This window comes from Apus apus, chromosome 3 (genome assembly GCF_020740795.1).
Source record: "Apus apus isolate bApuApu2 chromosome 3, bApuApu2.pri.cur, whole genome shotgun sequence".
Taxonomy (NCBI): domain Eukaryota; kingdom Metazoa; phylum Chordata; class Aves; order Apodiformes; family Apodidae; genus Apus; species Apus apus.
In genome coordinates this window covers 44,131,807-44,257,960 of record NC_067284.1, presented here as the reverse complement: position 1 = coordinate 44,257,960, position 126,154 = coordinate 44,131,807, and the positions used below count along the sequence as shown (strand labels likewise).

The window sequence follows — 126,154 nt, the reverse complement described above, 5'->3', positions numbered from 1 at the left end:
AGACACAGGCTGCATCAGTGGGCTCAGGCCCAACCCCTGGGCCCCTTCCTCTCCCCACTAGGTATTGAAGAAGTTTGGGGAAGCAGGGTCATGAGGTTATTACTCATGTATTGGTTTATTATTATTTATGTAATTATTTTTACTTGTTTTACTTTCTTTTTTTACTTGGGTGGTTCCCCTTCTACCAGGACACACATCCTTCTTTGGGAAGACCTCAATAACTTGCTTTAAAGGCTAATAAGTAAGATTATTGATACAGTTGTTGCGGAGGGAGGGAGAGCATTGCATGCCAAAAACTGGGCACTGGGAATACCCCAATATTTTATGAGATGATCACACCTGGGTGCCAGCATCCCTTTTAATTCCCATTTCATTTAATTACAAGGCCAGTGCGGATGTTGTGGGCACAAATAACACTGTTAAATGTGGTCATGGGCTCGGTGCTGGATTTTTCCCTCTTCTCAAAGGCAACAAGCTCCTGGCCTGTGCTGGGGGGAGGAGGATATTTTTAGCCACTTTCTTCGGAAATATCAGCTGGGTGCTGCGCTTTGTGACGCAATGTGGGACTGTGCATCAGCTGGAGAGCAGGAAGAAATGGCGGGGGGGGAAACTGGATGGAAAAGTCCCTTGGAAACCACCACCAGGCTGAGCACTCTCAGCACCCATCAACTCAACAAGGACAAACGTCAAAGTCCCACTTGACAAACAAAAAAGATTCTGGATTTTTTTTTTTTTTTCTTGTGTGTTTCAAATTACAGAAGTTCCTGAAAGGGAAGTTTATTGGTTTCAGGTGCTATTTTGGAGCTTCTTGAACTCAAAAAAAGGGCTTTATTGCCCAGCCGAGGCTCTGGCAGCTGCCAGTCCCACTCTGCCTATGGCTCTTTGGGCCCCTTGGCATTTGGAAGCCCACTGGCCTGTGCAGGCAAGTCCTCACACCTCGTGATCTCCATTTATCTTTGCTGTGACTCATGTTGGAAGGACCTCATCACCAGCCTGAACCCAGTGACCTTGGTGAGAAAACAGGGAAGAGAAACACTGCCGTGCTGGCCGCACGCAGCGGGGCAGAGCGCTGGTGGGATCTTGCCTCTGGGCATGAGCTTGGCCGTTGCCAGGTCTACTTTGGCGAGGGCTGAGACTGAAGGTCATCATGGCCCAGGATGGCAGCCATAGCCATGATTGAAGGTGGTCATGGGTCAAGTTGACAATGACCAGGTTCAGGTAGACCATTGGCCTTCATCTAGGTTGGCCATGGCCAACTTGAAGGTGATCATGGCCCCAGTTGGTCACAGCCACGTTGAAGGTGGTGATGGTCCATGTTGGCCATGATCACGGCCCAGGTCCACCAAATACATATCATCTGAGTCCTCCCCAAGAAACAGGTCATTTTTTTCTGTGGGCTTAAGTTTTTGCTGTAGTAATGAATTAAAACCACATGCGCTTTTGTTTTAAGGATTACAAACTTCCTTTATTCCTTGAAAAGGAGGAAAAAATACATTTGCTGATGGAAAAATCTGTCTGAAAGCCTCACCATCACCACAGAGCCCCTCTGTCCATCAGGGGAAGTCTTTCTGCTCTTGCCCCCTCCCCGAGCACTCATGACAGCCTCATGCCCATGCTATTAAGGATGCAGAAGCCCTCAGCCTGGCCAAAGCACCTCCAAACCAACCCAAGACATTCCCTGAACCCCTGCCTGCCTCTGGAATGACGAGCATCCAAAGACAACAATGAGCTCCTGCTGTTTCTGGGGGACACACATGGGCCAAATGGTCAACAACTGCCACACTGTGGCCATCCAGTGCCAAGAGAGTGAGGATGCCATGCTGCCACACTCTCTCTACATATGTATTTTTTTTTTCCAGTGACTCGCCTCTGACCTTTCAAACACCTGTTCAGCCCTTAAACAGCTAAAAATACCCACCCAGCTTTGCATTTGATTTTCTTATTGCAACAAAGCTCACTGTTTCCAGCAGGTTTTCTGGTGTTTCTGGCAGGTTCTAGGATGGTTGACCTCTCCTCAGGTCAAACCCAATGTATGGAGGTCCAGGGAGGTCCCTGGAAGCAATAAAGGGGCATTATAGGTGCTATAATGGGACTGGGCTTGTATTTATACAACATAAGGTGAGTTCAAGGGTGGTAGGACCAAGCTGACCTTCCCACTGCCCACCCACAAGGGCTCTGCAAAGCGCCTGCAACCCGCTACCCACCTTTTGTTGCCCTTCCCAAGCATCCCAAACCTCTTCTGGGTCCTTTCTGGGGAATTTTAAAAACTCAGTCCTGCAACGCTTAAGCTACTCTATAAAAATGATTTTTTTTATGTTGGTGACCCAATTGTACCTGCAAAGGTTGGGCCTGTGGAGCCAAGGAGCACGGATGTTGCAGCAATGGCTTGCTGGGCACTGGGTGAGGGCAGGGACCCTCCTGGGGACACAGGGCCTTTTCTTCCCTAACGTGATGGATTTCTCCTTGCTGGCCTCTTGACAGGCTTCTCTGTTAGCATTCCCAGGAGGCCCCGAGGAGACCTTCTCCTCCCATCCTGGTGGGCTGCTGCTAATTAAGCCATGCTTCGTCCCGGTGCCGTGACGGCCGTTACACACCCAGCGACACATTTCCTGACAATAATGTAATTACCTCAGGTTTTAATTAGGGGAAATAATGTTGGAGGATGGCACAGTGGCCGTTCCCTGGGGATGAGGGGATGCATGTGGCAGCAAACCAAGGCTGCTCTGAGCATCTCCAAGGCTCTGGCACTAATTGGTATCTCCATAAGCAGGTGAGGATGGATGGGAAGAGCATGGGAGTGAGAGAGAAGGGAAAAGGCATCCTGAGCCACATCCCTGCCTCATGGCCCCATGTTAAAAAAAAAAATCCTATTTTATATTATAAATAGCACAGTTTTATGATCTATTATGTATTTTAACATATTATATACTGCATATTTAATCTATTAAGATGTGCCACATTTTATAATATAGTTTATGGTAATTTATATTATAAATATTATAACTTCTTATATTATAATATTACAAATCCTGAAACACACACATAACCCCCCCCTGAGCATCCAAGGAGGGGACATGGGGGTGCTGCATGGTGGCATAGCACCCCAGCACCCATCGCTCCCAGGGCCAGGGCCTGGCCACCAGAGCCTGCCAGTATTGTTCAAATTACTTATTGGCAGAAATGGGTTTAAAAATAGGCTTTTTTATGATAAACAAACTAACCTCATACAGGAAGTGAGCTGCAAATACTCAAAAACTCGTATGTTGTAAGAGAGCTGGTAGAGCACGGAGCTGCCCCACAAAACCAAAAAAAACCACACAACAGAAAAAAAAATAACAAAAAAAGCTGTTGATTTAAAAAAAAAACTTTTTTTGTTTTTTTTAAATTACTCCTCATGGTGTGGGAAAGAGGGGAGAATTGAGAGGAGGAAGGCGAGGAGTGGTGAGAATTTCTTCTCCACTCGTGGCCACCTGAAAGGAAGGCAAAGGCAGGTGATGCGCAGCCGGCTCCGCGCCGTGAGCCCCGGCTCGGGGCTTCAAAAAAAAAGCCTTTGCTTCTGCTGCTGAAAAGGTTAAGCAGTTTTCCTCCCGAAACCCCGAGTGTGGGCTGTGAAAGAACATGTTAATGAAGAAAATTTCCCCGGGGCTGCTCTTTTATTATCACCAAAGACCATCGAGTTTCAGTTTGACTTATTTGTATTTATTTATAAAAACAAAGATTAAATAAAGTAGAACAAAAAAAACCAAAAACCTCATCCTAATTTCTGAGCTCAGCCTGATTTATTTCAGCAAAGAATTTCCCTGCCCCCCGATCCCCCCCCACCTCCACCTGCCAGGTAGCTGCAGGCTGTTTTCCCCTTGGCTTTGAGAAAAAAACCTGATTTACCATGTAAAATATATTGAAGGTTTTAAAAAAAAATCCAACCCAACGCAAAACACGTTCAAGCTCCCTCGCTGGCTGCAAAAAAAAAAAAAAAAGAGTATTTCAAAAAAACCTAGCAGGTTTGGGGAGGGGATGTTGCTGCCTGGGAGATGCCAACAGCTCTGCCCAGCTCGGCCACTGCTTTCACCCATCTTTTGGTGAAGAAGCAGCTGATTTAAGAGCCTCAAAAATTAAAACCAAAACAACAACAACAAAAACCAACAAAAAAGGGCATTTCTCTTTTCATGTGTTTTCACTTCCATCACGAGAGAACCGGTTTTTTAAAAAAAACACCCATTAAAAAAAGCCCTTCAGTGGTCTCGTAGCCTTTACAATGTTGTTTTTCTACATGTTTTATGTTGTTGGCTTTTGTTATCAGTCACATCTGCAATTTGTGGCCAATTCTGTCAGGCTTTAGGCAGACATCTTGTTCCCAAAACTGTTTGCAACCTTTCAGCCAGGGGTACAGCCTCCAATGCTGGCAGAGAAAAGCCACAACACAACGAGAAAAAGGGCAGATTTAACCCCAACAAGAGCATTTGGCCAAATTCTTGCCCCCAAGGCAGGGACGAGCCACGGGGCAGCCATGGGCAGAACCCCTGCCCACCCCCTGCCCTGCCCCAGCATCCTTACTTTAATTTGAATTATTTGCTTTTCCACATCCCGGGAGAAGCCAAACCCACCCCAGCGTGGCCTGTTGGATATTTTCCCCATCCCAAACAGCATTTTCCACCATATTTTCCCAGCCATCGGCACGAAGCCATCTCGACTGAACTCTTTTTTTGTTGGATTAAATCAGTTGAGCTGCTATTTACCACCGAAAACAAACGCCGCCAATCGAGCACCTCTTCCATATTAATAATGAAACCAAAAAAAAGCCAATTAATACCGCAGGATGAAGGCATTTATAAAAATAAAATCAAATTGAAGTTAAAGTCATCCCCGGTGCCTGATGGACTCAGAGAGCAAAGCTGGAGTGTGGGAGATGATTTTAGCTACTGATAGCTCTGTTGGACCAGAAGGACTTAAATTTGACAAATTTTGGGGGGTGGTTAAATTGAAAGGAGAGCCTGGCAGCCGTGACCCCCCCTCAGGCTGGGCAGGGTTTCTGGCTGGGGTAACACGACGACGCTGTCCTGGCAAGGGAAGTGATGCTCTTCATTCCCAGCAACCACCTCCCACCCCTCCCCCCGCCCCAACCCCTGCCTTTGAAATAACCAATTTTGGGGTTTTTCAAAGAATTAGCCCAGCTGGGGGGAGGAACGAGCCATTGTGAAACTCCACTCCTTTTCCTGAGGCTGCTGACAGCCCCGGAACCCCAAGCACTTGCCCGAAAGAAAATTTAAATTAAAAACTCCAACGGTTTCCCAAAGCTGAGGGGCTTCACCACCACTTGCCCCTTGCCAGGGGATAGCCACAATTTTGGCCTCCTCGGGGCAGGGCATGGCCACTGGTTGCCCCCTGGCAAGGGCTGCCTTCCTCCTCCCGACCACCACAGCCCTGGGATGCTCAGGGAGGGGGATCCCACCTCCCTTCTCCCCTCCCCAGCCCAATTTCCCTCCCTATTTGCACCAGACACAAATATATAATACTTTCCCAGCCACAATATCGATATATATAATATTTAAAGTCAATTTTTCAGCGCTCTCCCAATGCTCTCCCCACTTCCTGTGACAAAACAAAACATGCTTCGCTTCAAACTTATTCTTCCTCAATTTAGCACCGAGAAATAATGACCAAAAGCACCCCAAAAAAAGAAAACAAAAAAAAACCCCAACCCCTCCTGGTCTTCCCTCCCCCATCCCACCCCTTCATCCTCTCCCTGGGCAGAGGCTGGAGCCGAGCTGACACAGCATCAACCACCCCCATCAAAAAAAATCACGATATTAAATTTTTTAAGCAATCTCGCCGGCACCGAGCTGAAGGTGAATTTCCACTGCACTATTTTCGTCCTGCTGCTCTTCAAGTTAAACCCTTCCCCCCTCCCCCGCCCCCCCCCTCCTCAAGCACCCCCCCTTCCCACGTCATCATTTGAAAACCAGAGTCAAAAAGCAGCTAAAATAGGTAAGGTTTGATAAATTCCTATTTTGACTCAGGCGTTTCTCGGCGGCGTGATTCAACACCCCGGCAGGCACAGTCAGAGTTGCCGCTCGGCCAAGGGGAGCATCAACACAACCCCCTCCCCTGGTAATTTTGAGAAAGAAAATTCATTTTAATTTGAGTCATGGTGGAAAGAGTGAAACACAGAGAGTGCCCTGAAATTGGGCTTTTACTGCCCCAGCCACCACACGTGAAAAAAAACCCACATGAATATTGGACAATTTCAAGCCCTAATTTATGAGCATTCGGAGGCAGCCGTGGGCTCTGGGTCCCCCGGGTTTTGCTGCTGTTTCAGCAGCCTTTGGGAAGAAGATGAGGAAAAGCAAAACGAAATTGGGGTTGATCTGGTTTTGCTGCATCATAATTTTTCAAATGATGCTTTGGGGCGGGGGGGGAATCACCCTCCTGCCTTGGTGAGGGATGCATTTTACTGGTAAAATGGTGATGGTTTAGAAATGAAACCCACCTGGAAAATCATACAGGGGGAGTTTGGCCTCTCTGAAAATTAATCTGAAAAGAAAAGAAATGTGAATAAACAAGCCCCGGGAGGAATTTTCAGGACTGGTGACTGCCACATGCCAGGTGAAACCTAAACCTGGAGCACAGAAAATAGGATTAATTCTGTGTCCTGGCTCCCAGCAAGGAGAGTTCCCACAGGAAATCCCATCCTTCCTCCAGCAGGATGAGAGGGAGAACCAATTCCTATGGGGGCTGCATCCCTCCCGGCGCTGCTGGCATCTCCAGCACATCTCCTGGCCAGGAGATGCCAATTGTCTCATCAAAGCTTGCTGAAAACAAAACCGAGAAACAGCCTGTGGTTTGATGAGAAGGTATTTACATAAAATTATATATTTATTTTTAAAAAAAACAACACAACAAAACACACACACCAAAAAAAACACAACCAAAAAGCCACCACCTTTGGGACTCAAGAGCTGGTGTGTTTGTGAGGTCCCTGACATTTAAGCCAAGCACGGCAGCCTCACGTGTTACCTAGCTGAGCTGCACATGGCAGCCAAAGCTCCTCCTCGGGCCCAGCTTAAATTTAGAAAAGCACTTTATTATTTAGAAAATAGTATTTATTAACCCTTTATTATCTCTTCATCACATCCCGGGCCAGGCAGGATAGACCAGGGCCATCAGTAGGAGCAAGGAATTAACTCTCAGTCATGCATAAAATAAGGGAACCCCATCCATTTCCTCACACTGCAGCCCAAAAAAGCCAGGCAGAGGTTAAAAAAAGCCCCCACAAAATTAACCCAAAGCTGGGTTTCTGGCTGCTCCCCTGCTGCCAGCCACAAGGTTTCACTTACTCCCTGGGCTCCACAACGGCATGGGCCAAACCCAAATGTGCTTGTGTTTATTTCCAAGCCCTGCAGTTGGTTGCAATGCTTGTACTTCTTTGCAATACACGTTATCGGTTCAGAAGGCTTGTGTTTGTTGGCAATAGTCTGGTTGTTTGCAATAGTGTGCCTTTATTTGCAACTTGTGCATTTGTTTGCAATACTGTATTTGTTTTTTGCAATGCCTGTTTTTGTTGGCACAGGCTCCAAGCCAAACAGGGACCCAGGTCTCCCCATTTCCAGCACCCCCCTGCACCAGTGAGCCCTCAGGAGATCAGGAAATACAAAATCAGCTGTGAAACCCTCCCAGTGAGCAGCTCCTCAGAGGCCCAGAAATGCTAAAACCTTTGATATGTACAGTGGCAGCTTTGTGCTCAGCAGCATCCATTCTGCACCCCCAACACCCATCCTGCATCTCCAGCATCCATCTTGCACACCCAACATCCATCCCACACCCTCAATACCCCTCCTGCACCCCCAGCATCAATACCACATCTCCAGCATCTCTCCCTTACCCCCAAAATCCCTCCCCAAACCCTCATTCCAGCCCATGCCACTCCAATAACAGGGGTGGCTCTGGCCAATCCCACAAGCAGGGTCACAACAGGGCTTCGAGCCTCAACCCTGGCACCTTCCCAAAGGAGATCCTGAGGGAAAGTGGAGATGGAAGCTACTAGCCCCTCCTGGCCACAGATGAATCACTATCTCCAGATTTTATACCACTAAACCTAACTGCCAGCAGAAATGCTGAAGGCATCAAAAACATTGACACCACTGCAAATATTAAGGATGTGTTGAAAATGTTAAAAAAATCTTTTAAAAAAAATATAATCTGAACGGTGAAAAAAGGTGAGAATAGTGAAGATCTGGAAGATACTTAATGCATTTGGTGTTGGGGCTGGACCATTTCCTTCTTACCAACCCCCCCTGCAGCCCTCGGAGGGAACTGCCCCGTGCAGAAAGTGCTGGAAAACGGGAGTTTTTTAAAAAAACAAACAGACCCCAAGCCCCACCAAATAAACCCAAAGTGGATTCTTCCCCCCCTCTTTATTTTCACTGTCAACATTTTTTTTATTATTATCACTAGAATTTTTTTTTTCTTTTTAAATTAAACCCCAGCTGGTTTAATTTATACACCTCCTTAAAGGGATTTTTGCTACCTTTGGGCATGAAAACCACCTAATTGTTTTAATTAATGACAGTATTTGGAGCAGAAGTTGCAACATAAGCCAGCACTAACAAAGCACAACTTTAAACAGGAGTAACTGAAACTTTCTGAACTCTAAGCTGCTGCTGCATATTTTTTTTCCAATCCCACCAACATGCTGCCCAAAGCCTCTTTAATCAAGACCCTCATCAGGAGAAAAGTGACTCTAATGTGGGGAAAAATAAAATAAAATAAAATAAAATAAAATAAAATAAAATAAAATAAAATAAAATAAAATAAAATAAAATAATGTAACAGTCTGGTACAAGTGAGGTGAACCAGGGAAAGGCATCCGAAGAAGATTCACTGTATTACCCCACCATTTAAAAATAAATAAATAAATATATAAATTAAATTATGTATATCAGAAAATACTTATGAAATAAAAAAAAAACAAACAACAAACAAAAAAACCCCAAACCATATAACTATATAAGAACACGAAGGGAATAATCCAGTTATCGATCAGAAAATGAAGGGAATAATCGAGGTATTGATCATAAAATGATGGGAATAATCCAGATACCAACCACAAAAAGAATAGCCCAGCACAACACACCATTTCAAACAGGTTTCACAGTCTGTGTAAATCCATGAGAGAGTAATAGATCTCCTGCAGGAAAAACCCAACCTGATGCTCTAAATCCCTTTGTCTTTCCCTGTTTTGGGATTATGGAAGAACCCAGCTCTGGTAGGAGGACGAGCACCGGGAGCCAGATGGGCTTTGCTGCATCATCTGCACCGTGTGCTTGGTTTTGATTATGATAATGAAAGTTAAAAAAGCATTCTGGGGGGATTTGCAAAGCTCTGCCACTGTCTGCATGCTTTGGGAATTCCTGGCCATGGGCACCGTGTGGGAACATGCACCTAAACCCACCAGCAGCACCCAAGGCAAAAAAAAAAAAAAGTAAAATCCAGCTTATTTAATGCTTTTCCAGGAATTTCCAAACCCACCCCAGCCCTGCTGACCAAAAAATAATAGGATTGGAGTTACTGAAGCTCTGAGGTGCCAGACCACCAGAGCCAGTTGGGAAGTGAGGGAGTTGAAACATATGGCATCAAATAGTTTTATGAAAATATGGAAAACTTTCTATGTGGGTAGAAAAAAACAACAACGTTTTGGGAGTGCTCAAGACAGCCAGGGAAAAGCCCTGCCTTGTTTTAGTGCAGGGAGAAACCTGGTGGGGATGGGGAGAGGTGCTTTCACGCTGGGTGTAGTCCTAAAGGGCAAATCCCTTTTTGAGAAAAATAAGTCCCTAAAATCTGGAAGGCCCCAAACCACTGGAAAGCTACACATTGTTCCCCTATCCTGGTCGGAGCAAATCCTCGTGGCACATCCTGGGGGTTGATGGTGGCACATGGCAGGGATGACTCTCTTGACCCAACGCTCTGCCTGGGTTTGATCCTGTCTTGCTCCTCTAGCCCCATTTCCCTGCAAGTTCTACTGAAGGAGCCATTCCTGCTCTTCTGCCCCAGCCAGGACCAGGCATTTTCCTGCCCAGCCCCTGGTCCCACAGCCTCCCAGGCACCTCCACTACAGCCCCTGGGACACCCAGGGATTTAAACAACACACAGCTCTGCTCTGATTCAGACCTTTTGGGGTTGTTTTTTTAATTCTCTATGAGCTGAAATTCCCAGGAAATGTTTGGTTTGGATACTTGGCACAGCCAATGCATGCCCAGCCACAGGGCTGCAATGTGACCCAGGCCATGGAGACCCTGGCTGCATCCTTACCCTGCCACCATCACCCTCTGCCACCCCAGGCACCAGCACCAGCACCACCAGCACCAACATCACCAGCAGCACCAGCAGCACCAAATTACCAGCACTAACATCACCAGCCCCAGCAATACCAGCAGCACCAGCCCCACGAGCACCAGCATCACCAGCAGAACCAGCATCACTAGGATTACCAACACCAACATCCCCAGTACCAGCCCCAGCATCCCCAGCAGGACAGTGGCAGAAGGGGAAGCACACACTGGGTCCCTGCTGTCCCCCTCCGGCAGCAGCCCCCCTTTCTGTGACCTGTTTTTTGGCTCCTTCCACCCCACCATTATGTGGGCTTTGTCCTTCCTTCCTTCCTCATCAAACACGCACCAAGTCACCAGCCCCTCACCAGGCGCTGGGCGATGGGGCGTCCCCACTGCCATTGACTGGAGCTGCACAGCCCCCAAACCCACCTGTTTCCAGCAGTGATTGACACAACAATTAGGAGGGGGAAAATTAGGAGGAGGAAAATTAATCCAACCCCCTCTGGGTCTCTGCTTCCAGCAGGACAGCCATGACTTACCCACTGCTGCCTCCTCCCGCACATGCCGTGGTTTTCTGAGTCCTGCTGGCCACCCAGGGAAAAAAGTACCTTTTTTTTTTTTCTTCCCATTTATGCTGCTTGAAAAACCTCTTCTTCTTCTTGCCTTGCAGCAACGGGTCAGGGAATGGCCTGCAGAAGAAGGAGACCTTCATTAGCGGGATCAGGAATGCCTGGTGCAGGACCCTGGGTGTGGATCTGTCACCTCCTCATCTTTAGGTTTATGAATTTGTGGCACAGGGTGGGAATCAGAGAGGGTTTCATGCAGGATGCTCAGACCCAGGGGCTTTACGCTGGGGATTCATCCCTTCAGCCCCCCACCCCCCCCCCACTCCGGTTTAATATCCCCTTCTCCAGGGCCAGCCTCAACCTGCCTGGCTCCTGCTTGATGGCTGAAATACAAAGTTAATGGGAAAACTGGTGGGAATGGCAGGGAAACAGGGGAAAGGGAGGTTGTAGCATCCTTCCTGGGATGCCAGAGTGGTCCATGCTGCACAGAAGCCCCTTGTCCCAGGCACAAGCGGTACCCTCCTATGCCAAGTTCCCCCAGTTCCCCATCCAATGAAGATTCCCAGCTCCCTTTGGATCGTAACAAATCCATCTGATATCCTACCCGGCCTCTCCTTGATGCAGCTCCCAGTCTGGGATGTGCTGGTGTGTTTATAGGGTCCCGTCTCCTTGCCACGGAAACACTGGGAAGGGGGATATTCCCACGGCCACCAAGCAATCCCACTTGCCTCAAAGCAGCTAGCTACACCCATCAGGGAAGGCTCCGGGGGGAAGTTTCCCATCGGAAAGTGCCTTTGCTGGGAAAGGTCCTGTTTCCCAGGGCTTGCAGCCAAACCCGTAGGGCTGGGGAGGGGACGAGCTGCAGGCATGAAAATCCCTTGTCCCAGGAGGGAGGTGGGATCCCCAGCCTTCCAATCTTTTAGCCGAGTGATGCATCCCCAAGCTCTCTGGATGCTCTTCCAAGCTGTCTGCTGGGAAACAATCTGGTTTTTCACCCTACCCCCATCAGATGGGTTAAAAAAAGCCTTGACCTTCCTGAAAATCTCGTGGGAAAGGGCTGCCAAAGCGGGGGGTGGAAACCATCCCCCTTCCCCAGGGAACAGATCTGGGATGGTTGCCTGCTCTGACCCCTTTCTCTCCCCAGCCAAGGGACCCTTTCCTGCTGTCATCCTGCTTGTGTCCATGAAGACAGCCCTCGTGAGCATCCCAGGAGCATCAGTGACATCATCAAAGCCTCCAGCCAGCACATCCAGGCATCACCCATCATTCCCACCACTCAGCGGTGGCTTCAACCCTTCCAGTGCCATCATCACCAGCTCAAAACCTCAAATACGCTGTGGTGGCTTCGGTGACAACCCGTGCAGCCACAACCCACCACTTGCTCACCACCAGCCGGTGCTCCAGCTTATCTGGTGAGCTTGAGTACCCATGGGCCAGGGAAAACCACAAAAACACCAAAAACACCAAAAAAACTCCCAAGCATCAACGGACCCTTCGTGTTCTCAGATGTGGCTTTCACCCATTTCTTACAGGAGAAGCACAAGCCACCTGCACTGATGGCCCGTGACAGAGGCTGGAACAATGGTGCACACTGGGACATGTAGCGGGAACTCAAGGGTTAATTATATATTAATTACATATGAAATATATGTTACTATAATTAATTATAATATGGACCTATCCTGCTTTATGGAAAGCAGTTTTCTGCAGAAAGAGAGTTGTGGGGATTTTTTGGTAAATTTTGGTTCATTGTCAAAAATCCAGTTTTCCTTCCAAAGAAGAAAATGTGCTCCAAAGGGGTGGGAGCCCTTCCAACTGCATCAAGGTGGCATGGGGATGTGGGTGACATCAGCTGGTGGCAGCTCTTCAGGGAAACTGTTTGCTCTACAGATCTTCAGCCCTAACAGATTCATGGTTTGGGAAAAAAAAAAAAAATAGCTAGAGAAGAATATTTGCTAAAAAAAAAAAAATAATAATAAAACCAATGTGGTGATGTCACCCTGGCTGAATTTTTCTGCCAAAAGGAAGCAGGGTGCCATGGGAGTACAGGGTGAAGGCACCTTTGAGGAAACAGCAACAAAAGATTTGGGTTGATCTTTCTTTTCCTGGGGCACTGGTGGCGATTGGTTTTGGAGCACGAAGCCCTGCAAGGAAATCCTTTTGAGTGGGATTTTTTCCCAGCAGGAAAATTGCAGTGGGATTTCCCCCTGGGGTGCTCGGTCCCTGCTGCTGCCGCTGCATTCCAGGAAGATGGGGGACTCAAGGGAGATGGGGGTCCCAAGGGAGGTGCCACCACCTGCATTGCCCCCGGGCTTTAGCTGCACAAAGCAGCGCAGGCAAAAACAACAACCTTGAAACACCCCAGAATCCGGCCAGGATCCTTCAGGATGGCCCGTTTGCTGGGCATGCCGGCACCTGCCTTCCTGCAGCGCATTAAAAAAACACTTTAAAAAAAAAAAACTAATAAAATAACAAACCCCAAGCTGCTAAGTCACAGCAAAACCATGAAAGCAAAACCACAGAGCCCCAAAGCGCCTGTGAGTCACTCCCCGGCCGCCGCTGCGGCCCCACCACCCTCCAAAACTCGCCGCCACCTGCAACCCGGCCCAAACTGCTGCCATGGGGGTGCTGGCAGCGTCTTCCTGGAGGAAAAATCCCCTCTGCCCAAGTAGGCAGGGGTACAGGCAGGGGTACAGGCAGCAACTGCCAGCTCAGGGAGGGAGGAGTCGAGGTGACCGGTCACTCCAGCCCAGCATCCCCAGCCCGCGCCGGCAGCCGGAATGTTTCTTTTCCCTCTTTCCTGCGAAGTCACCCAGATATACATATACATATATATATATATATATGTGTATATATACACACACACATATATATACATATGATGATGATGACGATGATGATTGTTGTTGTTGTTATTTTAAATAACGAAAAATACTCATTTGAAAGGCGAATGGGGACAAAAGATTGACAGAAAGTGCTACGGGTATTAGTCACAGCTCTTAACATCTCTATTAACATGAGTCAGGGAGGTCAGGCATGCGGCTCTTCATACGAACCCCCGCTGGGTTTTCGGTTTTTTTGGGCTGTCCCCGGGAGACCTTTCGGTAACTTTCCTCCGATTCTGAGCAGAGCTTGAACCGAAAGAAGCCCCCGGGGCTTACGGAAACACTAACAGGCGCTGCCAGGGCTTCGCCGCCTGGCTATGGGGCAGGGGGTCTTGGAGGGCAGGATTTAGCCCTCCCAAACAAGGAATCTTCCTGTTTGTGCCGAAAACTGAGCACCGGGGAGGCCGATGGATGGGTGGGATGCAGCTTGGAGCCAGGCCGGTGGCACCGGGCCCCGGTGGCGATGCCGACAGAGGTCACTGTCACCAAAAAAATTGCACGTCCCAGCTGAAAAAGGGAACTGGGGGACTGGGCAGGCCGGGTTTTGAACAGGGGCCGCGCTCCAGCGGCCACCGCGCCGGGACCTCCATCAAACTCTGTCCCAGTTTGCCAGCGGGGAGATGCTGAGCAGGCAGTGGGGGCTGTGGGATGGGCTGGAGAAGCCGTGCTCTTCCCCACAGCCACGGCAGGACCTGCAGGGGAGGAGAGCGACCGAGATTAAAAGCAAAAAAAATGAGGAGGAAAGGAAACAGCAGCTGTGGGGGGCCCCACTGACACGGGATGTCCCCGAGGCTGGATGCTGATCGAGGGAGGGGACAGGAGAGGGTCCCACAGGCAGCCCTTGGGCTGGTAAATCCATCACAGAGCCCCTCGGTCTGGGACAGCCACAGGGAAGCAGGAGCAGAGCCCAAGCAAGGATGGTTTGTGGCGCATCGGATGGATGGATTTGCTTCCCATAGCAAAAAACCCCCAACAAACCCAAAAGTTGGGTCCTGCATGACGGGAACCTGGGAGAGGAGGAGGATGCCTGGCTACTGCTGTTCCTCGCCCAAAGCCCGAGGAAGAAAGGGGAAATAGCCCGTAAGCTCGGCGTAAAAAAACCCCAAACAACTCTAGGGCAAAGAGGCGATCAAGCACGGCGGGAGGCGGGCATGCCCTGGGGGGCCGGCGCCCGCCGCTGCAGCTGCTGCCCCCAGGTATCCAGACATGGTACCCCAGCCTAGGATGAAGATCCCCTCCGGGGTGCTGAGGATGGGTGGCGAGACCCTCCGTCATCCACCTCCCCCATCCTCGTGCCGGAGCAGCGCTGCTGCCCTCTGCAAAGCTCTCTGGGGTTGAGCGATTCCCAGGGGTCCCTTAAGGACGCCCCCGCCTCAGGCTGGGGCTTGAGGGGTGGCTGGAGGGGTCCCCTCGCCAGTGGGGGCAAGCGAGAGCCTGCAAGGGGCTGGGGGAATTCCTGGGGAAACTGCTGGGATGCATCACGCCAGGAGAGGCAGAGGGGGGATGCTTCGAGGGTCCCCATGTGCTGAGACCACCCCTGGCACCCCTCCACACCTCCCAGGGCATGCCCCAAAGTCCTCCCACCCCCCTAAGCAGATTCCTCCCTGCCCAGGGGCAGCACATGCCCCTCAGGGGGAAGTCGGGGACCTCCAGCAGCATGAAACAAAGCCCCAAACCCGACCAGGAGCTAGGGCTCGCAGTTTAACCTTGTGAAATTTAAAATAATTCACCCCGCGAGAGCAACACACAGCGGCACCGGGAACTAAAACATATACAGATGTATGTATGTATTTGCGATTCACGGAGAGCAGCTAAAGCAATCAGCGTTTTAACCTGCCGGTGAAGCCTCTCCAGCGACAGCAATCAGCACCTTACCCTGGCAGGGGCCGGCGGGGGCGCGGGGGGCTCCGCGGGGGGCTCCACGTGGGGCCGGCCGAGCCAAGCGGGGTTCGTAACGGGCGCCGGGCACCCCCGGCCCAGCCTCCCCCGGCGCTCTGCCCACACCATTGGTCCAGGTCGCGGCGGCGGCTGCTTTCAAATTCTCTGTTAAACCTTAAAAAGGAAACAGGAAGCCTCCCCTCGGCGCTTGATTTGCACAGACCGAGAGCTCCGCACACCCACCCGCATGCCCACCCCCCGCGCCCTCCTACCCCCCCCCCCCCCCCCCAAGGCCGGTGTTCCCGGCGTGGGGCTGGAGCCGGGAGCATCCCAACGCCGGCTGCGCGGGAATGTGCTTCCCGCAGCACTTCGGAAGCTGCGCTTTGCACCTCTCCTGGCAGAGGCTTGCTCAAAGCCTGCCTTGCTTTTTCCACTGTCTTTGTGCTCAAAGGCACCTGTCACCTTCCAGCTGGCCGAGCCGCCAAGCAGCATCTGGGGCCAGCAGGCGCCAGACGTGGCCAAAACTCCTCCAAACAGGGCACAATTCAACCAGACAGCCAGAGGCACTAGCCCACCTTCAGCTTAGCTTTCTTAATTTTTCACTCAACATCCAGAGTTTGCCTTTTCTGCTGATTCTCCTGCAGCATGGACAGGCCAAAAAATAACAGGGAAACCATTGCATCCCACGTGTATTTGTGCCAGAGGCTTTCGGAGGCTCAACAATAATCATCCTTGGAAAAGCTAGGGGCTGGAGAGCTGGGGAAAGCAGTCTCATTCACTTTGAGAATTAAGTGCTTAGTGCTTCCCATTTCTGCAGTTCAGAAGAAAACAACTTCCCCAAGCTGCTTCCGAGGGAGGAGGTATGCACAGCCCCAGGGGTAGGAGCAGGCAGGACCCCTGGGCTAGACCTGATGGCTCTGAGGAGCAGAAATGGGGGTTTCCATAACTAATAATGTGTTTATTTAATTCACACAGCAAAGAAGGTACCTTTGGAGCAGGCCGTTTTTTGTTTTAAACAACAAACAAGAGCAAGACAGCTCCTGTGCACTCCATTCAGGAGCTTCCCTCAGGACACACCTGATTTCCTCTTACCCTCACTGATCCACCCCCAAGTGTGTTGTGTCCTTTTTCATAACCCCTCTCCTGACCCGGATCCAGCAGCAGGATGCAGAGGACTGTCGCCCCCAGGTCACACACCCACTCACTTCCAACCACCATGCAACCCACAAGCAGGATAGTTCCGGGGCTGTCATCCCAGCTTCGGCTCCAAAGCAGCTGCCCTTGACCTCTTTGTGAAAGACTTGATCTCCCCTGAAGCAAAACACTGACACTCCTATGTGGGTGCCCAAGGAAATGAGATGAACTTCTGAACAGCCTAAAAAAAGGACAGAGGTGGAATCTGTCGCTGGCTCCATGTGGTTGGATCTCACATTTTTCCTTCAGGATATCTTAAGCAACTGAAAAACTTGGTTAATACTAATTTAAATTATTCTTTTAATTAACATGTAGAAGGTTTGTATGATTTTTCTACCTTTCTTTCTTCATAATCACTCCTAATTGTCTTCCTCCATCCATCTGTCCCCTCCCTAAAGACCTTTGGCTCCCCTACTTGAGGGTCTGGAAAAAAAGGGGGCCAGGATCAGCACAAGTCCTGCAGAGTAAGATCAAATTTTTCAAGTTCAGAATAAGGCAGTCAAACAGCTTGGCTTTGGCTGCTGCTCTAGCAGTTATCACTCAACTTCTGGCTGCTTTTATTGGAGTAACTCCACCCATTTTATGAAAAATTAAGTGCCTGGCCTGTCCAGAACAAACACGGAACCAGGCACTCTCCAAGTCCAGTCCTCTGGGGAAATACATAAGGCATCATAGCAGAGATGAAGGAAACACAAACGATTGCCCAATTATTTAAATTGTCTGTAAGTAGTTTCAGTTCTTGCCCAGACATAACGTAACATAGTGGAGGCAGGTGTTTTCTCAGCAGCCACTGACTAATTGCAGAACAAAGATTAGAAAAAAAAAAGAAAGAAAGAAAGATGTAAACAGTGCAGTAGCAAGTACATCGCTGCGAATCGGAGCAGAGCAGTTTATACTTGCACAGGACGTGTGCTTCGGGGAGAGCGACGCAGCAGCCTTTATGAGACAAAAATAAATAAATTGCATGAATGAGTGAGAAAGGTTATGCCAGTTCTTGGCAAAGTGCACTTGGCACGCGTCAGGCAGGTGGCTTGTCTCCCTTTCAGCCTCAGACCCGAGAGGAAAAGCAAGTTTGGCATCTTCTGGGCTGCCTGTCTCCTAAAATCTACAGTACCTCGTGGAAGTGCATTAAGACCCATCACAAGCAGAGAAGATATAAAAACAAGGAAATTGAACAGTTCATAATTCACCACAAAAGACATATTTGTAAACAATCCTTAGTTACAAAAGTAAATTTATTATTAGTCCACTTTTACAATTTTTTGTAACTCATTGTAACAAGTTATAAATAACTCCTGGTCACAGTCACCACATCCGGGGATGAGTTTGAAGCTGATGTTTGAGAAGTTACCAAACCAAGTACATTTTACCTGTATGTTTTTGAGAAGCCTGAAGCAAGTTCCAACTGCCTCTACCCTTCCACAGCTGCAGGGCGAGTGGATGCCCTGGGCCTAGAGCACCATGGACTGGGGATTTTGCAGCAGCAGCGGTGCGAGCCTGAGCAGCGCACGGACTGGCATCTTCAACTGCCTGAACTTCAGGAGCAGCTCTGAGAATTTCGTGCTTCCTAAAGAAAGGAAAGGAAGACAATGAGCACGTGTTGGTGCAATGGCATGCCCGACCAAAGACCTGTGGAGAGAGGCAGGCAGCGGTCCGGGTGCACCTCTGGAGATGTGCTCAATGCTCTTCCTTTGTTGCAAGTAAATTTTTATATTGAAAGTTTAAGAAATCCCAAATTCAATTAATGTGGCAGGAACTCCCAAAACAGAGGAGTGTAACAGGTAAAGAGGACGCAGGAAGCCAGGATTTCCATAAAGGCCTTTTGACCTGAACAGATACCCAGGAACATGACTGGAAAATGTCCCAGAGGAGACACACTAGCCTGTAGGTTCTGGGTGCCATGGCCTGCACAAGACTCCCAGACTGCACAGAGCCTTCTGCATCAGATACCTCTCACCACTGAGGTGGTAACATTCCTGTCACACCCCTTAGGAAGCCACATAGTTTCTCAAATTGAAGTCCAGCTGCATTTTCCTTTGCAACCTAAGAAACCTCCAGCAAGTGGAGGTAGCCTGGTATATCCCCAGGCTGGGCTGATGGAGGGCAAGAGAAAAGTGAAAGGGTCCAGAATTTCTCTGGATCCCAGCCAGGCTTACTGCTGGAAATCTAGAAGATTGCTCTGACTAGGTAGAGATTTAAAGGATGTTTGGGATACAGCTAGCCCAACAAAAAGAACATTTTCCCCTGTACAGCCTATCTTATCTGGTTCTGCTGCCTGTGAGAAAATAATTACCTGCAGCTCAGGAAAAAAGCAAGACATTTTCATACAGACTAATTATGATTTCTTCAGTACTGCATGAAGTCAGTATCTTTTATGTCCAGATTTCAGACAATTAATGAAGAACAGAAATGGATGGAGCAGCTTTCGGAGGAAATGCACATTGTCACATAGTTGACAGGATGGGCTCCTTTCAGTATGCAAGGACAAACCCAGTCCAGTCTTACCTTCCAAGCCTCCAGCTGCCAGCTGACCTGGCGTCGGGACAGAGTGGTAAATAAGGAAGCAAGCCAGCATGCTCAGATGAGATTCCTCGGTGGGCTGCCCACTCAGGTAGGAATGCAGAGACACATCTCCTCCAGCTGCAACACACGAGATACTCCGATTAAATGTAGGGAGGAAACAAAAGCAAGACAGAGTCAACCCAGCTCAGCAAGAAGGCTGAGTTGTGTTCATGGCTGTAGGATTGAAGTAATCTTCTCTGTACCTTGAAGCCACTTATCCAAAGTGTTATCAATAGTGCACTTCATCACAGGCAGAAATTCAGAATTCATGAAGAGCCCGCGGGTTGGATTCCTGTTCATCCTCTCCTGGTGACTTCTGGAACTGAAGAATTCTAACACCAGCTTGATCTGCCACAGCTCAAATGTCTCGGACATTTCTCCTCTTGCTAGTCTCCTCACAGCCTAGCAGAGGGGAAATACAAAGTCACTGGAGGAGGAAAGAAACACTGCTATCATAAACATCAATCCAATTAATCCTTAAACTCCCCTTTGCCAAGGGCTGCCCTTCTGAGCACCTACTGGGAAAAACTGCCAGCTAATGTTTTTGGTATCATTTCAGTTCTCATTAGCTTATTTTCCAATTTGCTTTTAAAAATCTTTTCTGTTTCTCTGTAAACTGGCTAATACATCTCCCATTCTTCCTCTCTGTCTTCTACAAAAATCACATGGAATGAATAATACTGTTACATCAAAGTGTGGCTTTAAAAAAAAAAAACAAAAAAACCAAAAAGAAGTGTTTACTCCACCTGGTCTATAGCTATGTATGTGGGCAGCATCTCTGGATTTTCTTGGGTAACACACTCATAAAGAATTGAGGAGAAAAGATCCAGGATTTCCTGTTTCTGATAAAAGACACATGTTTAACAAAGCACACATTCTAGACAATTTATTTCAGGGTCTTGCATTGCTCACATTTCCTTCCACTAAAGTTAACTCATGCACTGACATTACATAAATTAGAGATAGCTAATAATTCTACACAGCTTGCTTTTGTTCTTGGGCTTATTAAAACTAGGCATTATGTGGTTAGATTTTATTCCCTCCCTTAAGTAATTGCATACAGAGAAACACAGTGTGAAACACCTTAAATCTTCTGCAGTGGCTTCACCTAAATGCCTCAGAACACTGAAGAAGGCTCTTAGTATTTGCTAAACACATTCTGCAATGCATACAACTCTTGTAGTCAACTAACAGCAACCGTGACGCAACCAAAGGGAAAAGAAACCAAACAAAAAGTATAGCTCTGTTTGACACCTATGTATCACAAAACATCCCTTGCAATGTTCTTTGTCCCCACTACCTGAAGGTCTAGATTCTGTTCCTCAGTTTTAGTGTAGTTTTTTTCCCCACCTTTTATTCACAGAAAGAAACCATGCTAGTCCACTTCTAGGCATCATACCTGGCCCATGTTCACAGTTGGTTTGCAAAAATAATCCGCGAATGAAAACAGAGCAGGATCAGAAGTGAAAGCTGAAATTGCTTCTGGCTAAGAAACAGATGAAAACACACTCTCAAAATGAGCTTTTTGGTTTTACTGCACAAATTCTATAGCAATTGACACCCAGTCCTTCCCTCCCCAGCACACAAGTGAGAAGACTGTAATCTACACAGAGCACATCAAGGGCAAAAGGCTTCTGTCTGCCCACGGCAGCTGTATTCACTCAACTACTCAAGTAGCCACTCTTGGCTGGAGCTGCTCACACGCCCTGTGAAAGCCACCAGACTTCCTTTCCTTCCAGCACAGCCAGTAACTTCAGTACTTGTAACCATGTGGCAGAGCTTGGTGCTGGAAACAACTAACACAGCACGATCTGCTCTGTCCCTCAGCCTTTTGAGAAGCAGCATTCCTGGCAAGAAACCAGCCTGGAGTGATACCTTGAATGTCCGAGCTTCAGAGTTCCGGTGAGTAACAGTCTGTGCCAAAAGACTGCGCCAGCCCATGGGGTCCTCCTTGTAGGAGAGCTGCCCAGCTCTCAGCTTCACATACAAGACACCACCCTTGGAAAGAATCGACCTGAAATAACCACAACAGTCCTTATTTTTAATTGGTACAGGTACACAGTGAGGCAAACCTGTAAAGGAAATGTGCACTCCAACAGCTCATGTAGTAACACCCCTGCTTAAGCACTGTCCTGATGATTTAAACTGCTTGTGTATACATAGAAATCTTGGAATCTTCAGGCCAGGCTGCTATCAAACAGTGACTTGATGGCAGGCAATAGTGACAAAAAAGGGACAAGCCCTACTGATATAAAGAATATAACTTCCTGAAGCCACTGCAGGTTCCTGCTAGACTCTTCTAGCATGAGCTCCCCGCACCAAGGAAAACCATGCTGGTTGGTATCCACAGATTTAAAGGTGTGCTGAGATGGGCCTTTCTCCATGTAAAAAAACCCCAAACCTCATAAACAACCCCAAAACAAAACAAAAAACCCCCACCAAACAACCCCCCTGCTATTCCCGACCAAGCCTCCAAACAGAAGTGTGCAGCAGTTCAAAGTTACACTACTGCGAAGCAGCTGCATGTTTACCCCATTTAGAGTATCGGTTGTGTCATTAACCGTAGGCACTGGGCATCCTGAAAATAACCAAATTATCTGTATTGAAACTAACTGCTCAGCATAACAACACAGCAGCAGTTCACATGCAGTGAGACAGGCAAAACTATTTCTCACACGTGCATTTGCCTCCAGAACGCTGCCAGCCCGGTCCCTGCTATTTTAAAGGGCTGGGGACAAGACCATATGTTCGCTGTGGTGACATAAGAGCTGACAGATTCAAAGCATCTGGAGCAAGTTCCTCAGTCACCTACGCCGGTTTCTGCTGCAGCAGTACAGGAAGGATCTTATGGACAAACAAGTGTTTGGGTGTGGTGAAGGTTCAGCCCAGAGGGACAAAGCTGGCTTCTGCCAGGGGAATTGGGATGTGAATTGGCATCTGCCTCCCAAGCTGGGATCTCCACCTCAGTCCGGATTATTGTCTTTAAAGGCCTGGACCTAATTTAATCTCAACAGTGGCATTTAAAGTAACTAGAACAACCATGTTACTGCTGAAAGATGCAGCTGGCTGCATCTATACTCCTCACGGTGAGAAGTTACACTGCAGGCTGACAGCACAAAGCTGAGAATGATTTTACCCACAGACACTGCATTCCGGTAAGGTTTTGCTTCTCACAGTTGCCTGAGGCAGAGTTCAAGTGCAGTAAGCAGGGCTTTGTATACTTCACGTAACAGGAGAAAAATAGCACTTCACAAAGCAGTAACAGCTAACTACTGTATCAACAGTCTGGGAAACATGACATCACACCAACTCAAAACTAAACTAAAACCATGAGTATGAGATGGTTTCTGGTACTGCTTCATCCCGCTGCCAATCTCTGTGGTTTTTACTATCAGGTTTTCCCCTGCCCTGTTTTTTGCATGAATTATTCACATCAATAGGTGAAACCAACTACGCAGTTTCTTTCTTCACCCTAAAGTGCTGTCAAATGCACAACAGTGAACCGATCAAAACCAGACTTCTCTCCAAACCATAGGTGTTACAAGAACAGCAGGTTAAAAAAAAAATAAATTAAAAAAAATATTACTACAAGGTCATCATTCATTGAGGCATTATAAAGAATACTTACTTGAGATGATTTGTTCCTTTGCTTAAATCTATTAATAATTCCCAGTACCGTGGTCCCTTCACTCTGATCTGTCAATATAAGCATTTTTATTACTAGATATAAACAGAGTAATAAAATTGTTTTCTACATGAGCCTACAGTTCTCTCTGGGCCCTTAAAAGGGCATGTGCCCTCTTATGGTGCTACCCACCCTGAAAACTCAGGAAGAGCACCTAGCTTTTTGTCCCTCCTACAGTGAAGCTTTCTGGCACAGGGAACTCCCTGCTACATCAGATCTTGAAAGTGTTATGATCAAGACTGAAGAGAAGAACGTGGCATAATCTAACATGTGCTCTGTAGTGACAGAATTGTCTTCAGAGCCACTATTATGGGAGACTGTTGTCCAGAGCCTGGCTAAAGTTGGACAGGGAATGAAAAGTCATTAAGTCTCTGTTTTTGTACTGTTTGTGACACAAACTGGGTGACTAAATTCCTCATTTAAATGGAGACTTCCTTTACCTGCTTCAGCAAGTGAAGCTCTGGAAGAAGCGTGGGTGCCATCAGCTCCTCGGTGGCTTCTGCATACCACTGTGTGCCCTTCAAAATGCCACCAGAATTCACATATTAGTAAAGCTCATTTTCACATGAAAAGAAAGAAAACGTGCATGTCATTTATAAGAACTCGTCAGAATCAGTCAGTTTCTGTTCCTGAATTCTGAGTAATACATGACTTAGCATTGCCTTCAATGTCAGGAAATATAAGCCTAAATTAAAGGTGTATTTTCCATGGATGGAACAACACGTGCAAGTAAAGCACACTTCAACTCAAGTCTGAAGGTTTGAGAAATCAGCTATGTTACGAACATGCAGAACTCTGCCAGAACCACAAAGGATCCACATTACACCTCTTCTCTGAAAGCCCAAGAACTCTTTCTTCAGTCTTTTTGTGAGCATCACTGTCTCACATAAGCCTGTACAAAATAAATCCTGCAGAAAGGATTCTTCCCCAAAGGACAAGTGACACAAGCACCAAGGACAAACACGAAGTTGCTCATTTCAGCAGAGTTAGGAGAAGGCTTGTAAAAACACAGATGGTTTCAACCACCTCTGCAACTTTCAAAGTCCCTCTTCTTTAGAAAGAGGACAACATGATCCTGGGACTGTTCGAAGGCTTTATAGTGCCTTTTACTTGTCCTGTGTTCTGCTCTCAAGGAGACATCAAAGCACACGTACAGGGTGAGTGGGCTGAGCACAGCCCTTCAATCATTTGCGTAGAATCTGGCTCGTCTCTGCCACAACATGAAAGCAAACCCAAGGCTGCTGGCCACAACAATGAAGACCGAGTGCCACAGCAGAGCAGAGTCTCCCACACCTCCTCACAGCCTCCCGGACACCTCACCTTGTACGTCACTTCTATCAGTGCGTAACAAGGAGTGTTGGAATCCACATCCACAGGTGTCAAGAGCCGTGGCTCTGCCGCCAGCACGTACAAGTGACGCAAAGCCTGAAGGTGGTACCTGCGTGTGGGGAGAAGGAATTCAGCACTGGGCAGTACAGGCAGGGAGTAATCCCCACATTTCAAACTAGACACAATTCGATAACCAGATACAGCTGTTGGTCATAGAACGGTTAAGGTGGGAAAAGACCTCTAAGATCAAGTCCTAAACTAATTAAACTAAAGGGAAATTGTAGTACTGTAGTAGGTTTTACATTGCTTTAACATGTTAGCTCTGGTTAGGACTTCATAAATCACAGCTAAAACTGATTGAGCCCTAAATGGACAGACCTTGCAAAAAAGTCTTTTCTGCTGAGGAAAATGGAGCTGTCAAATCAAAGGAGCACAATCTAGAGACTCAGAAAAACTGCTCTCATTTCCTCACTGATCAAAGATCTCTACCATAGTCTTAAATCTTCACTTATTTCTTCTATTTTTCACTTTTTTGGAAAACTTTAAAAAAATATTGACAGAATGTGCAGGTAAAAAAACATCTACCTCTAGATAACCTCATTTAATAATTAGCTGCTTTAGCTTAAGCAAATATGAATCCTAGCAAATCCTTACCGGTTGTCTGTGCTGTGAACAGGGAAGTGAGGGTACAAAGCACACAGGAGAGCAGCAATTGAAGAATTTGAAGTGCTCAGTGAGTATCTGTAGAAAAAAAGATTATCAGTTTCCCTGTTCACAAATACTGGCTACTAGCCCAGGTGTTCAAAATACAGTGGTGTCCCAGGGAAGGGAAGGATATTAGTGCAGTGCACACAGGTAGTGAATTTACTATAGTAAACTTATAGTAAATCTACTATTTACTATAGTTACTTGTGTTCCTATAGCAGTCAAAATAAACATGCAGCAGTAGGAAATAAATACAAGCCAGAAAGATTCCTGTGGAATCTAAGTAATCTAGAAAACAAAAGGACTTTTGTTTACAACAGAAGATGTCTTTATGCATACTTATGTTATTAAAAAAATATCACAAATATAAAGTAAATTGCGCTCTGCTTCAGCTTTTGCAGGAGAGCTGGAAGAAGGAAAAAACCTGCCTAGGAAGACAGCAAGTTACCTTCCTCCTCCCAGAAAGAGGAGCCCCAAAGCCATGTGGTGAGCCAGGTGGAACCCATAGTTCATCTCTCCGCCCGTCTTCTTGTGCATGAAGCGGCAAAGCTGAAGGACTTTGAGGTTTCCAGAGCCAGCCATCACCATGGCGAGAGCCAGCAGCAAGACACTCAAGCATGTTTCAAGATTATAGTGACCTGTCTTCAGGCAGAAGAGGAAAGGCATTATTACACTTCTGTGGTCAAACGCACGCTTCTGGGCAGGCTCGTGCGCCGCTTTCTACCCCTGAGCTCAAAAACCACATTCCACAGAAAGAGGGAGAGCAGAGAACCAGCCAAGTCCTTAACAAAAATGATTCACAGCCCTGCCACGTTCTATAAATAGTTTGTGTTATTGAAAAGTAAAAGGGATGGTTTTGTTTCCATTAAGGCTTTGGTGAGGGTTATCAAAGTCTGTTCCACAACAAGGCGTCCTTTTCATTGAGAGAAAACTAGAGAGAACTTACTATTGAAGCTGTCGGTGCTGACAAACTCTTCAGGAAATCTGTTGCATATTTGTACTGCAAAGAAAATAAATGCTTACTAAATATAGATACAAGAGATAAGTTACAGCTCTATGGAAATTGAAGGAAAAAAGTTAAACTCTCTTACCAAGCACTTAAACGCTGCCAGATTTTCTGAACCAGCAAATCGAAATCCCAGTGACAAACACGCTCCAGCAATGATGTAGACGTGAGCTTGCCTAATAAGCAACATCAACAGGAAATTACTAAATGCTTCTCTTTTCCTCATCTGAAGACACGTCACAAACTCCTTTATAATTAAAAAAGGGAAAACTGAAAAAACCAGTCTTATCCTTTACGGAAAACAAGGGGTAAAATTCCCTAAATATCAAGGGAGAGATTTTTTTTTTGCATATTGGTATCGCTACAAAGAGCTCAGATGCGTTTTTTAAGAGTAGAATTTTTTTACGTTACTTACGCTAGTGTTTCTAAGCTCAGGTCTTCAGATGAAGGCAGCTCTGCTGCCTGAAGAGACACACTGTTCTCTCTTATGATCTACAAAAAGCGTAAGAGTGAGAAAAATGAATCCAGTGGAAACTGATCAATTAACTGAAATTCTGGGGATCAAGGGATTCATAAATAACACAAAACAGTTCTGTTTCACAGGCATATAAAAGCTTTTTTTCTTCCACAGGCTATTGAGCCGAGGTACTTCTGATCCAAAAGGGACACCTTTCAATGTTCCCAGATCTGGGCCCTTAAAGATTTCTAAAACAATGGCAAGATTGTGAAAGGTGCACAATCTTCTGTCTTGAACAGTTGCATCCCAGGGAAGTGGTGGGGTCACCATCCCTGGAGGTGTTCAGAGAACACATAGAGGTGGCACTTCAGAACATGGTTTAGTTGGCATGGTGGTGCTGGGTTAATGATTGGACTTGATGATGTTTAAGAGGTCTTTTCCAACCTTAATTAACCTTAGAAATTATTCTATGATCCCTTCTCAATCCTCTCCTCTCTAGTATGATGGGATGGGAGTCCCCAGTGCTTCAGTAATGGTCCAGAAATCCTATGTAACCCTCATCTCTGTCATGTGAACACGATTATTGTACGTTTTCTTGAGCAGCTCTAAGGAAACATTCCCATGCAGCACAATCCTGTGAGATGTGAAACTGGGAAATAAGCACATTAACTGTAAATACCTACTTGAGGCACGTTGCTATTAACCCACTTGGAATTGGGCAAGATGTCATCCCACAAAATCAGGCATCGAGCCAAGGTCTAGAAAAGAAAGAAAGCCAAAACATAAGGAAGAAAAAACCCAGGACAAATACCAATGGCATTTTAAAAATTTTACTAAACACATCCAGAAATGCAGACTACCCACAAGCAGCTTTTTCACTCTTTCTCAGCCTTCCTATCAGAAACGAAAAAATAGCTTTTAAGAGCTGCAAATTCTGCTTGCAGAAAAGAGACCTATAGAATAAATCCCTGCAAGGTCTGTATCGTTAGCTAGTAAACAGAGATGAAAACTCACTATGTATTTATAACAGATGCTGAAGTCTAACTTATTTTTTAATCTGTGAAAATAATTTGGAAAAAGTGACAAAAAATGCCCTCAACATTTAACTTAATGTTCCACGTAAAATGTGTCATTCCAAAATTTCTCACAAAACTCTGTCTCTAGTACTGTATGACATGCAAGCTGCCTTACTGTGAGCAGGGATTGCTTGAGGGTATGAGTTTGGCTGGCAAGCAAGAGGGTTACCAGTTGTCTAAAGGATTCTGCATGATAAGCATGTGGGCTGGATTAAAAATTAAGATAATAAAAAACCCCACATTAAAACATGATGCATTTTTTGTATCATTAAGTGGACTGAGAAATGAAAGAAAAGAGACTCTTACCCTCAGTAAAAGGAACTCTGGTTTTACAAAGTCCAGCAAATACATGGTATCTGGTGCTTGAAGCCAGTCAGCAATGGACCTGTGGAGTACAGCAGAGGAACAGGGTTTCCAAATCTTATTTCAGCAATGCACAAAACTGAAAACAGAGCCAACATGATGGCAGTTTAAACTGCTATCACAAGTCACTGTGAAACATCTGAGCAATTCCAAAGTTAATAATACCTGTTATTAGTCTTTAGGTAGATCATAGCAAGTGCCAGTGTGGCACCTGGGCAAGTAACATCCACATTGATGGTGTCTCCCTCCTGTGAAAACACAAGGTGTGCTCTCAGACCAACTGCCTAGGAAGGCAGCAGTCTGCCAGCATTCAGTGTCACTCCAGATGCACCACCCAGACTTTCAAATATTGCGCTTTTCAGCTTACAATGAGCCAAATCATCAGCATGTACCTTGATTTGATAACTGGGAGACTTGTGCTTTTCTCTGTGCATCCCTGCTTGGAACCGCCTGTGACCTCCCACCATGTACTGGTAGAGCTGCTCAGGCACATTGAGGTCCAACATGCCAATCAAATTGCTGCCATGCTGAGGAATGAAGAGGAGAAGAATCAACATGGAAGTGTCTTCCCATACATGAAAAAAAAAAATGTTTTTGGCTGAATGGCAGTTGGGAGTCAAGGATGAAACAGCTCACATTACTCCACCAATATATAATGATGCTTCTACTAATTGCATCTGAAATGAGAGGCACTTACCCCTAGGCAAACCATGCCTAAGGCTAGCCCAGATGCAAGTGAATAGGACTCTCTGTCTGTGCAGTATTCCATTTCTGGGCCAGGGGGACGTCCTGGAGAACACAAAACAGGGATTCATCTTACAAAATCTCAGCTAAGTAAATGTTGTTTAATTAAGCACTACATTCCTAATGAAATGAGGAAAAAAAAAAAACATCTGTCCCTTCTCAAGAAAGTTCTCAGTGGAATTACAAACATTTGTCAATTAACCCATCACCAAATGGCAAACCCCTCCAGAAGCAGCATGTATTCACCCTTAAAATTTATCCCATTACCTACTTGATAATCCATACAGTTTCTTTTTTAACTAAAGTTACATATAAACATGAATAAGAACTTAACTGTTATCAATAAAATCATAAGATGTATGCACAGGATGAGAACACAGATCAGAAATCTACTGTTAAGAATCAGCTCTTGAAGACTACTGTTTGCAAAGTCCTAAAATATGGAACAGAAGAATTTAGGACACAACAGCAGCACTTCCACCAACCTAGTGAGCCAAAAAAACTGGAACTAGATGATCTTTAAGGTTCCTTCCAACCCAAGTCGTTCTATGATTCTATGAAAACATTTTTTATCCCCTAGTGCCTCCATCTCTGTTTTCTACGGTGGGCAGCACCTTGTGGACAGACATGAGAAACAACAAAATCTGGGGAGCATGCAGCATGCAACAGATCAGCTAAAAGCTGTTCATGGTCAGGATCTCTGCAGATATGGCATCCGGGTCAGGAGGTATGTGTAGTTACTGCAGTCCTTTCACCAAGTAGCTGGAAACCCTAGAAACCCCATACTAGTTTACTCAGAAAAAATTTCCAGCTGGAAAAATCTATGTAGGTCCAGCACTGATGCTGCTATGTTTCTTCTCCTAGATTCAGTGACTGTTCTATGCTATGCAAACACACAGTTCTCAGCAACTTCTGTTCCTCCAAAACCAGAAGATGGCCTTTGGAAAATGAGAGGCGAGTATTACGGTGGCAGATGCATGGCTAAAAACGTTAAAATTCTCAGCTGCCTGATGCACTGTGCAAATAATTCACACCTTGCAATCCTCCCAGTCCTCATCTCATTTTGTCAGGGCTGACACCTACCAATTTCCGCCAGCAGAACCTCAGCCGTGTGCCTGTGAGCAGTGCCCTGATAGACGAGGCCAATTCCTATTACAGCAGCCACCTGGACGTTGTGGGGGACATCCAGCTCTGTGGAAGTTGGTGGCAGGAGGGCAGGTATGTGGATGCTCAGGAGGCGTGTTATGGCCATATCCATTGTGCCCAGCTTGGCAGCAGAAACACCAAGCAACAGCCCAATGCTTGTCATCTCATGGCCCTGAGGAAGGAAACAAATGCCAGCGACCAAAGAAAGCAGATGTGTTCAGAAAAGGAAAAAGACTTGTCCCAGAATTTCCACATTGAGCTGTGCACAACATGGAAAGATTTAGTGATGTAACTGCTGAAAAACCTTTTAAAGAGAAATTAAGTCCTGCACTAACATAAATGAAGCAACTCTGACATTTTCCCGCACCAGAAAACTGCCGATTCAGTGTTTCAAAGAAATCCATTTACTTTTCTACCTTGTTTTGTTTAAAGAATTTGAGTCCTGCAGATATTTTTCTCTGTTGCTCCAGAAATCAGGCCTCACCTTTGTCAAGTAGTCGTGTATATTGAGTGTGGCAAGTTTTGTGAGATGCCCGTTGAGACCCAGAGCCATGAGGAAGCCTGCGTATTCGTTTGCTAGCTCGGCAATTTTGGGCTTGTTGTAGACAATCCAAGCAGAGTCTATCTGTGAGGCAGGTGCGATCTTCAGGCCAGCAGCCACCCCGTTGTGAAAGCTGGCCCAGCAAGCCATGTTAGGAGGCACGTCGATGTTCCCACTGTTCAGATCAACAGTGGTGTTCCTAGGAGGAGCACGGCCTGCCCAGGACAAAACCATTAAAAGCAATTAGGTGAATCCAAACTGCTTCAGAAACAGCTCTCATCTTAGCAGGGTGACAAGCGAACAAACTGACAGTGTGCTAGGTAACGCTTCCCATCTGAAGGCAGCTTTGGGTGTCTCCAGGCATGTCAGAAGACAGAAGCACAGCACAGCAGATAAAGCAGCAACACAGACTTTGCAGGATCTGTGTCCCATGTGACACCAACACTGATCAGCTGCACACCCTTAGGCAATTTGCTTCACTTCTCAAAAAGTACCTGACAAGTTTTTCACGTAGATGATAACATTGGCCTAAACTAGGTGACAGAGGCAAAACAAGAAGAGCCACTTCTTCAGAAAACCCACATTTTAGGCATGGAACTCTTTGAAGAGAGACACAGAAGGTGCTATAAGAATTACAAGAGGTTCAGAAAGAAATGGGATACCGACCGAAAGAAACTCTGACCAACATACCAGTTAAATTCAGCTTAGGGATAGGCAACTGCTCTGTTGGAACAGGGTGATATGAGAACAAAGTGAACATCCCTCGTCCAACAGGGAGTGCCATGGTTCGCTGGCACAGCTGTAACAGCCTGGTGGGAAGATGACAGAAAAAACAAGCCAGTTGTTTTAATACAGAAAATTCTTCCACAGATAAAATGAACCTATGGACAAGAGGCATTGGATGGGCCATTTTTTGATAGCGTATTGTCTTTTTTTTTTTTTATTGTGCTAAACTTGGGAACCACATCTTTGGTCCTTACAAGATTAAACTCAAAGATACACTTCAGCTGACATCACGTTGAAACTTGTTTCTGTTCTTCCCTTCAAGGCTAGGTACTAGTTAAAGAAACCCATGCTGCAGACAATTTAGCAGCCGCATCTGAAACAAGGTGAAAGGAGAAAGCAATGCAAAGCTGATTGCTCTATGGGATCTTGCTATGACTAGTGATCACCTCGTAATAACTTGTGTACAGAATTAATAGTGCACTTCCAAGAATGCTGACCACAATTCTCTATGATTTAGTCTGGAAACACTTAGATTACTCAGCTTGTTAGATCAGACAATAATTTTATGCATTCCTTTAGCTTCCTACTTCTGTAGAGTGTTTTACATGTTAATGACGTTGCTTTTTTTTGTTTTTGGTTTTTGTTTGTTTGTTTGTTTGTTTGTTTTTAAAGAAGGTATTTTTATAATCCCTAAAATAAGTGAATAAAGAAACAGGATGGGGACAACTGTGAGGCCAGCAGGCATACAGTGGCTCCAGCTGGAGGTTTCAAGAGAGAGGGATGGGACAGTGAATTGGCTTTCTGTAGAACTAGGTCCTTTGGTCAGATCAGCCCTGAACAAAGGGCTCTGCAGTTGTAGGCAAGGGATGGGCAATGCTTTTTTCTCTACAGAGACTTTTTCTCTACAGACTTTTTCACTACAGAGCAGGTCCTGCTTATATTTCCTACCTTTTAAGTGGAAAAAAAAATTATGCTACAATCTGCTTTCAGACCCTAACTGATCTCAACATACTGTTTGGGGTTCAGACTAAGAGTCCTTCCCATACACTGCTCCAATCCAGAGAGCTCGGCAATTCAAATGCAGCAGTTTTGATGCACGCTGAGCTTCAAAGTCTTGGATTATGTAATCCAACCCTCTTTGATGTGTCCTTCACTAAGGCTTGTCTCCTTTCATGTTCATAAAATACCTCACACTGTTTGGTCAGACATTCTTAACTTGAAGCTACATACTCAACATTCAGTTTTTCACTTGAGTGACATGATAATGAAATACAACTAGAAACAGAGACAGTTTTTACCGGTTTTCTTTCTCTTCTATGTATTCATGGTCACTAGCTTCTGGCACCTGCACTACATTGACACGTACAGGACGGGCACTCTGAAGGAGCCTGCGCACTTCCTGCACCCTCAGATCCTCGCTCCATATGAGCGACATCACTTCCTCGTTCATGTCATTCATCCCATCCTCATCTTCTTCTGATTCAGTTCCAGAGGGAATATCAGAAGACAGCACCGGGCCCACGGACTGCCAGGGAAAGAAAAAGGACAGAAGTAATTTCCAGTGGTGCACGTGGATAATTGCTAACTCTCAGAAAGCCAGAAAATACCAGCACCACAACCTGGATACACTCAGCACTAGAATGGAGTGAGGTTTGTGCAATCACAAACGACAGCATTCACATGCTCCTTACATCTGTTTAGACCACAAGGAGTTCTCAATATTGTAACACGCTATTTTTGCACAACCAAATAGGAGAAATAACTGCCAACATGGGAGGAGGCAACACCTCAAACACATCAAAGACGTAGCAAAGGCTGTTGAAGGACCAACAAATGGGAGCCCAAAGACGTGACATTAAATAGTTATCATTCTTTCGAAACTATTCTTTATCTCAGACCAGTAGTAGTAAAGGGCTTTCCCCTCCTTGCCTACACAACTATGAAAATATAAGTTGTTTTTTTAAAAAAAAGTTTAGCAGTGAGAAACAGAAAACTAGGTGAGGATTTCAATGTATATTAAAACAGAGGTTAAAATCCAGAGGGCACAGACACAGACCCCTGGAGACAACCTGCTTTAAAAGAGCCAGTACCTACTGATCCCCAACCCAATCAGGGCTGCTGTTCTGCATATTCTGCTCAGAAACCTGCGTGGTTTTTCTAACCATCGATGTTTTCAAGAATCAGAGCTTTAATTTGGATTTCCCTCCCCCAACAACTTGGGGAAAACCAAGCTACCTATTAAAATAAACAGTCAGTAAATCCCAAATGTTTGCTGCTGTCAGCCAACCTGGATTTCACCACAGTGCCAGAATGTTTTTTTGAACTTGCACACCAGAGCTACATGACCAGAAAAACAATGAAGCACTGCATTGCCTAGGAGCCCTGTGCAAAAGCCCTTTCTATTGAAGATTTACAAAATCCTCATTTAAGAGTCTGTCCTCCCTGTTTATTTACATCACACAAGCAATGCACAGGGCCAGAGGAATGGCCAGAACAGCACAGATGAGGAGACAACAAAGTGTGCCTGTCATCTGCTTGCCCTACACTTGCTCCAGACAAGGCAGTCACTCTGCAGGAAGCATTGCCTCATTTTATTTATAAAGAGTTCTGCAGAAATAAGCTTTCCCACAGAATATACAGTTTCCTTATGGCCTGACATCCATTTTCCACAGATTCATTTAAAAATAACAGGGCAAGTGATGACAACTATTGCTATGAAAAATCTAAGAAGAAAACAGCCCACACCTCTCCCTTCACTGGTAATTTTTGCTGCTTTGTACCTCAGATTTTCAGCAAGCTGCAAGCTACAGAATCACAGTCTAGATCAAACACAGGATCTTCCTAAGGCTCACTGGTAACACATGACAGCAGGAGTGCAAGTAAATTAACAGCTAATGAATGAAAACCAATTTATTCTGATAAATAGGCACTAAATCTCAGTACATAACTGCACCACCCATATAGCCAGCGTCCGTTTTGAAACAGGAAACTCCACCCTGCCCTCCTGAGAAATGACAAACAATTTGGTGTTTGAAGATCACTTTATCCTTTTAAGGTAACATATATTCGAGGCATTGTTATAAAGTAAGTGATAAAATCAAATTTATCAGCATTTTAAGAGTCAGTACTGTTACTGTTGGAAAAACTTCACCAGCACAAAGTAAAAAGGATTATTCATGAGTGGTGGGACATGGGATTTGAACATGTAGTTTGTTTACTTTTCTGCTAAATTAATTAACTTTTTTGAGATGTAGTTAGTCATTAATCCTCTCTTATAAAAAACTGGAATAATTTTAATATCACTTTCAAAGCTAAGACTGAAAAAACAATCTTGACCAAGATGTACTTGAGACTACAAATCCCTCTTCCTGGCTTCTGAAAAGTTTACAGACCATCTGCTACTATGAAGTGCTTTTATACATGCCACTAGCCAGCTTTCAAGAAGAGTTCTGGCCTCCAGAGAATCCTTCACAAAAAAGACACTTAAGTGAGCTACATCATTGGAAGAAAATGTTTAAGAGAAAAACAGCACACCAATTTCTTTTTTATTTTACTTCAGGATACAATTAACTAATCTCCTTTTTGAGGAAAAGACAGAGAAATATGAAAAGAGTATTTCAGAAAGCAATCCTGTTCTTCCCGAAGAGAGGGAGATGCCAGCCACACCAACCCGAAGAAGGAGCCAGGCTGACAAATATCCCCTTCCTTCTCCCTGTGCCATTGCTGTTTTCATGGCAGAGTCCCTGGATGGGCCCCAAAATCTAACATCTCTCAAAGGTGCAGCCATTTTGGAGAGGAAGATGACTTATAGAGGCAATCAAATTGCTCTGTAAGCAAAACTTTGAGCACCATGCCTAAATTAACTTTAAAATCTGTTTTCTATTGCCAGTTTCCACAGCTCTGTACATACTCTTCCTGTGCCGGATGCTGGTTTTTATACCGAAACCCTCATCTGTGTGTAAACCCTGTATTGCCCTCAGTCTTGAATTCTGCACTTCATGATCCCCTCAGCATCAGGAGATGCTAGGGAAATTTCTGAACAGAGTGCTCTGCCCAAAACCCAGGAATGTGAAATCCATTTGTGCCCATACTCACAGATTTACCCTTTTGCAGGTTCCCTTCACATGCCTGTTTGGACAGATCCTGGCGCCCAATCAAGAGACAAACTGCTTCTGGCCAGTCTGAGGCAGGCTGCTCTCGGCAGTAATATATCGCGTCTCTGATGGGGAGAGCTACACCAAAGGGGAGAGACTCCAGATCTCTTAAGGTGAAACCTTAAAATTAATGAGGGGAAAATTAAAAAAACAAACAATACAAATTACCTTTTAATCAAAATTAGATAAAGTGCATTCCACGTTATGCTAGCACAAGGCTGCTACTTATGATTTTTTTTTGCACAATGATAAAAGCTGCTCTTACCAACGTTAGTCATCCAAATAACTAACTTTTCAGCGAGGCTGTAAACAGATGTGCTGTGTCTGAAACTGCATCTGTAAAACAAAGTGGAATAAAGAAGAAGCCAATAACTCAGCAGAAAGTAAAAAATCCTTCAATTTTTTACTAATACTAAAAAAAATCCCATACCGATTGTCATCCTGTTCTACTTGCTGTTTTCGTTGCCCTAGGAAAGACAAGGCCACATTAATTCCACATTCTCTGAGCGAAAGGACAGCACATAGCAAGCACAAGACACTAGGAAATACTATGATGGGATCAAAGCATCATTACCTGATGTAATCTTGTATAAATAATGGGAGGCTTCGTTAGATACAGCACTCTCATCACCAAGTATGTACAGAGCCACGCTCTGGATAGGAAAGAGACACCATAACACAGAGTCACTTAGTGCGCAGCTGTTGCTATACTGCCCAACAAAACAGGCAGGAAACCATTTAATTAAACAGTGGGGCAGGTTTATTATGAAAATATTGTCAGTAGAAGATTGAAACAACTGAAACAAGTAACAGACTTTTTCTATATTGAAGTTTAGAAAAAAAATCTTAAAACAATTAACTGATTTTTCCCTAATAATGGTTTCAAAGTTAAAAATAAAAAGGTTTTCTAAACAGAAAAACGTGCTCCTGTACATTTTTCCCATGTTTCTCACATTTAATTTCTCTTGCAAAACACACAGATGTTCTACAGACAAGATTTTTCACTCAGTTTCTTTGAAATCTCGAATACTGGCTACTTTGTGAAAGCTCTGAGTGAAAAGCTGCAGCCCATGCAAAGCAGGGTCCAGCTTTTGAAACAGCCTCAGTGCTACTGCTTCAAGCCTCCACCCTCTGAAGGAAAGGACAGGCTGACTCCTGGCTGCTCACGGCAGAGACTTTGCAACTAATCCAGGATGCTGGGGTCACAGCAGAGTCTCTCATCCCCGCCTTTTCCCTTCAGCCACCTCACGCTCAACACCTCTGCTCCGAACCCTGTATTGGCAGGTTTTCTTTCTAAAAGCTTTGTGAATAAGTGAGCAGGGCTGACCAGGAGATAACATCAGCCCTCAGAACTACTCAAGCGACTATATATTTAAGTTGATACATGCCCAAGCAGAAAGTCGGGAAATTCTCACTCACAAAATACAGTTAACTTTGAGTTACATTATTACTCTGCACATGCCACTACTGCAAACCACAAAAAAAAACATAAGCAGTGAAGCATAGGCTACTGACTCTGCATTCAAGAGCTCTCCTTCCCAACCTCAAATACCTCCTCCCACCTGCTAAAACCCATCCCCACCCTTCAGTAATACTAAAGTAATAAAAGAGCAGACGAGACTCGGAGGGATTTCCCCCTGCAGAGAGGCTGACACCGCACGCTTTGCGATATTGCAGGGATACTCAAGAGAATTTCAAGCAGACAGATGAGGTCTACTTAGCACAGAGCAGTGACGCTCAGAGATGCCCAAGTCTCCAAACAGCACAGCTACAGCAGTTATTTATCACAGGCTCAGTACCTCTCCAGTCTGCCCCCACTGCTGCAGACAGCACAATTAAACCCTCTATAGTTGACTTCCCACTGGGGATGCTTCAATCCCAGGAAATTGAGCAGCTGGGGCAAACCCTGGCCACAGTGCTGCTATGCTGACAGAATAAAACACACATTTTTTTTACAAAGTACACACCAGTACTACCAGTTTGCTCCTCTCACAGATTCCTGGTAAGTACGGATATGGCTGCACTCCTTCTCCCTTCAGACAGGAACTCAGCCACTGAAAGATACTTGGAGGCTCAGCAGAAAAAAATGAGGGATGGTGCATGAAACCTGTTTGGGCTTAATCATATGAACAGCAATGACACCGAGTTCATGGCAAATGCACAGTAATTCTCCACTACTCCAAAGCAAGCCCTACAGTACTTCTTTTAATATAAAAAATAGAATATTTTCTCAAAATTTACACACTTCACCTCCTTGCTGTTAGATGCAAGTTTATAGCTAGACAGTTATGAAAACTTGAGACACCTATCTGTCTTTCAGGATCAAAAAATATCTCAGCCCACAGTGAAAAGGAGCAAGTATAATTAGTAATTACTAAAAACCTCACTGGAACCCTCTTGTAATTCAAAAACATTAAAATGCTTCAGTGAGGGGACAAACTAACTATAATCTCTTTGCCTCTCCTGTCCACAAACATGCGTAGCAAAGTGTGAGCAACACTATGAGAATTTTTTTTTTTGGTCAGGAGAAACAGTACTTTATCTTACATGACTGGGACTTTAGCTGGTAGGACACTAAGCAGGTGCACAGATAACATATGGCCTTTTTGTAACTTTTTGTTTTGTGGTTTTAGCTCTGATTTAGTTTTTAGGAACTCTAAATTGAGCGTCTGCCAACCTAGCAATATTTTCCACAAGAGAGGCACATGTCACTACCAGGCTTTTCCACATTTGCCTAACAGTTCTCAGCAAGCCTGAGCAGGGAGTGGGCCAAAATTAAACCACTGTTCCCTCCCAAATCCTTGCTCTGTGGAGTCTCTGTCCCATGAAGCATCAGCTCATGGCTATGCTATGCCAATTTCAAGAGGCCGTTACAAACAAAGGAATAAGACAACCTCAGCAGTAGGAGAGCAGTTTTGCATACTTGGGTTAAGGCCTGACCAGCTTTGAAGGGGACAGTTACTAACATGCCCAGTATTAGAGATAAATTACATGTTATTATCACTGATTATTCATCTTGTTCACAAAGCTTTAAACTCACCTTGATCAATTACGCAAGTCTGCCTGGAGGTTTTTACAAGGGCTGGATAGTCTCTGTAGTAATAATCTATGTAAGCTTCAAGTTTTAAGTCCCTTGAATGAGAGAGAGGTGAAACATATTACAGGGGAAAAAAACAACAACACTCCATGTTCCTGGATTTCAGTGACGTTTTCTGTTGAGCTTTTTTTGTTTGTGTATGTAGAAGATACAAAGGGGCAAGTTCTGACTAAGACAGCTCACAAGCACTGTCCATTCCCTAAGCAGTGAATACACATTTAATTATCCCCAATGCATTTCTCTTCAGCTGTTGTTCTGCTTTGTCCCACACCTCCCCTGCTGTCTGAGGTCTGACCACTGTTTCCCCCAATTTCCAGTTGTCAAAGCTATATAACCTGCTGTGGAGATGTCACAACAAACAAGAGTATCTGACATCTCATGAACTGAGCTGTGAAAACATAGTAGAAAAAAGCATGAGCTGCACTACCTAAGATCAGTGAAACACACCAACGTTGGGATGTAGACAGAACCATATAAGAGATTCAATACAGCAAATACATAAGGTTTAAAACATTAATTCATTTTCTTCAAACACATTAACAGTCTGTTCCACTTTGGGCAATCCTCAAATTCCCCATAAAAATAACAGACGCCCATCATCAAGAGACACTGTAGGACATTGAATATCTGCAGTCTATCAGTGGGGTGTACCTGGCCAGCTGAACCAGAAGGACAACAAGTGAACGAATTCCTTCTCCCATCAGACTATTCAGTTTGAGTTCCTCGTAGATGAGATGAAGAACAAAGAAAATGGCAGGAATATGGGTGAAAAGGAGGGTTGAGGAATCCAGGCTAAGGCTCTGTAAAAAGTCATCCTTCAGAGGGGAAACTTCCAGAGGGTCCAGTCTCAAAGCTTTGGCAACAGGATGAGACTCAAAATTCCTATGGTAATCAGAGCTCAAGAGATATTCCCAGTCCTGGACCAAACAAACAGAGAGGTAGAGGTTCCAGAGTGAACATCACTTTCCAGCAAGGGAACTCCAAAGCACTGTTACACAGGAGGCTTTTCCCCCCATAAAACAACACAAATGTGACTGTTTTATGGTAAATGTGCTGCACAAGCCCTGCAAGCCACAGAAATGCAATTAACTTTCATTCTTTATTTTGTATGTAATTTCATGCTTCTGACATGCTAAAGGTGCTGAGTATCCATGGGAGTGCAGAGAGCTTCATTTTAAAGGGATGAAGCATCTAGGAAAGATAAGGCACTGTCAGAAGACTGCCTGGGATTGCTTTGCAATCCATACTAAATTTGTTCCTGAGTCCATCCTACTTTTCTCTGGCAGTGAGAACCCTGGCAACCAAGGTCACATAATGCAGACACTGCACAGAGCAAAACAACTTTTCTTCCCCAAAGGCTTGTAGTCTCAGACGAGCTCAAATGAAATGCAATACTCAGAGGGTGTCTCCTTTGGTTTGCCTTTTAAAAAACCAAAACGACAAACCCACCCCTCCCAGAGCTCTTGTTTGTAAAAGAGAACCATTTCTTACCTCATCTGATCCTGTTTCTGATGGTCTAGCCTTCTTTGGAGCAATAACTGGTGAAAGTGATCCTTCCAAATCAAGCTGCAAGGAATAAAAAGATCAGAAATAGCTCAGTATTGGAACTCTAAAGGTTGCACAAGTGAATTACCTACCATAACAGCTGAAATGAAACTAAGCATTACAAGACATTGTGTTAGGTACTTCTATATCTTTTGCTTTCATATAAAACATGTACTGCAAGTTTCTTTTCTACACACAGCTAGTAAATGTAGTGTATGGTGCATGATTTCACAGTGTGACTGCCTAACATCTGGTATTTACTAGAACAGAGGAAATACTGCAGATGAGCTAATGTTCATGATGTAGATACACTGTAATGGCTTTCACTTCAGTTGTACACATATCCTTGCTGGTTTGTTTTTATCCTAAATACTGCAATTACACTTGCTAGCAGAAAACTCACTTAGACAAACTCCAAATAAAGACAGAACTGGAAAAAATAGAACTTTAAATGTTGCAATTAAAAAACTACATGGAAAATCCACTTTAGGAAACAAGAATCTGAGTTGTGATTTGTGATTCTAGCAAAAATAGGCTTAATATGGATTAGGTGAATCAAATCTTTAATGCATCAGTGTTACCTGTGAATTATTTTTATTTGACCAAGATGGTGGTAAATACCTTATACGTTTATTTCATTATAAATGCAGACTAAAATGTATCACGCCTACAATTCAGCTATATAGAACTGATATGATGGCATCTTGCTATTTAAGACAAAATATAATCTATTTCTGACACAATTCTGTCTTTCCAGCCATTTTAAACCTTGAGGAATTATCAGCAGCATTAACATAAGCTAGAAAAACAAAGACATGAGCTTGCTTACGTTACGTGTCCAGCACAGTCTGTCTGTGTTGTAACCCATCATATTCATGAGACATGTTACAAATAAATTCCATTCTGAGTGATAGCTTGGTCCTCCTGGAGCATTATAGGCATTGTACCATTTGACAAGCATCTGTACCGCTACCTCCTTGGGCAGGATAGCTTTGACACCTTGCAGACATCTTTCCACTGTTAGAGAAGTGAAAAACAGGTAAACAAAAATGTAGGTGTGCTTTCCATCTTACCTCCTGGTACTTACTCCTGTCAGTGCTACAAATCTCTACAGTTCTTGGACCTCCTTTTAACTCTCTGGCAACTCTTTCAAGAAAAAACACACCACACAACTTCCAACAGCTGTTCCTTTAGTTCAGGTTAAGCACAGCCCCTCTAATTCACTCCCCCCAAAAAAAGGGGGGGGAAAGTTATTTTTTGCTCATTATTTAAACCAGCTTGTGTCTGAACTGGCATCTCAGCCTCTCCTCAGGCAAGAGCACACACAATAGTAGAGAGCAAAGCAACTAAAGAACAGATAAAGTTTTAAGAGTGCAGCAGATGAAGCACTAAAAGCAACAGAGAACACCTAAATAGGTGGTAGGAGCTCTAGAGAGTAAGTGAACAGAGCTTGGAGTACATTTTACTGAATCATCACAGTCTCAGCAATGCATAAACAATTTTTAAAATTAACCCTTGAAAACTATGGAATATATTTCATGTGATGGATTCTGAATCATACCTAGTTCTGAAGTGGCAAGTTCAGGAATTGTAATCCGAACCATTGTATTATTGCTGAGTTCCTGAAAAAATAAAAAAAGGTAAGAGGCAAATGACAAAATGTGTAAAGCCAAAGTCCTTTTCCATCAACTTAGAGCTCATTTATCTATTAAGCATATTCCTATCTCCTGGCTATTTGGTACACTGAAGATTTGCAATCTTGGAAGCTAGCTCCATGAAAGATTTGAAATAGACCTTGAGCTGAATCACTTAAGGGAATCAATTAAATTCTGTGACTTCTGGAATATTCTACAGAGAGAAAAATGCAAAGCCACCAATACAGGGGTGAATTTCACTTTAGATCAGGAGCTGCTAATAATGTCTTGCTATGCAGTAGAAGTAAACTTTGCTTTGCTAATGAGGCGTTAACTGAAATTACAGGATAATACCTACCAGAGTTACTCTGTTGTGGACAGGATCTCTCAGAGCATGAATGAAAGTCCCAAGCTGCTGAAAAGTACAGTCTTCTATGTAAGTTGAGTCATGAAGCCTAGAAGAATCCCTTAGCTCTGGAACTGGTGACAAAAGCACACCCTGAAAAGTGGTAAAAATAAAGCTTAGAATTGCTGAAATAAAAGGATCTGAGCAAAGGACAGCTAAAATTGCTATTTTTTATGTACTGGTAAGTATATTGAAAAGAACTACAAATATCTTTCCAATCTATGCCTCAGATGCTTTACAGAAATGAAATAAATAAATAGGGCAGCATTAAACAGATCTTTAAACACTGTTTAGCCAGGAACTTTATGGAAGAAAAATAAAATATTCAGCATTTAGGTACCTTGAAAGTCAAAATCAACCAGTCATTTGAAGATGTTACAATGAAAACATTTCCCAGGCAAGACTTCCTTTCTTCTTACCTCCTCTAGGGGCCCCAAATGCTTATTCAGAGGTTTGGATGGAGTGCTGACACTATCCAAGGGAGTGCTTGGCCGAGGCATTTGGTTGGACATTGTCAGGGATGGAGCAGGCAGCCCAGGAATAAAAACTTTCCCCACCTTTTTGTTAACAAAATACAGGAAACAAGGAGTGGGTTTTCAAGTCCGTGCTTCCATGAGCTTGCTTACCTATACAGACTTTATCAAATTTTAACATCTTAAAGGAAAAGTTTTAAGAAAAGTGTCTATGTACTTACAGTCTCTCAGGAGTAAAGATTACTCCATGTAATTACTTTCTTCATATGATGACACACTGAATAAACTTCCATATATGGTCAGTACTGTACATTATTGCTACAGGTTTGTTACCACTTACAGTTCTAGTAGGGCTTCACCAAGAAAACTCTATTTTCAGAGAGTATACTTTTTAAAATTTACATATATATACACAAATTTGTGTACACACACAAATTGCAGTGCCCAGAGAGAGCACAGTGCACCTCTGCAGAATTTATGAAAAAGTTCTTATTTTGGATTAATCATGTCCATCCTAATAATAGCCCTTTGTAAAGTAAAACAAGTTGACATCTAAAACTAGTTAACGTGCTACAGAGAAGTTTGAAAGGTTTCTGTTCAACAAGAATTCTTTTTTTTTTTTAATGTATTCTTGGATGTTTCCTTTCTTTAAAATAATTTTATTACTTTAGTATTTTACTATCACTGAAAATAAAATCAAGAGATTATTTAACTGTGCCACAAAGTGCCACCGACTCCTCACAACCACTTCTCCAGCACTGTACATAAACTACACTTGATGGATGCACACAGGATCCTTCTGTACAGAGAGGGATCCCAGCTTGTAACCAGAGATTCAAACATTTTACTTTGGGATAGAAAAGCTGTTACTTACCCGAACCACTCCAGAATAAAGCACGAGATTTCCACTGCCTTCCAGAACCAGCAGCGTATCAATACTCTGTAAGAATTGAGCAGCACATTCAACTTCTTGTATTTAAGAAGACAACAGCCGTGTGTCAAAGCAGGATGCTCCAGAGTTAACAGCCCATGCAGAGGCACGTACCTGCACCGGAGCTGCATCCTTTGCTTGGATATTGGTAACAGAACCAAAGATCAGCTGCGACTTATCGTTGCTCTCTTGAAATTTTACACACCTAAGAGATTTGAGAAAACAACAGAAAACATGACTATTTGTTGTTACAGAAAGAAGACAGAAGATTAAAACACTGTTGCATGGCACAGTTACTTTTATTTTGGTACACCTGGTTCCTTCCTCCTTCCTTTGCTTGTTTTGCCCTGCCAGTCAACTAATTCTTACTCTGCTATTCTAATTAAAAGCCCTAATGTACTTGTAAAGGGTAAAGATGATGCTAAATAAGAATAACATTCAAATTACAGTCAATCTTCTCTCACAACTTCAGTTTTATTTAAATAGCCTAAATGATCTGTGCCACCACAGTTAAAAACATTTCATACAAGAGCCAGTGACCTACCCCATGTGGCCTTAACAGATTCCACTAGCTGGACGAGTTATGTATGATAAAACTCATATCTAGCTTGTCATTTCTAGAGTGCTCCCCTTTGTTCTCATGTCCTTAAGATAGGGATGCTCACCGCAGCTGGAGCTGGGATTCCACCAAAAAGCACAAGAACTTCTGCCCACAAAGGTCAGTGGTAATAAACACTTTTGATGCTTGGGAATTCTTCCCTCTGTAAAAGAGACACAATGATCAGAAGACTGTTTGGTCTACCATAAAAATTTTAGTGAAGGAAAACCCAGTGTCCACAAGCTGCAGCGTCACACTGGATTTCATTAGCAGTATAGTGAGCTGCAAGAATGTACCAGTCTCAGTTTCAGTCAGTACCCTTGAAACTGATTTTCTAGCACTTCGCATTTTTTTCTCCACATTCCCTACTTGTTGGCACACAGAGCACACCCCATTGGGCTTTGTTCTCCTGTTTCAGTCTAAGGGTTTATGATGCGTTTTGCCCTTTTGACATTTACACAGAGAGATATTCCCCCTAGAAGATCAGAAAAACGCCAAAGTAACAACCAGGTTAGAGCCTATTTTGCTTTAGAGATCTCACGAAACCATTCCCTACCTCAGAGGGCTACATATAACACAGCAGGTAAAACTCTACTTACTCACAAGTGCTCAATCCCCTTTCCAAGAGAGCTGCACATTCAGTGAGCATAACTTCTTCAAAAAATTAGGAAGTGCAGGTCCACACATTTATTTTAAGGCAGCAGCAATTGCATAAAGCACACTGTAGAATTTACTCCACACCCCCATGCCCCCACCCCCCCCCCCAGGCAGTGGAGATCCAGAACTCCCATCCCAACCCAAGCACCTGACCTCAAGTTTGTGACTGCTTCTGTCCAGAGATGATCTATACACAGCTCAGGAACAATTGGTTCAGTTTCTGGTATAAGGAAGGAATCACTGGAAGTGCTGTTTGGTGAATGGGTAATATTATGCCTCTTTGGTGACTGAGCACTACTGGAAAAGTTGAACCTCTGCACTCCTGAGAAAGAATGCACTCCCAGGGCAGGGGAATGAGAGCGGCTGCAAGCAAACACATAAGACACTGCTGAAAAGTGGAGTTTCAAAATCAGGTACAGAATCCCAGGGAGCTCATACACTACTAGAGACTTTAAAAACAAACCAGAACCACCTGGACCCAGTAGCTAGTTCAACATTAGTTTTCTTCAGCAATACACCCCACAACAGAAAAACAATTTCTAAGTATCTCTGTCAGAGACAGATGAAGTTTCAAAAGTACAAACACCAACATGTTAAGTTATGTGATTGATTCCACCAAAAATCTCTCCCAACCTCTTCCCTCTAAATATGGCTTTCTTTGAAAAAGCTGACAGAAAATACTCCTGGGAGTCAAAAGACCCGCAGACAATCCCTGACTCCACTACAGACCAGCTGTGTGATGACAGAAGTGTCTCTGGCTCTTGCACACCAATTACTCTCCTGTGCTATAAGGATAATAGCACAGCAAGTGTCACACGGGCATTTCAGGAAGGCTTTCAAGTGCTGTGACAGAGGCACCTGCACCTTAAATGAACCAACTTGTAATGGTAGAGGAAGGCAGACAGCAATACCAGATGTCCACCCTCTCCTCTAGCTCATATTCTTTGGCATCTGCTGTCTATGCGTCGTGTTTAGTGCCCACCTCAAAGCAGCCATGTTGGAGATAGAGGGTGAGCGGGACTGCATGCTGGGTGAGGACACTGATCGGCTCTGGCTGTGGATTGAGGAGTAGTTCTGGAAAGGGGAGCCCACAGGAGAGTCTCCCTTCGAGAGGCTTCGGAGATGAGCGGTCAAAGAGCTGCTAGTGGCCATGTGTGGTGGCGTGCCCAACTGCTCGGAGAACTTCAGCACCGTGTTCTGCTCCTGGGAGAGGAAACGGAGTCACTCAAACTGCTCAGATGGCTTTCATGGCATTAAGCTGTTTGTCAGTTTTCTTACGGAACACAACAGTTTAAGCAGAGCCAAAGACTTCTAGTACAACATCAGGAGTACCATAAGCACAGTATGCTTCAGGACCATCACCATCATGTGATGTCCCTGACTGTGGTACAGGCAGATACATGAAAGAAACTATTAAAATAAGAAACAAAAAAACCCCCAACAAACATCTTATAAATAAAATAAATGACAAGTACTGGGCACTTCTAACACCCCCAGCCATAATGGAATGTAAACACACACATCATCTTTTTTATAACGACATTTAGTTGACAATGAATTTGTACCTCTGGCTTTACTCTCCGAAGAGCCCAGACAGTGTGTAAACTCTGCACAGTATCGTAAGTCATCACAATGGAAGGATCAGCACTGAGAAACACGATCCTCAAGGTGTAATCAGCAACGTACTGCACTCTGCCAGAGCCAAACACACCTGCTAAAGAAGCAGTTAACTTCAGTTAAGATGAAAGAATCATTTCCACAGCAGTGTTACCAATCACAGGGTCAGCATTTTTCATACCCTCTGTCTTCTGCAATCTGGGTTTCTCTCCTGAACAGTTTCCTTGTTCACAAAGCATTTAAAACAACCCACTTCTGAATTATTGAAACAAGTAGGCATTTGCAAATGTTGTGATACAAAAAACACTCAAGTGACACATTAAGCATTTGATGCCACAGTGATGGACTCCCAAGTGATACATTAAAGATGTAAACCTACCTCCAGACCTACAGACCAGAGGTGTTATCTCATCTAAGGGGTGGAGCATGCTGAACATAGTTGGCAAAGGTTCTCTAGAAAGAAAGCAAACAAAGAGATGTTCAAAACCCAGATGCTAACAAGCACAATTGTTCTCTCTTGTAGCTTGTACATGTGCTGCGATCCCAAAACAGCTTCTCAGACCTTCATAAATCAGAGCCTGAAATCTAACAGTAGAGACATATATTCCGTGTATAGAAGCTTGTTGGATTAACTGAGTAGAGTCAGACAAAGGCTGGTGTTACCAAACAGGAGGATTAGGTCTCAGTTTCACATCTCAGAGCACTTGAGAATGACCCCACCTGGTGGCCACACGACAGATTTGGCTGGCCCAAGTGAACAGAGCTGCCACCAGCTGAGTTAGAAGAAGGAAGAGGAGAAAGCCCTAATCTCAGACTCAGCCTCATAGCTTAGGTTTTGCAGCCTCGAGGCTCTAGGCAAGCAGCCAGCCAGCAGGTCATACGCATCCATCACAGAGCAGCAATCAAGCCACCCGATCTGTGGTGGCAGTAGCAAAAAGAGGAATTTTCACAGATCAGCTTGAGTAGGGTCCATCACAGTTTTTGCAATGCGTGTTTTCAGGACTGTTACTTCTAATCCCAACTCTTCTGAGTGCTAGAGAACCACAAGTGCCTGGAATGGACACTTAAAGCCTAAGAGAGAGCAAGTGGCTGTATTAAAGCTCCTCATTAGCACACCATCCAATTCTTTACTCTGTTTCTCGGCTGCATTCCCAGCCAGACAGCACAGGGCCTACAATCTTCACCAAAAAGGTAAAAGGATGCTCCACACATTTAAGGTATCCTGCAGCTCACAGAAAATGTCTCAATGAAAATCCCTCAGTGAATCTCCCAGTCATCCATCCCAATTCCCAGGACCAATCTTAATGAAAGCAGGCTAGTAACACCCATATCATGCCTCGTTATACTATTCACCACTCCCAACTAGTTCTTAACATGGTATGAGAGGAATATTGTGGATTGTCAGCATCCAGCCCCTTCCTGCTATTACTTGATTTCACCTGTCGCCATCACAAACACACAGACCTTTTTGTTATTGCTTTCATTTTTTCATATTCTTGAGCTCTCACCCTCCTGTATCAGATTAGCCAACAGTCTGTAAGGAAACAACCAAAGCCTCTCATTACATACCTGGGTGGACTCGGAGGTACCTCATGCGAAGAACTGCTGCGCTCAAATAACAAACCATACTTTGTTGGCCATACGTTTGCAACCTATAGAAAATTACAAATAGATCTATGAAAAATAAAAGAACAAAACACACGCTTTACTCACATCTCACCCCAACACAGTATGCAACCAGACAACAAACACACCTGTGGACAAAAAAAACCAAGGTAACCCTTACCTGAAAGGGCAAAGCAGCAATGTAATCCTTTCCCTCTGTGCTATGCACATTTATACAGGAATTCTGCAATATGCAGATACATTTCTCTACTATTTCATCACTGCCTGGAAACAAGGGGAAAAAAAAAATACAGTGAAGTTTATGTCTTTCCTTAGACATCCTCTATACACAAAATGTAAACAACGGGAGGCGGCTGCCTCAACACAGCAAGTTTTGATAATTACACTTCTCATGCCAAGACAGCTGAATTCAAAGCATTTGTTTGGCTTTATGGAAAGCAGGAAACTTACCATCGGATTTTTCTTGGGGTATAGTGAAGTCACACCATAAGGCCTAAAAGCAAAGACAACATGAATGACTCCTGAAGAACAAGCTGGCGCTACGACACAATCCCGCCTTCTTGTGTGTCCCACAGCAAGCCCGCCTCAGAACACTGCCTGAAAAGTCCCATTTTCTAGCCAAGGTGCACGCAGGCCGTGCCACCCCCCCGCGTTTCCACACCTGCAGAACAGGGCTGTCGACAGTGAACGCCTTGTAAACGGCAGACGCCTGGCTTCTACTCCCTCTGCTCCAGATGACCATGTTGCTGGCCACATACAGCTCCTCGTCGTAGTCCACCTCCTCCCCGACATCGCTGGCGCCTTTCCTCAACTGCCAGCTCTCCTGAAAAAGACACGCGGCCTTGCAGGAAAGCCTGCCCAGGCCCGCGGCCGCGACCCCCCCGCGCCGGCCGCGGCTCCGCCCGGGGCGGCAGGGAGCCGGGCCCCGCTCCTACCCGCTGCCGCTCGTGGAGGGTCACCTCCCGCAGGGAGCCCACCAGCCCGGCGGCCCCGTCGGAGGAGCAGAGCTCGGAGGCGGGCTGCAGCCGCCGCAGCTGCAGGGTGAGGGCGCTGGGGTGCCGGCGGCAGTGCTCGCGGCCCCGGGGGACGAACTCCTGCAGGTCGCCGGCCGCAATCATCGTCGCCCGCTCGTCAGGGTGGTCCGACATGGGGGCCCGATATCCTCATTATTTCCGGGACGGACGCGCACCCGCCACCGGGACCGGGCTCCGGCTGCCGCGCTGCCCCGGGGGCCGCGGCGGGAAGGGCGGGAAGGGCGGGAGGCGGCGAGGCCGGGGAGGGCGCGGGCGGTGGGGCCGCGGCGGCAGCTCCTCAGACGGGCGCAGCCATCTTGCCGCTCCCGCCCTGCCCCGCGGCGCGGCGCGGCGCGGGGGGCGCCGGGAGGGAGATGGCGGCGGGAGCGGCCGCGTTCCCGCTGGAGCCGGAGGCGGGGGCCGCGCCCCGGGGCGTTCGGCGGCCTCTCCCGGCGGGAATGCCACTCAGCCTGCCGCTCTGGGGTGGTAGGGTCCTCCTGGCTGGACCAAGCCCTCTGCTACCCCCCCAGCCCTCTACCTCCCTGTCGCGGCTCTGCCTCCCCGGGCAGCTCGGGGCCCTCCGGCCCCTCACGGCCCGCGCTGCCTCGCGCTGCCTCGCGCTGCCTCCGTTAACGGCCGCAGCTCGGCAGCGGCTGAAGGAGTTTTTACGAGGCCGAGTAGCGAAAGGACAGGGGATACCGGCTTTAAACGGGAAGAGGGTAGGTTTGGGCAAGACGTTAGGAAGAAGTTCTTCACCAGGAGGGAGGCGAGACCGTGTCCCCGGGAAGCTGTGGGCGCCTCCTCCCCGGAAGTGCTCGAGGGCAGGTTGGATGGGGCTTGGAGCAACCTGGGCTGGTGGGAGGTGTCCCTGCCCGTGGCAGAGGGTTTGGGCCGAATGATCTTTGAGGTCCTTTCCAACCCAAACCGGTCTGTGATTCTGTGATGACCATCCTGTAAATATCGGAGGCTTACAAAAAAAAAACCAAACCAAACCTCTTGCAGCCACACCTGTATTTCTGCGGTTTAATGCTTCGTTGTCTTTTTGCTTCAAGGTGTAAAAGCGTACACAGCATGGAATTAATTTACCTGTACTGTTTGAAAAGTATGTATGAGCAGTTAACTTTCCCAAGGCGGGCATGGTTCTCAGGAAACAGAAAATAAAATACATCTTAGACGTTTCATAGGTCTGGCAGACCCCTGCCACTCTGCAGCGTACAACCTTCCTCGCAGGGTGCCCGTGTGCTATGGATTAGCTCAACTAGTTGGGAGTCTGGGCCCCACTGACTTAGACCAGCTAAAAACCCAGCTCCTGACATGCTGGTGGTCAGTGCCTGAGGTGGCTCTTCTCCCATCTTGAGTGCAGAGAGGCTGTATCATCCACCTTCCCTCCTGGATGGGTGCAGGGACAGCCTGCCACACTGGTCAAGGCTAAGGCTGAGGGTGCCCAAATCTTTGCATCTGCAAACTTCAATGAAGTTACAAGTGACAGGACAAGAGGTAATCGCCTCAAGTTGCACCAGGGGAAATTTTATTAATCCAAAGGGTTATTGGTCATTGGAACAGGCTGCCCAGGTCAGTAGTGGAGTAACCATCCCTAGAGGTATATAAGAGTTGTGTAGACATAGTACTTAGGGATATGGTTTAGTTAAGGACTTGTCAGTGTTAGGTTAACAGTTGGACTTGATGATCTTGAAGGCTTTTTCCAGCCAAGTTAACTGTGATTCTGTGATCTGACGACCAGCACTAGGTGTCAGGCAGTCAGCCTGGCTTTTCTGAGGAGAAACACCAGATTGTGCCAAAGGAATTATGCCTGGACATGCATTTCTGTATCATCAATTGTTACCCAGGTGTAACTGGGCCGTTTGGGTTCCGGCATCCGCTGTTCTGCCTTGGCTGTGGTCTCACAGCAGAATGTGCAGGAATAGTGCTCTGGCATGAATGCAGCTACCCAGACCTGGTGGGGCAATCAGATTATTTTTATTCTTTTAAACACAAATTTCACTGATGAGATCAGCACCGTGCTGCTAATCTGGCCGTCTTGCAGGCACTGGAGCACATACAGGCATCTGTGCCAGGCAGACATGTCGGCAGCAAGCAAGCTTACCCTGCAGCCTTTTCAACCACATGTACATTGCAAAATGAGCTATTTTCCTTACCTCTCACCTCTATAATTGCTCACCTAAACAAGAGGGGGTTGCTAGCTACAGATCACAGCCAGTAACTAGCTTGCAGCATAGCGCCGTTCCTGCAACGACATCCCTTCTCCATTTATAGCATACCAGAAAACACCTTTTTAAATTTTATTTTTTTAAATTAATACCTGTGGTGTGAAGCACAAAAGGAGTCTGTGTTTGTCCAGGAGGCAATCATCACAGAACAAAACCTGTATGAAGCACCCTGACGGGAAATGGGAAGGTAGTGCACTCTGATGAGGATGATTTTTTTCTGATGTTAGTTTCACAGGAGAAATCCAAGGAGGAGGGAGAAGCTGGGGAAGAACTGAAAACATATTTGAAACCAGGGTTCCAGCATGTGGTTTGGGAAATCCTTCGTTCAAGTCATGACAATAAGCAGTCTTGTTTTCTCAGAAATGAGAAGAAGCCTGCTGGGGAAAGCCAGGTTTAGGAGAAGCAAGAATTCACCCAGCTGCAGCATGCTTTCAGATTTTATCACAGCTCCTGCAGGAAGACAACCAGAAGAAATGGTAGCCTGGATCTATAGCTCTAGCCAGGGACCAAATTCCCATATGGAGACAAATAGAGGTATTTACACAGATAAGAATGTGAAATATAAACAGCACTTTTGTAGGCAAGTAAGAATTCTCAGGGCTCAAAATGAGGAAGGTTTAAGACAGTGTACAGTCTTTGGAAATGACCTTCTGCTTTTGTGAAATAATTGGCAGACCAGGTGAAATTGTCCTAGGAAAAAACAGCTGAGCCAAGGGACAGAATGTGCCTGGTCAGAGACATAGCATGTACCATGGGCCCAAAGAAAGCAGCACAAGAAAAAAGGCATTTTGGTAGTGCTACAAAATGTTCATTCTTCTCTGCAAATTGTTTGAGAGCTGCATCCTGTGACTAGAGTATAACATTTAACACCAACAGGCCATCCGCCTTGAGCTGAAAACATGTTGCCAAAAGAGTTTGGTATTTAAAAGAACAGGAGCCTCTGCAAATAGAAATTAAAATAGACACAAAGAGGAAGCTGAAATAAAGGAAAGATGCAAAATGAAAATAAAAATACAGAAATAGCAAAGGGGAAAAAACCATCTCGGCAGATAATAGCCCGAAGTTCAGTTGCCAAGTGCCATTTCTGCTAAATGGTCCAATTTCACAAGTATTACGTTGCCTCGTAAGGTCTCCAAATAGCCTTGTGAATAAATGGGGTGGATGTTCTGAAATGAAACTGCAAAAAACCTCTAGGGTCAAGTTCAGGCTCAGCATCAGTGTGCCTCTGAGAGCACATACAACGCTTGCTGGGATACTGCAAAGAGAAAGCTGAGAGTACCTGTGGAGCTGCTGATGTTACTGGAAGGGGATGATAATTTCTCATCCAGGCAGGATCAGCCCATGATGATAAAGATAAGGAATCTTCACACTCACCCGCAGGACTCTGCGTGTATGCATACCAACCCAGCAGGAAAACACGGACTCGGAGGGATGGATCTGATAACCTTGGTGCTGGAGAGCCAGGGGTCAGAAACGGCAGCCTTGCAGTTCCCTCCTCCTTCAGAAGGGGAAGCGTGGTCTGTCTGTGCTCACTGCAGCACCTGGAGACCTGTGAGCGCAACCGGTTTAGCTGGTTCAGGGTCGGATCCAGGCACTCAGAGGAGACAGGCAGCCTTTGTTTCCAATTAAAGATTCTCCTTCCTTTGACATCGGTTGTGGTTTTTTCCCCCCTCCCACTACTCCAGGAGGGCTCTGAAGTATTTCTGCCCACCTCCAGGCAGTGAGAACAGGGGATGCTATATGGGGAGATCTTGTGATGCTGGCCACGCCTGTACTTTGGAACCAAAAACCGTAAGTGGTTTGTTTGCAGCCCCCAGCAGCTGTTCAGTTTGGGATCTGAAGTCTGGAAATAGATTAGCTTCTTGGAGGAAGGCCGTTGAGGCTGCTCCTGAGCTGTATTCCATAAGCCACTGGGAGGAGGGCAAGGACATCGCTATGCCAGGCAGGGTGGAAGTTGCACGTCACAAACCCAAGAACAGCCAGAGGGATCAGACAGTCTTTCCAGACCTTTCCTATCATGAACCCAGCATGAGAGTTTCTCCTCTGGTTTCTCCTCTCTCTGTTTGTTCTTCCCGTTCAGTAGCCTCTTCCTCACATCAAGCTGTGCTCAAATGAACCACAACAAACCCTGTCAAGCTGGAGCCTAGTTTACACCAGCACTGAGCAGAAACCAATCTACTGTAAAGAAATGACCCAAATTAGGGGATTTTAGAGAACTGCTTAAATCCTCTTTACCTGCCCATGTGTTCTCATTGTTTATTTTTCCCCCTCCTCTTCCACAGAAATTGCTTCTGCTTCCGCACCCTGTGTTAGTGGGGCGATTATATGATATTATCCTGACATAAGGGGCTGTTTCCATGCTGCAGCCCATAAAACTCCAAAGGCCTTTTCATTGCTTTGTTCCCAGAATTGCAGTGCCAGCAGCAGGGGGGAACACAGCCAGATGAAAGTGCACCCGTGTGGCAAAGGCTGACTGCAAACAACAGGCTTGTATCAACAACCAGCCTGGAAAGACAGAGGGACAAATGCCTGTCCCCCATTCTCCTCCTACTCCCTGAGTGACACTGGATGCATGGGGAATGTGCTCAAAATCTGGATGAAAAGTGAGGCTGCTGGAGTGGCACGGAAGGCACTGGCCCTTAGGAACCCATCAAGATGCTCAGTCTTTGTGCAGCAGCTTTAGCACATTTTTCTTCCCCCTTTTAATCTGGGCCTCCAGCGACATGCACCCTTCCTCAGCTGCTGATCACTTCAAGATGTGGGAAGCTGGTATGGAGCAAAAGAGGCAGTGAGGGGGAAATTCAAGCTCTGTCACCATGGCTGGAGAATATGCAGTGGATAAGCAGCTTTGCAAGTCAGAGAAGTCTGGGAGTGATTTGTTAATTTTTTTTTTCACTGAACTCAAGGCATTTTTTCTTCCCAATTGGAAAAGATTCCCAACAGGATTTCATATGGTTCTTTTCTTCCTACCAGCCTGGGAAGTGCCCTACCCTTCCCAGCTCTCGTCATAAGTTATAGACAAACAGAAACGAGCAGCCCAGATTCTGTATGGACAAAATTTCCATCTCTTTTCCTAACTTGAAAGCTTTGGAAAGACTACAGAGAAAAAAAAAGTGACACTTATCTTATATTTTTAGTTAATTTTTTTGTGAAAGAAGCAGAATGGTTGTAGTGGAGAAATATACTGAGTCACATCAAGTCAGACTGGCTGCTGGTTCCCCAAATCCCAGCCCCTTCCTATTTGCAGTGGGGGCAACCGTGATGACCCATGGCTGGGTCTCAGGCTTTTTCAGGCAAGCATTTGGGATAGGTCTGGAATACCCAGAAACTCCCTCATTCCCTTCCCATCCTATCAGAAGACAGGTTCTGTTTCACTCCTTACATTAAAGAGCTTGTGCTACACATTGGTTTCACTTGAGTCTTTCTCGTTACCGCTATTTTTGTCTCCGTCGTGTCTTGTTCTGCTGTTCTGGTCCAGGCACGTGTGGTGCTTTCAGCGCACTGTGTCCGCAGAATCATCATGGGTTTGGGAAGGGATCTTACACAGATCATCCAGTCCCAACCCTTCGCCATGGGCAGGGACACCTCGCACTAGACCAGGCTGCTCCAAGACCCATCCAACCTGGCCCTGAACACTTCCTGCAATGGGGCATCCACAGCTTCTCTGGGCAACCTGGGCCAGGGTCTCACCACACTCACAGCAAGTAATTTCTTCCTAGTATCTCACGTACATCTTCCTTCTTTCAGCTTAAAATCGTCTCATCCTATCCCTCCGTGTCCTCGTCAAAAGTCCCTCCCTGGCTTTCCTCGAGCCCCTTCAGGTACTGGAAGATGCTCTAAAGTCTCCCTGGAGCCTTCTCTTCTTTCCCCAGGCTGAACACCCCCAGCTCTCTCTGCCTGTCTCCAGAGCAGAGCTGCTCCAGCCCTCGCATCATCTCCATGACCTCCTCTGGACTCGCTCCAACAGCTCCGTGTCTTTCTTCTGTTGGGGACCCCAGAACTGGACCCAGCACGGTGTGTGTGGGGGTCTCATCCCTCATCGTAGGGGAGCAGAGGGGGAGAATTCCCTCTACCGCCCCGCCGGCTCCGCTGCTCTGCCTGCAGCCCAGGACATGGCTGGGTTTCCCCCGAGCAGCACCGACGGGGTCTCACCGGCGCCTGGGCACCTCTGCAACCTGCGGCTTGTGGGGAGGGCCCGGGGCCGCCCCGTCCCGTCCCGCCTCCCGCCCGAGGGGCCCCGCAGGCAGGAGGCGGGACGGGACGGGACGGGGCGGGCCGGCCGGCGCTGGCGGCGTCCGGGAGCGGCGGAGCGGAGCGGGGCCGGCCAGTCACCGGGAGCGGGGCCGGTGGCGGCGGGCGATGGGCGGCGGGCGATGGGCGCTGCTCTGGGCCCTGCTGGCGGCCCTGCGCCCGCCCCGCGGCGGGGCCGGTGAGTGCGGGGCTCCCGGGCACTCCCGGGCCGGGACGGTGCCGGGGGGAGGGATCGAGGGGGAGTCCCGGGCTGGGGCCGGGGCCGGTGCGGGTGGGTCGGGGGTGCAGGCAGGGGTGTTTGCGCGGGGAGCGTGTGACTGGCAGGTGCCGCTCCGTTTCAGCATGGGCAGCCCCGCACCCCCGCACCCTGCTCCTGCGGACCCCCGCAATGCTTTGCTCCTGGGGGGAAGCTCAGCACTACAGCCATGCCAGCCCCGAAGAGAGGGGAGGTTTGCTGCCCTGGCTCTGCCTCTGGAGCTGCGTCGTGTCTTGCTCTGCTTGCCGGTGACACCGCGACAAGCAGGGACCAAAAAAAAAGCTGCCAGAGATTCAGCGGGTCTGGGATTTATCCTGTGATCCAGCTGCATACCGGTGCCGGGAAAAATCAGGGCGTTCTGTGGTTTTGCGGTGCTGTCAGGTCGTTGGCTTTGCAGCTCCACGTGCTTACTTACCTGCAAAAAAAAAAAAAAAACCAAACCAGGCAAAGGGGCAGAAAGTAGGTTTTGGACTAAAAGTCTGCTGTCATTGGGACCGCCTCCTGTTTGGTTGCAGGCTGGGAGATGCTGGGGGGTTACAGGTCCCACTCAGGGATGCTGGGGGGTCTCGAAGTTAGTGGGCAAGTGGGATTGAGCAGGGTGGGCTGGAACACGCGTGTTTCCTTTGGGCAGGATGGAGTGAAAAGCCTCGTCTTGGGAATCTGGTGTGAGGGGAACTCACTGTGGATTTAACCAGGAATCCTTGAGTGGTTTGTAGAAAAGGTGTTTGAGCCCATAAAGTCTCTTCGGAAGTCAGATGTGGTCCTGGGGGCAATTTGCTTCTTCTGACGGCTCCCAGGGGATGGGGAGGGAGGAAACCCCGCAGGCAGGGGAGCTCTGGGTTTCTCCTGTCCTGTCCGGGTGTGAAGATATGCTCAACAAGTGTCCAAGCAGAGAGCTGTTGCCAGCAGGTGAATTACTGTCAGTAATGGGAAATCCAGGACCAGGGATGTAGGGAGCTTTTTGGCGGACCTGGGTGTTTTCTAATGCCTTCCTTACTGGAACTAAAGCAGAACCACTTGCTGTTTCAGTCGTGGGGTGTGCAACTCATTGCTTTTTCTTTTCCTCCATAATCAAGTATCTTGCCTCTCATGGCAGGCAGATTTTCTGGTTAAAACTCTGTTCTCCAGGTAACAGAGGATGCACGCGGGACCTGCTGAGCTGCACAGTAAGATGTGTCTTTGCTCAGCACTTCCATTTTGCTGCCATTCCCAGTTGTTTTGAGGGAGCAGCACTGTGCTCACAAGTGGATTTATTTCCACGCCAGCTTTTCCCTAGAGCCAGGCTGTGGTGAGCAGGGGTAGCTGCTCCAGTGTGGCAGGCACCCAAGCAGGCACAACAAGATTTTGGCTCCTCAGCTCTGGCGTGGGCTTTTAGAGCCAGCCTTAGCAAGTCATTAAGGGGTGGCTTGCCACACAGGGCAAATCCCTTAGAAGATGCCCGTGCTGATACCCACATCCCAGACAGTTGGTGATGGAAGGGGGACCCAAAGGCAGCGCTAGATGTGAAAAATTCCTGTTATCACATGAGTCAGAGAGGAAAGTATTTCATTTGCAGTCCAGCAAACACCTCTTTCCATTTAATCAGTTTATGAAACAAGGCTAAGATCACCTTTGCTCTTTGCCCTTTCACTTGAAGCAGCCCAGGACGAGCTGGGGGTGAGCAGAAATCATCTAGTACTAGGCAGAGTGCTAGGACCAGGGGTCCCTGCCAGGGGAGCTTCCCCAGCCAGAGCTGGAAAGCTTGGAAATGAAGCATAAAAGCAGCTGTTTGGGGTTGGATTGTGCCAGGCAGCGAATGGCTTCAGCTCTGGGAAGAGCTGGGGAGGGCAGGGGATTTTGGGATTGCTCACTTGTTTGCATTTGGCAAATCTTTTGGGAGCTGCCTGGCTGTTGGAGAGCTGGTGACCAAGCCGGCAAGTAAATGGCAGTCAGCCCCGTTTTTGTGGTGGTCACGTGGGCTTTGTTTGTATTGGGATGATAAAGCTTAGGAAGCACGTTGGAAAAGCTTAGGGTCTTTTTTTTTTTTTTTTTTTTCTTTTCTAAAAGGGAAACCCATTGTTTTGTGTGAGAGGCAGGGAGAGCCTTGCACTTTCCTCTGCACCACCAGAACTTAAAATCCCTTCTCAAATTTCTGTCTAGAAGTAGCATTTCTTGAGGGTTAAAAATAGGGAGCAGTTTAGCAAAGGAACAGATCCAGCCTCAAAATTAGGTTGTGTTTCTTGGCTCTCGAGAAAGCACAGCAGGGTCATACTCCATTACTCACAATAGTAGTGACGTAGCTTTAAAAAACTTGTTGTTTGATTTTAGAGGACTAAGACCTGCCTCAAAGCAAGCTCAGCTGAACTCGGGTTAAGTAAAAAGGTTGTACTTTCTGCCTGCCATCTTATCTTTCAAATTGTGAATAGGTTGGGCTTTTTTCTTGAAGAGGCAAATTAACTAAGCTGAAATTCCTGCCTGGCACGATGCCTTTGCTTGCTGAAAGCAGCAAGGGAGATTTACTGCTCTGCTTGGGATTTCTGTGTGCCTGTAAAAGCCTTGGGAAGCTTGGAAACTCTCTAGTAAAAGCATGTACTTGTGGTATGTTCTTTAGGTCTTACATCTTCAAAATACACAGTTTTGTTTGGGGGGAATTGCTTTACACACTTGTCTTGTTCGTGGCTGGGGTGGGACGTGTGGGGAGGGGGGGCAAAATGCTGTTACAGGACTGGGTGTGTTATGTAGGTTGGGGCATGAAGCCATCAGAAAAAGCTAGTAAATAGCCTTCCCTTGGGAAAAATGGCTGGGAAGAGACCCTGGGAGGACACCAGTAAACAGCAGCCGGCTCCTACGCAGTGTGAGGGCATTTCTTCATCCGTCTGCAACTGTTTTCCTGAGAAAAGCAGCTCGGTAGAGGCAACTTTGCTTAGCAGAAGTGTTTGGAGTTGACTCAGAGAGCATCTCCTTCCTTCAGAGCAGTTCACCCTGTCCTGGGAAGGCAGCAGAATTGCCAGCAAAGAGCCTAAAATCATAGAAATCCCCTCCAGGGACTTGTGCTCTGCCCTGGCTGAAAATGCTGGAGATGAGGCACCCGAAAGGGGTTTACTGCAGTGAAGTCCCAAATTCCTCCTGTCCAGGGATCCTTTTTATATTCCAGTCCCAGGGGGGTGGTGCAGCAGAAATAGCTCCTGCCTCTCCCCTGCTAAAAGACAAGCGGCTGAGCACTCTACTTTGTTTTAAAGGTGCTGCTTGTACATATTTTGTCCTGGGACAGCCCCCAGCTCTGTCTTTCCTTGTGAAAGCTTTTACAAGAAGTCTCCTAGAGATTTAGATTTTTTTTGGAGCATCTGTAAATGAGCTGGTTTTAGTTATTAATGAAAGTGGTGGGGCATGGCACGGTTTTGGAGGGGGGCAACTCCCAGCTGGTGGTAATAAATCTGACATTTTCTCTTGCAGAGGATGCTGACCAAAATCAAGGTCTAAGGCCATATGTGTTGGCAGAGTCCCACCGCCCTGAGCGAAGTGTGACCACCTTTGGTCACTGGCCACCCCAGAGCACAGAGCAGCTCCGGGAGGAGCCGCCAGCCAGCTCTCTAGGACAGATTAAGTTTAACCCCACGGTGCGACACATCGTGATTAACGAGCACAAGGACGTCACGTTCAATTGCTCCATAAAAGTGCCTCAGGTGCTGCTCAGGCCGGACACTCCGGGCATTTCCTTGTGGAAGGATGGAAGGGAGCTCCACTTGCTGGACCGCATCGCCACCAGCCACTTTGAGATCTCTGATGAGGAGGAGGTGGCAATGACCTCCACCTTCAGGTAACTGGTGCCATCCTTTCTGGAGGGATGCCCTGAACATTGGCTTCTGGGGAGAAATGGAAGGCTAGATGGCTGACAGGGGCTTGGGATTGGGTACTATGATGGGCCAATACTCACTAGCCCCCATAGACTGGCTTTGCAAGCCCAGCTTCTGCTCAGTGTGTGCTGTGGGGTTGGTAGTGGTTGAAACCCATCCCCAGGCTGTCAGCATCCTCCTGTGGGAGCTGTGCCTGGCCAAGGATCCTCACCAAAGCCATGACATGGTCTCCATTCTCTCTGGCAGCATCCTTGCCACCCAGCGCTCGGATAACGGCTCCTATGTCTGCAAACTCAACATCTCTGGCACGGAGGTGGTGTCAGATCCCATCTCGGTGCAGCTGGAAGGTGAGATGGAGGAGGGCTAGGGTGGATGTGCTGGAAGTGTGGAAAATTGTGTCCTGGCTGAGCAACAGTCCTGGGGACTCTGAATTGGGACCTGTAAGCTGTTGCCCAGAATCGGGGAGTCCTGGATGGGAAAGGGCATAGTCCCTGGCAGGAGAGTTTGAGGTTGTTGACAGGGCTGCATTGCTGATCTCTTTGGATTTCATACTTCTCTGCTTGTGTCCCTGCAGGGCTCCCACACTTCATCCGTCAGCCCGAGAAGCTGAATGTCACCAAGAACAGCCCCTTCAACCTCACGTGCCAAGCTGTGGGCCCTCCGGAGCCTGTGGAGATCTACTGGTTCCGCAACAACGTCCGAGTCAATGAGAAGCCACACATCTCCCCATCAGTCCTGACTGTGCCAGGTGAGCGAAGCAGTGACCTTGCTATGGCCAGTGGGGACACCCCTGTGTGGCTACCGGGAAGAGCAGGGCGGGAAGGTGTCTTGTGCCATCTCACAGCCCATCCCCTCGGCCTCAAACCTACTGTTGTGCTGTCACAGGCCATTGCAGCCTGCCTCATCTGCTTGTGGCTCTGGGCATTGCTGGTGTGTGGCTGAAAAGCTCAGCACAGATACATTTCCCAGGAGGTTTGGCATAAAATGCAGCCCTCCAGTTGGATCCAGTGGGACACAGGGGTCTGGCTTTGCAGAAGAGGCACCACAGAGGTACCAGTTTGCAAAAATGATTCCCAGCCTGTTACTGCTCCATCCTCAGTGCTGGGAGCATGGCTCTGCTCAGCAGGCTTGTTCAGCAGCTCTGGGGACCACTGCAGGGATGATTGTTTCTTTGGAAGAGGTCAGACACTTCAACTGCTCTTTCCTAAGTAAGAGGCAGGTTTTTCCTCTAGCCTGTGGCCGTGCCAACAAGTTCACTGCTGCTCGTATGGGCTGCTTTCGTGGTGGTCCCCTCTTAATATCTCTAGAAGACCTTGGTTTGGCCCCTGCAGTGTGACTGTATGCCATCCTGGTGGAGCACAGGGAGAATAGTCCTCCATGTAACATAAAAGCCATCATGGTTTTGCTGCAAAAGCAAAAGAGAGGAGAGATTTCTTGATTTGCTCACGAGGAGCAGGCCACTAGCTCACTAGCAGCCAGGCTATAACTGACTTGGCTTCCAAAGGCAGGCTTTAAAAGGCAGTGAAAGCCGGAAGAAGTGACTCATTCCTCTCGGATGTCCTTGCATCCGGCTGGCAGGCACAAGGTCGCATCATTTGAACAGTCCCCCTCCTGGCCCAGGAGCCCTGTCACACTGAGAGGCACCATTGCTGGTGTGAGCCAGTGCTCAGCGTGTCCAGCACACCATGGTGAGTCCCTCACCTGGCACCAGCAGCAAGCGATGTGTTCAGAAGGGACAAACCTGCACCTCTGGTCAAGTCATAGAATCATCAAATAAGACTGGTTTGGGTTGGAATGGACCTTAAAGATCATCCAGTTCCAGCCCCCTGCCATGGGCAGGGACACTTCTCACGAGACCAGGTTGCTCCAAGCCCCGTCCAGCCTGGCCTTGAGCACTTCCAGGGATAAGGCATCCACAGCTTCTTTGGGCAGCCTGGGCCAGTGTCTCACCACCCTTGCAGCAAATAATTTCTTCCTCATGTCTAACCTAAATCTACCCTCTTCCAGTTTAAAGTCATCACCCCTTGTCCTATCACTACATTAAATCCTTTGTATGAAGCACAAGTCCTGTTGATGAGCACTGTTGCTGCCTGGGTTCATCTCATACCAGCCATGCCAACATGCCAGGGGAAGCAAGCAGCAGTCTGCACTCGGGTATTTCCAGTGTCCCCAGAAAGCGGTTGTCCCCTGTTATCAGCTGGGAGATTTGAGCAATTTTTGAGGAGTGCTAAGTCATCTGCTGCAGGCCACAGTGGGGGGCTTTTCTGCTTTTGGCCTTTCCCCTATTTTGAAGGCAAAACAAGCGCTTCCTCAGGAGGTTGTGCAACGGTGCTGTAGGGACATATGGTCCATCCTGCTGTGCCATGTCTAGTGCTGGTGGCATGCACGTGCTCACAGCGTGGAAGGTGGGTGAGCTGTCCTGTGGGAGTCACCCCCAGCAGTCAGCACAGAAATGCCACCAAGGGAAGTGATGGCAAAATAGAAGTTGGGCTTTTTTGTGTGTTGCTGGAAAAAAACACAGTGCAAGAAGGGTAACTGCAAGGGTTATTCTGTGTGAGCAGCAGGTGGAGAATTGGTGTGATTTCAGGGTTTTGTGCAGGTCCAGTGAACAGGTCCTTTTTTTTTCCCCTGGCAGGTCTGAATGAACCAGCACTGTTCAGCTGTGAGGCTCACAACAGTAAAGGCCTGACGGCCTCCAACCCGGGGCAGGTCAACTTGAAAGGTGAGCACCAACACAATCCTCACTTTACCTGTTGACTACACATGTCCAAGCAGGAGCTCTCCTGATCTCTACCCTTCCCACCAATTCATTAGCTGAAGGAGATGTTTGGATTTGGTAGAATTAGGTTAATGGTTGGTAGGGTTAGGTTATGGTTGGACTCAATCATCTTGCAGGTCTTTTCCAACCAGAAAGATTCTGTGATTAAAAGCAAGCAGGATGCACACAGGAGCATGGTCACTCTGTGCAGTTCTGTCATCCCAGCTTCACTGCTGTGGGAGGAAGCACCAAAAAGCACATTGGAAAGGAGAACTGTCAGCCTCAGAGCAGGCTTCGGAAGTGCTGCATCACTCTTTTCCTGCCTTCACAACCAGGGCGGTGCTCGCAATTTTCCATAGGAAATGATGGAAATTCTCCACATTCCTGATGGCAGCCACTATGGCAATGTGAGGAAGGTGTTCCCCAAAATATGTCATTGCTTCTAACAGCCCAGAGAGCTCACAAATATAGAACAGGGTTAAAATAGTCCTGCAAATGACCTTTTTTTCCTGCTTCCCTGTCCAGTAGTTCCCTGACAGAGGAGGCCCCTGCGGCAGTTGCTGGGATTCACCCACAGTTTGAGTGAGCCCCAGGAGCTCCCTGGGGGAAAGCAGTCATGCCACCTATGCTGAGAGTCAGCCCTCCAGCTGACTGCCCTTGGCTTTTCCCTGCAGGAATACCATCTGCACCTGCCAGTGTGCATGTCCTGAACCAGACAGCCCACGGTATCATGATATCCTGGGTGCCAGGCTTCGATGCATTCTCTGCCTTGAACAGCTGCAGTGTCCAGGTAACATCCATAACCCTGCTTTGCCTCTGCAATCCCCCCTCACACGCATGCTCCGGGGCAGCCAGCAGAGTCCCCGGATTCTGGGAATGGCAGAGTCCTGCCGAGGTGGACAAGAGGCTTGGAAGATGCTGCTGGAGAGCAGCTTGCTGGTGTCTGCTCACACAGAGCAGCTTTGTTCTGCCCGTGCGAGGGGGAAGGGTTGGTGGAAGGGTCTTGAGGCAGAGCGTGTGAAGCAGAGTGGTTGAGTGGGGGCAGAAACAAGAGGAGATGGGAACATGGAAGTCACCTGCCTGGAAGAGCCCATTCAGACTTGTGCCTCTGAAGTGTGCAAGAGTGGGGCCCAAGAATCTCTCCCCTCAGGTGAGACAGTTGGGTTATAGAATCATAGAATTATTGAGGTTGGAAGGGACCTTAAAGATCATCAAGTTCCAACCCCCCTGCCATGAGCAGGGAACCCTACCACTAGATCATGTTGCTCAAAACCTCATCCAACCTGGCCTTAAAAAGCTCCGGGGATGGGGCATCAACAACATCCCTGGACCACCCATTCCAGTTCCTCACCACCCTTATACTGAAGAATTTCTTCCTAATATCTAACCTAAATCTCCCCTCTCTCAGTTTAAAGCCATGATCCCTTGTCCTATCACTATCTTCTCTGATGAAAAGCCCCTCCCCAGCTTTCCTGTAGGTCCCTTTCAAGTACTGGAATGCCACTATGAGGTCTCCTCGGAGCCTTCTCTTTAGGCTGAACAGCCCCAACTCTCTTAGCCCGTCTTCATAGCAGAGGTGCTCCAGGCCTTTGATCATCTTGGTGGCCCTTCTCTGGACCTTCTCCAACAGCTCCATATCTTTCCTGTGCTGAGGGCTCCAGAGTTGCTGGCAGTACTCCAGGTGAGGTCTCACCAGAGCAGAGCAGAGGGGCAGAATCCCCTCCCTGGCCCTTTTGGCCACACTTCTTTGGATGCAGCCCAGGATGCAGTTGCTCTCTGGGCTCCAGCACACACTGGTGGCTCATGTTGAGCTTCTCATCTACTACCACCCCCAAGTCCTTCTCCTCAGGACTGCTCTCCAGCCATTCTTCCCCTAGCCTGTATTTTTGCCTGAGGTTGCACCGATCCAGGTGCAGGACCTTGTACTTGGCCTTGTTGAACTTCATGAGGTTGGCATTGGCCCACCTTTCCAGCCTGTCAAGGTCCCTCTGGGTGGCATCCCTTCCCTCTTGGGTGTCAACCACACCACACAGCTTGGTATCATCAGCAAACTTGCTGAGGATACAGTCAATTCGACTGTCCATGTCTCCAACAAAGATATTAAAACAGCACTGGTCCCAGTACTGACCCCTGAGGGACACCACTCATCGCTTGCCTCCATTTGGACATTGAGCCATTGACCACAACTCTCTGGGTACAGCCATTCAGCCAATCTCTTACCCACTGGGTGTTCCATCTGTCAAATCCAAGTCTTGTCAGTTTGGAGACCAGGATGTCATGTGGGACAGTGTCAAATGCCTTGCACAAATCCAGGTAGATGATGTCAGTTGCTCTGCCACCATCCACCATCTCTTAGCCTTGTTGTAGAAGGCCACCAGATTGGTCAGGCATGACTTGCCCTTAGTGAAGCCATGTTGGCTGTCACCAATCACCTCTTTATTTTCCATATGCCTTAGCAGACTTTCCAGGAGGATCTGCTCCATGACCTTGCCAGGTACAGAGGTGAGACTGACTGGCCTGTAGTTCCCTGGGTCTTCCTTTTTCCCCTTTTTAAAAATAGGGGCTATGTTCCCTTTTTTCCAATCAGTGGGAACCTTGCCAGACTGCCATGGCCACTCAAATATGATGGACAGAGGCTTAGCAATTTCATCCACCAGCTCCCTCAGGACCCATGGGTGAATCCCATCAGGTCCCATAGATTTATGCACCTTCAGGTTGTTTAGATGGTCATGAACATGCTCTACACCTATGGTGGGGAGTAATTAATTGTCCCAGTCCCTGCTTTCACCTTCTGTGGCCTTTGTGTTGAGGTTGGAGCACTTGCCAGAGAAGACTGAAGCAAAAAAGTCATTGAGGACCTCAGCCTTCTCAATATCCTGTGTTGCTACCTCGCCCGTTTCCTTCAGGAGAAGGCCTACACTCTCCTTGGGTGTCCTTTTCTCCCCGATATATCTAAAGAAGCTTTTCTTACTGTTCTTAACATCCCTGGCAAGATTTAATTCTAGCAGGGATTTGGCTCTCCTAACCTGATCCCTAGCTGCATGGACAACTTCTCTGTAATCCTCCCAGGATACCTGCCCTAGCTTCCCCCCGCTGTATGCTTCCTTTTTGAGTTTGAGCTTTCCTAGGAGCTGCTTACTCATCCATGCCAGCCTCTTGGAGTTTCTACTTGACTTCCTCTTAGTTGGGATGCAACGCTCTTGGGTCTGGAGAAGGTGATTCTTAAATATCAGCCAGCTTTCACGGGCCCCTCTTCCCTCCATGATGTTATCCCAAGACACTCTCTTGAGCAGATCCCTGAAGAGGCTAAAATCTGCCCTTCTAAAGTCAAGGGTAATAAGCTTGCTTTGAGCCCTCCTTGCTGCCCTAAGGATCTTGAACTCCACCATTTCATGGTCACTACAACCTAGGCTGCCCTTGAGCTTAACATCCCTCACCAGCCCTTCCTCGTTGGTGAGGACAAGGAAGGTTGTCATGCCTCTTCATGGAGAGATGCCCAGAACTTCTCCAGGTAGCTCTTTGGGTGACTTTGCAAGCCCTGAGTTGCTGCAGGCTTTTGCTTGTTCCTGCTTTTACATTCTGGTCAAACACTTCCCCACCAAGCAGTCTTCCTGTTGGGGTTTGGAGGTGGAGGTTACTCTTGGCTCTCCAGTTCTTGCAGGAACTGGGAAGGAGCTGAGGGGTGGCCTGTCTCCTAGTCAAGTCAGGGAATGCCATCTTTAAACTGGAAGAGGTTGGATTTAGATGAGACATGAGGAAAAAATTCTTCACTTTTGAGGGTTGTGTGACACTGACCCAGGTTGCCCAGAGAAGTTGTGGATGCCCCATCACTGGAAGTGCTCAAGGGCAGGTTGGATGGGGCTTGGAGCAGCCCGGTCTAGTGGGAGGCGTCCCTGCCCATGGCAGGGGATTGGGACTAGATGATCTTTAAGGTCCCTTCCAACCCAAACCAGTCTGGGATTCAGGGATTCTGTGATCTCCATGGATACAGCCCTGCAGGTAGTTTCCACCTGCTCTTTCTGTTTAACATTGCTGGGTTTCACAGCTCCAGCTCATTGCTTGCTCTCCTGAGGATCTGGTTTTTATACCAGCTAATCCATACTCTGGCTGAGATAACACATGGAGAGAGGCAATGTTTGAAGCCAGGTAAAAGTGAAAGCAGTCACAGAGAGAAAAGGTACCAGAGCTAATATTAGTACCACATCCACTGCTGCTTTCCAGCGGGAGCTCAGGAAGTGGGGTGGAGAGCCAAGGAATTTCCTATGACTTAACGTTCAGGGTCTGTCAGTAGGAAATCGCCTTTCAAACTGGAAAACAAGGCATGATTTCTGGCAAAAACACAGCAGTGACTAAGCCCTTTTGGTCCTGTCCTCTTTGATAATCCCCTCGCTTGGGCAGTGTGGCCCACCAAGTGACTCACTTCTGAGCACACCAGGGCTTAAAAGGGAGGCTGTTGCTGTTTCAAGTTCAAACTGTTTAAGTTTGCAAAAAGCCTGATTCATTTATTATTTTTTTTAATAAATACATTTATCTGATGGACTCTCTCCAGAAGACAAGTTAAGGATCAAGATAGCTGAACTGGGCTCGGTGCTCAGGAGAAGAGCTGGTCCTGGTGGTGCTTTCAGGAGTGTTTTGTACATTCACCTGCTCACTGCTCACCTCTCCCAAAGCATCCAGCAATGTGTGGGGACCTTCTCATCTTTTTGAGGCTGAAGGCTATTCTCTTTCATTTTTACTGGTGTTGGTGCTGAGACCATCCTGTGTACCCTGGACTACCCAGAGGGTGTGGTTGTTCCTCAACAAGCCTCCAGCCACCCCAAAACCATGTGTGGAGGCTTTTGAGAGGACTGTATGCCTTTCTGCTAGTGCTTCATGCTGAAACATGTCCTGTGGGTTGTCTTCTGAGTTAACAACCTCGCTTGTGCTGATGCCCTTTTTTTTTGCTCTTCCCTTTTTCCTCCCACTGCCTGTGCTTCCCCAAAATGGGATGTTTTCTGCAGATGCAGCCACATGGGTGCTCACCAGCCAGCCCTTCAGCCCTAGATGCTGGAGAAAGCAGTTTCTGTTAATGTAAAAAGTGTGGCTTAGGTTTATTACACTGAATTAATCCATGCTGCTAAATGTAATGATGGAGTCTGATGAGATCTGTGATTAGTCCTGCAACATCTAATGGTGATAAGCCCTGTAATCTAATGGCGTGTTGCATGAAAAATTATTTTATTCTGTTTGTTTGGGCCTCACTGCCTAGTAATATTATTGGGTGCTCCTTTTGCTCCATGTCACAAGAAGCAGCCAATCATCCCTCCCTTCCCCTAGCCGCAGAGGTGGCAATTTCACACACACCTCTGCCATGTTCCCACCACAACTCTTCTCCAGATGTGTTGGAGCCCTTTCTGCTGGGCAGAGAGGAGCCAGCATGCAGCAGCAAGGCTCTGTTGGTGTTTTGGATGGCAAGCAGGGCTCTGGATCCTGTTTACAGATGTAAAATTCCTGCTGCACGTCTCACCCTGCAGGTTGTTGCTGACTAATCCATGTTTGCCGACTGATTTTTCAATTAAGGTCAAGGAAGCTGTTCCACAAAGCAACATCTCATTTCTGCTCTTCAACACCTCGGTGCCTCCCCACGTGTATCACATCCAGCAGCTGGGGCCCATGGAGGACTATAACATCCGTGTTTCCTGCGGGAATGAAGTCGGCTGGTCAGAGTTTAGCCCCTGGATAACCGCCAGCACCACTGAGGGAGGTAGGAAATGAGTAGCAAAGACCAAGAAGACTTTCCTGGCCTCAGTCATGCTTTGGGCAGGACTGTCTGGATGTGATGCTCATCTAGAGTCACGGTTGCTTATGGGGTGGGACTTCTGAACTCTGTTGTTTGGAGAAAGGAAATTCACCCACTGGTGGTCACCTGCTGGGTATATTAAAGGCTGTAGGAAATACCGTGTACTTTCTGGTTGAGCTACAGCTCATTTTCCATCAGCCTGACATGTCCCTGCACCCAGCCACCCGGCTCCCCTCACCTTCTTCCTCTTCGATCCCTGCAGCTCCCACCACCCCGCCCCTGAATGTCACGGTGTCCTTCAATGAATCCAGCTCCTCCCTGGAGATCCGATGGGTGAAGCCGCCCCTGGGGAGGATCCACGGGGAGCTGCAGGGCTATCACATCTGGTACAGGTGGCAGAACTCCAAGGGGTTGGTAAGTCACCATGGAAATGGGGAAGAATGTGAAAGCCTAGAAAAATCCTGGCAGGCATCAACCAGGGATGTGTGGTTTGGTCTTGGCACTTGCATATATTCTTTTTGGAGCTTATTTGTCTGCCGTCTTGTGCTTTCATCTGGGCTTTTTTCATACAAATGGTCTCTCTTGCTTGTGTTTATTGAACTCACGGTTAAAGCTAGATGATCTTTATGGCCCCTTCCAACCCAAACCATTCTATGATTCTGGGATTAATGTTGGGAAAAAGCAGTTCTGCGTAAAGGAGACAGGAGGTTTGCTGCCACGGCTCCTGTTCTCTAAAATAGAAGTGAGGTGCCTTTCCAGAGTTGACAGTCTTTGGTATAGCCTTTGGAGCGGCAGCTGAGGTTTGACAGCACCTCTTGGCACTTTCATTAACAGAGTCAATCATGAGGTGTTTGGGAGAACTTGTTCCCTGGGTCTGGAGTTGTTCCTTACTCGGATGGGATTTATTCCGTGTGTTAAGTCATCCACAAACCCATGGCACAGAGTTTCATAGCTCACGGAACATTTTGGTGCCTGGGAGCCTGTCCATGAGTGACTGAGGTCATCTGGCATAACCTTGCTTGCCTTTCCCAGGATTTGGGAAGTAGCCTTCATGAATTTGCTATGCCAAGGTTGGCCTGACCTTGCTCATCTCAGCTATTGGGCAAAGGAGTCTCCTGTCTGGCCAGGGAGCCTCCGGATCATTGCACAGATGTGTCCAGCTGTTGCCTCTGCCCTGTGGTTTGGTCTTCCTCTGTCCCAGTCTGAGAGCACAGAGACGCACTGACAGCCTGAACCCTGTGGAAAAAGTGACTCATACCCTATTTTTTGTAGGATGCTGCATTTTCTGTTCTCCTTTTGCACTTCTGAAAAAGAATGTGGATAGAATGTGGATAGATGCAGACTGAGTGAAGACAAGGAAACAATATTATGGTCTTGTGACTAGCACAGAGAAAAAAAAATGCTGACATATTTGTCATCTCTGAAGCAGAAAGCAAAAAACAAGACTTGGCCTTTAAACCCTGGGAGACTGTTGTTTTTATAAATTCCCCCACATCAAATGCTTACAGGGTGAACTCTCTGCTTGGGTTCCTGGTCTAAAACTGGTCTTAAGGCTGGCTTTCAGGAGGTTCAAAAAGCCCCTGTGGAAGGGAATGAGCTGAGGTGAGGGGTCATTGTGCTGGTGACCTCGGCTCTTTGCAGCCCAAAGGAAGCAGCCATGTTTGCTGCTGCTTTCCTTCCTCAGCCTCCAGGTTTTATGGAATGCAAAAAGAGGTGTCAGAGCCAGCCTAGGGTAGAGGCCAGCATGTCTTTTCATTGGGGCTGTCACAGAATCAAGACCAAAATAACTACTGTTGTAACAACCCCAATACTATAAAGGAAGGAGGATCCTGTATTTCTGTGTCAGCAGGGCCACCTGCAGGCCTCTTCTCTACAACCAGCTGAAAAACTACTTCAAAAACTTAAAAAAAAAAGAGTTGTTTTATTTTGTTCCTGTTTGAGCCAAGGCTGCCAGAGCTGGGATATGAAGAAATTCCTCAAGTACTGCAAGACTCATAAAAAATCCATCAACTTTGGCAGTTGTGTCCTGACGGAGCGGCTGTCTGCTCTGCCAGCATGCTCACCCTCGCCACAGTCTGCTTGATATCAGCCAGGCGCTGTCCTCAGATGACCCAGCAGAGCCATCTGTCATCCCAAAGGAGTACTTTTAGGCTGGTGGTAGGGAAAGGATCTTGTTTGTGTTTCCACCGAAGGATGCCAGGAACGGGAGACTGCAAACAGCAAGCAGTCCACTGAAAGCAGCTCCCATTTCCTCTCCTTCCCTACTGATCCCCCTCAGCTGCTGCTTTTGCTGGGACTTGGGATGCTTAGCCAGGGTAAGGAGCTGGCCACAGCAGCCTACCAGATGTTTGGGATGCCACTAGGCAGCTGTTTTGCAGCTGGAGATTGGCAGAAAGCAGCAGCAGCACTTTCTTAGCTGAAGAAGGCCAGAAAAAGACAGAATTTGCAGGGAAAGCCACACTTACGTTTTTACCAAGTACAAAGGTTTGTGCCATGGCTTGCATCCTTCTTTGCTGCTGGCTAGGGATGCCTGTGGCTTGTGGCCACGAGCCACAAGCATCCTTGGCTGGCAGCGAAGAGAGGTGTGAGTCACTGATGGCCACGCCAACCACGGTGAGGGCTGGGGGTCAAAATCCATGTTACCATCAAGGCATGAAACACCTTTCCCCCTTCCTCACAAGATGGCTTTCCTGCCTCTCTGCTGCCTGAGGCAGCTGGTCCTGCTGCTGGTTCCAGCAGCACCAGGACTGAAGGGGAAGTGCCGCTCAGCCTCTTTCCCTATCCCATCCGGCTCTTCAGACTGGGCTATTCTTCTCCATAAATAGTTTGGAGCTGTATTTCCTCTGGGCTTGTGAAAGCAGAGCAAGGCAGAAGTTGGACAAGGGCTTGATTCTCAATGAATCTCTGGGTTTCCCTCCTGCTGTAGGGACGTGCTGCTGTCTCCCCCAGCCCAGGCTTTCCTTCCCTTCCTCTCTCCAGCAGAACGTCTCAGCCGAAGCCTGGCAGAATGCCAGCATGGCCATCCTGCCCGTGGTTGCCACCAATGCCACCTGCTCCATCGCAGTGGCCGCTGTCACCAAGGGGGGAGTGGGACCTTTCAGCAGCCCAGTGAACATCTTCATCCCTGACAATGGTAAGGAGATGCCCGCCTCTGCCCTGGGTGTGTGAAAGGATGATGGGGAAGTACTTAGGGCATGCTCTGCTTGCCCAGCTAAGGACATTCGGCATCCCTCCATCCTCCTTCACATGCTTTCCCAGGCTATCAATGATCTGGGGCCTTTAGTGTGCTTTGGAAGCCAGGAGATGCTCACTCTCCACACGCAACCTGAATCCTCATGATCTCTTCTCCCGTGTAACCCTTTGGGCTTTGGTTTCAGCCCCTGGGAAATCCTCCTCCAATCCTCCCCCCAAGCTTTAAACTGGAAGAGGGGAGATTCAGGTTAGGCACGGGGAAGAAATTCTTTGCTATGAGGGTGGTGAGACGCTGACCTAGGTGGCCCAGAGAAGCTGTGGCTGCCCCATCCCTGGAAGTGTTCAAGGCCACATTGGATGGGCTTGGAGCAACCTGGTCTAGTGGGAGGTGTCTCTGCCCATGGCAGGGGGTTTGAGTTGAATGATCTTTAAGGTCCTTTCCAACCCAAGCCAGTCTGGGATTTCATGATTCTATGATTGGTGGCTGCTGCAGGGGCCAGCTCTATTAATGGGATATTTTTTCAGGATTAATAACCTCAGCTACCTCTTCAACTCCAGCCTTGGGGAACGGAGACTCCTTTATTGTAGCCTTGGGCTTCATCTGTGGGACAATTGCTGTCGGGCTGGTCCTCTGCTTGTCTGTGGTCATTCAGAGAAGATGCGTGGAAACAAAATATGGGTAAGTCAAAGGGAAAACAGACTGGGAAGGTGCCTGGAACCGCGCAGGTTGCAGGCCATGAGGCTGGGTGCAGGCAGAAGGCTTCTGCCTCCAGTACTGACGTCATTCCCACAAATGGCATATTTTTTTGCCTGTGGTGAGGCACTGAGTGTATTTTTACTGCAGTGAGGGTACTTCCCCTCCCTTCCTTAGCCCAGCAGTTCACCTTTTGCTCACTATTGCTGTTTGGAATGGGAAGTAAACTTGTGCAGCCTCGGCATTTTGAGACGGAGGTGGGAGAGCAGCAGTGCAGAATGTCCTGTGGCCTGGAGAAACCCCTCCTGCCTCCTCACACGCCACATCTGCCACCGCATTGCTGGTTTAATGATGTGGACAAAGGGCTGTTTGCTGCTACAATAAGGCAACACTACTCACTCACCCTCGTGACTTTCCAAGTAGCCTTTCACTGCCCTGAGCTGCTGTTTGTGTCTCACAGTTGTGGTGCCAGCAGCTTTTCTTGTAAGAGCTATTGCTTGGGTCTCCACTGCCAAACTGGAGATGGTATTTAATTAACTCTTCTGGAAGAGCATCGTGTCAGCAAGGGAGTTTGTTGAGCTTGTGAAGGAATCCCACCTACTCTCATGGCATCAGCCCCATCATAGTTTGGAAGCTGGTAATACATACAGATCTCTTTCCTGACTGGTGTAACCTTCTGTTGTGATGTTGGCTTCCTGGGAGGTTCTGAGATTTTGTCTCCCACAGCCCTGCAGGGCCCTATCCCAGGGGCTTTGCAGAGCATCCCCCAGCAGCATGCCCATCACCACTGCTTCAGGGCCATGCTGTGAGGCTCCCTTCAGGTTCTTTTTGGCTAAAGTATGGGGTTGCATGTGCTGAAGCTGTGCATCAGCCAAGAGTAGAGATCTCTTAGGAGGCAGTAGATCTAGGCACCTGCTGGTACAGACAAGTGTCCAATTAGGAAATGAGTATCCCATTTCCTTCCCAGAACACCTCTATGACTCGCTCCTTGACAGATCAGCCTTGTTTATCCAGTAGCTGTTTTGCTCGGACCTTGTAAGCCATGGCATGGATTCAGTAAGAGGGAAACGAAGATGAGGGTGACTGTGTGCTTCCTCCTCCACTACCCACAGTGGAGGAGAACCAGCCACATGTGGCCCAGCAGGATCTGCTTCTGTCCCACCAGGAATGCTTTCAGCCGAAACGACTTGGAGCTGGCAGTGAGCTACACGGCCAAGAAGTCCTACTGCCGGAGAGCTGTTGAACTTACACGTAAGAGCATTTTTTTATCCCTCTGGAAGGAGGTTGACAGAGACACCATAGCAACAGATATGTCTGGTTGGAGGTGACCTGAGCTCTTGTTCCCCTTTCCCACAGTGGGCAGCCTGGGTGTCAGCAGTGAGCTCCAGCAGAAGCTGCAGGATGTTGTTGTGGACAGAAACGCCCTTAGCCTGGGGAAGGTCCTGGGAGAGGGTGAGTGCTAGGGCTGGAGAGCTGGGGGTGGACTTATGGGGCAGGGACTGCCACTGTTATCTACATCATCTTAAATGTCATCATCTTATCTAAACTGTGTTCCTACCTGGAAAGGTTGGACCAGATGATCCTTGAGGTCCCTTCCAACCTGGCATTCTACGATTGTGTTATGATCCTCCAGCTCCAGGGATGTGGGGAAGTGGTGGGTCAAGGTGCCCAAGTACCAGGATGTCCTTGGAGCATTTCCAATCTTGGAGGACATAGTGGTGTCCTGAAAGGTTGTGCTTTGGGTCATGGATCAAGAGCTTGCTTCTTTCCCATGGTGCAGGGGAGTTCGGGTCAGTGATGGAGGGGCATCTCAGCCAGCCCGAAGGTGCCCCTCAGAAGGTGGCTGTGAAGACCATGAAGCGTAAGTTGTCACCCTGGCCTGGCAGAACTTGATATTCTTTGTCCTACTGGGTCCGGCACTCCTGCTGCCTGTCTCAGAAGGTGCTCTCTGCATCCTGGCACCATTTTGTGGGGATGCTGATCCCTCTGCCACAGCTGCTCGTGCCAGTCGGGAAGGGGAACTCATATTTGACCACCAAGGATGGCAGAGAAATGCCAGTGGTCCCTTCCCCCTGCCCCATGCAGGAGCTGTGCTGTGAAGGGAGATGACAACAGTGGTTCAGGGGGCTAAAGCTCTTGGGGTTTGAAACCTGCTCCTTTTTGTCTGCTTCCCAGTGGATAACTTCTCCCAAAGGGAGATAGAAGAGTTCCTCAGTGAAGCAGCGTGCATGAAGGACTTTGACCACCCCAATGTCATCAGGCTTCTAGGTATGGGATGTCACTTGTCTCCTCCAGCTGGGATTTGGGAGCTGGATCGGGGAGGGCTCAGATCCCGGGGGGAGTGTGGGGCCTTTTCCCACCGGGCCGTGAAACCTCTAAGTGTTTTCCAGGCGTGTGCATCGAGCTGAGCTCCCAGCAGGTCCCCAAGCCCATGGTGATTCTTCCATTCATGAAATATGGTGATCTGCACAGCTTCCTCCTTCGCTCGCGGCTGGAGATGGCCCCTCAGGTACCAAGCATGGGGAGCAGGGGGTCCTGTGTCTGTGAGGTGGGGCTTTGCCCCTTTTGGTGACAAATCTGCCTTTGTTTTTTTGAGAACATCAAGAGGACTTGGTCATAATCCTGCCTCTGCTGGGTGGCAGTGGTAGAATCCAGCTCCACCAAGCCCATAGGATTCTCACCTTGCCTTCTTCAGGCTGAACAAGCCAAATTATCTCAGCTCCTCCATGTACACCATCTCCTCCACCCCCATCTCAGTGGTCTTCTCTGGGCTTGCACCAAAATGTCTTCTGCTGAGAAGTCCCAAATGGGACACAGCATCCAGATGTGGCCTCACAGAATAAGTCTGGTTGGAAGAGACCTTGAACATCATTGAGTCCAACAATTAACCCAACTCTGCTGAGTCCAGTGCTAAGCCATATCCCTCAGGACCACATCTACATGGCTTTTAAGCACCTCCAGGGATAGTGATTCAATGACCTTCAAGGGCAGCCTGTTCCAGTGTTCAATTACCCTTTCAGTGCAGTTTCTTCTGATATCCAAAATATCACCAGTGCCAAATTAAGGGGAAGAATAGTTTCTCTGGACCTGCTGGCTGCTCTCTTGCTAGTGCAGCTGGCTACAAGGTTGGCCTTCATTGGCACAAAGCCATGGTGCTGAACGGCGGTCAACTTGCTCTACACCTGGGTCCTTTTCTGCAGAGCTGTTTTTTAGCCAAAAACAAGCTAGGAAAGGGATCATCCAAACAGGTTTGTGCTGTCTAACCTGCACCTTCCCTCCTCAGTTTGTGCCCCTGCAGACGCTGGTGAAGTTCATGGTTGATATTGCCCTGGGGATGGAGTATCTCAGCAGCCGGCACTTTCTCCACAGGGATTTGGCAGCTCGAAACTGCATGTGAGTTTGTTTTCCACTGATGAACACCAGCAGAAGCCTGGTGGTTTTACAGCACTACTTGGCTTCCTCCACAAAAAACCGCCCCTGGTCTTGAGAGCCCTGGGGAAAGATCTCAGCTTCGGGTTTCTTCTTCACAATTTGGCCTGTTGAACTTCTTTGATGTTGTCCCTGTTCCCTCCTGGCAGGCTACGGGATGACATGACGGTGTGTGTGGCAGACTTTGGGTTGTCTAAGAAGATTTACAGTGGCGATTACTACCGCCAGGGCCGGATAGCCAAGATGCCAGTGAAGTGGATCGCCATTGAGTCCCTGGCTGACCGTGTCTACACCACCAAGAGTGATGTGGTATGTCCCAGTGGCTGGGCAGCCAGGAGGGCAGGAAGACAGAGCTGGGGACCCATCCCTGGGTTGAGTTGTCTGCACTTTGTCACAGTTGTGACAGCCAGAGGAGCAGGAGGCTTTTGCTGATGGGACACACTGACCTTCCACTGCCTGCACAGCACCCTGGAATATGTTTGTTGAGTGGGCCACTCGCCTCTTCTGTGGCATGGCTTACTATTGCCAAGTTTGGGGAGGGCAGGGCTGGAGCGAGAGCTCTCAGCATTGTGCGAGGGCCTGGCAGGCGCTGGGCAGTGACCTTTCCCCATGAACAGCCTCATTCATTCCTCTTGGAAGTGCTCTTTCAGCAGTCTCTCCCTTTGTCCCCACAGTGGGCATTCGGCGTCACTATGTGGGAGATTGCCACCCGAGGGATGACGCCCTACCCAGGGGTGCAGAACCACGAGATCTACGAGTACCTCTTCCATGGGCAGCGCCTGAAAAAGCCCGAGGGCTGCTTGGATGAGCTGTGAGTCTCCTAATTCCACTTAGGGGCTGGAGCACAGCCCCCTTTGCTCACCCTCTGCCTGCAAACAACCTGCATGTCCTATCCCTTAGCGCAGGTGGTTTCTGTGGGGTTCTGCTCTTTGTGCTGCGTGGCTCTCGGTTGCTGACTCTCCTTTTGATCAGCACATGACAAATTCATGTGCTGTGGGTTTGTGGCTTAGCACTAAATTTGGCAGAAAGCTGCACATGGCAGCGCAATCCAACCTGCACTCCCACCTGCCTCTCCAAGTGGCTTAAGATGGGTCTGTAGTGGAGAGGGAGTCACCTCCCACCTCACCTCCACCAATTTTCCCACAGCTCCCAGAAACACCAGTTATTAAAGACTGGATTGTTTTTTAAATTGCAAGGATTTAACCTTTTCTTCCTTGTGGTATTGACAGGCAGAGAGCTTACAAGAACACAGGTTAACTCTCAGAGGAAAGCTGGTCAGAATTATATCTTCTTTGACAAATGTTAAAAAAACTTCAAGCCCTTTGATATTTGCATAATCTCCAGGTTCTGACGTGCCTAATAAAAGCCAGATCCCAAAGCAATGTATCACCCAGGGAGGACAAAGCATCCTCTTCATTCCAGGCAAACTGGCACACAGAAATCCCAATGCATGTCCCAGGAGAAAGTGATGGATGCAGGGCTGGCGCAGAGGGCTGAGGACCATGGGAACTGCTGAGGTCACCTTGCTGGGTCCTGCAGGGAGAGGAGCAGTGCCCTCTGCACTGAGGAATCAGGCTTTTTCTTATTTTATTTAGTATTTTGTAATTAAGATGGTTTTGGCCAGAAGGTCGTGGCTGGTGATGCTCTTCTCTGCCCCACAAAACTCCCTCTAGTTACTTAGTACTCTCCAGTGCCTAAAAAACGTGAATCTGGAAAGACAAACCTCAAAACTTTGCATTTCTGAGCAGTTCAGCAGGGGTTTTTCTCCTGTGTTTTCTTCCTGAGTTTTTCACTGGTGCTGTTATAATTGAAAATGTTTAACCTCACTGTGGCAAAAAGCTGCAAATACAAACCCCTCAAATTGGCAAAGCTGCTCAGAGTGGCACAACAGATCCTCCAAGGCCCCTCTCCAATGCCTGTTCCTGAAGAAAGCAGGCACTGGGCATTCCTATGACATCCAGCCTGGGAACAGGTACCTGTGGAAAGGACAGGAGGGGGACTGGGTGTCCTGGGAGCAGAACTGGCTTGCTCAGTTTGGAGAGAAGCAGGGAATTAGCCCCTGTAAATCCCGTAGCCCAGCACCTGGTGCTCAAGGCCAGGTTGGATGGGGCTTTGAACAACCTGGTCTAGTGGGAGATGTCCCTGCCCATGGCTGGGGGGTGCAACTAGATGATCTCTAAGGTCCCTTCCACCCCAAACCACTCCATGATTCTATGATAACCACACTCCTCTCTCGATTCCCAGCTATGAAATAATGTCTGCGTGCTGGAGAGCTGACCCTGCTGCCCGTCCGACGTTCTCACAGCTGAAGGTCCATTTGGAGAAGCTGCTGGAAAGCCTACCCAGGAGATCCAGAGACATCATCTACATCAACACCAGCCTGCCCGAGGAGAGCCCGGATTCCACCCAGGATTCAGGCTTCCCCCAAGCAGACTCTGATTTGGACCCTGGCGATGCTGCCAAGCCCTGCCCTGCCCCAGCTTCAGCGGCGCTGGTGGCTGTGGATGTCCACCACAGTGAACCATGGGGGACGAGGTATGTCCTGGAGGAGCAGCTCAGCGGCCTGGTGGAGGAGGCCTATGTCCCGCTGCTGCCTGAGGGGACAGGGACGACTGGCGAGGACTCGGCATGGAGCCAGGCCAGCACCTTGCCTGCTGGCAGCTCACTGGCATCTGGGCTGGCACGCACGGATAGCGGCCTGGAGGACTCCGAAGTGCTGCTGTGAAAGCAGGAGCCTGGTGGAAATGGGCTGCCAGAAAAGGACAGAGAGGGTATATTTTAATAAAATAAAGGGTTTTATTTCTTCCTGCATGATTTTCATAGCACAGTCCAGCCCTTCCCAGGAGCTTTCCTGGGCTGAAGTCATGGAGGAGTTTAATTAAAAGCTGTTATTAGCTTTGCTGTAGCAGGAGGCTGTGAGTTCCCCACAGCACAGGTGAGAGGCAGCCCTGACCCCCCAGGGGGAAGAGAGCACAGCCAGGGCAGAGATGTGGGGAGCTGCCCTGTGCCACCCCACTTGGGGTTGGCTTCCCTCCATCCAGGCAGTGCCTGCCCCAAACAGCAAGGTGGGGTGCAGCCCACCAACCCAGGGTGCAGCCAGTTTGCCATCGCCTTTTTTTCTCCTTTTTTTCACCATTTGTTGATGCTTTTTGGCTGGGTGCCCCTCTGCATGCCCTGGGCCCCAGCCCGCTGGGGGATTTCACACCATGAGAAATTGTGAGCGTGGAGCCTAAACAGGATCAGTGGGGGCTTCGAAACTCCTTTCTCCCAAATGCAGGTTCATGTCTGTGTACCCAGGAAACCATTGGTCTTGTTGCAAGGACTGGAAAAGAAGAGTCTGTAAGGGAGGGTCAGGAGGGATGGAGCCACCCTGCTCTTACCCTGGTCCTTCCCATTTGTCCCTTCTTTTTTTTTTTTTTTTTTCCCCCTTTTTTTCCATTTTTTTCTTTAATGGGGATCTCTGCTCTTTCCAGAGCAGGGGCTGCTCTACAGCCGTGCCCAGCAGATGGAGCAGGGACCCCGCGCACTGCATGGCCACCTCCCCTGAAGGGGGTACAGCCTGGAGAAGGGGTGCAGGGACTGGGAAAGGGGGTACAAGGGCTGGGACAGGGGTATGGGGAGGGGGTGGCACAGGGGGCGAGGAGGGGTCCCGTTGTGGACACGCATGTCCTCGGGACAGTCCGGGGGATGCTGGCAGGGGACAGAGCCCTGCCTGGTGTCCCGAGAGGAGGTGGCGGTGGCTCGGGGATGCCCGGAGCATCCCCCTGGAAAAAGCCGCGCCGGGAAGGGCGGGGGGCGGGAGAGGGGACCGGTCTCCCCGGGGCGGGGAAGCGCCGCGTCCTGTCCCGCGCAGGGGGGAGCGGGGGAGGCCGGGCCGGGGCGGGGAGAGGCGGGCGGCAGAGCCCGGGGGAGCCGCGGACCATGCCGGGGGCTCGGGTCCGCCGCCCGCTCCTGCTGCTGGCCCCGCTCCTGCTGCTGCTGCTGCTGCTGCTCCCGGCGGCTCCGGCCCCCCAGGTGAGCGGGGCGCGGAGGGCGGGGGACCCCTAGGAGGGGCTTTCCGCTGTGGGGGGGTCTTCTCTCTTCTTTTCCCCCCACCCTGGTGCGGTGCGTGTTTGCTCTGGCCCCGGCAAACAGGTGGGCATCGCCGGCGGGGAGCTTAAACACGGCTTAACCCGGCCTTAAACCGGGCCGAGTTTCTTTGGGGCTCCTTTTCCCTCCTTATCCCACACCTTAAGTCACCACTTCCACACCGGGGGTGAGAAAGCCTCTCATTTTTCGGGGAGAGACGAGGTTTGGTGCGGTTCAGCATCTCGCCCAGCGCTCCCGCCGGCTCTGGAAGTTAAAACCGGCTAACAAAGAGCTGTTTATTAAAGGGAGCTGCGTGCCAGGCATCTATTTGCTTTTGCCTCCCTCCCCTGCACCCCGCAGCTGCGGGCAAAGAGCGGCTCATCCCCACCGGCAACCCGTGACCCCCCCCCCAAAACCTCCCTGAGGACAGCACACGGTTTGGGGGTGGCTTTTCTTTCTTCTTTGTAAGCCCTCGGGAAAGAGAAGAACTTCATCCCTGCACAGTGAGGCTGGGGGAAAAGCAAATCCCTTGGGCCAGTTGGGCTGGTGCCCAGCAGCTCTGCTCGGCCCCCATTTGCCCTCAGAGCCTGTGTGCTCTCCCTGCCCCCTCTGTGCACTCCGTGAATCTCTGAGCTCTAAAACCATCTTGGCTTTGCTTAGCTCCTGCTCTTTTTCCTCGTTTTTAAGTAAGTTCTGCAGGAAACCTATAATAATGATGCTGGTGTCCTGCGTGAGTCACCCCCGTGGTAGCCACTGGTTTGCAGGCAGGAGTCCCACCAGTGTTCCTGGCCCCAGCAGAACTCACAAGACTGCTGTTTTCCTCCTGTTTTGTAATGTGGAAGTGGGACAGGGCTGTAGCTGCAGCAGGATGGAACACGAGTTATGGCATCTCTCCCAGGGCTAACAAAGTGATTGCAGCCCTGCTTGCAGTGCCGTGTCACCCACTGAGATGTAGGACAGGACGTCTGAGCTGAGGACTTCTTGAAGGGGCTAAAAAACCTCCTGCCTCTGTGTAAATGGGTGGGAAAAGTAGAAAATCAGGTTATCTCAGGGGACCTTTGATGCTGCAGAGCTCCTGCATGAGCATTCCCACTTCCAAGCAACAGGTTGGGTCCTAGCTGGCGTGGGGACTGGAGCCATTGTCCCCTCTCTGAGTATCCACCCTGTCCTGACAGAGCTGCCTCAGCAGGCAGCAGCTCCTGGCCACCATCCGGCAGATGCAGCAGCTGGTGAAGGGGCAGGAGACACGCTTCACTGAGGGCCTGCGCCTGATGAAGAGCCGCCTGAGCACCCTGCACGCCTCCCTGGCCAAAGCCACCCCTGAGCTGCCAGCCGGTGAGTCCTCCCTGGGTCCCACTGGCTGTTTCTAGGGCCTTGGAAGATGCTGGGATGGGCAGGTGGGGGTGCTCAAGGCTGAGACGGGTAGAGGTTTGGGCATCTCCTTGGGTAGAGATACCTGTATCCATATTGACAATTTGTGCCTGTGAATTCCATCACATTTCCAGACTGGTGAGACATGAAGAGGCTCAAAAGCCTTTAGCTGTGAAGCAGAGAGCTCCTGGCAAGGCACTGGAGGCAAGTGGGGCTGTAAAACCGTGTCTCCAGCAAAAGAGCAGGAGAGGGATGGCAAAAATGCCACCAAACACCTTGCTGGTGATTCTCAGTCCCACTGTGGGGCTGGATGTTACCAGCTAACCTCAGCTGCCCAGTATTTGAGGAAAATAAGTTGAAGAGAAGGTCTTGGAGGAACTGGGTGAACTGCAGTAGAGCTGGGGACAGGAAAGATAAGCCAATGCTCCCTCAAAGCACTCCCCTGGACATTGACTCCCTCCCCGCCATGCTCTTGCAGCCTCCTGCCCTGCCCTGCAAGCCCCAGTGGATGGGAAGAAGTTTGGCACCAAGTATTTGGTGGAGCACGAAGTTCACTTCACCTGCAACCCGGGTTTCCAGCTCCTGGGCTCCAGCACCCGGACGTGCCAGGCCAATGGCAGCTGGAGTGGACAGGAGCCCCACTGCACAGGTACAGCTCCGGGCTGCCCACTTTGCACCCCAGGGTGTCATTTGGGTTTATTTAAACATGGCAGGGAGGACTCTGTTGGGGTTTCACCAAACATGGAGGTATCACAGCTTGTCCCTGAATCCCAGACAGCCAGGGATGCTATGGCTCGCACCATTGGTCATTCAAGGCTTCTCATCCTGAAGGAAAGCTGGAAATTGCAGTGGCAGAAGCGAGAAGGGAAAGGCACTGATGCTATGGTGGCTCCCTGCATTGTGGCAAATCATGGCAGTGCCACCACTGGTGTCTCGAGTTCAGCCAAATCCTTGGTTACGATGTGCCCATGGGGTACCAAAGCACCCATGTGCATGCAGTGCTCCTGTGGCTCACTTCCCCAAATAAAATCATAGAATCATGGAACGGCTTGAGTGGGAAGGGACCTTAAAGGTCATCCAATCCCAATCCCCTGCCATGGGGAGGGACACCTCCCACTAGACCGGATTGCTCCAAGCCCCATCCAGACTGATCTTGAACACTTTCAAGGATGGGGCACCTGTGAAATGTGGCCACTTGTGTTGTTTGATTTTTTTTTTGCAGAGATCAGCGAGTGCTCGAGCAGCCCCTGCCAGAATGGTGGGACATGCCTGGAGGGGCTGAACCAGTACAAGTGCCTCTGTCCCCAGCAGTGGACCGGAGCCACCTGCCAGTACCAGGCACAGATGGGTGGGTGACCCACCACCCTCCGGGTGCGTTTTGTCACCTCACCTCGTTTCAAATCCCATCCCATCATGTCTTCTCCCCTGCTCCCCCCAGCTCCCCCGGCCTGGAGTGTCACGGATGACCCAGCGTTCAGCCGCCAGCCCCGTTGCGCCCAAATCGACCGGACCCAGCACTGCAGCTGCGACCCCGGCTTCCACATGAGCGGCACAGCTGCCAACGGCCTCTGCCAGGGTGAGCCGTGCCGGGGAGGGGGGTGCAGGGGCAGAGGGCTGGGCTGTGGGGAGTGGTCTCAGCCCGACACCTGCTCCCCTGGGTCTCTCTCCACAGACCTCAACGAGTGTGAGGTGTACAAGCGGGAGGGGGGTCCCCGGCTCTGTGCCCACGCCTGCGTCAACCTTCCTGGCTCCTACCGCTGCGCCTGCCCCCAGGGCTACGTCCTCCTGGGCGACGGCAAGAGCTGTGAAGGTGAGGGGCATGGAAAAACCTGCCATTTACCACTTTTTCCCAACTTCACGATTGCTTTTCCTAAAAAATTATTTTTTTCCCCCTTTTTTTTCCCCTCCTTGTACACAAGCAATTCTGCATGCAAAAACTGCGGCGGGTAGCTCCCAGGCTGGGTGCAGAAGGGAGGAAAATGGTGAAGGTTCAAGCATTTGTGAGGCTTCGGGGGCCACATCTTGCCCCAAAAGATTGGATATTAGGAAAACTTTCTTTACTGGAAGAGTGGTCAACCATTGGAACCAGCTGCCCTGGGAAGTGGTGGAGTCACTGTCCCTGGAGGTGTTCAAAAAAGTGTAGACATGGCATTTCGGGACATGGTTTAGTTGGCATGGTGGTGTTAGGTTGATGGTTGGACCTGATGATCTTAGAGGTCTTTTCCAACCTTAATAATTCTGTGATTCTATGAAAAGAGCAAGGGAACCCCTTGGTGGTGGCTGAGCTGTCCCATGCAAATGAGATGTCCTCAAGTTGAAAGACAAAACAGTGTTAAAAAGAAAGAATTAGGTGACAAGGGATCAACTGGGAGGCTGGCAGCTTTCTACTTCTAATACAGGGGAACTGCAGAACATGTTGGGATAGTGGATGGCCAGAACTGCTTGTATGAAACTGTCCTGAAAAACAGGGCTTTTTTTGGTTCTTTAATGTGTTGACTGTGGCAGTTCATGGTAAGAAAACTGACACTTGTGCCTTTTCTCTGTGAGTTTCACAGCATCTTGCTAAAGCTCCCAGCAAATATCTGCATTTAAAGCTCCCGATTTTATTGCCTGGTCTGTTAGTGGTTACATGGATGTTTAGTAAACAAAAAGAGCTGGTGTTTCCCAACAACTTAGCAAAGTCCAGCAAATAAGCTGCCCTCATGCTGTGAGAGCACTGCCATTAACTCTTGCTGGCCTGGGGAGAAGAGAGCAGGCACAGAACCAAGATTTCAGGTGTTTTCAGCCATATTCTGGTCATATTTGATGTCTGACCCATTTCAAGGCACTTTTGCCTATTTTCCACCCAAAGGAAGCCCTTGGTGGAGTAGGTTTGGGGTCCCTGCTGAGTTTGCCCCTTCCTTGTTTTGCAGACATTGACGAGTGTGCCCTGTCCCAGGATAACTGCACCAGGGGAACCACCTGCATCAACACAGGGGGGAGCTTCCAGTGTGTCAGCCCCCAGTGCCCCCCGCCCACCGGCAATGTCACCTATGTCAAAACCTCCCTGTTGTAAGTGCTGTGGAGTGCAAAATGTGGCCCTGCTTTGGGATGTTTTGGGGGTTTTTTTTGGGTGCTGGGTCCCAAAAACTCGCGTGCAGCATCCCCATGGAGCTGATACCACTGAGGCGGGGGACATGGACCCCTCCTGAGGTTCTCTGAACCTCCCCCTCACCCCATTTTTGCCTTTGCAGCCAGTGCGAGCGTAACCCCTGCCCGATGGAGAGCCGGTCGTGCCACCAAGCTCCCAAAACCATCTCATTCCACTACCTTCCCCTGCCATCCAACCTGCTCACGCCCACCCCGCTGTTCCGCATGGCCACAGCAGCAGCGCCTGGCCGGCCAGGACCCGACAGCCTGCGTTTTGGCATCGTGGGGGGCAACAACCGTGGCCACTTCGTCATGCAGCGCTCAGACCGGCAGACCGGGGAGCTCATCCTGGTGCAGAGCCTCAAGGGTCCCCAGACCATCCAGGTGGATGTGGACATGTCGGAATACCTGGATCGTGTCTTCCAGGCCAAGCACGTGTCCAAAATCACTGTCTTCGTCTCTGCCTACGAGTTTTAGGGGAGGTGGCAGCCAGGGTGGTAGCTTCCCTGGCACCAACGGTCCCTGCTCCACCTGGATCGCTGAGCCCCAGAGGCAGGGGGGTAATGGGAGCTCCCGCTGATGTCCCACACGGCAGCCCCTTGGCAGCTGACCATCCTCCCCTCCATGTTCAGGTTCTTCTGGCCTGGGTGGCTTTTACAACTGGGGTGGGGGGAGGGAAAGCAAATGAGATGCAAAAGACACGGGATGCAGGGGTTGCCCTCAGAGCATCCTTCTCCCCCAGGGTGCTGGAAGGATGACTTCCCACAGCCTCGGCACTTTCACAGCCCAGAAAACAGCAGCTAGAATCCTTTTTAATTCCTCTTTTTCTGTAGGAAAGAAGTTAATCTGGTGCATGCAGAAGGAGGGAGGCTCATAGTGGCCACCACTCTCCTCCCTGCTGGCCCCAGCTTGCTTGCACTGACCCCAGCCCTGTAAAAACATGCCTCCACTCCCCTTGGGATGCCAAGAAAAGCCCATGGGATTGATCAGGACTGGAAAAATCCCTGACCATCCATCCCTGTGAGAGCTGGCTGCCTCTGTGTGCCTTTCCTGGTGAGCAGGATGCTGCTGCTGTGTGAAGAAGTCCCAGGGCTCTGCAGATGATGGGCCGGTGCCATCCCATGCTTCAGCTCCATCACTTCGGGGAAGGCTTCGGCTGCACTTGGTGCTGGCGCCAAGGGAGCCGGAGGTGTGGAAGCAGCTCTGGGAATAGCCGGGGTTTGGTGGGGACATGTGCTGGGGATGGGGGTTGGACACCACTCCGGGCTGACGCTCTTCCCCCTCGGGACCTGCTCCTTGAGCAGTGCTTATGCATGTTAACACACCCCCGACGTTATGCATGTTTCTCCATTACTCTGGTTTTAGTGCAATTAAACAATGACGTAGTCTCTGAGTAGACTAATTAACTGACACATGTGCAGCCGGGGGGTTGATGCTCACCCAGAGCTATCCAGGGAAGATACAGGGGCCAGGGAGCAAGAACTTGCCTCCATTATTTTTATTTTGGCTCATTTTTGAGGATTGTCCCCTCCCGAGGATCCTCTGGAGGCCCTGAGGAAAAGGAGCCTGCCACTGCACCCCCCCAAAAAAAAAAGGCACCTACAAAAATCCTTTCTTCTCCTTGCCCCAGGGGAAGAGACTTCCCAAGGAGACCATGTTGGATGGAGCTCCCAGGTTTGTTTAGGGGGTATGGCTTTTCCCTAGAATCTCGGGAGGGGGGCAGGACCTCTCTGCAGAACAAGGAGGGACATTCAGTGCTGCTGCCTGCACGGGGCTGCTGGAACCCAGGCACGGCGGATGGAGGATGTTTGGGTTGGCGGGCACTCTGGCTGGGCGGTGGAGCTGGGCAGGGAAATGCATCCCAGGGTTGTGCTGGGGGAGGGAAAAGAAAAGCCAGCAGGCTTGCTTCTTAAAAAAAAAAACCAACACAACACAAAACAACACACACACACACAAAAGCCAAAATTTAAAATAAAATGCTTTTCTGAAAGTGGAGCTTCTGCTAAAAGCAGGGCTGGTGGAGGAGAGGGGGCGCAGCTCCAGGAGCGCAGCAGCTTACAGACCTGGGGGTTGTCCACCTTTAGATGGAGATCCACAGGGAAAGACCTCTGGCTGCAGGAGGACAGAGTCCAGGAGGACCGTCAGGAGAGAAGGGAGCAGCTAGTGGGGCAAATCCATGCTGCCTCCCTCAAAGGGGGCTGAGATGTCCTTTCCCTAGGCAGGCGGGCACCTGTGTCCTGCTGAGGACACCCTGTTAATCCTGGGGTGGGGGGTGGTGTCCCCATGCAACCGGGGAAGGAGAAGGCTTTTTAGAGGGACAGGGAACAGGCAGGACATGCCACTGGACCATTCCACCATACACCTGCATCCCAGGATGCCCCCGAGCAGCAGGCCACAGGTTTTCCTCAGAGCTACCCAGGCCCTAGCCAAGCCATGTTTCATCCAGGACAGGGAGCAGTTATCCCTGTGAACTCGGTCCTGCGGGTGTTTTAAATTAGAGCCCCAGATAAGACAGCAGCGCTGCGGAGGCGGTTGGCCGTGTCCTCGTACGCCACCGAAAATTGCTTCTGGAAGACACAAAGCCTAACAGGAAAGGAGCTGGGCTGGAATGAAAAGGAATGTTTTATTTTTTTAGGAAAAGCTGAAGACAGATGGACAGCTCTGGGGAAAGAAAATAAGGTTAGGAGAAAGAAGGCTACGAAGCAGGCAGCCCAGAGCTGGTGGTTTGCCAGAGCAGCGCCTGCCTGGCGGCGGTTGGACATGCTTCTACAATGGGCCCTTACCCTGTTTAAGGAATGATAAAGATATTCCTGTGTGTAGGGATGTGCTCCTCCAGGAGATGCAGAAGAGCAGACTGGGACGTGCCAGGAGCAGCTCCTGGTGCCTTACATCTGCCTTCTCCATTGCCCATTCCTACCTGTGGCACCTCCGATGGGTGAACAACGCATTTGACTGCCCTTGCACTGATGGCACTTTTCTTTCCATGCTTTGCCAGGCTCCAGGTGCTGAAAAGCAGGAATTAAGAGGATAAATCCCTGATGGGGCAGAAGAATTTCTGTCTGATGCTTTAAACAGCTAATGAGACTGGAGATGGGCACTTGGACCTTTGCACTGGAGGCTTTTCCTCACAACATAGTCCTGAACTCACATTTTCCTAATTCCCGAGGCCAGGGTGAACTGGTTTCCCCTCTCCCAGTTGGGCTGGGACTCTGCCGGGACTTGGGAAGCTGTGCCTGTCTTCCCAACTGCTTCTCTGCCCAGAACCAGGGCCAGGGAGCTCAGCCATCTCTCCCAGCGTTTACTGGCTGCAGCTCTCCCTTGCAGCCCAGAAAGATTTAAGGTTGGTTCTCTGGTGTCTGGACTGGGCTGCAAACCACTGGCCAGCATTTGAGCTGACTAAAGGAGATTTATTTTTCTCCCTCCCCAGCATCTTGCAGACTTCCTGAGCCTGGAATGTGCAGAGAGAGGCTCTTCTGGCCCTGGTAAATACAACTTCTCTTTGGGATAAAAATATTTTGGAGCCCAAAAAAGAACTGGTTTGCTTCTGCTTCCCTTTGGAGGGCTGAAGGTAAGCAGTCCCCCATGCAGCTGACTCCAGATGTGCCCTGCAAGGGGTTAGACATCCCACCTGAGCCCTAAAGCTGCAGTTTGTCACCACAAATGGCTGGGGGGTGAGGATGCAAAGCTGAAGACCTTGTGTGGAAGTGGCATTGGAGGGAAGCTATGCAGCACCCGCCAAGGTGACATGGCGCCTTGGAATTTCTGAGGTCTGCATGGGAAATCTTTCCCTCTCCTCTCCACCCTCTTTACCAGGGCAGGGGCGAGAGGAGGCCATCACAACTTCATGTCCCATCTTCTCCTCCTCCTCATCATCCACCTTCCAAAACACACTCCGGATGGGCTTTTCCCTGCCGAGCATCCCTGTGCTTCCCCTCACGACATGAGACACATCCCTGCAAACAAAAGAATTATAATTGTCTCTTTAACACACAAGGGAACACCAGGTTATGTTTAAGTGCAGGTTAAAAATTTGAATTTTATTACCCAGAATCCCCAGGAAGCCTGTGCCTGGAGCACAGCACGTCCATCAGCACTGCCGTGTCCCCTCCCACCCCACAGATCCACACCATGGTACGGATCCTCACTGGAGTGAAAGCACACCCACCAAAACACTTATTAATCCCGTTAGGGGATTAAAGGAAGAGCTGACCCACAACGTTTTTGTTTGTTATGGTTGCTAAGTACGTTACTATGCTCGTCGCACCATTCCCCAGATCCCAGGATATCTGTGATATCTGAGAGCGCGTGCTGCGGAATTTGTTAAGATGCTATTGCCAAATTTAGTTATAATTTGGGAAAAAAAAAAAAAGGAACCATTCGGGAGCTTCTCGAACATGTACCTTTTCCCTGACATGGCAACCAGGCATAGGGATATTTAAACAATCTCCAGCCGACACATTTTTGTTGGTTTAAAAGGGATTTTTGCACCTGCACATGCTGCAATAAAAGCAGCAGCCAGGCTTTTAGTCTGTAACTTGAAATCCCTTTTTTTTTTTTTCTTTTCACCCATTGCCTTGGGAGACAGTGCTGAGCCCTCTGGGCATTGGCTTCTGGGCTACACACAACAGAAATGTGACTAATTAGCCTTAATTAGACCAAATGGCCCCCACCAGGCCCATCTGAGGCCACCACCCACACCCTGGAGCCTATTTCAGTCCTGGAGCTGCAAAAAGCTGGTTCTCAGAACAGCTCTGCTTCCTTGGACTTGTGTGATCAACTGGATTCTTGGTTGAACATGGCTGTGACCTCCTGCCCTTCTCATCTTGCCCAGGTCTCAGCCTAGTGTGTGAGTACACACAGAGACAGCTCTTTCCTCATGGATGGGAGGCCATGCTTCACCTCCATGTAAGGGGAAAAATGTCTCTTCCAAGTGGGAGCCACCGTGGGTGTTCTCTCTTTATTTTAATTTCAGTTTTTGCTAGGATTGCTGGCACTGGAAAAAGAGGGTAATCTGTCCCGAAAAGCCCTGCAAGCCAGGGAGACTTGCCTATAAAGGAAAATAAGTTGATGCAACTTACTTGGGATTTTTCCAGGAAGTTTTGACAAAGTCTCTCAAAAGACAATGTTAAAAGAAAGATCATTAAAATGGTTGGAGAACAACAAACAAGCTCCTCCTGGGACTCCAAACTGCTGAGCATCAGCAGAAGTGGGGCAAGGATAAAAGGCTGGCTCAGAGAGCTAGCAGGTGGGACATCTCCATCCTGGTGCCAGTGGTGTTGGAAACAGGCACACAAAGTTTATGGAGTAACTGATGAGGTGACAACATCTGGAGCTGATGCTATTTGAGTTGGACAAGATTGTCTTGAGGTCAAAGAACTGAACATGGAGACATGGGACTGCAGAAGAGGATGAAATGGACTGGAAAGGCAGAACAAGGTGCACAGAGAGGGATGCTGAGGGCTGTGGCCAGCGTTACTGGATCAGGGAGCTGCCAGAAGATGGGAAATGCCAGCCTGCATCTGGTGGGGATCCAGCCAGAGCTGCTGGAGGTGCAGGGTACAGCACACAGTTAAACTCTTACCATAGAATTCTCAAAAGAAACATTATGAGATTCGGTTTTTCATGTTTTGTTTTTCTCATTACTGGCTTCAATAACATTCTTCAGCTTTTTTTCCATACCTCTGTTAAGGATTTCTTAATGAGTTTTGCATTTCCTCCTTTCTAACAGAACAATAGCCATTGAAAAGATGCTAATAAAAATGTATATTCCCTTAATCTCTTACACTTCTGTATCTGTTATTGACTCTTAATCTCTTTAATACGTTTTTTTATCACACCCTGACCAATAAGGCCTTCTCTAAGTGACCATTTTGTAATCTGTCTTGGCTAACAGGCAGATTTTTCCAGGCTCCTTGTTTTACGTGGTTCCTAGCCTGAGGAAGCACATGGTGACGGGCTTTACCTTGAGAGGGCAGCAACTCTTACAACCACACTGAGGAGGGAAACACTTGTTTTCATTAGAAATGTCAACCTGTTCTTGTCTCTTAACTTCCTTAACACTGCTTTTTATTATGCCCTGACCAATACTCCCTTACCTAAGTAATTTTATTACCCAGCTAAGATGCAGAGCTCTCCAGACTCTCTGTCATCTTGTTTTAAGTACTTCCCAGCCTGTGGAATTGCCTGGTGACAGCCTTTACCTTGGGAGGGTGACAGCTCTCATAACCACACTGGTGAGGAACTGGTGAGGCTTGTTTTTAATTAAACTGTCAACCTGTTATTGCTCCTTAGCCCCTTTAATACCGTTTTTTATCACACCTGGACTAATAACCCCTTTTCTAAGGAAAAAAATTATTACCCAGCCAAGATGCAGACTTCTCTAGGCCCCGTGTCATCCTTGTTTTAAGTGCTTCCCAACCTGAAGAAGCACCTTTACCCTGGGAGGGTGACAGCTCTTATAACCACACTGGGAAGGAAAACACCTGTTTTAATTAGAAATGTCAATCTCTTATTGCCTCTCAACCTCTTCAATACCAGTTACCATGCCCTAACCAATAGCCTCTTTCCTAAGGCACCATTTTATTAGCTGTCTTACCCAAGGGCAGATTTTTTTCCAGGCTCCTCCTTTTAAGTGCTTCCTAGGCTGAGGAACTGTCTTTACCTTGGGAGGGTGGCAGCTCTTACAGCCACATCGGGGCGGGAAACACTTGTTTTAATCAGAAACGTCAACCTGTTATTGCTGCTTAACCTCTTTAACACCGGTTTTTATGATGCCCTGCAAAATAACCCCTTCCTTAAGTCATTTTACGACCCAGACTTCCTGTCATCCTCGTTTTGAGTGCTCCGTGGCCTGAGGAGCTGCCTTCCCCTTGGGCGGGCGTCCCCCCCCGACAGCCGCACCGGGGAGGGAAACACCCGTTTCCACTACAAACCTCAACCTGATATTGCCTCTTCCCCCCTGTAACGCTGCCTTTTATCCCCCCCTAACTAACAACCGCTCTCCCAACTCACCAGCTTGCCACCCGCCCGGACTAGAGGGCAGATGTTCCCAGGCCCGGGTGACGGGCCCTCCTGGGGGGGGACAGAGCGACAGCTCCTCCCGCTCCCGGGGGGGTTGGGAAGCACGTCCCGCCCGCCCCGCCGCCCGGGGGGCGGGGCCGCCCGCTCTCGCGAGAGCGGGGCGGGGGCGGCGGCGCCATCGCGGGGGAAGGCGGTGGCGGCGGCGACCGCCATCACGGCCGGCGGCGCGCGCACGTGACGCCAGCCCGCGCGCGGCGAGCGCGGGGCCCCCCTCTCCCCCCCCCCCTTCCCCTCCCCGCCCCCCGCCGGCGCGCGCGCGCAGACGTCATGACGGCGGCGTGAGGAGCGCGGCGCGGCGCTGCCAATGGGCGGCTGGGGCGGCGGGGCGCGGGGCGGCGCCAGCGGCGGCGGCGGCGGCGGCGGCGGCGGAGGAGGAGGAGGAGCGGGAGCGCGATCGCGGGCGGCGGCGGCGGCGGCTGAGGGCGAGGCGACGCCATCGCGGCCCTGACGGGCGCGGAAGACGCGGTGGTGGTGGTGGCGGCGGCGGCGCGTGCGAGCGAGCCGCGGCCGCCGAGGGGCGAGCGCCGGGGGGGCCGCTGCCGCCGCTGCCCTCCCCCTCCGCCTGCCGCCGCCGCCGCCATTTTGTGCGAGTGCCTCGAGCGGGCGCCATGTTTGTAAGGAAGAAATAGGGCAGCCATCTCCGGCCACCAGCACCTCCCTTCCCCCGTGTGTGTGTCCTCTCGTTCTCCTGTGCCCCGGGCCTGCTCCTCCGAGCCGCCGCCGCTGCCGCCTCCTCCTCCTCCTGCCCGCGCGGGGCGGCCGGGCTCTGCCTGTGCAGCCTCGCCCTGCACTGAGTGCCCGTTAGTGTCTTACTAAGTAACCGTGAGTGAAACCTTCATCATCTCTCCTCACTGAAGGGACCCGACCCTCCTCCTCACCGAGCCGCCCCCAGAGCGGCTGTGCGCGCCGCCGCCGCCACCTCCTCCTCCTCCCTCCGCACCACGGGCAGCGGCAGTGTCCTGCCTTCCTCCACCTCCCTCCTCCTCCTCCTCACCACACCACAGCCAGCACAATGGCCTTTGAAAGCCTGTTCTCCAAACCCCCAAACCCAGTTCTTGACCCAAACATGCCCGACTCTGACAGGCAACATGCAGGGGATGAAAGGTCGAGTAACATTCTTCTCTCTCTCTCTCTCTCTCTCTCTCTCCGCTTCTCATAATGGTGATACTAGTGGGGTGATGATGCTGATAATGATGATGATGATGATGTGTGTTAATATGCCTAGGGGGTTAACGATGTTTTTTGGGGGGCAGGTCACCTTCAGGTGAGGACTGGGGTGGTGGTGGTGGTGGGGAATGCGAGGAGGGGAGGGGGGGTTGTCACTGAATTAAAAGTGCATTATTAGTAGGGTTTTATTTTTTTGAATGCATGCTTTTACATCTTCCTTTATTTATTCTGGCTGGGAAGGGGACTGTTTTCCATAAATTGCACTTTCCAGTGGGTGTCTGTTGAATGTCACCATTGTTCTTTTTCTCCCTTGCCCTGGTGCTGCTAGCCAGGTAGGAAAGGGTGCTTTGAGTTGTTTTTTTTTTTGTTTGTTTGTTTTTGTCCATACGAGAATCTCTCACTAGATCCATATTTAACGTCATTTTCTTGCCAGATTACACCTTCCACATTTAACTGGATCTTTTTTTATGCAGATTAAGGTCTGACTGACGCTATCTTTGCCACCTCTCAATCCCCATGCGCAGAAATCCAGAGTCCTTTCCTGGTGAAAGGACCTCTGTTCCTCCCTCCCTTTCTCTCCCGCAGCTGCTGGAAATTCAAGTCCTTTCTCCAGGCAGCCCTGGCCTTCCTAACTAGTTCCAAAAATACTGTGCCAGGGTGACAGCAACCAGTCCTTCAGTCTACATCTACTTTGAGCACTTGTGACACAACTGCAGGAGTTAAAAATGCTGATTTTTGACAGCTGGGCTTCAGTCTGTCCTCCACACACAGCTCCACAAGCCTGCTTGGTGCTCACTTCAGAGGTCTGAAAAACACTGAGGGGGGGAGAAAAAAAGGCTTGTGAGCGCATGCAACTGTTCCTTCACTGGAGAAAGCATTAGTAATTTGGTGTTACAGATTGGGAAGTGGAGGGCTGCACTAGCTGACTGGTCCAAAAATTGTACTGGGACGTAGTACTGGGTTCAGGGCAGACCCCAGAGCTGCTCATTCTTGTTTTCACCTTCCTGCTTTAAATTGTGAAATAGTGTAAGTTGTGTCATGCTCTGTGTTCCAAAAAGAGTGCTGTGTAAAAGGCAACTGGTAATCCACTGGGATTGCTGAAGAAAGGGCATAGCTGCATATTAAAACTGCAGCAGTAGCATGCAAAGTGTCTCAGAGTTCCTGGCATTAGTAAGTCTGTGACTTTTCACTGTTTCAAGGAGTGAAAATACTTCGTGTTTTAAAGCCCTTCAGGACAAGCCCAAGTTACTCACTGTTCTGCTGTAAGCAGTTTTTCTAACTTGGAGTTACTCATTTAATGTTGACAAGTAGAGTTCCTCTCACCACTACACCTGTTGTTCTGCTGGTAAATGATGAAATAGAATAAATAAGTACTACCTAATAGTCTAATGTACTTTTAATACAGGCTGATTTATAAACATTGTTTTATAACATTTTAATTTCAGAAGTGTAACAACACATTTACCTGTTTTTAAAAAAACCACGTTGTTGTAAACAAAACTTTTACAGAACTTCTGCTCCCCTCTGATCTGTGTATAGTAAAGTGTATTCTTCATACATATAGAGTGTTGTTTAAAAAAAAAAAAGACCCAAAGACTTTGTGTTGTGTTAGGTGTGCAAATGTAAGCCTGTCAAAAGGGAGTATTTTAACTTTCAGAAGCTTATAAAGATTTCCTAACCAGCTGGTGACTGGAGAGGCCTAAAGAGAAACAGGGTCTTTCCCATTCCACAGAAGACATGGTTGATGCTCCAGGAGGAGGGGCAGCACAGCTTCAACTGGGAACCATTTTTAGCACTGAATTGGTTTTGTCCAGTCTCCATTGAAAAGCTGGTTGTAAATTTTGTAGGAGGGACAAAAGTACCTGATACACGTGTATGCTGAGTTACCTTGAATGGAGTCTCACTGAAACTGGTGAGGTATTTTAAAATTAACATGTCTAGTTTCAATACATTTTATCTTGCAATCAGTTTTTTACTGTATTGATAGCTCAGTAGGACTAGTTTACTGTAGGTACAGCCCATGATAGGAGGTTGCTGAAGTAATTTAACATATTAGATCTTTTTGTGCAGCATAAATTAATAGCATTTCTGTTAACATTTAGTTAGTTTGATTTTAAACTGATCTCTAAATTTCTAAAAAAGTTGGTTAGTGGTTTTCAGCAGGTGTAAAAGAATTCTGTCCTCACCCAGATTCTGTAGCCTGATTTTCTGACTGATTGTGACCTATTACAGGCATGAGAATTACTTTTTCTGCTGTAGCTGGTTCTGCATTTGAAATCAGTGCCAGATTTGCAATTGCCACCAGAAACTTTAGAAAATATCTTGGAGTTATTTTGTTTTTAAAATCTAAAATGCTAGGTTGATACTGGTACTTTCTTTTGGCTATCTCTGCTTTACTGTCATTTAATCTCCAGACTTGAAGATTCCTTATACCATTATCTGCTGTAAAAATAGCAGTGACCTAAAGATAGGTCTGAACGTGGATATGCTAACTCACAGATCACAGGGGTGCAAGTATCTGAGACTCCACCCAGCCAGCCCTTTGTTTTTGTTTTCTCAGTTTCCTCTTCCAGCTGCTCCCTTTCTCTTCACCAGTTTTGCACTCCTGTCCTGGGCAGGCATGATTTACTCTCTGCTGCTGTAACAGGTCTGTCTGGTTTGCCCTCATGGAGAACTGCTCTGCTTAGTTCCAGCCGCTGGCAAATTAAGGGAAGAATGCAAGTGGCGGGTTGTAACCGAGAGGAGAACCAGCAAACTGAGATCTGCACTGTGTGCTTTAGTTGTGTATTGTCTCCGTTACTGCTTAGTCAACAGGATATTGTGAGTGGCGTTGCCTGTGTCATGGCTTGATCTGCATGGCTCCTCAGCCATGGCCTTATAGACCAGGGAAGCATTTGTGCAGCACAAGGGCTGAACATTTCTAATCCGTAGCGGCTGTTGTCCTGCCCGGCTGTGCTCCCAGCCTCCCTTGCCACAAGGCTTCCTTCCATTTTCAGTTAATCTTGACTACATAAATGTGTCTTATTCTACCTGCTGCTTTAAGGCCCTCTGTCCACACGTGCATAATTTGGTTGAAAACGTTTACTTATAGCTGTATTTAGGATTTTTTTTTTTTTCTAGTAATAGTTAATCACTAAGGATTGTGTTCATATGAAGTTGAAGTTGTTTGTGATCGCTGAATGCAGCCTTGTCGTGATTTATTGTATTTGAGCATGATTTCAAAACTTGCTTTGCTATTAGGAAACTGGGAGGTGAAGAGGTAATGGCTTCCAAACATGCCCTGTGGGCACACCAAGTTTGCCTGTAGTCCAGTGAAGGCTGCAGTGTGGCCATGATGCAGCTCACGGAGCTGTTCCTCTGCATCCTGCTGGGGAGGAGGTGGTGTCTTGTAGGAATGTCGGGCATTTCTTCTGTAGCAATAAACCGCAGAGGCTGGAGATGGTTAGGCAGCAGGGTGAGAAGGTGAGCTTTCCAAAAGTTGTGGTTGGCCTCCAGTGTCACCACAGGAAGCTGTTTTTTGGCATGCCTTGCTGCTGGCATTCTCAGTTCCTTCCCCCATTTAATGGTAACATGGTATCTATTACAGCCAGTCCTGGGGACACAAAACAGAGGTTGAAAAACCCAGGCGGACTGGTCAGTAACTTTTCATAACGCAGGTTCACTGCTTGGCTATAGACTGAAATAACTTCACATTTGCAGAGTGGTCAACAGTGAAAAGTGCCATTGAGTGACCTGCATAACATTGTCAAAGCAGCTAGTGCCAGTTCTAGTTAGACACTGGCTTGTTTTGTTAACTGCAACAAAGCCTTCTAGTTTTGTACTTCTTGTTCTTATTAATTAATAAATTCTGTAGTATAGCAGTGTGGTAGGGCAAATTCATCTTGTGAATTTTAGCCCTCTAAGATCTTGCTCTAGACATGTAATTCTCATGTAATTGAATTGTGTCTGAGTTACCATGCTATCCATATTTTTATAAAACCAAAATGTTACCTGTGAGTATTACAGATTGATGGCATGACAGTGAGCAGGGCAGAAGGTAAGCATGGAACAGTGAGAAGTGATAGCTGTGGACATCTGTGCAGTCATAAGTGCTTTAGAGCACCCTGTTTTTCTGGATGCCTTGGGTGTGGAAAATGTGTGCGGGAGGGTTATTTGAAGCAGCAGCACTGTCTGAGGACCTAGAATAGAGGGGTTGAGGGAGAAATCTGGTTTTGGGTACTAAGGAAAATGTGCCGAAAGGAAACTAAGGAGGGTAAAATTGTCCAGGAGGGATGTAAGGCTTTTTCGCTAAGTCGTGACTGGTGTCAAAAACACTTGCATAGTTTTACCATCAGCTTAAACTTTCTCCCCTGTGTTACATGTTGTTATCACACATATTCAGAGGTCAGCAGAACCAAGGGTATGATGCTGTTTCCAGTCCCTGTGAATTAAGAGCTGTTAACATACTCTTTCTATATGAGAAGATGTGTTTTTAGACATCACGGAATGTAATGTCCAAAAACCCCATCCTGGATGTTTTCTGATAATCTGTCTCTTCTAGTACTGATCACAGAAAGAAGAGGTTAAGGTTTAACCACACAGTCACTTCAGGAGAAATATGTTTTATTTTCTTTTTGGACAGTAATACTCGGTTATCACCAGAAGTTAGTGACTTCTTAAAGAAGAATTTATTACTTAATGTGTCAGAGATCTGCTCATGTATGAGGTTTATGTTTTTGCTACTGTGGCCTTTCTATGTGTACAAGAGGTGAAAAGGAGATGTTTGCAGCTTTTGTTTTTTTTCTACTATCTAAGTTTTTTAGTCTTAGTAATGCTTTTGGGAAGTCTTGGCTATTATATTCTCTTCAGGGCTTATTCTAATAAATGAGGTCATAAGCTTCACATTGTAAAACAAAATGTAATTATTTTTAAATGAGACTGTTCCTCACCTGTGAATCAAACCTACCAAAAATGGACTTTACAGAAATGATGTTTGATGATAGAGATTCACATTCTGTTTGTATGATTTCGTTCACTGAAGTTCTCTTAAAACATACAGGAGTATGATTCTCAGGTAGCATCTGATGTATCTGCAAGTATGCTAAGTGCTCCTGTTAGGAAGATGGGAAAAACTGTCATACAGGGAAGATGACCATTTAGTTTTCTTAACATATTTCAGAGCTACACTTGTATGTACTGATAAAAAAAATCTCATTTTTGTATCTTGGACTTAAGAAGCTTGGGTTGTAAATCTTCTTTGAATGTAAATAATGCTATTTTTAAAAATGACTTGGACTAGGAGTAAGAAAGGTAAGTTAAAGCTGAGTTTGAATGTTATAAATTAATCTGTAGAGTAATGGTCAGTTACTTTTAAGTATGGTTTTCTATTTTCCCTAGCCAAGTATTTGCTTAACTGATCTCTCAGTGATTTCACTGGACTGATTCCTGTAAAATAATTTGTCTTCTTTGCCTTTGTAATCCATTTTGGAGATGCTCTAGAAATAGAGTGGGATAGTAAAAGTGCTTTATGGTTTTGTTTCCACATACCCATCAAGCTCCAGGTATCTGTAGACTGCAGAAAATGGGGCGATCCATCTGTTTTAGTTCCAGCTCTCGCATTTGGAGATGGGCCAAATTTTGTGTGTGTGCCTAGTTCTCATACAGGGGCTGACAGGACAGATCACGGCCAGCGTGCTGTCTTTTGCTTTGTTGGGATTTGTTTAGCTTGTGGAGTGTCGGTGATGTTACTTAATTTTGTATCTCCTATGTTCTGGATTGCAAGATTGCATTTGCTGTCCCTTGGGTTATGAGAAAATTGTGGCACCATATGGCAGCTCGTTTTAATAATCCAAGTCATCCAGGGCTCTCTAAAGGAGTTCCAGTAGGTCAGGCAGCAGTAGCCAAACACCTCTAAGCAACCTAAACTGAGCATTTAATGCAGGTGCTTTTGTTTCTCTTCCAAAAGTACTTGGAATGCTGTAGGATAGCTGAGACCTCTGGGGAGATGAGGAACCTCTGTGACTGTTTTCTGTCCCAGAATTTTACTCTGCAGTTCTGCACTGTAATAGGTTAGGGATTAACTTCTGTTAATTTCTCTTCTGTTAATCTGAAGATGGATCAGATTCAGTTCCACCTTTGCAAATACAAGTATGGAATCCAAGTAAGTTAAAAAATGTCAGGGCTTGTTCCTCCAGCATTGAGGCTGTCATTTTGACTCCCGAGGTGCACCTTGTATGGGCATTATAAACTCTTCCCCCCACAGCTTGTTGGCATTATTTCTGTGAAGGTTGTTTTTGTGGGGTAGGATGCTTGAAAGAGAAGTGACTCTTGAGAAAGACAACAAAATTGTACTTCCTTGCTTTTCTGGATGAAGGACATTGTGGGTTTTGTATGTCAGGCATTTCCAGCCATAAGAGAAGCACACTAAGATGTTGTGTGAGCCCAGAATATCTGTAAGCAAGAAAGCTGTACTTTGCAAAACAGAAGTTCATATTGTCTCAGATTTGTTTGCTGTAGATACCTGCTGAAGGAAAAGCAACCTAAGACACAGACCTGTTTCCTAGAAAATCATCTGCTAGCTGTGTTTTTTCCAGACCACATCTATTTGTTGACTTGTATTACTCATAGTGGAAAAGGAGGTAGTTGTGGTTCATGTTGCTGAAAGCCCTTCCCAAAGCTGCTTACTATAGCCTAGTCTGTGGAATAAATTTAGGAAATGAACTTCTAAAAGGGGTGGGTTCTGCATTCATTTTCTAGCCAGTTTGGATTTTAAATGGGGAAAAAAGTGCCTATAAATCAGAAGGTAATTTCTCTTTCTTCTCCTTTGAACTTTCTTTGAAATATAATTAAATTATTTCCCAGAAATTATACCTTTTTGACCATTATATTTTCAAGTAATAGTTAACTAGTCTCTTTATTTTTATTTTTTTACATTCTTGAAGTTCAATGTTTGGAAAATTCTAAGATGTTGTGGAAAGAACTTAGGCATTTGAGGAGGAGAGGACTTTTGTAATGTTACCTTTGAAATACAATCCAGAGGATAGTATTACTGTGATTCTGCCTGATTGTTTTACCTAGAAAGTTGCTTGAGTCCCAGATGCATCCCAGAAGTATAAATATAAGACAGCAGTTCCCAAAGGAAGTGGTAATTGGTAAATACCTCATTTCCCATTTTCAGCAGGCGTTTTACTTAAGAGGCTATTTTAGTTGAGTAGACATCCTTGAGACAGTGAATTTGGCTGACTTTGTCAAAATAAAAAATACTGTTTTTTCTAATATGTGTATTTCAGTTTCATTAGGCACACTTTGTTAATCAAGTGTCTTCTGGAAAGATGTGACAAATACTCTCCTGTGATTACAGGTTGTACTGCAGAGTGTGAGAGAGGATGCTGGAGATAATGGGCACTGTGGTGTTTGAAGACAGGATTTGTTTTATGCTTGGGGTAGATAGTCTGAAGATTTGCTCTTCCTTCTTAAGTGTGGGAGCATCTTGGTGTTATGTGGCCCTTGGCGAGGCAGTGTAAGAATTGTGCATGAGCAGATCTCTATGAGCACCTTTAAAAATCACATAAAAATTAGTTCTGAAGCTGCTTCTGTAATTCACGTTTGGTGCCCACTTGGTGGTGGGCATTCCTTTATTATTATTAATTCCCATTACTTATTAAAAAGCTGATTTTGGCTTCAGAGCTTCCTTTTGTTTTATATTTGCACTGAAAAATAACGTCCTTCTAAAAATGTGTCCAAGTAAGCATTGAAGGCCATGAGCAAAGCCAGTGACAACTGCATTTGCAGTGCAGCTAAACTGAAGGCAGAGGAGCTGAGAAGTTTTTCTTGCCTTCTTTCTAAGTGCCTTTTGGTTTTTCTGCAGCAAAGCATCTTTGTGAGGCTGGGATGTTTAGAACTTGTCTTTATGTGGTGGCAGTGGACAGCCACGAGATGACAGGGAAGTGTCACAGTTGCTGTAGGATCTCACCAGTGGTTGAGGTTCAAAGATTAAGAGGTGCTACCTTTGAAATGATTTTCTTCGGTTCTCTCCAAAGCCTCTATGTGATTTGATAATCTGAATGTGGTGGTTTTTTTTCTTCATTTTTTCAGCCAGTTAGTGATCTATAATAATATCTTGATGGATCTTTGGTTTGTTGAGTTTTGTTTTTGTTTTGTTGTCTTTTTTCCCATTTTTTTTGCATTGTGTTTTTTAAAAGTGTTTAGCTCTAAGAGGTTGCAGGACATAGGAGGTGCCAGTACAGCAGTCATGTCTTCTCCTTATCCATTTACTCCTCTTAAAATGTCAGAGCTTTGGGTTGCTTCTAACTTCTTAACCATGGTTTTTGTATTGTGGAGACTCGGTTCTTCTGCTTTCTTCCTGATGAGTTCTTCCCCCATCCTGCTGTTCCCAGACCCCTGTAGTAGAGATGGGGTTGATCATCAGGTTAGTTGATATGTTGTGAATACAGGATTGAGGTGGACAAATTGTAAGGCAATTTAATGTAGCCTAAATACTAATATCTTCTACTGCCCCCAGCACTTGTTTGATTTAGGATTTTTTATGTATAGTTTTCTAGTATCTCCAGGCTTCTCCCCTTGCTGCCCCCACCACCTGCTGAATATGGTACATTCAAAGAATGAGGGCTTCAGACACCACAATGCTGGTGGAGTTTTCAAGTAATCTCTACATAAAAATTCAGGACTGAGTCTCTGTAAGGTTCCGTGATGCCTGCAAAGGCTGAATTCCTGGAGGGGCAGTAATGTAGAAATAATTACATAGAAACAATTATAAATGTTTAAAAGCAGCAAATTATTCCACAACCAAAGTGCAGAAAATACCAAATAGTAGGAGAGGAGTTGAGAGTGCTTCAGAAGTATGTCTGAAATAGCAATGATAAACAGATTTTGTCAAAAAGTTTCTTTCATGGTAAAATATTTTCAGGGATACTAATGTTTGGGTCAGGAAAAAAAAAAAAGTCTGGTAATCATAGCAACTTTGTTTCCCTACAGATGGTGACGAGCACTAGCCTTTCTGTTATTTAGTCTACGAGCACTTAAAGTGTTACATTTTCTCTTAGTATTTTTAAGAAATCATCTCTTGTAGGAGAAGTACTTCTAGAATGGTTAAACTACCTCTTCACTTTGACGTGTTTAAGGACAACAGAGTGCATTATGTTAGAGCAAGTTTAATCTAGGTTGGAGAAAACTGTAATAAGAGAAGGACTTTTTTCTGAGAATTAAAATAATAAAGTTTTAAAACTTAAATATTGTGGTACAATTCAAGGCCATTTTATGGCTTGCATTCCATTTTTCTTTAACTGCAAAAGCAAATTCTAAAATCCCAGTAGTTCTTGGGGTGTAACATGTATTAAAAAGTATATGCACATGTATAAAATGTAACTGGTGTGAAGAAATGCTGGGTGTGTTTGTTTTTGCTGTGCTGTTGGATGGATGAGATGGATAATAACATGTAATTTTATTGTATTGCTGGTTTTCCTCCTACAGAGAAGATGGAGAGCTAGAAGATGGTGAAATAGATGATGCAGCATATGAAGATGTGAAAGAACATGGTTCAAAAGGTGATGATAAACAGAAAAATGAAAAAGGACATAGAAAATCACGGAAGAAACGCAAAAAAGAAAAAGAAAAGAAAAAATCAAAAAGGAGAAGACGGGATAAACATAAGGTTAGGAAATACAAACCAAAATATTGGAGGTGCTAATTTTAGTTCCAGGTTTAGACAAGGATCCAGAGGATTAAGGACGAAAATGAAAATGGTTTTATTGCTGTTTAGGCAGTCTTTCTTTGGTCTCTGAGGGCAAGTTTTGGGATTCCTATCTTACCAATGCACTTCAATATTAAAGATAAAGAATTGTTTTTAAAATAGTTTCTCGAGACATGAAGTGCATATTCACACATTTCGGGGACAGTTTATGTGGGGAAAACACACAATGCATGCATTAAGTAATCCAGCTGTAGGACATTTCAGGTTCTAGTTTGGAAACTTGCTAGTAAGCTCTGCCTAAATGCGTTTTCATAAATTTGGTTTTCGTTTGTTGATATATAAAAGAAGTACAAAATCAGATTGAGGGTGTAATTATTTTATTTGTCATACACACCTTCATTGGATGCTTATTTATTGCAGTATTTCTTTTAACAGCATTTTACTTTTGGTTGTGGTAGTTCTGACATGAAAGGACATAGTATTAAACCGTTTCTTAAATTACTTAAACAGTGGTGTAAGTTAAGCACTGCCACAGGCAATGATAATGGTAACTGAACCATAGAGATTTAGGAATTTTTTAGGATAAGAGGCAAAATGTAAATTTACTATTTTGCTTTTTTGTGCTAATTTTTATATTTATGGAAAGAAAATATTTCAGGGTAGTTATGTGAATTCTTCAGTAAAGTTAATTAAGATAATGTGTCTAATATATATTTTAACGGATTTCAAAATTTTATCCTAGAAAATTAAACCCAAGAGTCCTTTTCTAAAAGTAATAGGAATACAGTATTCTTACATGGTTCCCCTCTAAATTTTCTGCAAAGCAATACATCTAAAAAAACTAAGTGTAATACAGTAATGCTGGGTTTTTTCCCCATAGAAAATGACAGAATGCTAATAATTTTTGTGGTCATATGCAAGTTTCTAATCATCTCCCAGATTTGTTAGCCTTCCAGCAGCATCCCTGCTCTGCCTCAGAGGAGCAGGGCTTAGAGAGACCCGTAGGAAGCTGGTGTAACTCAGAGAAACCACACAGCCCACAGTGTTTACACTCAGAAGCCTCATCGGATCAGATCTCTTTCTCTGATAAAAAGAGTGGGTCATCAAAAAGTATGCTTTAGTTCCCCCACCAGCAGAGGTTTGTGCGAATTAAGAAAATACTTTCATCTATTGGGCTAATGCTTCCTTTAAGTACATATACAGCAGCAGCATATACAGGCCAGTTACACAGAGAATTACATATCAACATATATAGCAACAAATATTTTCTTCTTTTTTTTTTTTTCAGCATAACTCCCCTTCCAGTGATGACAGTTCAGACTACAGCCATGACTCTGATATTGAGCGTACAGAAAGACCACATAAAAAGAGCAGCAGCTCTTCATACAGAGATTATGATTCTTCATTCAGTCAGGTAGTATTTTTTTAAACTGATTTTTCACGTCTTTATTTAGGTGTAATTTAAAGGATACAAATGTCAATGCTGCAGTATTTGAAGGTTGACTTGAGCTAGGCTCTACTAAGAGGAAACAGCACTTGAAAAGCCACCTTTAAATATCTAGAGGTGATTCTGCTTTCTGATAGTTCAGTTTGTCCTGGCTTTTCTCAGTCTGTGCATTTCGATAGCCTTCCTGAGACCACTGTGGGAAATAGAACACTGTTTTCTAGAGCTTTGATAGAGCAGCTAGAGGCTTGGTGAAACTCTTGTGCTTCAGAGGAGGAGACTTTCAGCCTGCAACCATTCTAGAAACCTCTCCGCTAGCCCGGTTCATTAACAAACGGAAGATCCTGTCTGCAGGAATTAGAGAAGGGATGGTGCTGGTTTATGAGTGGTCGTAAGCAGTATTTAATCCAGACTGAGAGAGACAGGACAGATTGTTCCATGTGTGTCCAAGATCGTCACTGTAAGGAGAGCATGAATGGAAAAAATCTATTTTAATCATAGTTCATCTAAGTAGTACTTAGAACTGCATACATTAAAGTGCTTTGTCAACCCCACTGAAAAGTTTCCTAGATGCTGATGCTGTTCTTTTTTTGTCTTTTTCGCTATTTTGATGCATTCAGAATCAAAAGTACTGATTTTTAATAAATGGTGGATTTTCACTGCTTATTATCAGTGCTTGTTTGGGCAGATCTGATAGCATGATAGTAAAACGGTGAAAACAATTGGTTTTGTAGAGCAGTTTGCAGGGATGTTTTATTGCAATACTGAGTTGCTTCTGAACAATGCAATCCCTTTCATACAGCATGGACACGTATCAGGAAATTACATGAGTTCACAGAAAATGCAACATAAAAAAAATATTAAAAGTAAAGAGTATGACGACTATAGTCATTACAGTGATGAAAACTTTGGTAATTATAACGAGGAAGAAAAGGATGAAGATTTTGCTGATCAGCTTAAACAATACAGGCAAGCTAAAGAAACGTCCAGTACTGATTTAGGATCTCCATTCCCGAAAGAACCAGTGAAAAAACAGGGGATGAAAGGGATCCAGAAAGGTAAGATAATTTGAATCATTAACTGTAGTAATGGATGGTGGCAGCAGTTGTATCATGCATCATTTCAGGATGTTGCTAGCCAATCTCTAAGATCCCTTCCAACCCAAACTAGTCTCATTCTGTGTTTGTCTTGAGACTGAAATTGAAGCAAGCTGCCACTGGTGGCTTTCCCGTGAGCTTCCAAGCATCCTTAAGTGCTAATGCTGCTCTTCGGGAAGGAATAATGTCACATGGTCGCACTGATGCATATATTGAAGGAGAAGATCAAGTGTTGGGTAATTTGTGCGTAGTAAATAAAGAAATGAAACCCTGTTAAAAAAACAAGGTCTTTGTTGTGTAGCTGCTTGAGTAAGAAATCACAGGGCTGTAAAGTGACTTTCTGGTATAGTTTATGAAAGTTTGAAATGAAACTTGATTGGGGAAAGGAATGTAAATGTGTCAATTCCAAAATCTATATTAGCCCGCCCCCCAAAAAAAAGTACCTAGAAATGTTTATAAATGCCTGCAAGTTTTTATTACTGTGCCCTACAAATATGCCAGTATCCTTCTATTTTTCACAACTTTTCTTGCATTCAAAGCTGGTCCAATATAAATGCTGGTGAAAAAGTATTCCCCTTAAGCAACACATTACTGAAAGAGTCCTGCTCACCTTATTTCATGCCTTGCTTATGTAAAGCAAGTTATGGAAACATTCTTCTTTGCACCTTTCATTTGGTGTCTGATGGTTTCCTCATCGTTATAATGCAATTCTTGGAGCCAGCTGACATCTCCAGCCTCTGCATGATGAAGGGGCTTTGACTCCCTGGTCCTCTTCTGTTTTTCCATATTGCCCAGGGGTGTGGGAACTCAGGCAGTGGAGCCAGTGTGTACCATTGACGGAGGGTGCCTCATGTACCACCCAGAAATACTTGGTCTTAGGCCCTTTTTTTGTGGGAGGTGCCCCTGCCCATGCAGGCGGGTTGGAACTGGACAATCTTTAAGGTCCCTTCCAACCCAAAGCATTCTGAGATTCTATGACAGAAAATTCTTATTTTAGAGAAGCCGTTGATTCAGTTTGCAGATTTTTCTCCCTTTAATCATAGCTAAAAATTTGTCTCCCAATCAAGATCAGAGCAGGATTTTGTATGACATGAATGAACACTTTTCTATTTCTCAGGAAGGTACCATGTGTTACACAGAGGTACTAAGCTGTCTTCCGTTTACTACAGTGAAGATTTATTGCAGTCGGTTTTGGTTCACAATAAAATAAATTGGCAAAAGATTGGCAAGATCTTTTTAGTTGAGGCAAAAATTACTTTTCACGTGCTGCTCAGTAATAATGCTTAAAAATCGCTGTCTGCAAGTTACCAGAGATAACTTCAGTGGCTGCCACCTGAAGTGGGTGTGATGCCACATGACATCCGAACTGCTTTCCTTTGGTTTTAAATTGCTGAGAAGGCAGATACTCTGTCTCAGTGGTTTTAGTTGAGACCAGAACTACTGGTGTGCTGGTAGCTGGATAATTGCCCTCTTGGGGCTTCCCAGCAGTTACCATTGAACATTTTTATACTTAAAGCTATTCTGTCATATTGTCTTAGGTTATGATCTTGGATTTCTTTCACATCATGACAATGAAATATGCACCCAAGTGTTAATTTTACTGGTTAGTTCTGTGTTCAGGAAGTGTCCAAACAGCACAAAATATTTCAGGTATTTGGGCTGGTTAGAAATTGCATGTCTGTGCTTCTGATTGTGAGATGCTCCTTGGAACAAGATTAATTTTATATCCAGTCTGTCAGGCTGCTATTGATTTGAAGAGCTTTTCAAAGAGCAGGCAGTTGCGCAGAATAACAAGGGGCTGGTGTGGTTGCGCTTGCCAACTTGAGATTCAAGATGGTATTTAGGAGTTCAGACTGCAAAAAGGTAGGTGGTTTGTTAGGTTTCTCTGTAGCTGATGTCACTAGATAACCATTTTTGTTCACATTCTGAGGTCATTTTTTAAAAGAGGTGACTGCTGTTTTTCAGGTATTTCTCAGAGAGGTGGTAATTACAATGTTGGTCGAGGACGTGGAATGCAAAAGAAGTTGAAGCGTAAAGATCGTGGAAGGGGAAGAGGGGGTAATAAAGGATCTGATGGCTTTCATGAGGTACGTGGAATTAAAGTTGAGTTCCTAATGTAGCTTTCAAAGGACTGGATACTTTGCTTTAATAGAAGAGTGTTTAAAAATACATCTATTTAAACTTTTTTCTCTTATTGAGAAAATTATTAGAATTTCCCAACACTTGGTGTACAAAGTACAATTGATAACTTAAGCTAGCATACAATTTGCTTATTTTTCTTGGAAGTATGAAAGTGGTGTATGAGCTTTGGGTTTGAGTGGTGCATGGACTTCAGTGTTAACTGTGTCTGAAATAAGGTGGTTTGCTACTGCTAGCTCATCACAGATTTTTCAGCGCAGAAAATTGACACCTTCACAGCTTTTTCTAGTTTCCATCTGAATCATGAAGAATTCTCCTTCTCTTTCCATAGCTGTGACTGTGTGGAATTGGAAGTTTACATGGCCTTGGCTTTCATTTCTTTGCACAAGAATTAAAGAAATAGTGTTCAGTATTGTCACAGTGTGTGTACATTTATTGCTCCAGTCTTCATTTAAATGAAAACCAATGGATCAAATCTATCTATGACTGAAAAACATTATGTAAGCCAAATTATACTAAAGTCTATATACCACAACTAAAATGTCTGTGGCTGTGTTCCCTCCTGCCCTCAGGAAGGCACATGATTGGCTTATTGCTAATGCAGCAACGTGTGATTCAGCCACGTTAATTTTTCCCTGTGTTCTCCAGCTGGCTTCAGTCTCTGGGGCTCCTGGGTGGTACTGATCAGATTTTCCTCTCCCTGCCCTGGACATGGTAGGGAAGAGGGCAGCCATTGGATGATGCCTTGTTTGTCAGATTTCTTGCTGTGGCTGCAGACTGTGTGCCCTGTCCTCCAGCTCTGTCTCCCAAGTCTTGAGGAGGGGTGGAGGCAGCTGCAGGCAGGTCCCAGCAGGCAGAAAACAAAAAGCTGGGCTCCTGGCTGCAGCGAAATAATTAGTTCTGTGATGCAGGTGCTGAGCTACCTGGTTCAGAGGGGTAACCACTGAGGCTTCTGAGCTGCACAGCGATGCACAGAGATTCTGAGGGACACGGTGGGAGTGTTTGAACCTTCCTTGGGCCATAGTTTCAAGTGCTTTGTGGCATGGGATGGTCAGGTTTGCAGTCCTCCCAGAGAGATTTGGAGCATCATGTTCATGTGATACTTGTGGTAACCTTGAAGATGAGTCATTAGATTCAAAGCTGCTTTGTTTGAAGCAGCTGAGATTTTTCCGAAGTTAATGTATTCAGAGTAGAAAATGGATCTTGACTGAGCCAGGAGAGGCATTTCTGGCTCAAAGATTTCTGCTTCTCAGTGTCAAAAAATGCCTTAGTGTTAAAGTTTTGTGACATTGCTTAATTTGCCAAGCAAAACGAGACCAGAAGCTTGATGTGCTGGTGGTCGTGTGTGCCCATGATTCAGTGTGGTGACTGTGAGGACCACATCCACTCCATTTCAGAAGTTCCTACTCAGCTCTCAGGTCCCTACTAATTTATGTGAAAATGGGAGTCAGTTTATAGAGGGAACAATTCTTTGCTTTCTCTCTTCCTGGCCTCACATTATAAACAAACAGGTTATTTTTCTTCTAATGGGAGAAAAGATAGATAAGCTGGAGATAACAATCACGTGAGAAGCTTGTAGAAGGGAAGGCTTGGCAAGGTAGAGCCTTGTGGTTGGGATGGTGGCCTGGAAGCCTGGATGGTTACTCAACTCCTGGCTGTCTGCAGGGGTGCCATTTGTGTCTGTTCTATAGTAAGAAGTTCCTGATTTGATTGCATTTATAAAAAAGAGTCTGTATTAAAGCACCTGAAAAAAGTATGTGTGTTTACTTTCTGGATATAATAATTTTAAGAACTTAAATCATGTTGTAATTAATCACATTTTGGTGTGATTAGTGCACCAAGTATGCTCTAATATTTTTGCAACTCTGTTTAAAAAGTAGGCATCAGTAGGTTGTTCATTTTTCTTACAGGATGGCAAACCAGTGAAGAAATGGGTTAATATGAGTCAGGAGTTCATAAATCAGCATACAGTGGAACACAAAGGCAAACAAATTTGTAAATATTTCCTTGAAGGGAGATGTATTAAGGTAATTATGTGCTGTGTCTGTGGGTGTGAGGAAGGGGCAAGATGCTCTGTTCTTTCGGGCTTCAGATGATGCAGAGGAAACTTGTATGTTGAAACTCAGTGTTTTGTTTTTTAATGTTTTATGTATTTGTAGATGAATGGCAACAGAAATACTTGTGGGAAATCTCCTGTTCTGTTACGCATTTTGAATTATGACAAATTCTATTAAAAGTTACTGTCTTTGCTTATTAGTGTATACAGAAAAAATGTGATAGTATCATAAACTTACACTGACCATGTATCATTTGTAACCATACAGATCTTACAAGTGTGGAATGTGTAAATAGGCAATGGCTTCTGAATGTATTAGATTATTTATTTTGTATGTGCTACTGCTAATTTTGAAACATTGAAGGAACTGTTAATTTTGAAACATTGAAGGAACTGCTAATTTTGAAACATTGAAGGAACTGCTAATTATGCTACATTATTTCTCTCTCTAAAGTAAACAAGTGTGGTTGTAGTAATGGTTCCCCTACCCAAAGAATCATCTTCCTTCAGCCAGCAAGTGGAAGGCAGCAGAAAGAAGAGAATGCTATTCAGAGCAGTCAGCTGCCAAGCAAAAGCCCTAGCAAGACAGTTTCTTATTACATAAAAAAATTTTCTATTGCTTCCTTTTGAAGCTTGTGCTGCCGTGGAGTTGAATCCTTTGATGTGAGACTAGTTCAGTCAGTTAGAAAACACACTTGAGAAAAGCTGCATGCTTCTCGAATAAGTGAGTGCATAATTTCTCTTTGGTTCCCCTGTGTATTTAGAGATAGAAGATTTTCTGTTTCTTTTTCAAATAGTCAAAGTTAGGGTGAAAAGTAGTATGCTTTTTTCCCAAACCCGGGGGAACTGAAAATAGTGCATTTGTTGCTGCTTTTATGTGTTTTTGTATCCCATGCTCAGTGATATGCGTATCTGCTGCCACCTTCAGTTTCAAAACAAGTGGCTGAAAGAGCACTTAGTGTATTTTTCATGAAAATAAATAAAAAATATGCAAAGACCTCTACAGCATAGTAATCCCAATATGTAACATGATGTGGTTGATATTTTTATTTAAACTCTGTTTTTTCTACATGGAAGAACCTTAATACTTTGCTTGTTGGACAAGTTCTCCCACACAGCCTTAAAACAGAATCAGGTTTTCTGATAAGTGCATAATTATTTATATTGAAAATAACTTCAGTAAAGTAGTTGTTTAAATACCTTTTGAATGCAGATTGCTAGGTGGAGACAATGAAGAGGACTGGTACTGTAAGGCCAGCTTGTTTTCTGTGACCACTGCATATATTCCTGATTGAATCCTGATTCAGGAATTGTTTCTTTGTGTCCAGACCCCCTATTCAGTTTTTAGGGACAGGCTTATAATGCTGTTAGTAAAGTAAAATTTTAAATTTGGCTAAGGAGGATGTTTTTCTTTAAATAGGAAGTGAAATTACTCAGCATTTCAGATTGATAATGTTTTTTCTTGTTTTTATTTATAGGGAGAGCAGTGTAAATTTGATCATGATGCAGAGATTGAAAAGAAAAAGGAAATCTGCAAGTTTTACATACAGGGTTACTGCACCAAAGGAGAGAACTGCATTTATTTGCACAATATCCTTTAAAAAAATACTTGAATTAAACAGAAGGCTTGAATTTACTCTTTATTGATGTGATTTTTAACACGTGTGTTATTTTCTTATGAGACTATGTCAAAGACTATGTAGATTTACTACAAGATTTTTTTTTTTTCCTAAAATACTTAGGAGGAGAAAATACATATAAAATTAAGTTTGTTTTTTGTTTTTAAGGATTTTCAATGTTTAAAAAAATAAAACCTCTTGAAGTTAATTGTATTTGTCCACAAACTCTTAAAACCCTGATCTGTTCTTGTTTATTGTAAAGGACTTGTGTTCTGTTCTGGAATTGAAACCTTCATCTCTTTCATGACAATTTTAGAATCAAGTCACAAATAATGTTAAGGCCACAGTAAGGTAATCGATAGTAGGGCATTAAATGGAACTAGGAGGTGAGTTGGGTATTAGCTTTCAAAATTCTTAAGCTACTAGTTTGGAAAGATTAAGTACTGGTGAAGAATGGAAGGATAGTTGACAGCTGAATGTTATAAACTTGCCAAACAGCGCAAGCTAGAACTCAGCCTTTGTTAGGAATCCTTAACACATTGCTTACATGAATTCCCTTGCAAGTTCTACCACACAGGAGCAAAATGCTATCAAGGAGATAAGTGCAAATTTTCTCATGCTCCCCTGACTGCAGAAACAAAAGAGCTGTTGGATAAGGTGAGCACTTTATAGTCTGTAACCACAAGGTTTGTTGCTAGAAATCACGGGGTGGGTGAGGGGGGTGTGTGTGTGTGTAGCTAGACGTTTTAGTGGGGTTTTGGGGAGTGTGATGCTCAACAGTAACAATGTTAAGCTTCCCTGGGGTGCTCTTTAGCACAGTTGGTCTCTGACCAGGCTCAGTGCCAGGAATTTTGCCATCAGTTATTCAGGTGGTTTTTTAGCCATATCAGACTTACTTATTTTCAAAACTCAAGCTTTTGCCCATTAAGTTTTCTAAAGTAATTTTCTGTGGAAATCTTTGTGTACTCCATAACAAGAAGTATGGCTTTTCTGTTGTCTGCCTTTAGTTGCCTAGAAGTTAGATATCATCTGACTGACTTCTGCTCTCAGGGTGGAGAAAGGAATGAGGTGCCTCCTCTGAATGATTAATGAAATCCTGGCCTTTTTGTTAAGTAGGATATTCGTGTCTCTCTCCTGTTACTCTTCAACAGGCCTTAACAGAGAAGTGACCTGAATTTAACACTAGAAACATGATGAATCTTAGAGTGAAATATTATGAATCTTAGAATAAGTCCTTCAACTTCCAGCACTTAAAATTCCTGTTTGAAGGAAATGGACTTGCGTGAAATCATCCTTTCCTGACTATAGAAATAATATTCTTCCTGGCTGAGAATCTGTGTTGTACATAACTAATAATAATAGATGTATAATTTGTCTGAGTTTGATGTCAATGTGTATGGTATTGTAGCAGGTAATTATATTTAAATGGAAAGTGCAAGGCTACATTCTACAAAGTTAATCAAGTGTTTGCTACATTGCTTTGTTCTAGGTTTTGAATAATGAGGAGGAACCACAAAATGAAGATGAGAAAGAACTGGAGGAACTCAGAAAGCGTGGCATAGTTCCTCTCCCTAAGCCACCACCGGGTGTTGGACTTCTGCCAACCCCGCCAGAGCAATATCCATTTTCTGAGTCTGACATAGAAAGTTACCAAGATCCTTCAGGAGAATATAAGAAAATCCCGTCTCTCTTTGAAATAGTAGTGAAACCTACTGTGGATTTAGCACACAAAATTGGAAAAAAGTAGGTTTTAGAAATTTGTGTAGAACTCTCCTTAAAACATGGCTGCATAAATATTTTACCAATTCTCTTTGTTTCTGTCAGAAGTATATACTACTGACTATACTGCTAAGTTACTGATCTGTCAGATAGTGGCTATTGTAATTGCTTTCCATATACGAGAACTTACTGGGCCTTGACCTTCCAAAAGGTCACTCCCATAACTTTTGTCTTGGCTCTGTGCCTGCCTTGCCCATCTCCATTTGCAGGGTGAGCCAAGTTGATTCTCTTCTCAAGTCTTTTTATGATTAGCTTTTTCTTGACTAGAGCTGATTGACACTTTTGATGGAGACTGTTGGCTTTGGAATGTTTAAAAATCTAAGTTGCAGAAAATGTCTAGTTCTGCATTTGCTAATATTGAAAAAATGTTTTACTTCCAGACACTGGTGTGTGTAGGGTATATAGTTACTCTCTTTCCAAATTATTTTGCTTATATCAGATTTTTATCCAACTGAAGATAAAATAAGTACAGACAGACATCTGTAAGAGTGAGGAGGGGAGGAGGTAGCTAATAGGCTGTTGATCTTTGTAGGTGCAAAATTTTATTCTCTAATTTTCTTTTGCCTCCAGGCCACCAACCTTCTATAACAGCGGCTCCCCACCGAGACCGCCATTTCAAGGAAATGATCCCCATTCTCAGCATATGTACAACCCAGGTTCAAGCCCAGGGCCGGGACCTGGCATGTCCCAAGGGCACAATGGGCCACCAATGCACCCAGGTTCTCCTGGCCATCATCCCTGTGGAGGGCCTCAAGGCCCAGGAATGCCGCAGAGTCCCCCTATGCAGGGTGTGCCACCAGGCTTCCTTGGCCCCCAGAACCAGACTGGAATGCCTATGCAAGGACAGCAGGGTGGGCCACCTCTCACCCCACCGGGGATGGGCGGATCTTACAATGCCCCAGGAGTTCAAGGACATATGGTGAATATGCCGAGGGAGAACCATTGTCCTCCGGGGCCACAGTACCAGCAGATGCCTGGCGAGCGGCAGCCGAACATGAACTACGAACCCATCCAGAACCCTGCTGATTTCTATGACAATTACTATTCTCACCAAGCTGTGCATAACTTCCAGCCAGCTAATAACTCTGGTGGTAAGGACGTTTAAAAATCATTCTCTCTGAAATGGCACTTTGCAGTGATGTGTTATTAAAATACCACTACTCCAAAGCTGAGCAGCTTTGGGATAGAAAGCTGAACCTCCTGGAATGTCTTCAGTGTACAGGCTTTTTCAGCTGATGCTTTCCATTTGTGTAGTTTGTCACATTAGTTTTGGTTGATTGTGCCTTATGTTTTACTGCTTCTGTTGTAGATTAGCTGCTAACTGGGTTTCTTTGTGCTGCAGATGGGACATGGCATGGAGAATATACAGATCATCAGGCTCATCTCATGGCTCAAGATTCACACCAAGGTGGAGGCGAGTCAGACTGCATGAGTAGCCACATGGGTCATAAACCAGCCATTAATGTTCCAGATTTTCTTCCAGCAATGCAGAAGGCCCTTTATGTAAGACTTAGTCAAAAGCATCAAAGAGATGGAGACTCTGTCAGCAGCCAGGGGCAGAGGGCAATGAGCAAAGATGAAGGTAAAGATGATTTTTTACGAGTTCTTACTGACCATGTGTTAGTGGGCAGTACGGCTGTTGACTTGGATTTTCATCACTTTACCATTCACAGTTACTGGGAGTGTGCAAGTACCAACTCAAGTAACATTTTCAGCTGAATAGCTTTGCTTTCTTTTCTAGCTTGTTCTGAGATTTTAGTATATGCTTTTATTACTGTATTCCAGTTCAAAGTAAAAGAGCTGTGGATAATTTTTGGATACAGTTTGTACTTCCAAAAGGTTCTGTTGTTGATAACTCAATCGCTTCTTAAAATCCATGGGCTGTGTGTGCAGAAATGCATCTGTCTGCTTTCTGGCCAAAAGGCAGTCGCTGTATCAAATGATTTCAAGGACAATAACAATTCTGATCAATTATCTGGAGATGCAGCCCTTCAGGCTGCCTGCAAAACCAGAGTGACCTACTCTGAGCAGAAGACTTCTCACCTGACTGAGAAGACTTGGGAGTGACTGGTCTTCCAATCTAGAGGGCTTTTGGAAAGCAGAGTAGTGGAAAAGTGTCCCTGTTAGCTGCCTCCATCAACATGGTGCTTCCTGTTGTTGAGTATTTGTGTGTTGAGGAAACATGTGCATTAGGTAGTGGGAACAATGGTGCATTTTACCTTCGTTTCTCATCTTATTGAGCCAGAACAGACCACCAGTCTCCTTAAGTGAGTAGGTGAATGTGGGATGTGGACCTGAGCACACAGCTGTGTTGATAGGACTTTCCAGTAAGTAGCAGAAGGTAGTTGAGAATTTATCCTTTAAAATGAAATATTAGTATTTCTTCCCTTCTCAATCTTGACCTGTCCCCAAAACCTTGCCGTTTGGATTGCAGTAAGTCAGCAAATTCCACATTTCCAGTTTATCTGGTTTTGAGACTAATGTAAGGTGCCATTTTTGTTCTATCATCCCTTAGTTAAGGTAGTTTTAATTAAGACTCAGATTTTGCTTGTTTTTTTTTTTTTACTAGTAATGTTAGATATAATTTGAAAGCAGGTTATTTTCCCAGATTAACAGTCAGAGAAATATTTGAAGAGAATGCAGCAGAGTTTGGGAGTATCTCAACTAGCTACTGTTTTTTTTTTGTTACGTCAGTTCTTCATTGAAAGTGATTTTTGTCATGTTAGAATACAATTATAATACAAGTGACTGGTGACTTAACATCAGGTCTGCTTGGTTTGATTTTACTGAGGTGTCATGCTTTATGTGAGTAAGTGTGTTGTGTTCCTTGGCGATCATTTGCTTGAATGATTTTTGGGTTGTTTTTTTTTAGACGACAATGTCAACTGGTATTCCAGTAGTGAAGAGGAAGAGGGCAGCAGTGTTAAATCAATACTAAAAACCTTGAAGAAACAAAGCGAAAATTTCAGGAATCGGCAACAACATTCCACAGATCAGCACATGCTTGGTATTCCTACTGATCCTAGGCTGGCAAAGGAAAAAGGTGCAGGGCCTCAGGCTGCAGATCCCAGACTTCGGGCTTCTCCAAGGTCCAACCCCAGAAAGCCTTCAGAATCGGTGTCTCTGGACCCACGGCTCGTGCGGGACCCCAGGATGCACAAGGTCAGCGAGGGTGCTCATGCCAGCTCGTCCCTTGCAGGGGCAAAGCTCGACCTACATCACGCACACACTGGGGTGAAAGTCAAGCAGAAAGGGATGGATGATGATGAAGAGGACTCGGAAAGAGAGCTGAGAGAGCGAGCTTTCCTCATACCCTTGGAACCTTTGCCTGGTGTCACATTAAGGGACCCCCGATCTCAGCTTAGGCAGTTCAGCCACATCAAGATGGATGTGACCCTGATGAAACCGAACTTTGCTAAGCATATTGTCTGGGCGCCTGAAGACTTACTCCCCATACCTTTGCCTAAGCCCGACCCTGTCTCTTCAATCAATTTACCTCTTCCTCCTCTCATTGCTGACCAGAGACTTAACAAACTGCGGAATCTGAAAAACGATCCCCACCCAAACACGATGCCGGCTGACCCACGCCTGGCTGCAAAGGCCAAAAACAGCTTAATGGGCAGGGGTGGCTATTTGGATCCCTCTGCAGATTCCCACGCCAGCAGCTCCAGCAAATTAGGAGACCCTCGCTTACAGAAAAATGTGGATCCCAGACTCCACAGACTGTCAAGTGCAGATGCGCACCACGGAGCCGCCAAGGATTCCCACCCTCCCAAGTTCGACCCCCGCCTCGCCAGATCTGCTGTTGGCTCCTCACAACCCTCGGAAGCTGTGGCAGCTAAACCTGATCCGGATGCTCTGCCTCCCTACGCACCCAAACTATCCTCCAGTGGTGTCAGGCTGGGAACTCCGGGCTCCATCCTCAGTGGTATTAGCTTGTATGATCCGAGAGATCACAGCTCAACATTGGACACAGCTCCAGCCAGTTCGGGAGAGAATGGAGAGAACCAGAAAAAAAGTATTTTGAAAAATTCTGGTAAAAATGAACCCAGCCTCTCAGAAGATTCATCACCGCAGAAGGCTGCCTCCAATGTGGAAAAAACCACGGAAGGATCAGCAGAAGCTGCTTTGGATAAAGCAAATAGCAGTGGTAAATCTCAGGCCAAACACTCCAGCGCTGCTCCTGCGGTGCACAATCTCCCCATCCAGGCTTTGTCGGGATTAATCCGACCGCAGTACAGCGACCCGAGGCAGGTCAGGCAGCCGGGACAGGTAACGCAGGCACAGGATAACGATCCCAATGGGGAATCAGATGATAAGTCCTTAAAAGATGTTTTCAAGACTTTTGATCCAACTGCTTCACCGTTTTGTTAGCAATTGATTTTAAGTCTTTTTACTGTTGTGAATATTGCAGTTTTCTGCTGTTTTGTAACTGGTTTACCTCTTTGCTTTATTTATTTTTAAATTATAATTATCAACACTTTTCAGCTGCTAATCTCAGAACCACATGCAGTTATACAGTATGCTTTAGTGTTTGCAAAGCTGTGGTATTTTCTATATAATACTTTTCCAATTTCAGGGAGACTAATAATTGACATGTAGAAAAAAACAAAACCAACCCCACGTATCGTGTTAGAGCTGATAAAAGCACTTTCATTGTAAATAAGTCATTAAGAAAGTCCGAAGACCTGTATATGTGTGAGCTGTCTCTTTCATAAACAACATTTAGATATGATTGCCACATTTGTATGATTGTATAGATACAAGCAATATTATGTACATTACTGTGAGAGACACTGTTTGACCAGGATTGTCCAATGCATCAAGCCAAACCTACTAACTGATTTAAAACCTTTGGAAATTATGTAAAAGGCACACATTGATCCTCCTTTTCAGATCAGTTGATGTAAGACATTGACAGTTTTTATTCATGCAGTCAATATTCTTAGTGTAAAAGAGACCTATATCGCATATTGAGGATTAAAAATGTCATATCTTTTAAAAGTATTTTATTCTATCCTGTATATAGAAGAAATTGTGAAGTACATACCTAGAAGAAAGTTACTGTTAAAAGTGGAGAATACCTAAGTTGTCTAATACAAAAGGTTTTTATTTAATTTTTTCACGCATACACAATTCTGATTAGTGCTATAAGTTACATTGTGGTGTTCATGTATTTCAATGTATTTTTGTATTCAGCTGCTTAATTTGTATTGCTTTTTTTGTATTGATGTAACTGCAGTACTTGTATTCATGGTGTCTTTATGACATTTTTAACAAAAAAATTAAAAAGGGTACAGTTAAAGTCTGGTAATGACTGTGATGTTGACAGCTAGTTCAGTGCTCGGGAGACAGCAGTGAGGTGTCTGCAGGATGAAGGTGACTAAACCTGGTTTTGCTGTGTTCCCTACACTGGTTTGTAGTCAGATGGTGGCAGATTTTTAAACTAACCTTGTACTGAATCCAAGTGGAGTTGGCTGGATCCAGGATCAGACCCCTGATCTGGAGTGACATCGTCCTTCTCTTACTGCAACTATCAGCATCGCTATGAGAAATGTCATGCATGTTCTTTAATTTCTGAAGATGTTGCATGCTGAGAGCACAACTGTCCTCAAAGCCTCTCTTGTTTTGCCTTTTGGGTTGCTTTTTCTATGGAGGAACTGTAGTCATACTGAGCTAGCCACACTGACAATAAAAATTTGCCGTCTGCTCAATCGCCATCTGGTTCCCGCCCACTTGGAATGTGTCTTTGCATTAAGTCTCTTCCTTGGTGGACCTCTTCCTCTTTGTTTCTGTTTTTTGTCCCAAGTAATGCTTATGACCAGGATGGTATAGTGTTGATCACAAATCCTGTGGGTTTTGTTTCTTGTGCTAGTGAGGCAAATGGTAATCTAGGAAAGAATTGCAAGTGTCTTGCATGGTTGAGCAGAGCTGGGATGAATCGCGGGAAGCTGCTGACTTCTGTGTCTGCAAAACGTGGCAGAGAGGACACCACTGAAGGCAGTGATGCTTTCACTTTGCCTGATTTCCCAGAGTGTAAATTGTATTAATTTTATGGTAGGGAAAAATAGAAATAGTTTGGAAATAGCATGTGCCTTGATAGGGGAACAAAGAGAATATGTGTTAGTTTTTAGATGTGGGATGTGCAGTGCTAACCTGAAGTTGCAGCTTCTTGTAGGATGGTGATGATATCACTGATTTGGATTCTCTGTTTTTTTGAAGGTACTGGAAAAATATGAGTCAAAGGAAAAGCTTTGATACTAAAGGCAAGGTCATGTGCCTTACACCTGAAATATGGAGGGATCTCAGGTGGTTTACTGTTGGTCCAGTTATGGACCCACTTTGGAGTTGCAGGTGTGTTCTGGTAGGGGGACACAGAGTGCTGGCCTCTAACCGCGGAGCTCTGCTTCCATCTCAGTATCTTTAATACCACAGGTCTTTATTTCAGAAAAGAAGGGGTACAAAGTAAGCAGGAAGAAGCCGTAATTTGGAAGGGGCCAGCTAGTCCTCACAGCCTGTTTTGTCCATAGTAACCATCTTCTTCCTTGCTTCCTTCTTCTCAGATTCAGTTGTTTGCAGCCAGCAGATCCCCATGAGCATGCCGAGCCACTGGTGAGGGTCTGTGTGCTGCTGCTTGGGTGCTCCCCCTGCTTTGTTCCTTGCAGGTTCCTGCCCTAAGGGTATGCTTGCTCTGCTGCTTCCTCGAAAAGTGGAGGAGACTCATTGCTACCGTGCAAGTACTAAACTACCTGATACCAGGAAGGTGGGGACAGTCCTGTCATACTCAGGTGGGCTTGCATGGGCTGCAGCCACCAAGGAAGTCGGGTCTGATCTGCCGTGTGGATTAATTGTGTATTTTGCAGGGGAGGCTCATTGCCATCTCTTCCACATGTGCAGTGTGCTGGCATGGAGCAGCGTTCTCTGACACTTGCAACTTGTGTCCCTGAGGTTGTGGAGCATGGACGCAGAGAGCTGGAACGGGAGCAGCTGGTCCTGGATACTCTGGAATGTTGTAGCTATGAGGTGGGTCATCAGGATTGAATGTTGTAATCTGAGTAAAAGAGAGTCCTGGGACTGAGAGGGATTTGGGAAGAGGAGAGTCATTTTGCTGCAGTATCTGCTGAGTCAGGGGCAGCAGGTGAGGCAAAATGCATCCTGCTCCTGCCAGCCCTGGAGATGTGGAGGAGTAAAATGTTTGTGATCTTCTGTGCTCTCTGTGCTTTAGAAAGGCTGAGTGTTGCTAGATCATCACCAGGTGTTTGCTGCTTCAGGATAAAAATACTAATCAGGAGATGTCTAGCCTCCCTAGGTAGCCTGTTTTAATACTTTTGTTTTCAATATTTTAAATATTTTGATTGAAAGACTTATAACATGAATCATTCATATTGCAAATAAAAGCAGCTTATCCTTGCAAAGTAGAGAATGCTTAACTACACTCCCATTTTGCATTTCAAAAGTCAGTGATCCTGTCCCTCAGCCTTCCTTCTCATCCAGTTCTTTTCTCCAGGATTTGTAGTGCTTTTTCTATGTTCCACTCTGAGTTAATGTTTTGTGTCTGAGCTCCACCCTGTGCCCTGCCTCTTCTGCAGGATTATCTATCTCTGGCTGCCCATCCTGTGCAGTACTTGGGATTGCTTGTTCTAGGAGAAAAGATGTTGGTTGCTAAAATGGTGGTGGTTCCAAAAAAGTTTTATAATATGCCAAAGATCGGGGCCTGAGAAAGACCTCCCAGCTCCGAGGCTTCCTTGTGACGAGCAATAGAATAATTTATGAACCCCTGAGCCTTCCCTCCGGCTGGAGTTGCTGGTGCTGCTACAAGTGCTACGTCCTTCTGTTGATATCTTGGGTGCTGAGTAACACAGAACTGGCAGTTATTAAAATAAATATAACAAAGGTACCTCATTAAATGCTGTCTTCCCTATATCAGTATTTGCAAAAGAAGAAAAAAAAGCCTGACAGACTACAGGAGAGCCAGAGCTGGCTCCCAGCTGGAAGGGGGCATGCGATACATGAATATAAAGAACTATAGCCCCACTTGGTGGCAGTTGATTCACGACTTACGGTTTCAGAGCAACTCCTGTGCTGGATAACAAAGATCCGTGACTGATATTTCACTGAATAGGCAACCCTCTGTTTTCCTTTTGACCAGGTCTTAAAGCTCTTGCCCAACTCCTGCGTTCTCCATGTCTCAGTATTGCATCTTACGACTCAGCTTCAAGTGCCATCTGGACAAGAGGCCTCCTGGGAAACACACTAGCATGTGGCAGCATTTTCTTTAGCTCTTTGTTGGGTTGCCAAAAGGAAGCTGTGTCTCTGCAGGGTGGAATTTGCTACAGGAGGAGCAGCCAGCACACAAAAGCCTTTCCAGGCCTTGCACTCTTAAGTCCTCTATTGAGGACTGCAGCAGAAGAGGTGTGAGCAGGGAGCAGTGTAGCATGGGCTGCCTTCTTCCTGCTGAGGCCAGTTCACCACACAGCAGAAGTTCCTTCTTGGTTTCACAACTGGCTGCTCATCATTATATGTCCTTTAATAGATTTTGGGTGCTTGGTCTGAGGTGATTGTTCTTGCACCATAGCTGTCAGGGTGGGTTCAGCCCCTGCCCGAGTCTTGCGGAGGCCTAATTCATCCCTGTCGGAGTTTAAAGACTCCTTGGCTCGATGCCACAACAGGTTTTTTCTCCACTGCATGCAAAAAGCAGCTACTTCTTCTTCTTCTTCAGAGTCAGGTGGGGGCTGGCACAAACCCTGTTAGGAGGAGACAAAACATTTGCATACTTTAATTGTACATTAAATAATTTAAAATATCTTAATGGTATAAAAGCCTGAATGTATCTGTGTATGTGACCAGTGTGGCATCTCTACCAGTCAAACCTTAAATGCTTAAAAACCTGCTTACAGAGACATAATGGGAATGCAGTATAGGTAGTTTATTGAGAAGCAGGGAAATTTCCAAAGGGAAAAAGCCAGGTCATAAAGGACTTTGAAATCTAGACAATCGAGATAAAAGAATGGCTAGTTGCTTCAGGCTGACATCAGCAAGTTAAAAAATGAGATACATAGTAAGTTTGTAACACTAGGGGCAATTAACCCCAGGAGGAGCTTTTCCAGCCTTGCAGCTGATTCTCCATCACATAGAGTTCTAAGCAAAACTGTGTCTCTTTCAAAAAGATGTGCTGGAGCTCAGTGAAAGTTGTAGGATTATGTGGGCGGCTGAAGCACGCGATGAACCACTGCAACAGTGCAGAGCCTGGTTGTATTTGCACTTGTTTCAGATAAAGTCTGCTCTCCCAAACTGTTTACAGTTGGATCAATTGGCCATCCTTGACAGCTGCAAGGGAAGATGCTCTTGGGAGCTTTGATCAAAGCTCATCTTGAGACAGCATAAAGGCTAGGAAGGACATGGACTATTTCCAGATAAAGGCCTCCAGTGACACACTGCTGCTCTCCTGTCCAAAACTGAAATGGGGAGCAGACAAGCTCAAGATGACTTCAGAGTTGATGGCAATGACAGAGCAGATGCAGTGCCTGGAAGGATGCGTAGTGGGCTTTGGAAACAAGAAAGAAAGACATAAAGTAAAAACATCCCAGTAGGAATCTTTACCCCCATTGCACTTGGTTCCCACCTCCCGAAGACCCACATGGCTGCAGGAGCTCCCCACAGCATGGTCTCACCTCACAAAACTTAATGTGATGCCCTCATCATTAACTTACTTTGACACATGCTGCCTCAGCTGCCCTGAGAACATGCAGAACTGCTTGGATGAGGTTCTGCGCGTTGCTCACCAGCAGCTCAGAGGAGGACTTGCTTTCTGCAGTGACTGCTTTCACCCTGAAAAGACATTTTAAAGGATTTTACTGGAAGAGTGTCAGCCAGTGTGCCACCCCTGAATCAGTTACTCCAAAACTCTTGGGGAAGGGAGCCAGCAGCCTCGCGAGAGATTATCACTGACCCTGGCAACTCACCTGGCCACGATGGCGAGCTGGCTGCTGATGGTGTGGGTCTGCTCTGCAGCGCACAGCAGCTCTGTGGAGCACCTCTGGTCCAGGCAGTGCTTGGCAACCGTGTGCCCAAACTGGACAAGCACCTGCCCCTCGGAAGCTATCTGCATTGCGCAGGCCACAAGCTGGTCCTTGCTCTAAAAAGAAATAGAAAGAAATGTGGGAGAGGAGAAAAAAAAACTGCTTTCCTGACCAGACAGGAAACCCAGATGTATTGTGAAGCAGGGAAAGTCTGGACACGAGGTTCATATCTAATCAGGAGGAAGTAATTTGTAGTGCTGTGCCAGTGCCACTCTTAGAAGAGTGGGGTTAATGGGACTTCAGTGGGCACCAGGCATCCCCATCACTGGCTTTGACTGTGCTCTTGAGGAAAGATATGCTGAGGTGGAGAGGGTGAAATAACTCCATACCATGATGGGGCCCTTCTTCCTCAGGAACTGAGTCATGTGAAGCATCCTTGTTGCCATGTCCTTGGTGACCTGGGAGATTTTGCTGGGGCCACCCTGCCATGTCTCACTGTCTTCCCTCTCATGCTTCACAGGGCCACTGGCAAGGGAGGTGCTGGGAGGACTGTTCTGGTGCTGCTGAGACAAGAACTGAACAGATTTGAAGTCTGGAGAGTGTGGATGAACCAACGAGAAGACTCCATCTGCATGTTTCTAAAGCAGTTTTTGGTGAGTTAAGGAGATGGGAGAGCTGCCTGCCACCTAGCTGAGTCTGCCAGGCCTTCCCAGCCAGCTCCTCTCTCCTCTGCCTTCACTCACATCAGGACTGTCACATCCCAGTGCCCCATTGTCCCCTGGTGCTGTCTCCAAAGGGAGGGTGGTAGCTGTCACCTGAGCTGATAGGGCCCACAGTTGAGCAGCATGATTAAGTGCTCTGAACCACTCTGCTGAGTGATCTGGATTGTATTGCTGGAGTCTTGCCAGCTCCTGACAAGCACCAGTAGTTGTTGTGGGAGTGGAGTCGTTGGTGTCAGTGGGGAGGAGAGGAGCTGCACAGAGGCAGGTGCTGCTTCAGGGAGGGAGAGCTGCACAGAGGCAGGTGCTGCTTCAGGGAGGGAGAGCAGCTCAGCCCTCTGCTCCTCAGAAACTGCTTTGGAGAGGGGGTTTATGCAAGGGTGTCCATCAGATCAGATACCCAGGACTTGGTGGAGCAGGGCAGCCAGCAACCTGATCCACCTGTGAAGGTGGCCCAAGGGGTTGGAGTACTGACCTCTAGAGGTCCCTGCCAGCATAATTTATCTTAGTGATCCATGGTGTGAGTAGCAGGACTGATGGGCAGCCCTGACCATCACCCTGATGTAAGAGCTGATGGGGGAGAAAGCTACTGTACCATTTCACGTGCCTCCCTGGCAGCTGCACTTGCTCGCTCGCTCCTGCTCGGGCAGGTTTCTGCTGACCTGGTGTGGCTCAGAGTATCAGGCTTTGGGGCTGGCAAGAGCTTGGGTATGCTGCTGTGTTGTCTTGGAGAGTACTGGTCCCCTACATTCTGCAAGCGTTGCCTGATGAGCTGCAGGACATGTCCACTGATTCCCTGGACAGGCTGAAGCTGAGTAATGAGGTAGTGTGCCTTTGCTGACCAGTACCAGACCACAGTGTCCAGGTGGAGATGGCCTGTGTCCCAGTGACTCTCAAAGAGCTGGCTGGCACTGCCCACCGCATCAGACGTGAGGACCAGGAGGTGGTCAGCGACAGAGAGCAGCTTGGCCTGCAATGGCAGTGAAGAGCTGGCCTCCAGAATGTTGTAGAGTGTGGTTTTGACCCACTGAACATTGGCCATCAGCTGACTTGCCTTCTCTTCAAAGGCCTGTTTGTTCCTCTCCCTCTCCTCTTGAGATAGTGGGGACAGGGCTGGTCCAAGGACATCTCGGATAACCTGCAGATGTTCAGTATTGATCTTCTCCAGGTGGAGTGATAATGCCTTAGCCCTGAGGGCCAGGTCTCTCTGCAGGACCTCAAAGCGAATGGTCAAGCTGGCAGTAGACAGTGGAGAGACAGAGAGGGTATCAGAGGCATCCAGCAGTGCTTCCGTTAGCACCTTTATCTCCTGCCTGAGCTCTAGCAGTTCACTGCGACCACCATCTTCAGGGCAGGACAAGGAAGAGAGGCGGGCGGCTTCCTGCAGCCTCAGGGAGTTCTCAGACACAGCAGCCAAGAGCCTCCGCGAGCAAAGTTTGTTCTTCATGGCACTCCTCAGCTCCTTCAGGAGCAGCATGTCCCTGCCAATGAACTGATCCACAGCGCTCAGCAGGACCTGCATGCTGACAGCCCACTGGACACAGCACAGCTCCAAGCTGGCCTTCCCCACCCTGCTGGGGCCCTTGAAGGACATTGCCTTCTCAAGTAACACTTTAGTGTTCATCTGAGCACGTGAAAACTTGGCTTGGACCTGTAGAAAGCTCTCCCAGACATTGGGGGACATGGGATTTCCCTTAGTACAGGCCATGCTTGCAATGTTTCTTGTAAATTGTACTGCTTCTGCTAAACCCATCATGGTCTCATCCAAAGCCTGTTTGCCACTCAGAAAGTCTGCAGACAAGAAAAAGCCAAATATTTGCTGAGACAGACTATACCAAGAGCCTGCCACGGCTGCCAGACACCTTTTGGTCTCACAGATCCTTTTGGAAAGTGTGAGTGCTGTTTGGAGAAGCCTGCTTGGATGATGAAGCTGCCCTGGGGCTGTTTCTGTGGCCAGGCTAATAACGCATGGTGTCAGTAATAAAATCTCCTGGTGCTGCCCTAGCTTGTCCCCATGGGGGGGCTCAGCAAGGGGCAGTGCTTCCCTTGCTGCCTCCATACAGCCCTCTGAGAGCTCCAGCAAGGTGGAGGAAGCAGCTCTGACAGCTGCTGGATCACGGGCTCTCGTGGCTGTGAGGAGAGCCGTAATGACAGGGTGCATATCTCCTCTCCATGGGACAACACCAGGGTGTAAGTTACCTGCTTGTGGAGACGAGCACCTTAAGATACCTTCTTGCAAGGCAGCCTCATCTGTCTTGGCTTTTAGCCCAGAGTGTGACAGGCTGAGTTCAAGCACCTTTGCAGCATGAGTGCTTCGCACTAGCTCCCGGAGAGGACTGAGGATATCTGGGTGGTTGGACCCATCCAGCCCATCTTGGACATGGTGAGCTCTATCCATCAGGCAGCTCACTGCCTTTGAAAAGACCACCCTGGTTTGGAGGCAAGAGACTCCTTCTGGACAAAGGGCTGCAACTGCTTTCACCTCAAGGATGGAGCTGGCCAGTTGCTCAACCCAAACGAGCAAACCATTCCTGAAAATGGGATCTGTGGCTCTGTCCACATACCTCGTGGTAGTTTCGACCACCCACTGAGCCCAGCTGGTGAGGCGAGTCACATGCCAAGAGAGCCTTTCGGGGTTCTGACTTTCCAGGGACTTTTCACACCATTCCCTGTGCTTCGCCATTTCCTGGATGGACAGCTTAAGGAATTCAGGCATGCATACAGTCTCCTCAAAGCACCTCAAGAGGCTTTCCTTTGCTGTGGTCCAGGCACGGTACAGGGACTGCAGCTGCTCAGGGGTGCTTGTCTGGGCTGTGTTTCTGCTTGTTCCTGTCAGCAGTGGAGGGAGACTGGCAAGGAGCCTCTTCAGATATTCCACCCACTCTCTGATCTCTTCAGCAGTTTGGGTGTTGGTGCACCTGGCCAGAACAAAGTCTGCAGCTCTGAGCATCTGCTGGGCATGTGTGAAGAAGGTGGCAATGAGGGGCTGAAGCCTCTTTAAAAATCCTCCTTGTCCTGCTGGAAAACACTCTGTACCAGCAAGGCTAAGGGCATCTTCCACTAACTGTTTCAGAGGCTCCTTGCCCTCAAAGAAGGTCTCGAGGATTTGGCACAGGGTAGCTGTGAGCACTGCCTGGTTGAGATCCTCCACCGCCTCTCTCATGTTGTGACATTCCTCCTCCAGGCTGCCTTCTCTCCAGCTTTGCCCTGTCCATCCTTCTTTCTGGCTTACCCGGCTGCAGATGCTCTTCCTCAGCTGTAGCAGAACCCAGCAGTGTTTTACCAGATCCAGCTTCAGATCTGGCCTGGATGAGTCTGCCAGAAGCATGCAGTAGAAAACTATGGCTTCCAGGTGGGCACTGAACTCACTGTCACAGAGGTGTGCTGGGTCTGGGCCAGAAAGGAGAGCCAGCAGCCTGC

The 126,154-nt window shown here is 46.9% G+C and overlaps 4 protein-coding genes and 1 long non-coding RNA gene across 9 annotated transcripts; 3 read left to right on the top strand and 2 right to left on the bottom strand.

Annotated features, from left to right (window-relative positions):
• Nucleotides 1–18,065: 18,065 nt before the first annotated feature.
• On the bottom strand, nucleotides 18,066–49,261 carry ANAPC1 (anaphase promoting complex subunit 1). 3 transcript variants are annotated; one of them, XM_051614802.1, is made up of 47 exons: nucleotides 48,862–49,261; nucleotides 48,588–48,749; nucleotides 48,377–48,419; nucleotides 48,087–48,190; nucleotides 47,870–47,952; nucleotides 46,680–46,753; nucleotides 46,249–46,397; nucleotides 45,666–45,886; nucleotides 44,837–45,046; nucleotides 44,094–44,189; nucleotides 43,543–43,633; nucleotides 43,372–43,437; nucleotides 42,444–42,581; nucleotides 41,977–42,117; nucleotides 41,546–41,606; nucleotides 40,814–41,001; nucleotides 39,931–40,005; nucleotides 39,091–39,356; nucleotides 38,383–38,474; nucleotides 37,310–37,458; nucleotides 35,917–35,995; nucleotides 35,773–35,809; nucleotides 35,608–35,678; nucleotides 35,284–35,462; nucleotides 32,487–32,713; nucleotides 31,153–31,271; nucleotides 30,406–30,677; nucleotides 29,859–30,093; nucleotides 28,729–28,820; nucleotides 28,424–28,558; nucleotides 28,197–28,279; nucleotides 27,975–28,053; nucleotides 27,276–27,350; nucleotides 26,551–26,627; nucleotides 26,221–26,311; nucleotides 26,076–26,129; nucleotides 25,578–25,771; nucleotides 25,079–25,165; nucleotides 24,416–24,533; nucleotides 23,536–23,613; nucleotides 23,039–23,106; nucleotides 21,286–21,424; nucleotides 20,810–20,896; nucleotides 20,157–20,252; nucleotides 19,614–19,812; nucleotides 19,354–19,488; nucleotides 18,066–18,415 (listed from the first exon to the last, which is right to left on the bottom strand). In XM_051614802.1, the coding sequence occupies exons 1-47, from the start codon at nucleotides 49,072–49,074 to the stop codon at nucleotides 18,300–18,302; spliced, it is 5,844 nt and encodes a 1,947-aa protein (XP_051470762.1). In that variant the 5' UTR covers nucleotides 49,075–49,261; the 3' UTR covers nucleotides 18,066–18,299. The 3 variants fall into 3 exon arrangements, with proteins under 3 accessions (XP_051470762.1, XP_051470763.1, XP_051470764.1); XM_051614803.1 differs by having other exon boundaries at nucleotides 46,249–46,394; XM_051614804.1 differs by lacking the exons at nucleotides 18,066–18,415; nucleotides 19,354–19,488; nucleotides 19,614–19,812 and having other exon boundaries at nucleotides 20,163–20,896.
• A 6,191-nt stretch (nucleotides 49,262–55,452) lies between these two features.
• MERTK (MER proto-oncogene, tyrosine kinase) lies at nucleotides 55,453–78,170 on the top strand. Of its 3 annotated transcripts, none has more exons than XM_051614256.1 (19): nucleotides 55,453–55,596; nucleotides 59,107–59,470; nucleotides 59,754–59,854; nucleotides 60,082–60,255; nucleotides 62,143–62,229; nucleotides 62,940–63,055; nucleotides 67,825–68,008; nucleotides 68,307–68,458; nucleotides 71,027–71,177; nucleotides 71,762–71,915; nucleotides 73,096–73,181; nucleotides 73,287–73,382; nucleotides 73,711–73,791; nucleotides 74,106–74,198; nucleotides 74,321–74,439; nucleotides 75,214–75,323; nucleotides 75,509–75,668; nucleotides 76,034–76,170; nucleotides 77,604–78,170. In XM_051614256.1, exons 1-19 carry the CDS (start codon nucleotides 55,527–55,529, stop codon nucleotides 78,082–78,084), a joined length of 2,916 nt encoding a protein of 971 aa, XP_051470216.1. In that variant the 5' UTR covers nucleotides 55,453–55,526; the 3' UTR covers nucleotides 78,085–78,170. The 3 variants fall into 3 exon arrangements, with proteins under 3 accessions (XP_051470216.1, XP_051470217.1, XP_051470215.1); XM_051614257.1 differs by having other exon boundaries at nucleotides 71,024–71,177; nucleotides 71,795–71,915; XM_051614255.1 differs by having other exon boundaries at nucleotides 71,024–71,177.
• A 1,108-nt stretch (nucleotides 78,171–79,278) lies between these two features.
• On the top strand, nucleotides 79,279–84,850 carry FBLN7 (fibulin 7). The gene is made up of 8 exons (XM_051614274.1): nucleotides 79,279–79,373; nucleotides 80,603–80,762; nucleotides 81,277–81,447; nucleotides 82,021–82,146; nucleotides 82,237–82,374; nucleotides 82,471–82,608; nucleotides 83,711–83,849; nucleotides 84,032–84,850. The coding sequence occupies exons 1-8, from the start codon at nucleotides 79,281–79,283 to the stop codon at nucleotides 84,402–84,404; spliced, it is 1,338 nt and encodes a 445-aa protein (XP_051470234.1). The 5' UTR covers nucleotides 79,279–79,280; the 3' UTR covers nucleotides 84,405–84,850.
• A 1,681-nt stretch (nucleotides 84,851–86,531) lies between these two features.
• On the bottom strand, nucleotides 86,532–91,045 carry LOC127382530 (uncharacterized). Its single transcript, XR_007888972.1, has 3 exons — nucleotides 90,939–91,045; nucleotides 87,738–87,880; nucleotides 86,532–86,932 (listed from the first exon to the last, which is right to left on the bottom strand). It is a non-coding gene; the product is annotated as an uncharacterized LOC127382530 (long non-coding RNA).
• Nucleotides 91,046–91,364: 319 nt separating this feature from the next.
• ZC3H6 (zinc finger CCCH-type containing 6) lies at nucleotides 91,365–117,301 on the top strand. Its single transcript, XM_051614254.1, has 12 exons — nucleotides 91,365–92,111; nucleotides 101,643–101,823; nucleotides 103,151–103,276; nucleotides 104,109–104,364; nucleotides 106,369–106,490; nucleotides 108,453–108,569; nucleotides 110,077–110,190; nucleotides 110,767–110,874; nucleotides 111,707–111,960; nucleotides 112,567–113,087; nucleotides 113,339–113,578; nucleotides 114,869–117,301. The coding sequence occupies exons 1-12, from the start codon at nucleotides 92,020–92,022 to the stop codon at nucleotides 116,368–116,370; spliced, it is 3,633 nt and encodes a 1,210-aa protein (XP_051470214.1). The 5' UTR covers nucleotides 91,365–92,019; the 3' UTR covers nucleotides 116,371–117,301.
• The last annotated feature ends 8,853 nt before the right edge of the window (nucleotides 117,302–126,154 follow it).

Bases quoted from the DNA above. Each gene is read 5' to 3' on its own strand.
- ANAPC1 (XM_051614802.1), bottom strand. From the start codon at position 49,074: ATGTCGGACCACCCTGACGAGCGGGCGACGATGATTGCGGCCGGCGAC. The intron at 42,118-42,443 runs GTAAGAAGAAAG...ACCACTTTTCAG, and splicing joins ATTTGGGGCCCCTAGAGGAG to GGTGTGCTTTTGTCACCAGT. The intron at 35,679-35,772 runs GTATGGGATTTT...TTTGTTTTACAG, and splicing joins GTAGAACAGGATGACAATCG to ATGCAGTTTCAGACACAGCA.
- MERTK (XM_051614255.1), top strand. From the start codon at position 55,527: ATGGGCGGCGGGCGATGGGCGCTGCTCTGGGCCCTGCTGGCGGCCCTG. The intron at 62,230-62,939 runs GTGAGCACCAAC...TTTTCCCTGCAG, and splicing joins GGGGCAGGTCAACTTGAAAG to GAATACCATCTGCACCTGCC. The intron at 68,459-71,023 runs GTAAGTCACCAT...TCCTCTCTCCAG, and splicing joins GGCAGAACTCCAAGGGGTTG to CAGAACGTCTCAGCCGAAGC.
- FBLN7 (XM_051614274.1), top strand. From the start codon at position 79,281: ATGCCGGGGGCTCGGGTCCGCCGCCCGCTCCTGCTGCTGGCCCCGCTC. The intron at 81,448-82,020 runs GTACAGCTCCGG...TTTTTTTTGCAG, and splicing joins ACAGGAGCCCCACTGCACAG to AGATCAGCGAGTGCTCGAGC. The intron at 82,609-83,710 runs GTGAGGGGCATG...CTTGTTTTGCAG, and splicing joins CGACGGCAAGAGCTGTGAAG to ACATTGACGAGTGTGCCCTG.
- ZC3H6 (XM_051614254.1), top strand. From the start codon at position 92,020: ATGGCCTTTGAAAGCCTGTTCTCCAAACCCCCAAACCCAGTTCTTGAC. The intron at 101,824-103,150 runs GTTAGGAAATAC...TTTTTTTTTCAG, and splicing joins GAAGACGGGATAAACATAAG to CATAACTCCCCTTCCAGTGA. The intron at 113,088-113,338 runs GTAAGGACGTTT...TTTGTGCTGCAG, and splicing joins GCCAGCTAATAACTCTGGTG to ATGGGACATGGCATGGAGAA.